The following is a 140,562-nucleotide window of genomic DNA, read 5'->3' as shown; positions in this document are numbered from 1 at the left end:
TCGCCCTCGGGCCCCACGTGGGCGCTGTGGCGCAGGTCCCCCAGGGGCGGGCTGATCATATCCCCAGACAGGATGTCCCGCAGCTTGAGCTTCTTGCCCCGTTTCGGGGTGGACGTCTTCAGATACATTGGCGTCTTCGCCGGCATCCTGTTGCCCAGAGTGATCTGCTCCCAGATATCTCCCTGCTGCGCCGCACTGCTCCGCGCTGCGTGACTCCTGCAGGAGACCGGGGGGTTAATCTCTGTGCAAGAGCAGCCTGCGCATTAGCTGGCACCGTTTCTCTCTTCTTTAAACAGGAACAGATTAGACCAAGCGGGGATTATATATATATATATTTCCAGGCCAGATCTCCCTCGGGCCAACGGAAGAACAAAAGGGATGTTTGTTTTCCGGATGCAGTGCTGTTGTGGTCTTTATTTCTGTGTTCTCTAGCCCCCCGAGTCTGACCTGAGCGGCTTGAGACAGGCTGGTGAGAAAGGCCGGCTCCTTGCTGAGGGAAAAGCTCCGACACGCTAAATTCTAAAAGTCCAAAAACCACCGAAAGCTTTTTTTCCCCCCCAGCTTGATCTTGGGGAAGCTTCTATGCGATGGATCCTTTGTCGAGCAAACCTCTCCCATATGCTGAGGGTGCTTCCCCCCCCCCAGTGAAGTTGCAGTTAGAAAAGCAAGTCCTTGGGGACTTGGAATAACGATAACAACAATATTCTTCCGTCTGTCTCGTGCTGCACTCCTATACCTGGCAAGGATGTGCAAAAATTTGGGATCTCTCGGAATGTGGTGTCGGGGTGCTATTCCCGCAGATCTGCAGAACAAACAGAAGAGAGAGATTTAGAGAAGAGACCAGCATGAAAGACACAATATAGGCGACACAAATAGCTTTGTACTTGCTCAATACTAAAATAATAGAGCACAAACAACTCCTTCAGATCTTCCTCCCAGGCTTCTCAATGGTGTCTTTTTTTATTTTGTGTGCAAAGACGAATGTTTGGCTGACCTTGCTGGCCTTTCTGGTTGGGTTCGTGAGTGGCTAAGCTATTGAAGGATATTTTAATATCAGGTGAAATACCTTCTTATAGCTACTCATTCAGTGCAAAGATGGCTAATCAAAAACTTTGCAGGTATAGACAATCACCAGCTATTTGACTGTATCTGGATTGTGTTCCTGCCATCTCCGTCATTCAAACCAGGGATGAGCAGAGCACTTATCACGCCATCGCTGCTGACCGCCTCAGGGGGAGAACTGCTTACAGATGAATTCTCGTCCCAGTGTGTAAGACACTGGGTGTCTGTCCCTCTGTGGTACAGAGATTACTGAAAACTCTCATTTGCTTAAGACAACAAGCAGAGAATGATCCTGGTCATAACCCCTATGAGAAACAAACTTCTTAAAAAAGTGTTTAAAATTAAAGTGATTTGGCTCAGCTCCTCTTGATCTAACCAAGGCGTGACAATACCGATAAAGGGTGTGAGCGTGGGGAGAGGCAGGGGTCAGACTGCAGCACTCCTGCAGCGTCCAGAGCCAACAAGCCAGGAAATCGGCCAGATTATAAAGAACAAGGAGGACACGGAGGCAGGAGGGCTGGTTGGGAGGGATTTACATGGCTGCAGCAGAAATTAAATCAGAGTTTTCCATTCCACTTTCTTCCTGGGGGATGGAACTCATGCAGGATTAGGGAGCCAGTGCACCGACACTTCCAAGACGATTCTCTGATCTTTTTAACTCCAGTGGAACATTTTCACCACATTCCGCAAACTCCAAATTCTGGTTCTTGACAAACTATGAATGTGGGGAAAAAAATATTTTTTACACCACCTCTCAAGACATGAGACACACGCCTTCACACGCCAAGTCAGGAGCTGGTTCTGCCCTGAGACGAATTGTGTTAAAAGGTAAATCTCCAGCCAGCATTGTCAGCCTCCTCGCCTCAACTCTCCTTCATCTTATACCCACTGGTGGGGTGAGAGGGCAGCAGGTTCAGAAGATCACAGCCCCTGTGAGAACTACATTACCCATAAGGCTGCAGGGAACACGCTGCTCTCTCACACACCCCCCACACCAAGTGTCACAAAAAGTACAAGCAGAATTTGCTCTTAATGCACTGATAACTTCTCTAAAGCACAAAGACGACAGATTAGCTGGAGAAAAGGAGAGACTTCCCCTGAAACACAGCAATTGAGATTTTAAATGGTATCTGTTTGTTTTAGAGAGATTGAAGAATTTGTGCACATTTTACACAGCGGCAACACACACTAAAAGGAGCTCCGTCAGAAGGCCCTGAAGGGGGTCCTTTACTTATTTCCTGAAATCAACAGCTCATTCTCCATTCTGCAGAAGAGTACATCAAAAAGGCATTCTAAGTTGAATACATCCTCATGTGCTGCTGCTGAGCATGTCTGCAAGAGCTGGACCAGAGGACCCTGCGGCTCTTCAGAGCCAGAGCTGCCTGCCACTGGCCCTGCTGGTTCCTCACAAACCTGCACTTGCTCCACATGTACAAGTTGGACAGCTATCTCCAGCAGTTCTCCGAGATCGTTTCCCATAAATTCTGCTTCTGGCGGAGGAGTGTGTCAGGTCTACTTCACTTCCTCCTGAGCACCTGTTCCGTTTTATTTATGCAGGGCGCTGTTTTGATTTTTTATTACCACTGTGTTCCTGCCACTTACTTATTTTAACCAGGGAGGGCTTTACACTAATTATAGCCCTGTGCCATCATGGTAATGTTGTTACAGTTTTAAGAGCTTGATGGTTTCTCAGTTTCGCTCTCTGTCAGTTATAGAGTGCCAGACTGACAGACTCACTCCTCTCTCTCTGTCAGTTATAGAGGCTCACTCCTCTCTCTCTGTCAGTTATAGAGTGCCAGACTGACAGACTCACTCCTCTCTCTCTGTCAGTTATAGAGTGCCAGTTATAGAGGCTCACTCCTCTCTCTCTGTCAGTTATAGAGGCTCACTCCTCTCTCTCTGTCAGTTATAGAGTGCCAGGCTGACAGACTCGCTCCTCTCTCTCTGTCAGTTATAGAGTGCCAGGCTGACAGACTCGCTCCTCTCTCTCTGTCAGTTATAGAGTGCCAGGCTGACAGACTCACTCCTCTCTCTCTGTCAGTTATAGAGGCTCACTCCTCTCTCTCTGTCAGTTATAGAGTGCCAGGCTGACAGACTCACTCCTCTCTCTCTGTCAGTTATAGAGTGCCAGGTTGGGAGGCTCAGTAGAGTCTTTGTGTGTAAATACTAGTGAGGAGACATTTTCTCCTTTTCCCTCTTCCCATCTATCCAGTATTCCCTCATGTTGCCAGCACAGGATCAATATTTAATTTGTTATTTATTTTCAGTTATTTGTTTTCTAAAATACAGGGTTACACAACTGCAAAAAACACTCAGGCCTAAATCTACAACGCTCCCATCAACAAGTGGCATCACATCCTGTGTGAGCTTGTATTTGCAGAGTGGGCCTATTGAAGAAATAAGGATGGCGGGGCACCTGGCTATAGCACTGAATTTGCTGTGAAAATGAGGTGAGTGTGACTATACCAGCAGCGTATACCACATGTGTGTGTTTCCCCTTGGCCATGGGCCTGTGCAGAGTCCGAGACAATGGACTGGGCTAATTATGTCAGTTCTAGTTAAGGCCAAATCACTCCTATATTCTATGCAAACAAACAAAACTGAAGCAGTGCCGTAAATCTCCTGACAGCCTTCAGTCTGGACTTAAGGGGAGTTCCTCTACTTCTTATATCATTTGGAAACTAAAGGCAGGTTGGTTGCATTCATGATTCACATAACAACATCCTGAGCTGTTACTCTAAGCTAATTAAGACAATGTTAGCCAACTGTAGGACTGCAATGTGCTCTTCCTCCTCACGATAAACAGGAATCCTGCATGAATCAACCAGTGCAAATGACAAAATTACAGGACAGAAACATTGTAGCATTGCAGCTTAGTAAACTCCAAGTTGACAATGTTGTCACAACCAAGATAATGCTATATTATAATCAAAATATAACACAATGCTATTGGAACATTAACTTGTCAGCTCTGGAATCTGTAGCATTCTGAGAAACTAATATTTATAATAATATTTAAATTTTACTTTAAAAATGTTCTGAAAGGGAAATATATTTGGTTAAAAGTGTAGAATTTAAAACAAGGAATATTGCTTTGAAATTGTACAGTGCGCTAGTAAAAGCTCATTTAGAACACACTCACACACCTGTGAAATCATGGTCTTTATACAAATAAAACTAACTGCACCAGAATCTGTCCAAATGAAGAAAATGAAGGTGTATGCCCAAGATTAAGGGAATGTAATTCAATCTCTTTAGTTTTCAAAGACTGATAAAGTCAGCTTTGTCAGAACTTCACACCATGAACACAGTGAAACAAGGAAACAGAGTGGGAAATAAATGAAAGTGCATTTTAAATTTTTTCATTACACAGAGAGTTGCAGGAGTCTGTAACAAGCTACCCAATCCTGTTGCTGAACCCTGACTTCCTTCAGGAAAAGACTGGATAGGGGTCATTTAGCTACAAGCAACCACACTAGTTAGATGGGTCGAGTGGCCTCTTCCCCTGAGTTACTTTTAACTGTCCTTCTTATGTTCTGTGACGTAGTACTGACTGATAACCAACATTCACCCTGTTCAACTGAGCCCAGATACACTGACTTAACAGAATAACATAACAGTGATATAACAGAAAAAAAGAACTTATTTTTTTACATAAAGCTGGTTACAACATCCTCTTGCTAAACCTGATTTGAACACCCCAAGAAAGCAGATTTTGTAGTCTTAAATAAACGTATGTGTTAGAAGTGTTACGTTAATATTCCCTTAATCCACTTACTTAAAATGCAGTTCTTAGTGTAACGTTAACCAGCAGGCTTTCTGTTCAGACCTCCTCTTATGTAAGCTCAGCCCTACGGCAGATCCTTAGGGAAACGGGATCAGATGTCTGTGTTTTCTTTTTTTTTTTCCGGAGCAATACAGGAAAACTGCCTATGGAATCTGGGAGAGTTGCAAATTTGCCTCCCTTCCCAAAACACCCAACATCTGCTTTCCATCTCTTTGCCACATCAAGGTCCCGTTAGTTCAACCCTGCTCTTTTTGTCAGGCACGCACACACACACACACACACACACACACACACACACACACACAACCTCCGACCTCTCCCAGGCCTCTGGTGCTCCCTTCCACCCATCCGAAGGGTTCTGGTTCAAATCCAGCCGCACGTTCAAGCCCCAGAAATGCGAGCAGGAAAGTCTCAGCATTTCCCCGGAAAAGGTCACAAGGCCCGGGAACTCTCACCTCGCGTGGCAGGAGTCATCTTACTGCACCAGCACGGCCACAGGATCTACCGGGGCTAAAAATGAACTTCTCCAGTTCCGTCTCGACATATAAATACACCCAGCTCCTGTCAAGTGTGATCGGGGGATCAATTCTCTGGGCGCAAAGCGCTCTTTTTTCGTTGTAGGAGTTCTGTCAGCAACTTTATAACTTTTGTGGCATCACACTTTTATTTCATTAGAAGCAAAACATACAGCTGCTTTTAAAAAAAGGGTGTGTCACCGATTCACTCACAATACAGGCACCACCCAGGTTTGAAAAACTACGTATTGGTGCTGAGCCGTGTTCCATCGCTGCTTTCATTCTGGTTAGTATATTACCCCGGACCCTGACTTAAAAATAAGTCCGTGTCACTGAGGTGACCATAAGCAATATATATAACTCCAGGCGTGCCCCAGAGCAGACTCAGACATGTTGGCATCTGATCTGACCTGGATTGGCTGTGCGCGTCAGGAAGGGCCTGATGCAGACGCTCACGCACCGAAAAGAGGCTTGTGTTTTCTACACCGCGCGTTGAACTGCAGTGGAAACTGCATTCTTTCCGAGAGTCGTTCGTGTGAAAAAAAAAAACAGTGGCCCCTGTCCCGTTTCCTGAGGCTCTGCGCACTGCGATTGAACCAGATAACTCAGGTTACTGAGACCGAATTCCGTTACGGTTATCACGAAGTCTGGGAAAAGCCCCTTTTTTTAGGTAGTGATGATTCACTTTTATCACCGGATAAATCCACCCCTTCATTAGAAACCGCCTCGCTTGGCTAAATTCACCAGAGATTTCCCTCACAATAACCCCGCGGACGCGATGAGTTCATCCCGTTTCCCGGACGTTTTCTGTTAATTCCATTGTACTCTGCATCTCCAGCTGGAGTACAGTAATCCACACCCAGCCTCGCTATTTCTAAAACGTCGTGAGATTTGAGCGCCCTTATAAAAACTGCGGAGACTTATTTACGATGAAAACATCTAATCTGATCATGCTGTGGATAAAAGGGGTTGCTATGTTATAGACCGTGGTCTTTGACCCGGGTATTGCTTGGGACTTGCTACCTGTCCAGTACGATGTCTGTAGGACTATTTTTTTTAAGTCAACACTACATGAAAAGGGTTTAAAAAGAATCTGACAGTTTATAGTAGCTGTCACAAAAGTAAACTGTAACTCTGATATGTTTAAATTTCGCGCGGCTCTTCCCCTACGCATGCAGGTTAAATTAAACCCCTCGTAAGTCTTCTGATTAACAGCATTTTCTAGTTACTGGTAACCGGTCTGCATTCTGTTTTCACGTGGGAATACTGAAGTAGGAGACGCTTCTCAGTTGCGCGGCTGTGTATACGCTGTCTATAATAAGATACTTAATCTTCTTAAGGAGAATGACGCATCTTATTTTATATAACCCACATAGCTGATACATTAAGAGTCGCCCATTACTGAACTATTACAGATGTCACGCAACTTTCGGAAAAGGGGTGACGGACCTAGACAGACCCAAATCACAGCGTTACTGTCCACATAATCAATGGTAAGACTTAATGAGTAACTACTCTCCCCGCAGAATCGTTTCCGAGTCCGTAAAAAAAAAATGTTTTAAATAGTTCAGAAGCGCAAATGAATAACAGCTGATTGATTAAGCAAAACACAATCGAAAGTGGTAGCAAAAGCGAATGAACGACTACCGCACCGGGGGTACTCGCCTGCAGTAGCCCGTGTCTCGTCCCCGAGTGGAGAAGTCCGCGCAGAGGCCGGGCCCGCTGTGAGGTGTCACGCGTTCCCCGCGACCGCGATGCCAACTTAGAAGCTCCTAAACCTCTTATGTGACTCACGAGCCCGGGAGGGAGGGGCCGCGCGGGCTGTGAATGGCTGAGCCGCCCCGAGGTGCTGGGTCGCGCGCGGGTGAGAGAGAGAGAGAGAGTCACATCTGTTCAGGGCGCGAGAGCTTCCAGCTGTTGTCCCGCACCGCTCGGTTACAAGTACCCCCCCCCCTCTTCCTCCTCCCCCTTCTGTTAGTCGTCGGGCAATTTCACAATCGCATTTCCTTCAAACTCCCACAAGAAACCCCCCCCCCCCCCCCCAGTGAGACCCTGGCAGTAAGAGACGAGCGACTCGGCGCCCATAAACGTCTTCCCTGCCAAATTTAACACTTCACGTACGTGGCACTTTTCCCACTGCAAAGCTCTCCCGCTCTCCCCCCTCCGCGAAGAAATTAAGTTTTTGGCTTGCTCGCCCCTTCCCTGACCCCCAGACTTATGCGGCCACGTTAAATTGTAATATTATGAGAGCCAAGAGGAGTTAAATGTTAGTTTTGACGTGAGTCCCAGCTGTGGGACTCATGAATCATTCGGAACCGGAGCCAGGTTCCCTTCTCGTCTCTTCGTATAAATCCAGCATTCTCTTCCAACTCCGGAGCGCATAAGCGTCCAGGAATTTCCCTCGTTCCTGTCATTCCACAGGAATGTAATTTTTTAAAAAAAAACTGCAATTATTATCATGAAAGTTATCTAACGTGATGGCCTGTACCTTGTGTTGAAGACGCCGGAGATGGTGCTCTCTCACCGTCCAAGGACACCATCGCCCTGTACGAAAGGATGGATTTGTGGCACGTCTAGAAGAGTTTTCACGGGGTTTCAAAACCGTTGTTGACATGGACGATGAACATATTGGGCGAGGTTAACTGCGTCCATACCCCTCTGACAGCGGTCTTATCTACGGGTCAAAGTTGGCGATATCGCCGCGCAGTTTAGAGACGGATCGTTTGCTTGGCCGTATAGAAATCACCCGAGCGGGCGAAGCTCCTCGCTGGGAGACAGGCCGGGAGATGAGGGGCCTCAATTAACCGGCGGCGGCCTTTTATCTTTGTGTATTCGCGATCAAAGCCCGCTCGGTCTGACTAATTAAAAAGAAAAATCGGAGGTATCCGTTTGGAGGAGAGAAAAAAAAGAAGAAAGTGCCGGAATATTCGCCGCTGCGTGCGTTGTAGCAGCAGCGTGAAGTTGTATGCCGAGATCTTGTAAGCCGGTGAGTTAAGCACTAACCTCTGCTCAGGTGACCACGGCGCCTTGATGAGGTCCGGAGCGCCAGCACAGCTTGATGACCCGATTGGGCTTATCAGAGCTCTGTGAATACAGCAGAAATATACGTAGCTGACTTCGGCGTGATCTACTGAGATCTAATCCTGTAAAATACGACAATACTTCGGAGTACGGCTTGTATTCCTTTCAACTGATGATCTTATTGCTGCAATTCCTCGCGGGATCATTGCTTTATTGAGGTGTGAAAAACCCAGAGCACAGATGAGGAAGGAGGGGTGGGGTATTTGGGTAGCAAATGCTAGACTGAGGTTCTCATTTTTCCATTTGTTTTCTTCCAATTCAGGGTGGTGGGGGAGTCAGAGCCTATCCTGGTAAGCATAAGGCTCAAGGCAGGCTACACCTTGGAAGGGACACCAGTCCATCTCGGCATCTCGGGCCAGACAAGGGCACAGACACGCACACACTGACAAAAGGGCCGTTTGTTCTACGAGCCCCTTTAAACCTACTTTGGATTTTGTCTTTGGACTGTGGGAGGAAACGGAAGCAACCGGAGAAGCATTTTTTTCACATAAAAAATGTTACACTTAAGAGATAACTCAAAAATGTAGGAACAAAACGTAGAGATGTTTGTGTTCACCTGCTTTGCCTTGTTAGGGTTCCACTCTTTTTAAAAAGCATTTTAAGACATTTTGAAGAGTTTTACCAGACTAACAAAAACTAAGAAACGTTAAAGAAAACCCAACTACATACAAACACCCCGAAAAACAAAACCACAGAACAAACCACAGTAAGACTAAGAAATAAAGCATCTCAAACTTGCTCATGCCTTTTTACAGTTGACTTGTTGAGCTGAAGCAGTCGCACAGCGTGTGGATGTGCAAAACAATCAGAGAACCAAACTCAGCCTTTTCTAAAACACGGGAGAAAGAGACCCCAGGTCCCATGGAATCATTCCACAGAGCCGCCACTCCTGACATCAGCTCGGATTCAGACCAAGGAATGGAAGACACCGTTTAGGAAATTAAGAGCCACAGTGAGCACAGTGTGGCCCACACTCACCACCACAGCCGAGGCACGTGCACAGCTGCTGTGACTGGAGGTGTTTCAAAGTGCTCACAATGGCACACACCCAGGCACCACGGGATTTTACTTTGATTGTATTACAATAGGAGGTTAAGGATCTGCGCCTGTGGCTGGAAGGTTGCCGGTTCAAATCTGCGGACAGCAGAGGAATCCTACTCTGTTGGGCCCCTGAGCGAGGCCCTTAACCCCAGCTGCTCCAAGGGCACGGTATAAATGGCTGACCCTGCGCTCTGACCCCCAGCTTCTCTCCCTGTCTGTGTGTCTCATGGAGAGCAAGCTGGGGTCTGTGAAAAGACACATTCCCAATACAAGAAATTGTAAAGGGTTAATAAAGTGATGTTAAAAATGTTAAAAAGTGATGTTAAACTGGAGCTGCACAAAGGGTGAAAGATAGGCAAGAAAGGAATGTATAAGTTGTACTATCCACTTAAATATATATATACATACCCCAAGAGACCTTGCCACATTGCAGTTTCTCTGACCGCTTTTAGCTTGATTCTATGGGGCTGTGTAGCCGAACCAAATTGTGTCCCTGTATTAAAACTGATACCTGTCCTCGCACACTGTCTGTTGTCCAGATCCTTTTAGGATTAGTCAATTCCAAGGGGAAACTCCCTATGGATCTCTCCCCCCCCCCTCCAAGCAAACCTTCTCAAAGAAGACGGGAGCCAGGAATTCTGTAGATGGTCTTGGCTCTATCTTTCTGCTCCAAACAGGAATCAGCCCCCCCCCCTCCTTGGCTACATCTCCTGATAAGCCCATTGCTTCACAACAAACATTCCACACTCAGGGGGAGATGTACTGGCTGGCTGTGGCTGTCAGAAGGAGTGTCTTAAAAAATAAGCTAAAAAAACTGTTTTTGTTTCCGTTGTTGAGCTTACATGGAACATGGAAATGGACAACTTGTCTGAGACTTGGTGTTGGGTCGCATGAGAGTTGGGACGCTCAGATGATTTTGGATGATCACTAGTCTTAATGTAAGATCATGCCAGAAATATAAGCATGCAAACTAAAAAAATGGTCTGTTCATTTTTTTTTTTCAGAACAGAAAATCCAGCCTCGGAGTCAAGACTGATTAAATGATGCAATCAGTTCTATACTGGAAATAACAGGACACATGTTTATTGTAGCGGTTGTGTGGTGGAATTTCATGGCACAAACAAAGTACTTGAAAGTTTGGTTCACTCTTCTTCAAGTTGTGTTGCTGTTCCAGACAAACCGAATCACAGCTGTAAGGAGCTCTTGAATGCGAGATTTCCAGGGGAGGGGAGTAAAACACCCCCACATGTGTAAATCAGATCGCTCAGGCCTTCGTGCAGAGGAATTAATCTAAATCTGCATTTAGAGACGCGTCCCAGCGAGGTAGTATGCTGTAAAATGACCATTCAGTGGACCTGGAGGGGGGGGTGTCACTGTGGACAAGGGGGTGTGAATGACTGGAGGAGGTGTTGATGAAGACGGAAAGGGGATTAGCCCTTTGTCAATTAATCCGTTCACATCACTCAGCCAGCACGGCTAATTGCTCTGCTGTCTTCCGCCTTTTGCCCGTGTAATTGCGTCAGCTCTGACGGTGTCATCGGGTTTTTTAACGAGCCCTGGGCCCTCTGGTGAGCTCATGCGAGCAAACATCGGAGACTTTCCGCTGAGCTCCCCGCAGCCTGAGAGTGGCTTTCCTTCTCTCCCTCTGCAGTGCGTGGTGTGCTTGCACCACTGCGTATCATGGTCTTTATTATTACTTATTACTTAGAACTTCAGCTTGTCTTCGGGCTCACCCCCCGCGGCTGAAACACGTGCAGTCAGCGGGTTCCCGTTTTGAGGTGGCATGGTGGCATAGAGGTTAGCATTAATAATAATAATAATAATAATAATAATAATAATAATAATAATAATAATAATAATTGCTTACACTTATATAGCGCTTTTCTGGACACTCCACTCAAAGCGCTTTACAGGTAATGGGGATCCCCTCCACCACCACCAGTGTGCAGCCCAGCCTGGATGATGCGACAGCAGCCATAGTGCGCCAGAACGCTCAGCACATATCAGCTCTCAGTGGGGAGGAGAGCAGAGTAATGAAGCCATTGGTGCCTTGCAGAGCTTGGGCCCTGGGTTTAATCTCGAACCTGGGACACTATATGTGTTGAGTTTGTTTCTTCTCCCTGTTTTTTGGTCGGTGGCTTTCCTCTGGGTGCTCTGCTTTCCTTCTACAGGTAATTGGCATCTGGTGAAACTGGCCCTGCATGTCTGCCCTGTGATGGATTGTTGTCCCGCCCAAGGTGTGCCCTGCCCTGTGCCCTTTGCTTGCCCATTGCTTCTGGCTTCCCTGCGACCCGGAATTGGGAGAAGCGGTTAGACAGTGGATAGTTCTTGTTTCTTGTCAACTGCCTTGTTCTTCCAACTTGTGCATTGAAGGTCTTCTATTACCAAAAGTTAAAAAAACAACAACATCTACAGTAGCTCCCAGGTAAATTAAATACTGTTTCCTAGAAACCTAGAAATAGGTTTTTGTACTTTCATAAGGATACATGATGCTTTTTATCTTTGCTATAGGTATTATGGAGTTATGAAATAGGAGAACATGTTTACAGCACCATAAGGGAATTATGGAAGATATTCTGGAGAGAAGAGCACCACCTACAGGTCCACCAACACCACTTACAGCAGCAACCTGTTTTTTTTTTGCAGGAGTCCTGTGCTAGTATTGACCAGGCATAGCCTTACTTAGATTATCAGATCAAATTCCAAGATCTTAAATAAGCTCAGTACCTACCAAATACGGCTGTATCAGGGCCTGCCATGCCTAATCAACATGTCTGCAAAGGACGGGCTACATCACTGACACACTTCACCTCCTATTCCTCCTGGCAGTCAGCTTTTGGAGACCCCTTTTGAAAATTAGCTTCTGCTACAGATTCAGTAGCAAGAAATAAAACACCTTAATTTACTCAGATGTGCCACTTGGGGCCAACGCCCCTCTTACACATGCGACCCGGAGAGTGCTCAGTTATCCAGCAGGATATTTTCCTGGAGCGCTCTGAGTGAAACACCTCCCTCCACAGCGCTGCCCCTCTCCCCCTCCCCCGTCCCTCCCTGCAGCCTGAAATCCAGGGCCCTGTACTCTTACTTGGCGATGCAGCAGAGATGTCACGCAGAGCACGAATGATGTCAGAGCATGAGCCCAGAGGGAGCAGCAGCCAGAGGAAAACAAACATCAGCTCCCTTAGGTTATGACACCCCCCGCCCACCCCCTCGAGCAACGTCCAGGGAAAATCAGGAACAATGTGTGTGGAATCCCAGCTGGCTCCTCACCAAGCTGCTCGAGCAGGCTGCGTTCCTTACCTCTGATGCGTGTGACACCAAGCACTGCAGCAGCAACAGAAACTATATTATACAGAATAACGTGTTGGAGGATTATATTGATGAACTATTGTATCACAAATAGAGTCAAAAAAAGAAGCTTTGGCTGACCAGCGTCTGTCCTGATGCCTATTGTGAGCTTCCAGAGAGATGGGCTTTCTTCAGGAAGCACTTCGTCAGCAACAGGAAGAGTCAGTCCAGAAACAGGCAGTGTCACGCACGCACAGCAGGGTGTGCGCTGATAAGGGATGAGGGAACAGGAAAACAGAGAGGATGCACAGGCTCTTTCTCATAGCCCATTCCAATTTAGAGGAGAGACTTTTTTGGGGAGGTTGAATGCTGGCATGAGGTCTCACACAGTAGTGACATATGGGCTCCAAACACACATCCTTTTCTTGTTTACACCAAATAATAATAATAATAATAATAATAATAATAATAATAATACCTGGATGATGCGACGGCAGCCATAGTGCGCCAGTACCCTCCCCACACACCAGCTCTCAGTGGGAGGAGAGCAGAGTGATGAAGCCAGTTCAGAGATGGGGATTATTAGGAGGCCATGATTGGTTAAAGCCAGTGGAAAATTTGGCCAGGACGCCGGGGTAACACCCCTACTCTTTTCAAGAAACACCCTGGGATTGTTCATGGCCAGAAAGTCAGGACCTTGGTTTTACATCTCATCTGAAAGAGCGTTCATAACCTTTGCTCTGAAAGTTTTTCATGAGCGATTGGGAAGGCTTTAAAGCAAGCAAAGAAGGCTTTCTAAACTGTTGAGTGGGTGTCACGGGAGATGAAATTCTTAACGACTCGAATAGAAGCTTATGAAATCTGTAACTTGAAAATATGTGAAAAACATTTTATTAAAAATTAATTGAAGTAGTATTGAAGTGTATGAGCTGTACAGAACACAACAAAGTATTTGTAAGGGCTTTGCCTGACCATATGTTAGTGTCTGCTCCATTTTATGCTTGGCGTTGTGTTGCGGATCTCTCACCTCTGCGTCAAGGGTGCTCATTGTTCAGTGAGGCAGGATGGGATGTTAACGATGCACTTCCGCAGAATTTCTTGTTTCTTAGTTACCTGGTAATTAAGCATTGTACCTGTGCTAAATGGGGTGTTTTTTCTTAATCACTCCACAGAAGTGATTTTCCACAAAGAAGTAATAATAATAAGAGGAATGATATAATCACCCCCACTAATAACACAATTTGAATTCAGAGTGCAGGAGTCTGCATCTGACTGGGAAGTGTGGGCTGTCTTCACAATGGTCAGGGCTTTGGTTGTGACCCAGGGTCTCTCCGATCCTCTGTAAATCCCTCAAGCACTTCTTTGTTGATCCACACGCATGGAATTGCTCTGGAATGTCCCCCACGAAAGACAAGCAATGTGTGGAATTCTTGCGGTTGCTTTCAGACAATGGACCATGCCAACAGAACTGCAAAAGCCAAGAGTCAAGAGCATGGAATCCTGTGCGGACTATACAAAGGCACTTCAGAATGGCCTTCAGTTACAGTGATCATCTAAAATGTGCAAGTTCCCATCTATTGTGGGCCTGGTCAAATCTGTACGCTGTGCCAGGGGGCTGGGCCTTGTGAGTCAATTCTCAACCATAGAGTGCAACTACAGGACAGTAGTTGATCTTTTTTTTTAAAAAAAATAAACACATCCATTATAAGCAACATTCCTTTCTGTGCCTGACAAACGGAGCCCGATTTAGCCAGTTAAGAGACAATCTTATCCGTAAGGGAAACGGAAGGTCAGGGAAGGGAAGGGATGTGCTGAAAAAAGAAGGAACTTGTAAATATGTCACCCAGTGACTGCCCTCCCTCCAGGAGAATAAAACGTAGCCCTCATTTCTCACTTGTGCAGCACATCTGACCAAAAGTGAAGTCAAAACAGACCTTGAGCTTTCAGAGTGAAGCTGCAGTGAACCTGCAGTTTTTGTTTTAATTAATGCTGTGAAAGGAAACCCAAAGGTGAAGCTCTGCAATGTCAGTCCTGCCTGGGTGCTGGATGATATTATAGCAGGACAGAGCAGGGACAGTACCGGAGGTGCTGAGCAGCTCTTTCTTCCCTCCGCTAAAGTTTCAGCTTTCAAAATGAGAGAGTTCACCTTTTTTTCACCATTAGAAACGGAGAAATTACGAGTTAAAGGCTGGTGAAAAAGGCCCGCTTAATTAAAGCCTTTAATGAATTCCTTTACACACCTAAAAGAAGGCTCATGCAGCAGTTTTTGCTTCCATGGGCCCTGTGTGATATGTCTGCTGCTATATTTATTAAAAGAAGAAGAAAAGATTGAAAATGTAGGAAGGCCAGGAGGCTTCACACCTCGTTTGCTCTAAAGTGTTCCCAAGATCTGGGGGGAGGAGGGGGGGCAGCCGGGTTCACGCCAGTCACTCCAATCCACACACCAGAGGCCCCCACGGCTCCAGGCCTTAATGGGCTCCTGCTGCCCTGCGGAGACTTTCTGCTTGCTTATTCTACGCAAGAATAAGCACTTACTCTATTCAGGATGTGACTTATCGCTCCGCCATCAGAACCACTCTAAAGACGTGTGAATTGGAAGTAATTTAGGCTGAACACCGATGTACTGTGACTAGAAGCCTTGACAAAGTAAAACACCTAGCACCATGCAGAGCAGACACAAGCTCAGCAACATCTGTATAATTTGCCCTTTTTATTGCATTCTACAGTGCCCCACAGGAACGCTCTTGTAGAAGCATAAGATTGCATGCTGTGCACGACCAGTGCAGGGGGGAAACTGGTCAGTTCTTTTCAGATTGTGCCAAACCGTGCAGCTCTTTCGTGCCTGTAGAAATATCAGCCACTTTCAGCTGCCTCATACTCTGTGTACGCCTTGGGTGTAGAGCACAAGGCTGAACCATCCCACACTGCTGTGTTTGTGTCTGTTCTGTGCCCAGGGTTGTGTGCGTATTCACGTTATCCCCAAATCAAGATGGCTCATTTTATTCCTTAATGGACTGTGAATGGAATGAAGTGGGGAAAAGCACATCAAAGAGAAAGAATTCCATTACAATGTGTGTTTGGGGTAGAGGACAACTGCATACCCCCCCCATCAAGACTTTATTTATTATTTTGCTTTTAAAGCCGGTCTGTGAGTTTTAAATTCCCAAAGCACAGATTAAATAGCAGCACCAAGGAGAAAGGGGCAACAAACTTCTGAATGGGAATAAGAATCTTCCCAGGAAAATATGCTGGGCTGTGGAATGCTTTTGGACGAGGCAGGAAATATGGGGTCACATAAGCAAACATGAAGGAGCAGCTCCCCTGAGGAAGAGCGCACACATGGCCAGAGTCTGTCCCTCACAGTTGCAACTCCTGGTCTGTGAAAGAGGAGGAGCCCAGGATTGCGCACTGTGTTCACAGAAAGATCCCAGCCCTGCCACTGGAGCAGCCGCCCACACCCCTGTGGTGACCACACACCCCGGTCTGCACTCGTATAGCCACCTCTGCACTTTAACACAGGCACTTACCCTGTAGCTACCTTGTCGACACATCCTGAGTCATCGGGGAAGACCAGAAAATACATGTAGCATGAAACAGCTGTCCTGCTACTATTCGGATCCATTCAGATGCCACTGCAGGGCTGAAGGAAAATCAACAGTGTATGACCTCTCTCACCCTCTACCTTCCTGCTTGGGAGGTGTCTGAGCAGGGCAGTGTCGGTCATCAGGAGTCAGACACAACTTGTTTTTTTTATACACTTATAAGGTTGTTATTGGCAAGGTTCACTTTTGGAGAGGCATGTTTTACACCCCTACTCTTTTCAAGAAACACCCTGAGATTTTTAACAACCAGAGAGACAGGACCTCAGTTTTACATCTCATCTGAAGGACAGCACCTTTTTACAGTATACAGTTACACTGGGGCATTAGGACCCACTTAGACTGCAGGATGAGCGCCCCCTGCTGGCTCAACCGACACCTCTTCCAGTAACAACCTTAGCTTTTCCTAGGAGGTCTCCCATCCAGGTACTGGCCAGACTCATACCTGCTGAGCTTCAGTGGGCTGCCAGCTGTGAGCTGTGAGCTGCAAGGTGATATGGCTGCTAGCAATGGAGCAGCTGTTAACTCTGCATTAAAATAAGAGTTCATTCAGTGTCTGATGCCTGACACTTTCGATTCATTGCTGTTCATTTTATGAGTGTCAAAACAAGAGCCTCCCATACAGGATCATCAAATCAGGTTTAAACATAAGTCCAAGACGCTCATAGGGTGACACAGCCCACATGCTAAAAATCTGGGGAAATCTTTTTTTTTATTCCTGACCTTTGAGCTAGCGTCAGCTCTCTAACGTCATATCTCTCCTCCCTTGTGTTACTGAAACAGATGAAGAAAGGGAGAGCTGCCTTCATGTTGCTGAGGTAGTGAAAGAATGTTTTCATGACTGATCAAAAGCATTGGAACACATACCTGGACTATGAAGTGTGAACTTTGACCCTTTAGACCAGGCAGTGGTGAGACCTCTAAAAGAGAGTGTGACAGAGACCACAGCCACTCCAATCTTGATTTGTTTCTGGGTCAAAATCAGGATATCAGTAAATGCAAGACACCCAGAATAGAAACCCTGGTATAATAGCGTAATCCCTGACACTCATTTTCTTTCCTGAATTGTTATTCCAGACTGGGAACATGTCTAGCAACTTCCCTGTGGGAAGCTGAAGTCTGTCTGTCTTTCCTGCTTGTCTTTCCAGACCCAGCATCCCCACCCGGTCAGGAAGGCCGAGATCGGCCGGCAGTAAGTCTCAGATCACTGTCTGTGCTGTGCGTCTGGAACACCCAAGGGACTGGCTCACTCAGGTTCTTCGAACCTGCCCGTTTCGTCCTGTCAGCTCTTCCAGGAGAGTGGGAAACACTCACGCGTGTTTATAACGACAGCTCAGGAGGGAAGATAACAGCCATGCTCACTTAACCTCAGCTGTCGGTAATTTATAAGCAACCCTGATGTCATTTCCTTACCTCAAACTTCATAGATACTGTATGTGATCCCCTCCTCTCCCTTCTCCACCCCATGTGCACCCCTCATTCTGGTGGGGGGGGTCCCAGACTCCTCGTCCTGTGGCCAGGAGGTCAGCTCTCGGCCAAGCAGGCCAATTCAAATGTCCCGTGACTAAAACAATCAATAAACCTGTCCATACTCTCAATTCTTGGGTGGTGTAATTCCTAGTGAATTGGGAAAAAAAAAAAGAGGCTAAATCACAAAAAAAAAAGTGTTCAAAAAAGGAATACTCTCCAGCGGGCGTGTGCTGTCATTAGAGCGTGCAAGGTGAGGATAGAGAGGCAGGGGGCGGAGGTCAGAAATGAAAGCTCTTGGAAAGCACAGAAGAAACATGGAGGAGGGATCGGAGATAGAGCAAGACAGGAAGTGCAGCAGAGGGCTGGCTGTCCCTCAGCGGTTAAGATGTCCTGACCCATTTTAACTTTTAAGTAGATTAGGGAAGCTATAAATATACGGTATATAGATATACTCCGCACAGAAGCGCCAAGTTGCTTCACTTCAAATTGAGTAATAGAGTGCTAAGAGGATTTAGGAGGCAGTAATTTCCTGTGCTGTAAAATCTATGAGCCAATATAAGAAGTGTTTGCTCGTAAGCGTGTTACAGTAAGAAAGTGAAACTAGGGAATTTCATAAAATCCTTGAATATTCCAGTAAAGCTCCCTTCCTCACAGCCTGCATGGACCTGCCCCGGAGAATCAGCCTGCATAAATAAAGCAGCTTTGCAAATTCTGTGCTGACAGTAGTCTTAATTAAAAGAAGAACAAGTCCTGTACATGTGCATAAGAGCATAAGAAAGGCTACAAATGAGAGGCGGTTATTTGGCCCATCTAGTCTTTTTGGTAGTTAGTAATTGATTGATCCATCTCATCCAGCCTGTTCTTGAAAGATGTCATAGTTCCAGCTTCAGCAGCATGGGCAGGTAGCCTGTTCCATGCTCCCACAACCCTTTGTGTAAAGAAATGCCTCTTGTTCGCCTGTTCAATGCATTTCCAAATCGTTTTTCCATTTGCGTCCTCGAGTTTCAGTTTCATTGTCAATTCTTTGTGTCAAACCAGCGAGATCGGCCGGTAAAAGGGATGGATGTATAAAGGGGACAGGAGACAGCTAGCTGGCTTGGGAGCTTTACGACTGTCCTCGTGGGCTTAATTTCCTGACTTCGGAAGCCTGCTTTCGGGTGATTTCTGAATACGCAGGAGCGCAGGGAAACAGCGGGCAGTGCGAGCCTGGTCACGTTGCCGACTCGGGTCTCCAGTCCCCTCGCTCCGGGCAGCTGTGGGGGGAAGGAGAATCCTCTGCTCACAAATGCCCACCTCCCACAGGAGTCAGAGGTCAACGCAGACCTGGAATCCACTGGTGTAAGTGATGTGGCAAATGATGCTCCAAGGTTTGTTGAAAACAAAAATGTGTAGCAAGCCTTTAGGATAATGCCACTGACCGCTTCTATAACTGTGCAAAAGCTATTTTATCTACACAGATGCAGCCTCCCCCATCCCTCATTCACATCACAGCAGCCCTGCCTTCTCTCCTGTGCAACCACTAGAGGGCACTGCACCCACATACAAAAACTCCAAAATGTACTACAAATAATAATTATTATTATTATTATAATAATTGCTTCAACTTATATAGCGCTTTTCTGGACACTCCACTCAACGTGCTTTACAGGTAATGGGGACTCCCCTCCACCACCACCGGTGTGCAGCCCCACCTGGATGATGCGACGGCAGCCATAGTGCACCAGTACTCTCCCCACACACCAGCTCTCAGTGGGAGGAGAGCAGAGTGATGAAGCCAGTTCAGAGATGGGGATTAATAGGAGGCCATGATTGGTACTAAATGGCGAAAATTAAAGAAAACGCCAAACACAGCAGTGGAACTAACCAGCCTTTTTGTTCTGTATTATTTTGGGTTAGGAATCCCATTTCTGTATAATGGGGCATTTAGCAGGGACTCCATCCTTCAAAGCACTGACATACGATCAGCCTCCTAAAACAATTACTGGAAATAATCTCCTAACACAAATGTTCGTCCCATCCAGTGTGCATCTCAGCTTGTGCCTAATGTGTGATATTGGATAAGCAGATTAGAAAATGGATGGATGAACACATTACATTATAATGCTGGTATTAATAATTAAGTCCTGGTATCTGTGGACATACAGATGTACAATTAAATTATCGAAGGCAAATCCTGAAAAGATTACTGAGAATGTGAGTTTTACACAATTAAGAGAAACATTCCCAGATTTTCCTAGGATATATCCCTTGTTCCTAGAATAAGATAATTTAATGCTTTGCTCTCACTCAATTCTGATCTGATTATTTCATTAACCAAAATAAACGGCCAGTTTAATCCAGCCCTGAATTACAATCTAGCAAATAATAGAGGATCTGAGTGAGATGAGCACATTGTGGGAGAATAAAACCACAATTTAAAAACACCACGGGCCTCCGGGAAGAAAGGAGTCAGACACCCGTGGTTTAAATTCAGCAGAGACCTGCGCCAATAAAAACATTACACAGTGTCTCCAACCTGCCATGCACACCCCCTTTGGTGCAGACTCCAGCTGAACAGCAGCGTGATCCATTTCAGGTTTAACTGGCAGTAGGGTTTTACGCAAGACAACAGCAGTGACCAACAGCAGGTGAACACCTTAAAGAATTAGTTCACGTTTGTAATGCTTTCACTGGGTGTCTGGTCTTCGAAACCAGTGAATGCAAGTGGAAACCCCATCTTTAATCTGTTCAAATGACTGACAGAGCTGGTCACAGATCGACACGGGATGTTAAAAGTCGCGCTGTGCGAATAGCTTTCTTGCTGTCATTTCTGTGCGAGGCTGCAGTCTGCAATGGTGACGATGGATAAGCTGCTGGCCACTGGGAGATCTGCTTGCACGCACACGCAGACACTGACGCATGAACACTGAACTCGCTGTGGCGTCCAGCTTGTACCAACTTTATTTCACAACCTGCCCCCAGGACCGGGACCCAGGCTCAGAAGGAACAGGTGGCAGGGACCTGGTCTATACAAAGCTGGCGTTCCTGCCCCGTTGACACCAAACAGGCAAAGAGGAGCCAGTGGACAAGGTGGACAGTGATTTGTTTTCTTCCCATTTTCAGTTATAAAAACAGCTGGAAAAAGTCCCGTTCTTCCATTACAGCTGATGTATTTCAAATTTCGAGTGTTTTTTAAGTGTGCAGGAGGGTGAAAATGAAACAAGACTCGACCGCCAAATGACACTGAAAAAGCAGATTCTTTTAAGTATAAAAATAATAAATAAAAAAAAAATAACACACATTACAAAGACAGTTATTCGAATAGGTATACAGGTTTCTTTTCCTTTCCCACCAATCACTCCCTCCCTGCCCCGAGGAGAATAAAGCAAACGAGCTGCGATGAAGGAGAGCTAAAACATTTAAAACGGTTACATCACTGACCGACTCGAGGGGAAGTCCAGCAGCACAGGCGACAGGCCCTTCCCAAATCCACAGCCAATGGGAAAAAAAAAACAACAAACCAACAGCCGTCCTTTCCCCCCGGCACGTGGAACGGCACACTGCACTGTCTTCATCAGCTCCCATTCGGCCCCCCTGTGAGCCAGGCGCCATGTGCTGGACATGCTGCCAGAGCGCGGAGGAGCAGTGCCCAGCTCTGGCTGCCAGGGCAGCAGGAACTATCATACAAAAAAAGGGGGGGACTTGAGTAAGCTTGAGCTGACACCCCATGATTACTGCATGGATTAACTTAAGAGAAGAAAAAAACATCCTTCTGGGAGTAAACAAGTTTATATACAAGCATATATTTGTATTTTTTTTGTTAATTTTTTATTGTTTTGGTAAAGTAGAAGAACAGGGATTATTTTATATAGGAAGTATAGTTTTTTATCATTAGGTTTTTCTTTATTTTATTAAAAATAGAAGCTGCTTTGCTTTTCTTATCCCTCCTCCCCCACCCCGAACAACGCCCCCCCCCCTCCCCCCAGATAAGAGAATCTGATTTGCCAACACTGTACGGTGTCAGAGACAAGGAGCGACACACACACACACACCATCATCCTTTCGACTTCTGTTCTCTCGCTTAATGGTGGTTCGCTTTCCTTGGCCCATAGACTGGATTTAAAAAGGAAACTTAGAAACGCGATACAAAAAGGACAGGCGGGCTCCTTCACTGGCAGAAAGGGGAGGCCGTGGGGTCGAAGCCCTTGAAGACGTCTTTGAGGGAGGCGGCGTCCTGCTCCGTGCTCTCGGGCTGCGCCGGGCTGTTGCCGCCGAAGGGGCTGCCCGCGCCGCCGGGCTTGCTGGCCTGCTTCACCATGCCGAACAGCGTGGACACGGGGAGGTTGTGGACGCCCGGCTGCGGCCCGGTCTCCGGGTTGCAGGCGGCGGCGGCGGCAGGGGCGGCGCTGGCCCCCGGGCCGGCCCCTGCGGCGGGCGGGGGCGTGGGCTTGGGCCGGGGCCGGTTGTAGCTGTTGTACCTGTCCGTCGCCGGCTCGCCGGCGCTCTTCTCCGCCTCCGGCTGGTCCAGGGCGGACTTGCGCACGAACAGGGGCTCCTTGGGCTTGCTCTTGCTCGGCTCTGGGGCGGAGGCCGCAGAGGGGGCGGGGGCGGAGGAGGAGGTGGCCGCAGAGGGGGCGGGGGCCCCGGCGCCCTCCGGTTTGCCCGAGCTCTGAGTCCGCGGGTCGTACAGGCTGATCCCGCTCAGCACGCTGCTCTGGCTGCCGCCCCCACCCCCCACCCCTCGGGCGGCCCCGCCAGCTGACAGCAGCCGCGGGTCGTAGGGGGCGATGGTGGTTGACGACGGGGGGGAGGCGGCTGGGGCAGGGGGCTGGGGGGTGGCCGCGGGGGCCGGGGCCTCGGCGGGCTGCTTGAGGGCTGGTTTCTGGGGCTGCAGCCGGGGGTCAGCTGGGGTTTTGCGCATGATCCTGGGGTCCACCGGCTTCTCAGCGGGAGCCGCCGCCGCCGCCGTGGCCGCTGCAGAGGGCTGGGGTGATGGGGACTGCTGGGAGTTGGGGGAGCCCCCGGAAGAGGCGTTTACCGTCTTCAGGATGCGGGAAATCAGCTCGAAATCCGGGAGGGAGGAGGGCACAGGGTCCGAGGCAGCCGGGGGGGTGGGCGTGGAGGAGGTGTGGAGCAGCTGCTGGGCCCTGTTGAGTCGCGGGTCCATGCTGGTCACGGGCGGGATGCCGGGGGGCAGCGGGAGCAGGTCCTGTTTCGGGATGGGCAGGGGGATCAGGTCCTCGGGGTTCCACAGGACCGTCTTGGCGAAGTGGGGCTTGTGCAGGACGATGTCCTTCTTGATGTGGCTGAACTGCTGCAGCTGAGACCGCGGATCCCGCAGCGCCTGGCCCAGCAGGGGCTCCAGGGGGATGGGCACCGGCTTGTCCCTCAGCACCCTCTCCCCGTCCTCTTCATCCGCCGCCGAGGAGGAGGAGGCAGCGGCGGCGGCGGCGGTGGTGGTGGTGGAGGCCGGGACCGAAGACGGGGGCGGCTTGTGGTGGGCCGAGGCGTGAGGGGCTTCCGGCTTGGGAGGCAGGCTGGCTGCGTGGCGGGCTAGCCGGGGGTCCACAGGGGCTGAGGAAGAGGAGGAGGAAGGCGCAGCGGAGGGGCTACCCTCTGCACTGTGGCTGGGTTCTGCAGTCCGAGAGAGGCGGGGGTCCCGGGACAGCCTTGGGTCCGCAGGGCGGCTGGAGGCATGTGTGGCCTGGGACTTTTGCAGTCGGGGGTCGGCCAGGACGCTGGGGCTCGACTCGGACGAGTGCGCCTGCTTGGCAGCAGCCTGGGTCTGCTGCCTGAGGGTCTTCAGGATAGAGGTCACGCTGCCTCCACCATCCTCGTCCTCACTAGAGTACCAGTTGGCTGAATCTCCTGTTAAAATAGAAAACACAAAATCGGGCATGAAGAGATGTTCCTGAACTCATAAAAATGTATATGCCACTTATTACCTTGAGCTGATTTAAAACACAATAAGTAAATCAGTTTGACCTTTTCTTGATCAAGTAAGGCAGGTAATGTAAACTACGGAGGCTCGTTCTAAGCTGTAAGTAAACACTGATGTAATTTATTTATTGATGACAGGTTACAGCCCTTTACAGAAGACAAACAAAAGACTAATTTAGCCAAGAATTTGAACAGAAGCTGGAATCTTTACAGATATCTTGACTGGTAATTCACAGCATGCTGAAGCCACTGTTTGCGTACGATTCAAAAACCAGGATCACCACATCGAGAAATTACTCTGCCCCTAATCTATACTGACTTCTACAAGCCACCCACAATGTCAACTGAATACAATAAGAGCAATCACAGGATTCTTGACACCAGAGTGCCCGGAACGCCAGAATGACATTGGATACACGTCGGATTGACAGAGTCGACACATGGAAAATGTGGGGTACCTTCCGTGTCCCTCTCGGCGCCCCCCTCGGCCAGCCGCCGGGCCTCCTCCTCCTGCTGCTTCTGCTGGATCCTCATGAAGAGAGCGCGCTGGGCGGCCGGCAGGAAGTCTGGCACGTTTATCCCCTGCTGCTGATTGGGCGCTCCGGCATTGGTAGGGGGCTCCATGCCGCCCCCACCCGCCTGGCTGCCAGGGGGCTGCTCGTGGAACGAGCCCATGCCACCTTCCTCTTCCTCCATCGCTCCGTATTCTTCATACTCTTCTCCTGCAGGCACACAGGAGAGATCCCCCATCACTTCACAACCTGGACCCAGCGCCACACAGGACAGCACTGGGCAGTGCTCCTCCCCACCTCACCCAAGCACGACATGAGCATCTGCGTCAGGCCCCACAGGCGACCTGCGCTTTAGCTATACCTTCCATGGCTGCGTTTGTGCTCGGAGCTGTGCTGCATGCATCCCTGCCTTAAGGCTGCTCTGTGCGATTTCTGGCATGTGAGAAAGCTACCACATTGGAATAATAGCTAAAGAACGGTCAAGCACCTCACATTCATACACACTGTCAACATCTTTTTCCTTCGCTCAAGAGGATATGCTCTCTGTATTTGTGGGACATCAGAGTTAAAAAATAGTCTAAGGCACAAAATGAGCTCAAGAGAACACACGTATGCTAAAGAAATAAAACAACTTTTTTCACTGCCACAGATCTGGACTCATCGTCTACGTTTTATTCTGGAAATGGAGAGGTTGGAGACAAATTCTACGCTGATGCACAGATCACTGAAAGCTGCCCTGCCGGTGCTTCCCCCCTCTATGCCATGTGTGCCCAAGCTGTGTCAGCGTGCCAGTCTGTTGCGGGGCACAGGGTCTACTCACCCTCTTCTCCTCCACCCTCCATCTCCTGCTGGTGATAGAAGTTATCGTAAAAGTTCGGTCCGGGGGGAGGGGGTCCAGGAGGCATCATTCCAGGGTGGGGCGGCCCCTCTCCTGGCCCAAAACCCGGCATCATTGGCGGCCCAGGACCCATCGGTGGCGGCCCTTGGTTCATGCCAGGAGGTCCCATCGGGGGCATGTCATGCGGGCCCGGGGGCCTCATGCCTGGAGGCCCAGGCGGTGGGCCGGGACCCATATGCCCTGGGGGTCCGGGAGGGCCAGGGAAGCGAGGTGGGGGTGGGCCTGGAGGACCAGGTGGACCAGGAGGGACAGGGGGACCAGGTGGACCGGGGGGGCCTGGTGGGCCAGGAGCTCTGCAAGAAAAGATTGTCCGTTGCTTAAAGCTCAAATAAAAAGCAAAACTTTTTTTCCAACAAAGTCTCATATGAATCACTTTGATGCAGGAAACATAACTAATACGGTCTCCATGCAATCCAAGAAACAAGTTTAATAAAAGAGTGAATCAAAAGAGAGAAATCACTAGGGGCTCCTTCTGCTGGCTTGGCTCACCTGACGCCCAGTTTCTGTGCCAGCTGTCCGGTTGGCTGCACCACAATCTCAAACAGCGACGGGATCTTCTTCTGAGAGTTCCCAGGACAGGGGGGTGGGGGGGCCATTGGCGGGGGTGGGGGGCCAGGAGGGGGTGGCTGTCCAGGACAGGGCCCGGGTCCAGGGGGTCCCGTGGGCATGGGGCCGGGGGCCGGGCCAGGCGGGCAAGAGGGGGGCATGGAGCCCCCTGGTGAGCTCGGATCGGCAGGGCCAGGCCGGGGTGGCGTGGGCAGCAAACCTACGCCCGGGGGTGGCTTGGGCAGGGGGTTGATGCCTTGCTTCTTCAGCTCCTCCACCTCCTTCTCATCCTCTGCACCAGCCTCGGCGTCCTCCGCTAGCATCTGTACAGGAAAGGGGCCGTTACCGAGTGGCCTGGGACACTGAAGACCACAGAGCAGGCGCAGGAATCTGGTCGCCTGTGGTCTACGTCCAGGGATCAAGAGCTAAGAGGGCGAGGGACAGCCGCACCTTGTCCAGCAGGTCCTTGGTGTCATCCGTCAGGGGCTCGTGGGAGAACATGCAGTCGTCTCCATTGACGCAGCTTCCTGTGGTGTGGAACAGCTTGCAGGGGAAGTCGCGTGAGGCCGAGTTAAGGATGGAAAGACAGTCAAACAGAACTCCCCAGTGATGGGATGCCCATCCCACTCGCACCAAAATCGGGTTCAGGCAGATTTCAGTAATGAAAGGCTGACACACATTGCAGTGCCGTGTCCTCTCACACTGGCCTTTCTGGTCCAGGGTATACAGCGCCACCTGCTGCTTTACTAACACACATAGCCACAAGACGATTTCTCTTAGTAAGAAGCAACAGGACCGTGTGCTTGAAAAAACACTCTAGAAATAACACGCTCCCAAACAGTGGCTTCTTTTAACAACCTTTCCCTGGATATTTAAACATTTTTTATCCGTTGAGATAATACATTTCAGATGTATGGAATTGAAGGGTAAAATGTGTTTACATATACTCCAAAATACAGAGGCCCTGCAGATTAAAATAATACAGTTCAAAATGGAGCAGAGACCAACACATCCAGATCTGAAGACTTGGATACCTATGTATCACACGGGGGCCTAATGCAGACATCTTACAAGACCCAAAGAACAGGCCAGCTAGATTATTTCACCACTTCACACAACACCAGTTTTTACTGAACCAGGTGCTGCCTCCATTGCAAAGCCACTAAGCAGCAGAACGCACGGCAGCGAAGGATATCATGCATGTAGGGGCAGTTCTCGGCCCGCGCGCAGAAGCCCGTGATGTAGAACTTGCACAGCTCCTTCTTCTTGGGCAGCTCAATGTCGTGGCTGAAGTTGCAGTGCTCTCCCTGTAAATGAAATACACGAATGAGAATTTTTAAAAACAATGTTATTTCCAAAAAACGCTCAAATCCGATCTGCTTCTTACATCGCAAGCAGAAAAAAAAGGGTTCAGCTTTTCCCCACGCCCCGTCACTCGCAGCTAGGGGACCCTCAACCCTGTTCTTCTTCCCTCATCTTCACTCCTTGTTCTATTCCGTTATGTCCAGGGTAAACACTGACAGCTTTGATCGCCTGCATACAGGAGTCTACTACACAGCCTAACTTGCTCAAATATGTATGTTTTTTTCTGTGACTTCTTGCAAGGAAATTATTATTTTTTTCTTTATTCTTCTGTTTCTCATCGAAAATCGAACCGGAAACGTGGCTCGATATCTGCCCCCCCCCCCCGTGCAGCAGCGCACGTCCCAGAGCAACGTACCCAGGTGCAGCGTCCCTCTATGTAGTACTTGCAGATGACCTTCCCTTTCTTGTCAGAGACCTGCTGGTGCGATTTGTCCTGATCGTTCCTGCGCTGCCCTCCCCCGCCATCCTGCAGGGACACCGTTGAGACACACTGCGTCACCCTAGCAGCTCACGGTAAGGGAGACAGACGCGGCAGAGGGCTACGGCCGACTTATTCTTAGGCAAATATAGAAGTGCAAACTCTCAGATACACACAGAAAGAGGTCAAAATTCAGCTGGACAAGCAGGCTGGTTTTAAAAGGTTGCATCCAAAAACAAACTACTTGCAACAGCTCAGAGGGAGAAAACAGCCAAAAGTTCAAACAAAGGCTGAATACACGTTTTTCTAAGTCGGAGCTGTACTGAGAGTTAGCTTACGTTTATTAAGTGTTTGGAAAAGAGAAGAGAGTTTGCAGTGGATAAGAGGCACAGACTACAGCAGTCAAGAAGCAGGAAACTGCTGTGACAGCTGCACCGAGCTCAACCCACCCGTGGTTACAAGTGCCTGGCAGACCGCGGCTCACTCACCCCCATGTCCATGTCGCCATTGTTGTCCTCGTCGTTACCCCCGCAGTCCCCGCCTCGCCCCCTGCCTCGGTGGTTCCTCCCCCGGCCCCGGTTCATGCCCCGGCCCCCCTTGCCTCTGCCGCGGCCGCGCCCACCTTTGCCACCTGCCGGAATGGGGAAGGAAGTGACACGGGTCACGGACAGGCGGGGAGACAGCACCGGGTCTCTTCAAGCTGCGCGCCAGCGAGGCCGCAGGAGGGCTTGACTGAAATATTCAATCCAAGGGAAAGGACTATGCGCTGCCCCGATCTTGAATCACCACATGGTTAACCACTGTGCCCGAGAAAACAACAAAACTCTGCTGTGTCCCACAACAGGCAGTAGGGGGCGCCACACCTCTATGTCTTCACCATACACCCCCATTACCATACACTCTATAAAGCAAAGACCCTGGGACACAAGATATTAACAAAGGTAATTTTGGGACTAAAAAGGAGCTACTTAACAGTCAGGGCTGTATGCCTCTAGAATATAGAGTTCTGCCAGCCTCCAGTACAGCTGAAGCAGACTCAGGAATTGGCTGAATCAGGTTCTTGGATCAATAAAGTCCAAACTACTAAACAAGCAAAACAGGCGTTAATGGGCGACTTTCTTCTGAAACTTTTTGTTCTCTTCTGACCCCAAAAAAGTGCCAGTGAGGCAGACTGGCTATGGCATAGATGTTTACACAGGTTGTACCAGAGAACCACTGCCATGGCTAGTGCTGGTTCTGTAGGGCACTGGACCTCACCTCTGCCTCGGTTGGGCCCCTCCTTGGCCTTCCGGTACTGGTTCAGCTCCTTGGAGTAATCATCATAATCCTCCTCACACATGTTGTCATAGTCGTCCTCTCCATACTGTAGGAAAACCACACAAACCGAATCACAAAACGCAAAGTTACTGTCAGATGTAACAACCAACCTGACCGAGAAGTATTCTGAATAATCTCTACAAAAAGAATAAATAATCTATGAGGTATTTTGGTCTTGATGATAATGTAGCCACCCCACCAACCTAACATTTTTTCCAAACAGCGTCTAAGCAGCTAGCCATTATCCAGGGCTAAAGCGGTCTCCTTCTGTTATTGTCCCCCTGGTGAGTTTTCTATAAATCTAAACTGTTCACCATTTTATGAATACTCATTTAAGGAACTATAATCCTTTAGTTACGTTTTATACCTGTAATCACTACTTATTTTAACACGTAAAACGTAAAACAAACCTACAGGTGAGGGGATCTCTGCTGGGTAGCTGCTTTTCATACTGAATGAACCAGGAAATTGTATAAATCTGGTGGAAGAGTGGCAGTCCCCGTTGTAGAAACTGGGCTGCAGAAAATCCAGTGATCAGAACCGCGCCCATTTTTCAGCGCATTTCTTAAAAACGCCAATGTTACATTTCAGAGAACAGGGGGTTAGGAGCTAGGGTGAGGTGGGGGAGTGGGATCCGGAACAGCAATTCTGATGGGCCTGCGCTGCCCTGATCTCTTAACACCACATGGCTAGCGACGACACCTGAGAAAATAAACCACGGGCCATGGGGCGGCGCCTCACCTCCATGTCTTCGCCGTACATCCCATCGCCGTCGTCGTTCTCGCCGCCCATCTTGCCCCGCCCCCGGCCCCTGCCGCCCCCGCCCCTGCCGACACGCCCCCTCATTCCTCCTCGGCCACGCCCTCGCTGGTTCTTCATCCGCCCTTTGCCTCCTGGGAAGAGAGGAACGCGATGCTAGACCTGACCGTGTGTCGACTTACAGAACATAGCAGGATGTCTTTCAGCGCTGCTGCACAGGTACTGTGCCAAAACAAACATGCTGTAGAAGAGGACTGCAGTCTACCACACCACCATCCTGTAAGTCAGAGTTAGTAGGGAAGCTTCACCTGGGAAATCAAAGCCCCACCAGCTATATACACAATGTTTTATTAGCTTTATCAGCAGCAAGGTAAACCCGCAGCGCGTGTTCTAGCTGCTGATGTGAAAAATAACTTCTTGCATTTGTATGCAGGTGTTCATCCCATAGAATCCCAATTTTTTTCATAGTAAGGCACCCAGTTGACCCCCAGGGTGACACTGGGCCGCTGTGCCTCATCAGCAGCCTCCTCTGCAGCAGATCAGCTGGAGGAGTGAGGAGTTACTTTACCAGCTGATTTAAGGGAGAAATCAATTCATGCAGCAGATTCACGCAGCAGTGTTGCAGCATGCTAGCCTTCTCCTGACGGAGAGGAAAGTCCTATCTTTTCAAAATCGAAGGACATAAACTGCACAAGGAGACACAAAGTACGCACAATTAAACCTTATGAAATCTGTTGCTTTTGTGTTCCGATTACTCTCGTTTGCTCACCTCTTCCCCCACGGTTGCCGCCTCCTCCTCCTCCTCCTCCTCCACCACCTCCTCCTCCTCCTCCTCCTCCTCCTCCCTCCTTGGCTTTGCGGTACTGGTTCAGCTCCTTGGTAAAGTCGTCGTATTCGTCCTCACCCATCTCCTCTTCCTCCTCGCCCTCGTAGTTGTCTTCCTCATAGTCATCGTAGACCCCATAGCTCTGCTTCTCCATCTTCATGTAGCCCCCCTTCTTGGGCATGGGGCCACCGTGTGAGGGAGGGGGGTACCCAGAATGGGGCTGGCAGAGAAAAGGCATGTCCACAGTAAGCACACTGATGTGTGCAATATGAGCACAACTACACTCATGGACAATCACCAGCATCAGACTCTGTGGGATGTAGAGGGTCGTGCTCCCTGATAAGAATGTATTTTGTCTGCTCTCTTCAGGGCTCGGTGCTGTACTGTCTAGGCATAAAGGCTACTCGCCTTGTGGCAGAGCTCTGTGCATCGCGAATCAGGAGGGGTGCTCTATTTTGTCAAGCATCTGCAACCAACAGTGCCAAGCCACCTCCCACCATCTCAAACTCAACCTCTCAAAAGTTTGCAATTTTCACGCCTGCTTCCTGGTTGCAGGATTTCTCTGAAATAACTAACGGATAGGGAAGAATGCAGAAGGGTCCTCTGGCAAGAGGCTTCACCTCAACACCAGAGCTAGGAGGGGACTGACCGGCGGTGGGTACTGGGGGCTGTACTCCCGGTACTTCCTGTGGCTCTTCTCAGTGGGGCTGTAATCTGATTCGTCGCTGAAGTCAGAATGGTCATCGCTGGAGGACGCATGCCGCTGGGGAAACACCGAGGAAGAGGAAGATCTTAGGGATGCCAAATAGCGACAAAAACACAGCGTAGGTCCGGTTTCGGCACGGCTTTGCACAATCACTGCTGCTATCAAAACATTTTGTCCTTGCAAGAGGTACTTTCAATGGGCTTTAAATACATAGATGTATCTGGTGTGAGAACAGTGTTTTTAGCAGCATTACACCAGACAGGCTATAAGCTCTCTTTAAACAGAACTATCACCTCTAGCCTTCAGTCTGTTTGATGTGACTCTGATTCAGGGACTTAGCATATCCGGAAACTAGAACAACATTTCTATGCATGTAATATATTCTCATTACTTAAAGATCAATAATATGAAGTCTGAGCTCTGCAGGTCCCCCTGACTTACTGAACCCCCTGTGCTCAGAAGCTGCTCTGCTGTCAGCGAATCTGCAAACCGTGCTCGCTCTCGGGCCGAGCATGCACTCCTCTTGTCCCTGCACGCTGCTCTGGTTTAAGGACGGCTCGGCTGAGTGGCTAGTTTAAACTCACTTTGTGCTTGGATTTACGCCTTTTCTTGGCCCTCCTCTTCTCCTTCTCCCTCTCTTTCCTCCTCTTCCTCTTGCGGCGGTGGGCCTTGTCCTCGTCGGAGCCACTGCCGTGCCGCTCCCTGCCGTGGCGCGTCTTCTCCTGCGGCTCCCCGGCGCCGCTGGGGGCCTCCGCCTCGCCCCCGTCGTCCTCCAGCTCGCCCTCCTCCAGCTCGCCATCCTCACGGCTGCAGGGACAGGGACAGGGACAGGGCGAGAGACGTCACCGCGCGGCTCCTCGCTTCTCAAACCAGGCAGGTATTGGCAGCTCTGGGGCCGAAGAGCGCTCATACTCCTTGACCAATTTCAGCTGACACTGTGGACAGCATGGCCGTAAAACAGATGCAGCTGTACTGGAAAGAAGCAGTATGGCCGCCATAAGATTTTTCACTCTTCTGGCTTGTGTATTAGTCTGCACCAGAAACAGACAGAATCACTTTGAGCTGGGGTATCCCATCCAGGTAGGTCACAGTGCATCTGCAGGTTTTCAACCCAAGGTGAAACTTAAGGAACTAAAACAGCTCATTAATTGGGCCCATTAGGCAACAGCGCACCCAGCTCTCTTTAAAGAGACCGAAATATCCTACAGATACATCAGCCCCTCAGGGACCAGAAACAGACCTGCCAGGACTGGAGTCGGAACCAAAACAGTAGACAACCACTTAGCCGTTTGTCAGCTGTACATCACAAGTCATACACAAAATATTCTGCAGAAATGTTTTACAAAGAGACTACAGCACTGGGGGAAGACAAAACAAGACAATCTGGAAATGCTCAGTTAGAAGACTGGTGCTTTCTCAGTGATATATGTGAAAGATGTGGTTTTGAGCAATACCACTGCTGCAGAATGGAGGCGAATAGCATGAGATACAATCATAAACCACTCCATGTCAATGATTAGCTGTCAGCAGTAAATCTGAATATTTCAGACCTTTGACACTGGCCTGCTTCACAGGTTTTATAAACTGGAATCTCTCTTAACTCCAGAAGTCAAAAGGCTATAATGTGTCCAATAAAAGACAAGAACGATTTCAGTGAAAAAAAGAAACCCGTTTAGGGGTCACTGCCTCAAACATATATGTCCAAAAAAAGGGAAAGGCCAGTGAAATAAGGGACAGCTGAAAGGCAATGACCACAAGGCCTGCTCTTGCAACAGATTCCATGGAAGATCTGGGAAGACGGCGGGTGGCTTCAGAGTCTCAAAGCCCACAGTCCTGGTGAAGCAAATATTAAACCACCAAAGCAAATAACTGTTCTAATAATCAACAGAGCACAAGCAGTCCCGCAGTCTTACTATGAGTTGCTTAATTAGCTGGAGACAGCAGAACGCAAACAGCATTGTCCTGGCAATGGTCACCAGAAGACCTGACAACCCACTTTCAATAGAACATGATTAACTTCAGAAGCTGATTCAGAGCTCATATGCCCACTGCATAGAATTTGAGTCTGTCCAGGATTTATCAACAGCAAATCCTGGAGAATCTGTACTTGCCACACTTGAAACACAATGACAATACAAGTTACTTGACAAATATGAAATTAAATAATATTAAACTTTTTTTTCCTGCTTAATCAGAGCAACTTACACAAAGAGCATTCAGATGTTAGAAGCCTAAAGTGGATCAAATTGCCCGTGCAAAGGGATTCTAACCTTTAGTGCCTTCGCAGTGAGGCGATAGAAAAAGGCTTGTCTCTCCTGGATTAGGGAAAGAAAAGATTTTCAAGCTGTACCCTTGACTATAACACCTCATCTCAGCGCTAACAAGATTTCAGGGTGACTAAGTGCACAGCCTTTTAACATCCTAAATTTCAATTACTGTTGTCCCAGGGAGCAGGGATCTCTTACAACCTCTTTAACAACGCTGGCAAGGTTAGCCCCAGCTGTCCTAATTACACACAGAACCCCTTAAAGAGCAGGTCCCTAATGAAGAGAAATGCTGCTGAACAGCAGCACTGGGAGAGGTTACAATACGCTCTGATTAGCCCTGTTATTGAAGAAGGAAGTCTGCCTCTCAGCAGAAAGTGTTTGCTGTTTTGTTGAGAGCTATTCTGCTCAGAACACTACCTTGTTTTTACTTCACACCCTTCTCCGGTCAGAACACATCGAGAAGGCTCCTTTATGCAATGAGCATTCATGGCTCATCACGTTATGCCAGCACTGAAGAATTACAGTCTTCAACATTAAAAAATACAACCGGGACACAGTACCCAGAACATAACAGAGCCAACAGATTCTTATCCAAGGGCTCGGCCTCGTGCATCACGCTGTCCCGTATACAGAAGGCAGATTTATATCCCGTGCACTTCCATGCGATAGCAAGATGGGACAAACAGTCTCACTTTGTTGGGTGGGATGCTGAATGTCACATGTCAGGACACACGCGCTTTTCAACAGAAACCACAGTCCACTTCAGATCACATGGCAGCGCTTCAATTAATTAAAAAATAACACTTTGGAGTTGACAAGCAGAAAAATTGGTTTGGTTTTGCCCTGGAATGTTGACACATTCCCTGCCCTGCAGGGGAAAGAAGGGAAAACTGGGAGAGGAGACGGTTAAGAAGGGAGTGTAGGATCTGTTCAATCAAGGGTACAAATTACACAAGAAAAAAAAGGCCTGCACTCACTCCGACTGCACTGGCTTAAATCAACACAGAAACAAGGGAGTTTACTATACAAGACGGGCTTTATTTGAAATTATGGCTAAGTGTTGAACCGGAGAGTGCAGTAGCCTTAATACGTTCATCCTCTTGAGAGACCAGAGAGATCTAAGCACTATTCAGCTAACTACATACTGCTTCAGAGTTGCTACGACAAGTCATAAGGTTTTCCTTGTCGTCTCTGTTTATTACAAGTAGTTCTCAGTAGTCACAGGTGCAGACGTTTTGGTTATTTTAAAGACTGCTCACTGAAATCAGCCAGCACCAGAATCTTTGACTATTCTGTCTCTCCTCTGAAGGAATGCCACCACAGTTTGAATTGAATAATGCTGAAACTTTAGAATACCATCAAACTATAGCACGACTTACAGTATGATCAACTTACAATTTCTCTTATACTTTGCCCCTCCCCTTGGGTTCAGACCCAGGGTCCTGCAATTTTACACTTCCAAGGAGTGTTACTGAGCAGCGAAAACTGGTCACATGCCCTGATCGTGTGCTCTCACTGTCAGATTTGACTGAAACACCTCTCGGGTTCACACAGCAACAGGAAAAGCCTCGTGAATGGCAGGAATCTAAATTTACTCACGATTTGGTAACAGTATAAAATACCAAGCTCCTGGAGACTGGCTTAAATACAAAAGCTGGCAGGTTATAAATCCAAAAACTGTCCAGGCTGCTAAATCATAAGAATCTTTCTTCCACCTCTGCTCATGTCAAGTAAGAATAAGAAATACTAGACCTACACTGGAAAACCCACAATTAGTACGATAAGAAAATAGACACCTCTGTGCAAATAGCTGCCAGAAACACTTCAAGAGCAAAGCACCCCTACAAGACCCTTCTTGTGCACCAAAACACAGGAAAGAGCTGAAGAGGACCATTTCCAAAACCTGGAGACCTGGGGTGACAAGTGGATTATGTGCAATCTTCAGCCCACGTGAAAGAAGTGAATTTACTACCCATAATTAAAATATTCCGCTGCTACTGGAGGTCAGTATTACTGCTTTTGGGAATAATTCTCCTTATCTACAGAATTTACCAAATTAAGCACACTGCTAAATGCTTTTACTGCGAGTGACAATGAGTGTCCATGGCTAGCTCACAGCACAGCACTATTAAACCAGCGTACAACAGTCACTAAGTGGCTAGTAAAACAAAAAATCATTACAGTGTTGTTTTCACCCAGCAGGATTTGATGCAGTGCAATTAACTTGACTTTTTAAAGTATTTTTCAGGATTGTAACTGGCCATGTATTGTAAGATCATGCTGACAGCCGTCCTGGACTCACAACAGCCCAGTATCCACCAGTCACAGGTCCTAAACCACAACAAGCCAGATTCAAGGAGCAGTAGTCAGAACTCTGGACCCGCAACTGGAAGCTTATTAAAACACCAGGTGGTGACAACACTGTTGTCGGACCCTTGAACAAGGTAATTTTCTGTTTCAGTAGAATGCCTGGCTATATAATTTCAGGTCACTTTGGATAAAAAATGTCAGGCAAAAACCAGACTGATTATCAGTCTATATGGTGTGGAATTAGTGTAACAGCACACATCACTGTTTGGTTACTTGACAGTTACAGCTGGAGTGAATTCACCCAGAAGAACTATTTATATTCAGTGCACACTACCTACGCGACAATCACCCTGCATCCAGGCTGTGCTTTACAGAAAAAAAATATCCAAAACTTATTGGGATCACCAACTCACATTCTTCATAAGAGGGTTTCATTCTGTGTGATCACGCTTCCTTCATTCAAACCTGAACCAAATGACCTCTAACCTCCTCTGAAGGAAGAGCAAAGGGTTTGTTGTTTTAGTTGTGTTTGCTCTGAAAGGGCCTCAGATTAAGCTAGCAGTGCTAGGCACATAGGAAAAAATCCACTCAGTGCATGAACAGTACTGTTCTCTGGTCCTGCAGGGGCTGGCCACATTAAAATAAGCAGACATTCACCTTCACACTGCAGAATCGCCTGACGTTGTGCTGAATGCTTCTATGCCCTTGTCATATAAGTCAATTACCTCATCCATGTTGTTTGTCTCTGCTGTAGTTTCTGTCCAGAGATTAGGACACTTTGGTTTTTTTTGTTTTCATTTTCCAGCTGCCATCTCAATTGCAATGGCAATTATAATATTGAAATATAACAATATATCAATATTATTGTAATTCAATTCAATACTACAAATTAATACATAAACAGAACTGAAATGATAATTAACTGTGTCTTCATAAAATTCCAGTGTGAAATTTCTGGATTTAGGATGAATGATTAACTCTCCAGATTTTAACTGTTGCAGTTATGATTATTCTGCTGAAAGGAATAATTATCTGGTTGCCTTGTTTAACTGCTGGTGAAAGTGAAAACCATAATAAAGCATCTCTAGGCTACCTTGTGAAACTGCTGGACAGAAATGCAAGTTAAACAGGCTCTGGGATGAGTGATCTGCCTCGCCTGTCAGCTCTGCTTGAGGGTTTGAAGAGGCGAAAACTCTGTGGCTGCAATGTTAAGTGAGAAGCAGTCTGCCTTGTTTTGTAATTAGCAGTTTGGGGGCATTTTTAACTATGAGATGTTTTTAACTATGAGCCTTGGGAGAAGTTTAAAGGAACATCCATCCCCTGGTTAAAAATAAATACTGAAAATGAGTCCTACCAATGCGTTTTTCAATAAAAAGGATCTTCTTAGACGCTCATTTTTTTGTGTGTGTGTGTCAAGAACCAAATTGAAACCTTGTGGAAAAAAGAGTCCATAGAACGTCACAAGCTATTAGCAATTCCTCCATGCCACGGTGTCTTCACTAGCCTACTGGTTCTTCCCTCTTCTGTAGTCAACATGACAACAACACTTGCTCTACCAGCACTCTTCAATTTGCCCGGAGGATGAACAGCAGTGGAACCTGACCTCAGAACTGCCACCTAAAGCATGGCAGTCACTCCATGGACTAAATCAGGTCAGTCCTAGTTCCCAAAGCACGCACTCTCCTAATACGAGTTCAAGCAAAGCTCTGGTAAATGAGAGTGCTTGAACTGCCACTTGAGACAAAAAGACGTCAAGCGCAGAGAGCGTCCAGCACACTGAGGATGACCGAGATCACCCATCCATGCAGCGCACAATGAAATGATGGCATGGGAGTTCGTTCGCGTTATCCGAGCTGCAGCAATGAGTTGTCGTCTCAAACATTTTTAGTTCAGTGCTCTGCTCTCCAGCGAAGAGCGACAAGATACATCTCTGGGCTTAGGGGACTGTCCTACGCTGACGGGGCAAGAGAACCAAACCTTTTTAGTCTGGAAGAGATGAGGAGACCCAACGACCTGATTCTAGGACTTGAAATCCTTAAGGTCAAAGACAAAATCTAACGCACGAACTTCTGCAGAATTGCCAGTGAAATATGAACCATGGGCCAGAAATTAAGAAAGAAGTGAATTTGAAAACTAAAAACGGATGTCACTTCTTTATGCAAAGGGTTGTCGGAGTACGGAACAGGTTATCTACCTGTGTTACTGAAGCCAAAACCCTGACATCTTTCAAGAAGAATTAACTCAGACTAATTAAGTACTACCTACCAAATGGGCAACATGGGCTCAATGACCTCCTCTCATTTGTTATCATTCTTCTGTTGTGAAACAATCATATAGGCGGTAAATATTATTAGTTATCTATTAGATCTAGAACATAATTAGATTTATGTACTACAAATCATAACATTCCCCAGGTCGTTCACTGGCTGTGCCAGGGAACACTAAGCTTAGCAACCAGATTTAAACCAGTGGATCCTTCTAACAAAGCAATCAGCAAATAACAGGGAGAGAATACCGACAGCTCCACAATTAGTTTCTAGAGCTCTGGCACAAGCTTTGGCTGTGCTGAGACGCAGGAACCTTTATCAATGAACACAGGGAATCTATTTTTCTTGCACCACTAGTGGTTCACAAGACATCTCATCACGCATGCTGACAGATGAAACAAAGAGACCACTGACTGCCCCAAGTCCTGGCCCCCTTTCCCCTCTGCGCAGCACTGGGCTGCGTTCACTCTGTGCACACAGGCAAGCTCAGGAAAGTGCCAACAAATTCTGCTTCTGCCATGCCGAAGACTCTCTTTAAAAGTACTGTAAGCCCTGCTAAGCAAAACCGAGGCATGATCTTCGCAGTTCAATGCCGACGAGTTGTACTTCTCTTGCTTTATGACCAGCACATATGAAAAACAAGGACTGTCTTTCTATACTAACTCTGACTTGTGCACAGCAGTGAATGTTACATGCTGTATATAGCCAAGCCAGATTGTAAATGTGTATGTGCACATTTACAGGAGGCATTAGTCCCAATACTATGAAACTACCTAATCACTCATTGATAACTAATTCTATATGAAAATAATGCTTGACAATAACACCTCTTGTCAGCACAGCTCAGAGTTATTCAGGCTAGCAAGCAGTAATCCAGTCGGTGGGTCTACTGAGTTAACTAAGTTAAAGGACAAAAGCAGCACTCTTCATTTTTCCAGCTTAAAGAAAAACAACACAGTTGTGGGTAAAAGCATTGAAACATTGTATCAGAAACCTAGCAATTAACTACCAGTTACCAGTGGCTAAAATAATCTAAAATTCAGTACACCTAGGTTAAACAAATGGTTGCATTTTTTGCTGAGTAATGTGATAACACTAATCCAGATACTAAGAATTATGCCTGAAAATGTATACAGATACGCCCTTATCTATAACCATGTTTCAGGGACTACAACATTTTTCTTCTTGTGCTGTTTGTAATCTTTTGTTTTGATTCAGAATGTGAATGAAGAAAAATTTCCGTATTTGTAGTTTAGGCCATAACTAGGCTACGAGGTATAGAACTTGTGTGTATTTTTAAATTAAGATTTTATACCAGACGTACTCAGCACATTTACTCAGGCAGACATGGAAAAGCAAGTGCTTTGGACACTTAACAGGTGCTGGCTGAAGTAAACTACACAGTCCAGGGTGTTCAGAGCCTAAAAAGGCCTTGAATTAGAAATGAGCCTTTCATCTGCAAAGTCACCTGCAAGAAATTATTCTTCTGAAGTAAGAGGCCTCCTCCTGAAGTCGAAAGCCATTTTCTTTTCAGCTAGTCCCAATTTTTGTTGCTTGATTTAGAACTAAAGAATTGTGGTATAAAGCACTTTCCAACTCCAGTACTCGGGATCCATAATCCAGCAGGATTTCCGTCTCCTTAAATTAGAAAGTTCTTCACCTGGGAGAAATGTTAAGAGTAATCCAATCATGGTTTAACTGAACTGATTTTCGTCTCTTCTACATTACGCTCACTTTTGGTGATTTCAAGAGCCACAGAAAACTTGCTGCATTCTGGACCCCAGAATCTACAAGGGCTGGGAGTTGGGGAACCCCAAGTGGAGGGAAAACCATCAAGATTTAAACAGCACGCTCTACAAAATATGCAAAGGCAGAAGTACAGGTAACCAATAAACTCCAGTTGTTGGAAAAACTTCTTTCAAAGGGACAGCAAAATGGATGCCGTCACCTGGTCAAGACAGGAATGTGAATGCAAGTAAGATTCGGATCAAAGACGATCAGAATCCAAGAACACATCTGAACTTTGGTGTCTACCCCGCTGAAAGTCTGGTCTCTTCTGGTACAAAACCTTTGTGTAAAAATTTGACTAAAAAGCGATTGACCACCTGGTGTTTTCCTACAGACCGCAAAGAATCTACAAGATTCAAACACGTCACTTTACAAATTAAATGCTGCATAAATATTACAAACACTACAAAATATTCCGATTAATGCACCGCTGTATGGATGTCGTAAACACTATCCTAAAAAGCAAATAGAAAATGCTTTGGCTCTGACAAGAACTGTAAAATAAAGTTTCAAGAACTCACTACATCACATCAGTCCACATGCAATCCTTCCAAAAAGACACCCAACAGGAAAAATACACTCCGAACGTTACGGATTTACGTACAGCGTTGTCGTCTTTTAAAATAGTAGGCCTCACTTTCTTTGTAGACAGGGAAATACTTACTGTTACCATGGCTATCTTCATAATTCCAAATCACTGGTACTGCTTTCTCTATCCTTTGTGTTGGTGCATTAGTAATCCATTTTTATTATTGTCTATGGGAGTCATGGACAAGGGAGTAAAAAAACTCAATATTGAAATCTTAGAATCTAGGGGAAAGCAGTTGTACCCAGAAATACTATGGCAAGGAAGGGGTTAAAATGGGGAACTTGTGTTTTTTTTCTTTAGACTTTCTTTTGGTTATGCTTTTGAAACTTTGACCACTGTATTTGGTCTGTAATAAGGGATGCTGTAAAATAAATGTTGAAAACATTTTTTTGATTTGAAACGTCGTTTTTCAGAAGGTAAAAACAGCTAAAAATAAAAAAAAACTTCACATCATAAGCATTTTCAAAATGTACTGGTATCACACTAACAGGGAATAAAGTTAATCTATCGAATGTGTATAACCTGGGGGAAGGGAGAAGGTGGTAACAGTAAAGTGTTAACTTTTTTGGAGAAAAGGGATTTTACATAACGTCTTGCTTAAACGTGTGGTCAATAAACCTAAAAAAAACACTATATCATGCTTTAGAAACAACACATACATAACATGCATTCAAGTACGGGGTATCTTAAAATAAATATAAACAATTATCTTATGTAATTAATTTAACGACTACATTACCTAACGAAATGGGATACTCTGTAACCGTACAAGCCTAAAACGTTAAGGGTGATTAAAATCTATTTCCGCTTAATTCAAATAGAGCAACATAATATTTTAAAGGATAAAAACAACATTTTTTCGGAATCAAAGCTTCGGTTAAACAGGACAAATATTTTGAAAAATAAATTTGGTTTGAAAAACATTTAAACGTAAATAGAAAAGCTGAAAAGCGTCGAAAGACTGTATTTTTTAAATGCGTAGCTGGGTACTTTGGCGTGCGTCACCAGCTGAAACTAATTGGTATCAATTTAAAATTCCTTTTACGGAAAAGACCAATTAAAACAATTTAACACGACACTGATACGTTCATAAAATATAGAAAAATGTATATATAATTTAAAACAGAATTCAACATTTTACATTCATTAACAATTAACTAGTTTTCCGATTGCGCTTCGGCAACCCTGGGAAAAATAAGTGCTAATCCATTCCCACATAGAATAAAGGAGTATAAAAAGTTATCACTGAATTTAAGATTTTACAAAATATTTGTCCTTGTTTCATCATATTATTTGGTTCGCTTTTTTCTTTGACTGCTTTTTTAAAGTTAATGTAATTACTTAAAATGTCCAGCAGGACGATTTGTCTTCTGCTATTTGATTTCAAAAAACTAGATTTCGAAATATAAGTAATTTTCAAAAAGAGCTTTAAAATACTGTAGCTTCGTATCCCACATCTTTTAATGTTTGACCTTCCTTTCGTTTGCTTTCTGCAATGTTTCAAGATGGCGTTACCTCTGTTACTTGTTCCCCAGAAAAAAAGGCGACTTTAATTCCTTTGAAAAGAAAAAAACAAAGAAAAAGATACCCGAGCTTTTTTATGCCCTAAAAAAGCCCAGGATGAATAAACTGTTGTATAGAAATATGATTGTAGAATTACTCGACCTTTCGTCAGTGAGAAGGCTGTTGATGTGTTCGTGGTTGGAGGTTGTTGGGGAGTTTGGATGGACAGTCATGCTTTCCACAGCCATTTCCTCTTAACATTTAAAGTGCAAAAAAAAATTACAAATCGACAACTATAATCTACTGGATTATGCGTCACTGACTTGGAGCTATTTGGTTACTGATTTTTTTGGAAAAGTTTCAGTTCAGCATAGTCAATTCCCCATTTACAGTTATAAAGAGAGAGGTTGACTTTTTTCCTGAGGTTGTCCTTCCTCCTATAGTTGCGCTCTGTAAAATGAAACTCATCCACTTAAAATGGCGGCGACTCAGTTAGTCAGGGAAGGGGCGGTGATGAAGAGGGAGGAGCCCGGCCGAGTTTTGCCGATGATGACGACACAATGCTCGCGAAGCTTCCCGGAGACGCGCGAAGATACTTCGTGAGGGTGAAGTGGGCGTGTTTATGGGAGGTTGAGGATTTTCGGAAAGTTACGGAAATGGCCGCAAATCACAAAATGTTTTATTCATTCCCAAAATTTACAGTCTGGAATTGGACTGTATTGTCTTTATAATAATATGTAACAGAAAAAAAATATTCCATGGAAAATCCCATATAATTATGAATGTCTTTTCCATTATAATAACTGTTTTCTATGGTATCCTTCTTTGAAATAAATGTGTATTCGGCAGGGAAAGCCCCGAATATGACTCTAAAATATGTTTGTTTTACGTAAAAAAAAATGGGCTTGCAACATTTTCGGAAAATTCTGTCGAATTTTCTTTGTTTCTGTGTTCGTGGCGGACTCACGAAGATGTGACGTCTTGTTGTCGCGACAGTGTCGCGTCTCTGATGACGCAATCCGTAAGCGCCTCTCCAAACCGTGCGTAGCGGGACATTGGTGACCGCGGTTTATTGAAATTTGTTGTTGGTGGATAATAGTAAATATAAAATACTCGCTAGAAGTAATTTTCTATAAAGTATCGATTACTCTGGTTTGAAGTGTCACGAATTCAAAAATGGTTGAAAAGGAGGAAACACTAATAAGCGAGGAGGAGGCGGCTCAGTATGACCGTCAGATTCGGTTGTGGGGTCTGGATGCTCAGAAAAGGTAATATAGCTGGTTCCGTAGCACCCTATGTTTTGAGGATCGAACCGGATTTTTCGATAACAAGTTTTTCTTTCTTATCTTTTCTCACGTGTTGCTGTTTACAAGTATGGTGGCCAGCGACCATGTCTTTCATTGTGCAGTATAATGTACATTATTCATATACCCCGTGCAGTGTTGTTCCGAAAAGGTGAAGATTCGGTTGTTGTAAAGTGAGGGTTTGGTTGTTCATGGGGTAGAGCCAGCAGACAAACTGAAGGTGTTCGGGCTGTTGGGGGTAGTGTGCTGTGTACAGCGACGCGACGTGAAAACCGAGGGAGCGGTGAAATCTCATCGCCAGGGGGGAATGTACAGTATATTCTCGCCTCTCTTGGCGATAATAAGCAGGTGCAGGTCACTCATCACAAACCGGGTAAACTTTCGTGTATTTGTCTAGATTAGCGTGTTGAGTGCACTTGGTAAAATAGACGCTAACATTCTAAATAAAACATATTTTTCAGATTGTCAGATTGATAAAACGGGGCTACTAGACCGTAGTCTTTTCAACGAAGTGGACTGGTTCTCCTTAAGTGCGCATTTTCCCATGAACCAATGTGATCTGCGCCTGTGTGTTCAAGTAGAGTTGTGCGTTTTGCACTGGTTGCTGGTATCTCGCAACTCTATCATCATCTCCTGCGTCTCCGGTTTCTTTTTCTTTTTTTTTTGATCAGCCATGTTTGTATATTCCTTTTCCCTGAAAGACCCTGACGTATAATACTTTTCAAAAGGGTTCTGGGTTCGAATCTGTCCTGCTGCATCTGTGTATGTGGAGTTTGCATGATCTTCCTGCATTCCCCTTTGAGGAATTTCATAGTTTTCCTCCCTCTTCTCGTAAATATGCTGTCTAGGATGGTCTAAATTGTCTCTTTCACCCTGTAATGTGAAATGGTATCCCTTCCGGATCCCATCCAACTGGCATCCCATCCAGAGAGAAGATCAACCCTGTGCTCCATGCCCACCCTGTGAGCCATGCTTTCAGATAGCTCCCAGCCTGCTGTGCCCCACAGTGGGACAAGTGTTTTTTTGGTACGGGGTGGGTAAAATCGATGACAGCTTCAAACAGTGAGGCAACTGCTAGTTTAGGGGGGTTATCCAATTATTAATTCTCCCCTTTAAACAGAAAAGAGCAGACAGAGACTTTGAAATCGTCTTGGTTGCGAAGCTGCCTTCCCTACCTCTTACTTTAGTCCTTTCCTTTCAGTATGAACAGCGGACGAGGAGGAAAGCTCTGTAAAGGGGATGGAACATTTGCCATATGTAACAAATAAATTCTAATAATTCGTCTGTGGTCTTATTTGCCTTGTGTTGTTTTAGTTGTCATGCAGGACTCTAGATTAAATTTCAAAGAGTCGCTTCCCACACCCAAAAATATTGTGCAGTCATCACTCGCGTTCAGAGAAACAAGAGTATCAGCCTCCCGGGTGTGTGAGAGAAGTCTGTTAGTAGGCGCTTGTTCCCCATCTGTGACTGCAGCTGAAAACAGTGTACAGGTTGAAAAGTAATATCAATGCAGGAAACCTCATCTTGTGAAGATTATGTCTTCAGCAGGGGTCTCTAAAGTAAAGTGATGTCTTGCACATTGCAATGTGTTCGAATGGAGGAATATTTTAAATTTCCTTTAAAATAGTATGTGCATCCACTCTGACGCCACCGCTGGATGAAATTCATTAAAAAGGAAATTGTTTTTGAAGAAGGAACTGAGCATTTAACTGGATTGAAGTGAGAGTGGGGACGTCCAAGTCCGCTGTGCTCAGGAGCTGAATGTTTCGCTCTGTCTTGTCCCCTGTCCTCTCCCAGGCTGCGTGCCTCCCGTGTGCTGCTGGTGGGCATGAGGGGGCTGGGGGCAGAGGTGGCCAAGAATCTGATCCTGGCAGGAGTGAAGGGGCTGACGATGCTGGATCACGAGCAGGTAAGCCACTGGAGACGGGGGTGAGACTTTATTCTCGGCTGTAGTAGTGTCTTTTTTTGCAGTGCTAACCAGTACGTGTGCAGTTTTCTTCACCAAAGGAGAGCAATGGACATTTGACCTCATAGGATTTTCTGAGCGAGGAAGAACACTAAAGCAAAGTCCACACACAAGGAGCTCCAGTCTGGCTTCAAACCCGGGTCTCTATGCATTTAGATTACTACATGATTCTCATAAAAAGAATGAAAGGACATGTTTTGGATTTGGTGGTGGGACTGAGGGTTCGTGTTGCTCGGCGCTTTTGGGTCCTGGGTTTGATTCTACACTGGGGTGCTTTGTAGACCCTGAAAAGCCAAATACCTCACCTTGAGTTTGTGGGTTTTTTCTCCAGGTGCTCAGGTACTCTCCCAGCCACAGCCCAAAGACCTGCTGTTCTCGTAGAAAGACAGCTAGTTGCTCTTGTTTTGAAGTGAATCCAAAGCTGCGTTATCTTTTTCGTCACGTCATGAACAAAAGTGTCCCAGAGCCTGCATGAAGGCTTGCTCTAGAGCATTGTAAATTTTAACATTGTAAATCATGTTAGCATAGGCACTTGTCTTGAGGATAAGTTGCTTCTTCAAGCTCATTGTTTCGCATGTTATATTTCTAGGCTGTTACCTGCATATACAGTTGTATCCAAAAGTTTGGGCACCCCTGATCAAATTGCATGTTTCAGTGAATATCTAAGTGAAAAGAAGTTAACGCAACCTCTGCAGGGTACAAACTTAAACGTGATATATTTCTGCACATTTTAATGCGCATAATTACTTATTTGCTGAATTTAACAAACTTTGCATACAACTGAAGTAGTTCAGGTGGGGAGCTGTGTCAGCATGCGTAGGCTGCAAAGGAACAAGTTAAAGGTTTATTCCATGCTGAAAAGAGAGAAAGGAAACAACGTTTCGGCTGTGGAGCCTTCTTCGGGTGTGAGGCTCCACAGCCGAAATGTTGTGTTTCCTTTCTTCTCTTTTCAGCATGGAAATAAGCCTCTACTTGTTCTTTTGCATACAGCTGTAACACTCTACACTTATCTACATTAAATGTTATCTTCCAGGTGTTTGCCCAGTCCTGTATTTTGAGTAAATCTTTAAAGACCTCCTGTGCTGTTTTTACAGTGTTTAACCCAACTTTGGCAGCGTTTGTGATTAGGGAGGGGTGGTGTACTTATGGTATATGACTATGTGAGTAAAAGGAGAAAAACTCACAGGTCCTGCAGTAGAAAAACTAGACTAAGCAAGAAGATGTAAAGAAAATAATTACTAAATTTTGAGAACCATTGTGCTTTTCTGTTTGTTAATGGCTTATTGATTGGAGGATCTCAGCCAGTCATTTCCCGAAAGCTCCCAAACAGTGTATTTCTGCAGCAAGACTTGTTCCAGGCACTCGCCTCTCTTTGTGTAAAGAAATTAGGCTTATAAAACAAAGACTTTTCATTTGTCCAGGAAGAGGGTTTAAGAGCTCCTGCGTTGCCTACTTTTCTTACCCCTGCCCCTCTCTTGTTTCTGTCTCAGGTGACCGAGGAGTCCAGCCGAGCACAGTTTCTCATCCCAGTGGGTTCTGAGGGTCAGAACCGGGCCCAGACCTCACTGGAGCGTGCTCAGTACCTCAACCCCATGGTGGAAGTAAAGGCAGACCCCGAGAGTGCCGAGTCCAAGCCTGAGGATTTCTTCCTGCAGTTTGATGCGGTGAGTGCTTTGGAGAGCGGAGACAGGCCGGGTTTCCTGTCGCTGTGCTCTGCTGCCATCCTTCACCATCCAGTGCGCAAAGTTCCTTCTGCTTTCAGGAGGGAGGAGCACCGTCATCCTCAGGGATTTTGGAAATAGCAGTAGAATGCCATTTACCCAAAGACTCGCTTCCATTTTCTTGTTTCTACCAGGGGTGTGTGTTCAGAAAGTGGAGAGAAACAGCATTGTCTAGCATCGTCAAGCTTCAGTGCCCAGGGTAAGGGCTGTAGGGCAGTCAGGAGGAATAGTGGGAGGCAGAGATTTTGCTACGTCTACATAATAGAAGTATTATTCACCGCAGAGCAGTGGCTCTGTGGCTCAGGATCTGGCTGGAAGGTTGCCAGTTCGTATCCCGCGGCCGGCAGAGGAATCCTACTCCGTTGGGCCCCTGAGCAAGGCCCTTCACCCCAGCTGCTCCAGGGGCGCTGTACAATGGCTGATCCTGCGCTCTGACCCCCAGCTTCTCTCCCTGTCTGTGTGTCTCATGGAGAGCAAGCTGGGCCATGTGGCAGACGTTATGGAGCAGAATACCTGTTGATGGTTACAGACTGTTGACAGACATGTATGATAGCGAAAACGGCACAGAGTGCCCAAATAAACTCCGTATTTCTTCATACTTTACACTGCGCAATGAAAGATGGTTTGAAGAAGAGAGGCAGAAAGCAGCAGCTTCACTGGTGAAAGAAGTTAAGTGATTTCCAGGAGCCCTTTGTTTCTGCTTTGGAAGTCGTTTATATATACCCATATATAATAACAGTGTTATTTGCGTCATGTGCAAAATGTGAAATATTTCACTGTTAAATCAATAAATTACAAAACAGAAAAGCTTTTAGTTAAAGTGCAACCATTCTGAATTTTTCCCTTTTTCTTGAAAGCCAAATAGCAATTTCTTGCAGTACCAAAAAAAACCACTAGGTGATGCCTTTGCCCCTTCTTTTGACACAGCAGCCAGTTCCCTGAAAGTTCATCAGTCAGGAAAATTAAGCTCTTTGAATTTAAAACAGAGCTGCTTTTAAGTACCAGGACATTTTAACTCCTGAGCAATAATAATAAATTACCCCACTCAAAGCGCTTTGCAGGTAATGGGGACTCCCCTCCACACCCACCACCATTTCACCATTTCATTCAGCTGCTGTGAATTCTACACGCCACACATCGGCTCGGTTACAGTTACATTGGTTTGCAAAGCATAAATGGGGGGGCCGTTCGTTCCTGTGCACTGTAAGTGTATTGTGAATATAGTAGCATGTAACAATATGCTAAGACTAATACAACTGTCCAGGTGGGGGAGCTGCGTCGGCATGCGTAGGCTGCAAAGGAACAAGTAATGGGTTTACTCCCTGCTGAACAGAGAAGAAAGAAAACACAACGTTTCGGCCGTGGAGCCTTCTTCAGGTGTGAGGAAGGCTCACACCTCACACCTGAAGAAGGCTCCACGGCCGAAACGTTGTGTTTCCTTTCTTCTCTGTTCAGCACAGGAATAGACCCATTACTTGTACCTAATATAATTGTTACTCATCTGGATTGACTCTTTCAGCCTTACATTTGTGCAGCAGGGTTTTTTATTGAAGCAGTCTGTGTAAAGCACCTTGTTCACAATAGCAGTGTCACCACAATGAACCCCTCCAGTGCCCTAACTAGTAATCCGCACGCCCATTTACATTTTCACTGCACCTTTCAAGCAAGCGCGTGTTTTCATGCAGAGGTGCAGCCCAACGCGGGGCGAAGGTGAGAGGCAGGGTGATACACCCACCGTGGGCCTCTGCTTCTGCGGAGACCTGTCCCATTGTCTGCTTCGTGTGAATGGAAGGTCAGACAGCGGCCACCTCCTTCCATTGTGAAGGGCGGAGATCTTGTCAACTCGCACAATGCCGCGGTGAAAAATAATCCCAGAGCTGCTTTGTGCTTTCTTTCTGCTGCCTTGTTTCGATTGGAAAGGTACAGGAAAACTCCGCAGTGTGAAAACAATATGTTGCTGGCAGTCTGGGATCCCTTTGCCTCTGCACATAAAGCAGTGGCTGAACAATGGCTCCTGCAGGGAAACCCTCTGGCAGTGTTTTCTGAAGGGCTCTGTGAAAAGGCTCGTCAGTACAGCTCCCAACTCGAGTCACATGCCATCATGCACCAGGAAGGCCTGTCCTCGTCAGATGAGAGGCCTGGGCATAACTCCCGGCACTAAAGGGAACAGGCCCAAGCACTGGTTAGTCTTGCACATCCTGTGGTTTCTAATGCATACGCTGTGAAACTGGACAGTTTTTGCAGCAGGGTGCTCTTGTTTTCAGACTCGGCTTGCAGCGGACAGACGAGCTCCACAATGTTTTATTTAGACCCTTTTGTTTTCCTCACTGCAAAACATGACGTTTTTGAACGTCAGTTTTAATTTCATGCAAAAATAAAGTCTGACGTTTTCAGAACTGAAAACGGTTTGAAGATCTTTATTAGCCAAGTTTGGTTCAGTTTGGGGTTCAATCAAATAGGAGCTGGAACAAAAACTAGATGAGATTGGGCTCATGATAACCTGGATTTGGGAAGGTAGGAAAAGATCTAAAATGGTATAAATAATGAAGGGAAGGTGCAGCATTGCTTATGCATCAAAATGCCTGCTGGACACAAGTAATGGCTTTTGTTTTAATAGTACGTGACACGGCCCTTCCTTCAATTATAGACAGGAAGCGATTAAGCCTTTCAATGGGATTTTATAATTTTTACAATGACTCATTGTGAGGAGTTTCTCAATGAAATGTAAGAGATTAATAAATCGCAGGGCACACATCACAGCACAGGTGCTCTCGTACTGTAAATCCAGGGAGGAATCTCCCACTGGGACGGGGATGCACAGTTCAGGGAAGAGACGCTTTCCTGTCTTTGAGATTCTCGCTTGTCCCAGAAACCTGGAGAAAACAAACTACTATCCAAAGTATCATCATAGCAAAAATTGTGTGCGGGGGGGGGAGCTCAGAAAATAGTAGTTGAGAATCAGTGAAGCCTTAAACACCCACAGTGAACAGCAAAGAGCAGGTGAAACCTGTTGACATTTATGCAGAACGACTAATTCTGCCAAAATACAGATATGTGGAAACGTGAACCTTCGGGAAGATAGACACGGATTCTTTTCTGCAGATAGAAATAAATGGCGCGTTTGTAATAAATACCTTGTGGGTCTGTAGCACAGATGTACTTACTGGACTGGGGGTTGTATGTAGGGAATTTATAAGGGGGAGGTGAAGGACTGGAGTGGACAAAGCTGGATCTGTTAGAGTTGGATGGGGTGGCTGCTGCGTGAGAACCGCGGGCGGTGCAGCTCGTGTCTGCCCGTGGGGGTGTGTGTGTGTCTCTTTGGTGGAAGACTTCACTGTCTCGCTCCCCTCCCCCGAGCCCCATTGTCCGGCCGAGCTGTGGAAACCCCCCTGTCCTGCCCGGGGAACAATCCCTCCAGTGTCTGTGCCCCCGGGGTGCTGACTCGCAGCCCTGGCTGAATGAGCCCAGCGCAGCCGCCTCTGTTCAGCCGTGCCCAGGCGGTGAAAAGGGGAGGAAGGACTGCGGTTTTCCCAGTCAAAGATCTCCTGGTTCGGGTTTCCAGACACTTCCAGTTAGTCATCCAGCCCTCCCAGGATGAATGGGGATCCTCCCTATTATACTTCCGTGTGTCAGCTTGAGCTGTGCTGGCGTAGGTCGGGTTTGTCTGCCTGGTCTTGTGACACACCTACGCACTAGAGGTGTGAATGCTCTCCCCCCCCCTGACTGTCCACATAAGAGCATCTCCAGTGACAAACGGCCCCTTTTTATTTAGAAATGAACCGTGTGTTTCCTTCCTGTCCTGCAGTCTCTGCCATGTGGTTCCTGCAAGCCTGTTTCCTGCAGCCAAGAGGAAGCTTGGGACCTTTTCTCTGATCTGTTGTGCTGTTTTCTGTTGAATGTTGTGTGTTCAGGAACGATGGCAGTATTTCAGTCATTCTGCTTAACCCTGAATGGCCCAAACACTAAAAGAAATAAGGCAGCTGTTCAGAATGGGAATTGTCTCTATAGCTAATTGTATACGATCTGCATGTATATGGGGGGGCTAGGAGAAACGGGAGCAATCCAATGCAGATATGGAAAGAACATCAACAGCAGCCATATGTGCAGCACCCACCTGGACAGTGCCTTTTTACAGTATAGTGTCCCCATCACTATACTGGGGCATTAGGACCCACACAGACTGCAGGGTGAACGCCCCCTACTGGCCCCACTAACACCTCTTCCAGCAGCAACCTCAGCTTTCCCAGGAGTCTCCCATCCAGATACTGGCCAGGCTCACACCTGCTGAGCTGCAGCAGGCTGCCAGTTGTGAGTTGCAGGATGATATGCAGGCTTCATGCAGACAAGCAGCACACAGAATGACAGGGCTTTGCATGTGTCTGGGCGCTAGTATGGGTTGTAGTTCACATATAACAAGCAGGAGCTGAGCCCAAGACCCTGTAGCTGTGAGGTGCCCGTCTTAACCACCATGCGCCTGTGCCACGCACAGTGCCAGCATGCCACGTGCGCGGTATTTCAGCGATGTCTTTGTACCGTGACAAACTGTCTTATTGAATGTTGTGCTTATTGTGCCCGAACTGTGACAAAGCAGTTCTTTATTGTCCTGTAGTGGAAGAACAGCACTGTCATGGACAGCGCCGTTAATAATGCACCTGTATTTTTAGCCACACAGTGTTCCATCCTCACTCTCTCTGGCTCTCTTCTTCATCCTGTTATCCTTGGGGCTTGTCTTTTCTCTTTTGTGTTCATGCGTCCGAGCTGTGAAAAAAAAAGTTCCCTGTCGCCGTGGGTGGTGGGACTTGTCCCCACATGTGCTTCCATTCAAAGGGAACATTTCCATGTATCTGACTGTACCAGTCTGGCCGCTGGCTGAGACCAAGGCAGGGTGACCGGTCTGTGCAAAATCCACTCAGTGCCCTTTTCTCTCCTGAGCTGCAGGGAAAAAAAGCTCAAGAGAAACCTACGCTGGAAGAAAAACCAAACATTCATTCTTCTTCCCTGTGGACAGTTTTGCAATGTGCTGTTGAGCCTCACTTGTTTCCACAAGTATTCACCTGTCGTCACAAATATCTCTTTAATTGGAAAGGCTCTGTAATTCAGAGCTCCAGTTTAGGAACAAAAGCATCTCTGAGTATTTTACCAACGGAAGCAGGGTTCTGAGAAAACAAGTCACATCCGTGAATGAGTGAATAATGAATTTCCCCTGCTCGTTTCAGAAACAACTGCAGCATTTCTGTGTCTTAAAGTGCACAGAACAGCAAATTAAAAACTAAAGCGAGCACCCACTCTGCCTACTTGCATTGTCAGTATGTCCCTGGAGATTGGGTGGCACCCTGGGCTCATTTCTCTCTGTACACTCTGTACTGACGCCCAAACGCACCTCACGCCAGAGGGATAAGAAATGGGGTGTGATGTGCACCCCCCGCCCCCCGCAAGGCCAGCGCTTTATCTGTGCGCGCACCAAGGGAGTTGAGACCTCACCCGCACCCGGACCCCCACTGGGGTTGGGGAGTGCTGTGGGTGATAGCGTGCACTCTCTCCCTTGGTCAGCGCCTTGATAAACGTTATCTAGGAGAAAAGGACAAATCTAAAAACAAACAAAAGCTTTTCATTGCAAAGAAAAATGTTTTTTTCCCCTCCATTTCATCAGGTTGTTTACAGAGCAGTGAAATGACATCATGTTTCTTGCGAACAGTGACTGGCAATCGCACACATGTAGAGCCCTGCTGTACTGTGCGACGCCTTTTTGGCATACAGCACTGAGCATAAGAAGGAGGAGACTCAAGCACTGTAGGCCTTGCACATCGTTCAGGGGAAGACGGAGGCAGTTGCAGAGTGTTTGAAGCACTTGGTTTTTACCAATCATGGCCTCCTATTAATCCCCATCTCTGAACTGGCTTCATCACTCTGCTCTCCTCCCCACTGAAAGCTGGTGTGTGGGGAGCGTACTGGTGCACTATGGCTGCCATCACATCATCTAAGTGGGGTTGCACACTGGTGGTGATGGAGGGGATCCCCATTACCTGTAGAGCGCTCTGAGTGAAGTGTCCAGAGAAGCGCTACGTAACTGTGAAGGTTTATATTATCACTTGCTCAGAGCGCCGTGCCGGTGGCAGAGCTGGGGGTTTGAGCCTGAAAACAGTGTGGTAGTAAGTGCTCTCTCCTGTGCTCCGACCGCTGGACCTGGACCTCAGCCATGTGCGGTTGAACCGGAGCTCTGTCTGAGGGCCCCTGTCCTCTCCTCCTTCCAGGTGTGCCTGACCTGCTGCCCCCGTGACCTCCTGGTGAGAGTGGACCAGATCTGCACCAAGAACAACGTCAAGTTCTTCAGCGGGGACGTGTTCGGGTACCACGGCTACATGTTCTCCAACCTGGGGCCCGAGCACCACTATGTGGAGTGAGTGTCGCCATCTCGTCGTTTTTATTTTCAAGTGCCCCTTGGAGCGGAGCTGTAGTGCAGGTGGTGAGCTCCTTTGCTTTGCCTTTTTCAGAGAGAAGCCGAAGGTGGTCAAACCTGCAGAAGAGGTTGACGATGGGCCCGAGGCCAAAAAGCCAAAGATTGACCCCAGCAAGACGGCCATGGTTAAGAAGGTAAGCTGTCGTCATCGTTCTTTTCTACTGTCTTTTCCTAGGTGATTAGATGATATTTTAGTATCTTTTGTAGCATTAGGAACATCAGAACGGTTACAAACAAGTCGCCATTTGGCCCAGTTAATTGATCCAACGACCTCATTCAGCCATGACGTGACGGTAGCCAGGGTGTGGACATCAACAACATGGCTGGGTAGCTTGCTCCATACTCCTACAACCCTTTGAGTAAAGAGGTGCCTCATTTTCTCATGTACCTCCCTTACTCCCTTAAATTGAGTGCAGTGCAGTTTCCATTTGTGCCCTCTTTTCTCTATACTATAGGTTCATTCAGTTGGGATGAAAATAAGATTGAACATCAAATATTGAGGTCTGGCGAAAACTGTAACACATGAATGTCGTGTGGTTGTTATCATACAGATTTACTACGGTAAACGTTGGCCATGTTGAATGATAGCACACAGTAAGTTTAGAAGCCAGATGAGATTTTTTGGCCTCCTGTGTTCCGTTTGCTTTTTTGTGCCGTTCGGATTTGTTTTTCAGTGTTCTTGGGCCACTCTTCTAAGAGAATGATCGGGGTTTTAAACATTAAAGAATTTCAATGATTTTAAGAAGAAATAAAAAGTAAAACGTGCGTAAAGTCTCACTCTTGAGGCAACAGTGCGTTTCTTCCTTTTTACAGGATCCTGTTTTTGTTTGGATAGTTTGTATTATTTTAAAAGAATAAGATGCACGCACATCTATTGTACCCTTACAAAACTCTTTCAACTAAAGGATAATCCAAAATGCAACTCCATCATAAAGGAATTATAATATCCCGGTTAAAAATAAAAATCTTTTTGCTGAAGTGTGAAGGCAGAGCTGTCTCACGGCATGCCTGGGCAGTGGCCATTAAACCATCCCCCTTCTCTGCCTCTCGGACAGACGGCCAGCTTCTGCTCCCTGAAGGAAGCCCTGGAGGTTGACTGGACGAGTGAGAAGGCCAAAGCTGCCCTGAAACGCACCCCAGCGGATTACTTCCTCCTGCAAGGTACCCCCCCCCCCCCTTTGCCCCAGAGCCTCTCCTGCCCCTCCTTCTCAAGGCTGCCTGTCTCTGTGTCATAATAAAGGCTCCCCCCTCCCTGTAAAGCCCTGTTTGGGCTCTGTGGCTGAGGATCTGCGCCTGTGGCTGGAAGGTTGCCAGTTCGTATCCCGCAGCCGGCAGAGGAATCCTACTCCGTCGGGCCCCTGAGCAAGGCCCTTAATCCCAGCTGCCCCAGGAGTGCTGTATAAATAGCCGACCCTGCGCTCTGACCCCCAGCTTCTCTCCCTGTCTGTGCGTCTCATGGAGAGCAAGCTGGAGGATGCGTAAAGACACATTCCTAAGACCAGAAATTGTGTATGGCCAATAAAGTGATCTTGTATTTAATGGCACAAACCTGCCTTTTCCTGCAGAGGACTGGTGTCCCGTTCAGGGTGAAGTTCTGTCTCGTGGTCTGTGCTTCCAGGATGTGTTCAGGAAATAAAAGTCTTTCTCATAATGGATGGAAACAGACTTTCTAACCAATCATTTCATCTTGTCACTTTTTTAAGTTGACTTGGTAAATTTGGGTAGATAACAGCATATTTCCCACTACAGCAGGGCAGTTAGGGTGTCTTAGTTATGGTTGGCTGTGCTCTGTGTGTTAAAACATTGCTGCCCTCAATTCTATTTGAATGGATCAGCACTGATCCCCAATCTGTTAGTTCTGTGGACATTGTTGAGCATTTGTGAAGCTGTTCCTCCATTGTACAGCTCAGTAGAGGTGCAAACTCGTGGATATGTTTTTATTCTGTACTAGTGATTCCAAAATGAGTCGAGCGTATCCTGGTCTTTCCAAAGTAGGTTTATCCATTTAGGACCAGTTCTCAAAAGGGGGCCCCCTGGTGGTAAAGTAAAGGCACCAGAGATGGCCCAGTGTGCCTAACTGGGAGAGCACCAATTAGGAAAGGGAGATGCTAGCTGGCGTATCTTCTAGGATTGAGTGTAACAGCGCTTCCTGTGACTTTGCGGGTGCAGAGCACGTTGATGAGCAAGAGACGCTTTGCTCATTTAGTCCCAGGTCATTGTTCTTTTAACGAGGTGAGAGATTAACCACTCTGACAGGTGTTGCGAGTCACGTGTGCGCATCCTGCAGGTGCTCGCTCTCGGTGTGCAATGCAGGGAGTCTTCAGAGAGTTAACGACTGCAGGTTGGGCAGGGTGTATAACAGAATTGGCCATTCAGATTCTTTAAAAAAAAAATAAAAACGTGGCAAGTCTGTCGGGGGCTTGGCTTTGCGGCTCTTGCAGGGCCTGACACAGACAGGTCACAGGGCATGGAAAGGTCGTGGGATAACTGGACTGTTCCATCATATTTTAGGGGTGCATGATTTTTTATTTTGCTTTTTGCTTTGCAGGCTGGCAGGTGAAAACAGGTGTAGAGAAGCCCCCCCTGCACACTTTGTCCTGCTCACACGTGTTGTTGTTGTTGTGTTCTTGTGTTTCCCAGGTCCTTTTTTGTGATGACGGTGTTATTAATAGCCACCCCCAAGGCTGTTCACAAAATCAGCTCTTTTTTTCCATCACAGGTTTGCCATGGCTAACCATGTGTGAGGATTTCATTAAAAAAAAAACAAGAATCGTAAAATCGCCTCTTAGGTTGTTCCAACAGAGCTGGTTATTCAAAGCACGCCTCGTAATTTTTTTTCTTAAAGAAGAAAAACATTTCCTTTTACTTGTTTTGGTTCTTTTAAAGGTTAATTTGCTTTGGAGCTATAAATACAGTGCCGCTGCACAATAGCACTGTTTTGAGGAAGGATCGTTTCCTCTCTTGCTCAGACTCGGTGGCTGTTTCTGTGACGGGGGGTGTTGTGAGTAGTGACGATGGCCATCAGGGTAGAGATTTGCGAGCACCAAGGCTGTTTTCACTTCGCCAACCGTACAGTTTTTAGAAAAGCCATTCTTTATTGAAAATCTTGTGCCATTGTGATTTCTACCAGTTTCTCACAAATCACGGGCTTTTACCAGTACACTAGAGTGGGATTTCATTTTTATTCAAGGAATAAGTTACAGGCAGTTGCTGGTTTTTATGTTCTCAGAGTAATAATAGTTTTGCTAGTACTAGCACAGGAAACTAATAACAGTAGCACAGAAGGACTCTTCACACTTTGTGCTTTTGTGCTCCAGCCATTATATCAATAGCAATAGTAATTCATTACACTTACATAGCGCTTTTCTGGACACTCCACTCAAAGTGCTTTACAGATAATAGGGACTCCCTTCCACCACCGCCAGTGTGTACCCCCACCTGGATGATGCAACAGCACCCAGAGTACTCCAGTACTCTCCCCACACACCACCTCTCAGTGGGGAGGAGAACAGAGTAATGGAGCCAGTTCAGAGATGGGGATTATTAGGAGGCCATAATTGGTAAAGGCCAATGGGGTAACACCCCTACTCTTTTTGAAAAACGTCCTGGGATTTTTAATGACCACAGCGAGTCAGGACCCCAGATTTACATCTCATCTGAGGGACGGTGCTTTTTTCACAGTGTACTTTTCCCGTCACTATACTGCGGCATTAGGACTCACACACTGCAGGGTGAGCGCCCCCTACTGGCCCACTAACACCTCTTCCAGCAGCAACCTTAGCTTTCCCAGGAGGTGATGGTCAGTAGGGAGGTGTGTATGAGTCAGGTGCATACAGGCAGTGATGGTCAGTAGGGAGGTGTGTATGAGTCAGGTGCATACAGGCAGTGATGGTCAGTAGGGAGATGTGTATGAGTCAGGTGCATACAGGCAGTGATGGTCAGTAGGGAGATGTGTATGACTCAGGTGCATACAGGCAGTGATGGTCAGTAGGGAGGTGTGTATGAGTCAGGTGCATACAGGCAGTGATGGTCAGTAAGGAGATGTGTATGAGTCAGGTGCATACAGGCAGTGATGGTCAGTAAGGAGATGTGTATGACTCAGGTGCATACAGGCAGTGATGGTAAGTAGGGAGGTGTGTATGAGTCAGGTGCATACAGGCAGTGATGGTCAGTAGGGAGGTGTGTATGAGTCAGGTGCATACAGGCAGTGATGGTCAGTAGGGAGGTGTGTGAGTGTCAGGTAGGTACAGCGCAGTGATGGTCAGTAATAATAATGATAATAATAATAATAATAATAATAATTGCTTACACTTATATAGCGCTTTTCTGGACACTCCACTCGAGCGCTTTACAGGTAATGGGGACTCCCCTCCACCACCACCAGTGTGTACCCCCACCTGGATGATGCGACGGCAGCCATAGTGCGCCAGAATGCTCACCACACATCAGCTATCAGTGGGGAGGAGAGCCGAGTAATGAAGCCAATTCATAGAGGGGGATTGTTAGGAGGCCATGATTGGTAAGGGCCAATGGGAAATTTGACCTGGACACCGGGGTTACACCCCTACTCTTTTCGAGAAACGCCTTGGGATTTTTAATGACCACAGAGAGTCAGGACCTCGGTTTTATGTCTCATCCGAAGGACGGCGCCTGTTTACAATATAGTGTCCCCGTCAGTAGGGAGGTGTGGGTGTGTCAGGTGGGTACAGGGCAGTGATGGTTAGTAGGGAGGTGGGTGTGTCAGGTGGGTACAGGGCAGTGATGGTCAGTAGGGAGCTGAGTGTGTCAGGTGGGTACAGGGCAGTGATGGTCAGTAGGGAGGTGGGTGTGTCAGGTGGGTACAGGGCAGTGATGGTCAGTAGGGAGGTGTGTGTGTCAGGTGGGTACAGGGCAGTGATGGTCAGTAGGGAGGTGTGGGTGTGTCAGGTGGGTACAGGGCAGTGATGGTCAGTAGGGAGGTGTGGGTGTGTCAGGTGGGTACAGGGCAGTGATGGTCAGTAGGGAGGTGTGGGTGTGTCAGGTGGGTACAGGGAAGTGATGGTCAGTAGGGAGGTGTGGGTGTGTCAGGTGGGTACAGGGCAGTGATGGTCAGTAGGGAGGTGGTTGTGTCAGGTGGGTACAGGGTAGTGATGGTCAGTAGGGAGGTGGGTGTATCACGCTGGAATAGTGCAGTGATAGTCAGCAGGAAGTGTGTCTCAGTCGTGTTCCAGGATGGTATAGTGAGTGACGGCAGGCAGGGCGTCTGCTCCCTGTCTGGTGGAAACAGGAGTAGGCGGGCTCAGCCATGCGGAGTTGTGCAGTTTACGGACAGCCGGTGGCAGGAAGTGACTGGAAGGGGGGGGTTAGTAATTAAGGCTTGTTGTGTGGGTGGAGCGCGGGGGATTCAGAGATTGGCACACCAGGCGCTTGGCACAGACTCGGGGGTAGGGTTACATTCCAGGATGCGGCTCTCCATTTAACTGTCTAAGCTATTTCGTGTAGCTCTTCAGAAAGATAACGAAGGGGAAAGATAACTGTTGGAGCTCTGAGCCACATCCGTTTGGTAGTGGTTGCTTCAGCTTCCTGCTTCACATGGATTCTCTCCTGTCCTGTCTTCCTGCCCTGCACAGTATCTTAAGTGTTCTTTCCATAGCAGAGCCAAAGCCCTGTTTGTTCCCACAAGGTTATACACCACGGCGAAGGGCGTACTGCACAGACCAGCCTTAGGAAGAAATGGAATTATTAGCAGTTGTAGAGCTCAATAACAAATACAACAGTTTACATAACAGGATGCGGTGGACACAATGCAAACAATGCAAATATACTACGCAATTTAGATTCATTTGTTTAAGATCAAGATATGATTAATGCTTACTATTTAGGTTTTCTTTTTTTTCTGCGCTTGACTAGTTTGGACTCGACAGCTGCTAATCGTCTGGCTTCGCTTCTAATATCTCTGCGCCAAGGTGGGTGCAAGGACTGGACTCGGACATCTTAGCCGCTGGGCGTTAGACGTGTAGTGAGCTCCACGAGAGAGTCAGCGCAGGTTAGAGGAGTGATGCATCTCTCACCGCCTGCAAACGACTTGCAAACTGCAAGCCAAGCTGAGGGTACCCTGACTCGCGCTCACCCATCCGCAGGTCTTTTTCATCCCGATTGTACGTCAGCGGGTGTCTGCAAGACCTTGGGATTCTCCGCTGCTCCATCACTAAGGATCAGATGGAAGGTGCGCATGCAGACAAGATCTTTTCTCTCAATTAAGGGGCAAATTAAAGTTAGTTCTCCAGTTTTTTCCATGGTGATGGCAGCTCAGGAGGCAGCCAAAAGGGATAGCGCTCTATTGTTAGTTTTATGTAAATACAGTGTATTTGCAAACTTTCTGACTTACTATCTCAGAAAAAAGCATCTTCCCTCTCTTCACTCTTCACCAAGCAGTCCTCTCGTAGGCTGGGGTAAAGTTTTGTTTAGGTTGTGCACAGTTACGACTGGGAAAGATCAACACTCGCCCGTGATGTGTTCAGAGTGAAACTCACAGTCAAAAGAGGATGTTTTGGGTTTTTTTTTATTGCTTGTGGTAGCAAAGTTGGATTTTTTACACAGGAAGTGTTGCACAAGTCGTTCCCGCCGTGTTCTCCCAGGCCTGCCTCGAGTCATGGTGTGTCGTGTTTCCATGGGTGTGTTGCATAAGGGCCTGCTTTAACCTTTCCTCTGCTGACCCGGCACGGCACTTCAGCTCTATTTATATTTTTGGTCAAAAGGCGCTTTGTACTGCGTTGTTGATGTATAAGGCTAGGTAGATAGACTCTTACGACATCAGAATATTGATATTTGCAAGACAGGCTGGTCAGAGGTGGAGAATGAGCCTGAGCAAGCCTGGCTTGGGCAGAGCTGGTGGTCAGTGAGATGGTCAGGAAGGCAGAGGAAGGTGTCGAGACACAGGCTCCAGGAGGGGGGTGACCAAGGAGCTTGTTGTTGTTGTTGTTGTTGTTGTCTGCACGCCAAACATTGCGCAGCAATACCCAGAGTGCTTTATCACGAATCAAGATCGTCCTGTTCCAGCGCCGAGAGGGGATTGAGGAACTGGCAGTGCCCGAATCTCAACCTCGACTTGTTGACTTTTGTTTTTCATTCCTGCGTGCTGTACTCGTCGTCTGCAGCCCGTTTCACACATCAGAAACGCGCCGGCGCGTGCCTCACTTTCATGCCGTTCCAAGCTCACTGTGAGGATAACGTCCGCCTGCTGAGCCTGGGAAAGCACAGGCCTGCTGTATTCAAATGAGCTTGTGCAATATCGGTGTCACAGAACTGGGTTATGGTTTAAAGCAGGTAGAAATGCAACTGAGAAAATCAAACAGCATTCAAAACTGCCTGTATTCATTGCGTAGATTTTAAATAAATCACTGAAATATTTTGGTGACTTTTTACTATTAAACCAGTTTTCATGCACAATCAGTAACACCCAATAATTTCTGCTGACTACGCTGTTGTATAAAACTTCTGAAATCATAGTTTCATCACTTTCAAAAGGAGAGCTTCAGTGATGCATATTCGCTGCTGTAATGCTGGAGATACAGGGATGAATTAGTCATAGTAGAGCATTCCCATGAGTCCTCTCTCTCCCTCTGGTTCACAGTGCTCCTGAAGTTCCGCACGGACAAGGGTCGTGACCCCCACCCCGAGAGCTTCACTGACGACTCCCAGCTCCTGCTCCAGATCCGTGACGATGTCCTGGATTCCCTGGGGCTGGGTACCGAGCTGGTCCCGGACGAGTTTGTCAGGTAGGACGGCATGCTGGGTACAGTGCTATTCACTGCCGACAGAAATGGAAAAATTGTTGGCACCTCCAGTCCAGCTCAGTCTGGAAAACCAAAAAAAATATAAGTGAACGCTTCCAAATTGGAACAAGCTCTGGCAGACCCATAGAAACATAAAAACATTTAGAACCGAAGGCAGGCCATTCTGCCCATCTAGCGCTTTTGGTCACAAGTAATTTATTGATCTCTGAATCTCTTTCAGCTGTTTCTTTAAAGAAACCAGTGTATTAACTTTAACAATGTGGCTGGGTAGCTTGTTCCATACTCCCACAACCCTTTGGGTAAAGTACTCCCTCCCATTCTTAAAACAGTAGAATGGTTCTATTTTATAACAGCGGTTCTGTGTTCTTAAAGGGGCGATTTACACAACAGCCCTCAGGATGGGCTCCTGCATCCTGCTCTGTAGGGCACAGGAGCCAGAGTTTATGGGATACAGACAGGATTCGCGCCTGGATACCTACAGAAGGAACAGGCGCAATCCTTTGACCTAGCATTGTTTTGCTATAGCTTGGCTCTGTCTCACCTGACAGCGTTGACCATTTACCCCTATTTCCCCACCTAATGGTCAAAGAGTAAATCTTGGGGTGAATTGGAACAGCATTGTCATCGTTGTTTGTTTGTTTTTCTCCAGCTACTGCTTCTCGGAGATGTCTCCTGTGTGTGCGGTGCTGGGAGGCGTGCTGGGACAGGAGATTGTCAAGGTTAGGTCTCTATCATTGCTCGGTGTCCTCTTTGCTGCCGTGTCCAAGTTTCATTTTACTCATTTTAATGTTAAACCCTTTTTTGAGTCTCTGAAGCAGGGAGGCGGGTTGTTTCACACATGTGGCTTGGGACCCCAAGGTGACAACCAAACAGGCAGAGCATTGAATATACATAAAGCATAAAGCGTCACAGAAAACACAAGAAACACTGGTCAGTGCCTTCGAAACTTAACCTGGCTCAGCCCTCCCCCCGGCATCTCGAGTTTCTAATCCGTCCGAAGTTCTTCTGTGTTCATTACCCCCATTTCTGTGCATGGAGTATAATACACCCGCACAGCCTGATGTATTGGAAAGCGTAGGGCACACGCATGCACCCAGGAGATTATGCCAGTAATCCCGCTATCAGAAAAAGAAAACCTTCATTTGCATTCAAGTGTGCACCGTCCAGGTGTGTCACAGCAGGAGGGGATCCATCGTGGACGCTGACTCTGTCGGCTACAGTGAAACAAAGAGCCTCCAAGCGTGGTGCCAGTAAAAGCTGATGAAAGCACTGCACTGTGCAGCCTGCTGGAGTCCCTGCTAGACATTTGACAAGTTGCATATATAGACGGAAACTTACTTTTCAAAAATGTGTTTGTGCCAAAATTAATTTGCTTAAGGAGACTTGGTGAAGGTTTTCCTTCAAAACCGAGAGCGGGATTTTAACTGACGAAGTTCTACTGAAGAGACTCACTGGCCAGCCTGCAGCCAACAGGTCTCGAGAGGCCACAGTGCACAGCTCTCTCTGATGTAACTGTGTGCAAAAACGGATCCATACGGCTCCCACAGAGAGCAGCATTGAGGGCAACGGTTCAGTTATGCAAACTTGGTATTTGCTTACATCTGATGTTCTAATGTGATGGGGTGGGGAAAATTAAGGCTGTTGAGGGACAATCTGAGCTCATGAGTGCGGTTTATGTTTTAAGTGGAAAATGCACGATGGTGTGGTCAGACTGCGAAGGGGTGAACAAAAGGCTGTACTCCCGAGATTAGTGGCAAAATAATCGTGAGAGTTTGTTTGCAGCACCTGTATCACAAAAGAACAAAACAAACAAGCTGAATATTTACCGCCAACAAAACGAGACCCAGCAGGGAGGTCTGGAGAGGTGCTGCCAAAGTTACATCTTTCTCTTATTCCGAATATTGTGCAATGGCACAGCTCTCTTCAAAAGCAAACTCCAGCTGTTCTGACACAGCTCTTGTACTCTGTCTCATACGGACCCAAATCCAGCGCCAGACAAGACAACTACACGGACTCTGAATGGCACAGGCTCGGTAACATTAACACAGAGGTGATCGCAAGAAGCGACATGGAGAAACAGAGAGAGCACAGAACACGAACATGCAGACCACACCTCACCCTGACCAGTAACAGTCAAACACACGAGAATTGCACATGTGGTGGTAATGCACTATTTGGAAACCTTGTGCTGCGTACAGCTGCTTTGTGTCTGTGTGTGTCCGTCAATGGAGTGCATGCTGATGGTGTCCTGTTTTCTTCCCGGTTTGCCCATGATGCCGGTTCTTCGCGACCCTGACGCTGGATTTGGGAATCAGGTGAGTAGAACTGTCTGCTTGTGATGTGCGTGTTCGCCCATTGTGACACTGTGACGCATTGTTACAGGATAAAAAAGAAAGCACGTGTAAGAGATCGGCACATGTGCAATCATGGAAACAAATGCATTGAGAGAACTGGAGGCCTTTCGGCTGATTAATCTGCATGGATTTTTGTGCAGCCGTTGTTCCGGGGCTGTCCCTGACACACCGCACACGTCACTCCGAATAGCTCACATCCCTCTTGCTCCCCCACAGCCTTCCCATCATTCCCAGCACTGCTTACCTGTTCACCACCCGATCTCCGTCATGGCAACTGCAGGGCGGAGTGGACTGTTGGGTTGTTCCCTGTGTAATTGCCGTTTTTCAGTGGTCAAGAGCTTTGCCCTCGAACAAGGCCCCTAGCTGTGTTTACACGTCTACCACCAGGACAGAAAGAAGAACAAGACTGTGATGAGGGCTGGTCTTGATAACTGTTCTATTATTATGTTATGAACTTATTTTACATTAGTAGGGTGCACGACATCTACAGTTTTGGTTACATAAACAACTGCAAATTTACAGCCGTCAAGTGACATGTGAACCACAGTTCACCCAAGCCCTCTGTTTTCTGTTTCTGTGCTTAAGGCTGGGTATTTATATATTCTGTTTATTTGCTGGGGGGGGGGTTCAAGAATAGAATCCCTGTGGCAGGCAAAGGTTCCTTGTACTAAGAAATCTGAGGCCTCCTTTTAAAGGAATCACGCCCATTGGTTTCTGTCTTCTCTGTTTTGAGCCTTTAATGATTCATTTTGTAGCAATAGGATTTACATACTCTTAACTCCATGCAGCTGCTCTCTTTATAATCTTGCTCTCTCTGTTGTCTGCAGTATCTTAGGTGCTGATAGTGGCTCTGCTGACCCTCACAGTTTATATTTACAAGGCAACTTTCAGTGGACGAGCAAAGTTGATAGTCACTGAGTCAACTGTCATCATATTCTTGGAGTGCCACTGCAGAAACATTTCAGTGTTCATCGCTGGTGGGGAAATGCTGTCTCGCTGTGCTTGCAAATGAACTGGCGCTTAACGTTCTCTTATAATTAGCACTGGTGATGAGAAGGATTGCGTTTCTGGGGCGGCGTGTGTGTGGTAGTGGGTGCAGCCGATGCTGATCCCAGACTGACACTGTCTCCTGCTGCTGGCGAATGATGAAATCAGCTGCAATGAGCGGGCGGGCAGCCCTCCACAGCCGGGGAGAGCTGCGAGAGGGGGCTGTGTGGATCTGCGACTCGGCACTCCAGCAGCAGCAGCAACAGAGAACCGGGAAACTCTGCCTTTTAGCTGTGGAAAACTCTGGGCGTTCGTGCTCGCTCTGCGCGGAAAGCCTGAAAGCCAAGGTGGTGCTCATTCCAGAGTGCACAGCCTTGCAGCACAGTGCGAAATTGCTGTGGCGCGACGTATTTCTTCTTGGGCATTACGCAAGAAACTTTGAATCTCTGTTTTAATGTCGAGATTTTTTTCCACAGCCACTCCCCCACCTTGCCAACCCCCCCCCCCCCCAACAAAGTTTTTTTTTTCCATACCAGCCTTCTAGCCCGTTTCGTGTGACAGCTCTCTTCAAAAGGTCGTTGAAGACATCAGTGGCAGCCCATAACTGTGCTCTTTCATTTCCTCACGACAGAGGGGCAAAACTTTGTAGACCAGTTGAAATCTCGAGCCCTGCTGCACTGATCTGAGAGCTCTGCTGGGACGTTGCTGGCACGCCTCGCAGGCATTGTCTGATTCTCCCGCTGATTCTGTCTTGCGCTTGTACTAGACACGCTGGCCTTCACTGTGAGCATCTGCATCAGGCTCTGCATGGTGCAGAAGGCCAGGCGTCCACAACCTGCTTGTGCAATATGTCTGTGCTTGCTCCATTTTGTGCTTAGTGTTGTGTCCTTCTATGTCAAAGCTGCTGCTCCTCTTTCAGGAAGCATATGGTCTCCGCCTGTCATTATAGTCTCTCACTTCACAGTTCATTAGCTTTGTTCTTCTATGCCTTAGCGCCAGTATTGATACCTTGAGGACTTACTGGTATTGATGTGTACTCATTTGTTTGTTTTTCCAAAACACGTCGATTAATCACGGCAGTGCCTCTCGTTCCAGGCGCTATCCCAGAGGGACGCTCCACATAAGAATTTCTTCTTCTTCGACGGGTGGAAAGGCACTGGGGTGGTGGACTGCTTGGGAGAGAAGTAAAACCAGAATCGTTTTCTAGCAGAAATAGACAGGGGGTGGGATTGGGGGCCTTTGAAGTAAGTCAAGTGTGTATATACTGCAGTCTGTTTGTCTCTGGTTCAGCCAACAGCCTACTTGCTAGACCATAGTTTGGAGTTTCACAGAAGGTTCTGTCAGCCACTTCAGGTCTAAACCCATTGAGTCTGGTTTCTCTGGTCCAGTCCCAGGCCCCAGTGCAGAGATCCCACACACAAGTCAAACGAAGCTTGAACCATTCACCTGCAGAGGTCCAGTGCATAGGCTATGTGAAGCACCCTGTGGAGGAGCCCGTTAGAAGACTTTCTTTGCCTGCCATCTTTGAAGTTCTTGTCATTAATGATAATGATCGGCCCCCTGGTGAATGTGTTACGTGTCGTGGCGACAATATTACCGAATCGTGCTCTGCGTTTCTCAGCTAGTACTGTCAAATGTTTTGCGCCCCGCTGTAACCTGCATTAGCACAAGCTGTTGTGACAAGCATCCTGAACGTGAGAATTAAATCAGTTATAGGACATTTCACTTAAAGGCACCTGTGATCAATCTGTGGTCAGTTTGGGCCGGAGAGATGGGACGTTTCTGTTCACGGTTCCTGGCGTTAACATCATGCTTCCTTGTGTGTCTAGAGACTTTTTTTTCGTTTTACTGTTTAAAGCCCTTAGGCAGACAAACTGTAATTTTTATGTTTTGTAATAAAAAAATTAAAATAAGACATGCTGCCCCGTCTCAATCCTTGCATGTTCATTTTCATTTTGGAGGGACTTGTCGCATTTTAACCTTTGCTGCTTTGGCGTTCAAACTGGCCGACGTCAAGGGGAGTTGCGCCACCCCTCCAGTCGGTGCCGACTCCTGCGAGGAGCTGTGGATCTAGCAGAGTATCAAAGAGACGAGGAGCCGTGTCAGTGGGCTTGTCTCGGAGATTGGACTGCTGCCATGCTTCCCGCTGAAGTTGTATGAGTAGGCCAGGGTTTGAGACAACTGGCTGTGAGCAAGTTCCACTCTCCTCTAGAAAAAAAACTGCTGAAGTCAGTCAGATACATTTATGTGAAGTCCCCAGAGAGATGACAAGTCTGCTATACTGAAAATTGGAACAAATTATTTAAAAACCAGGTAAGGCTCTGCTCATGTTTGAATACCATAAATGGCAGTTTGAGGGACGGAGGCTTTGGAAATTAGTTTGAGGGGAAACAAGTTGACACAGCTAAGCAGACATGGGGGTGAATCATGACCACTCCCAGCGAATATATACAGCAGTACCTTGCTTAGTGCAGCGTCTGTTAATGTTGATTCACTATACTGCTCTTCAAACTGGCCTCCGTTACTCCAAATACGCCTCTGTGCAACCAGATGTCTGTGATGCGCGTACAGGCCAGGTGGGAGCACCTAGAGCACAGTCAGCGCAGGCTGCAGCGGGATCTCGGTCAACAGGAGAGTGTGGCATGATGCTGTACGGCCAGAGCCGTTCGTCATCGCTCGTTGAAAAGAAGCCTGGAGCCACAGCCCAGCCCGTCCCGGCAGCTGCAGCTCCTCCCATCAGTCCCCCGCCGCTGCGGGCAGGAGGAGTGATGGCGGAGTCTGGTGATCGGCCTGCCTGACTGAACGTGCCGGTGCACAGCCGAACTGTACATATCCGTGTTTAAAAACACGTTCTCTTCCGTATTCAACTGGGTTTTTATTTTGTTTGGTGGTAAAATACCAGTGATGCCATTACTGATACTCCAGTGAAGCCCTCATGTTGCTCATGGGTAAGAAATATCGCTCCTGGGGACACATCCCCACTGAGCCCGGGGTATAATTGTCTCTGCTAGAGGTGGCTCCCACGGTGCTGCTTTCTGTGGACCCCATCCTCTGTACTAATGCTGAAGATTTCGCAGTGCACATCCCTCTTTCCCTGTTGAGTGGCAGATTTCAGCCTCTTGGCATCTCCGTTCTGGCCATGTGGTCAAGGACTGTGTTGCCGAGCACCGCAGACACACGGGGGTGCTGCTCGCAGGCAGTATCTCGCCGGTGTCCTCTCGGGATCCTGCAGGTGCCACTCCGCTAACCGGTGCCGCTAACAAGCGGGAGAGCCGGAGGAGGACGTCCGCAGGTCCTCGACTTCCCCTTGGGCGTGCGGGCGTCCCAGGCCTAAATCCACGTCTCTTTCGATTGACGGGTCCAGCCCGGGGCTGAGTAGGAAAAGAATCGATTCACGATTCCGAGTGTTACAGAAGTAATCGAAAGCATGCGATGCTTTAAAAATTCGGTAAGCTTGCAATACGCATCCATTCCTATGGCCAACAGAAGCAGAGGACACTGCTGAAACATTTTGCACACCCCCCTGGCGCTGTTATGTCTTTGCCCATTGCAATACGTATGCTATCGTCCCATGTTTATTCGCACCAAATTTCAGTAATCTGACGGAATGAACTGTAGATTTCATCGTACGGCTGTCCGAGCGGGTCAGCACCCTGTGTTGCTAAACTCCAGAGGGGGAAGGTCCTGCTCTGGGGTCTGTAACTTCCACGTCTTCCAGAGGAAATCCCTCCTGGGGTCGTCTGGCGGCAGGCTAGGTTTAGACATCGGATGTTGTTTAGCTGTTGGGCCCAACGGGGCCTGTCCGGATTTGCCGGTTTAATTCCGGTCTGCGGTGTGTCTGGCCCGGCTCTGTCTGAGCACTGCCGAGTCGCTCCGGGGGGGGTCCCGTGTCGCGGCGCGCGCTGCGGTGGGGTGGCTGCCTGACCTGGAGCAGCATTAGGCCCGTTCCGGAGCAGCTGCTGGGGGAGGGGTGACAGATGGGACGTGCGGGCAGACGCCAGCGCCTGCGGCCGTGTGTCATTTGGCTTTCTGAGAGGCTAGAGCACGACGGCGGCGGCTGTCATCACATGCCCCCGTGCAAACAGGTACAGTCGCCCCGCGCGGGTCCCAGCTTCGCTCGTACCCCTGCGGGGTCCTGTTCTTGCTGCGAGGCCTCTTTGCGGCCTGTGGGCAGCAGGTATGGGTACACGCCAGTGGCGGGTGGTGGGTGTTTCACTCTTGCAGCCGATTTTGAGTACGCCTGCCATGGAGAGGTGGTGTTATAAGGGCATGAAGCTCTGGCTTTGGTAGTGGAGCTCACAAACAAGGACACGCGTCACGGTAGATGGGGAGGATGTAAAAGTGATCCTCCTGACATGGGGAGCACACGTTAGTCTTCCTGTTGCGATAGGGGTTGCACGAAAGTTATCCCCATGAGATAAGGGGTGCATTACAAGCTCGTCTGAGGCACTCCTGCCATAGCAGGGTATAAATGTTCGAGGGGCTTCCCCAAGTTAGGGGGGTGTGTCAAACGTATTCCCATGAGATAGCGAGCACATTCAAGCCGTTCCCCCGAGACTGACGGTGTGTGTAAAGGCTGTTCCCCTGAGGTTGGGGGTGCGTGTGAGGGGGGCTGGTTTACAGGCATTTCCCTGAGATAGGCTAGTCTTTAAGGGGACAGTCAGAGCTGTCACCACCACTAGAGGCCTCTGTCGTTTGTCAATAGACACACACTTAGTGATGAGTGGATCGCTGCAGGTGATTCATTGAACGCTCTCTCACATGGTCGTTTGGCCATCTGTCCAGCTTCTAACTGCTGGATCCGATACAGGGTCGAGCAAGCACGCAAGGGGCACACAGAAAGACACACCCTGATTGGGACACCTGTGTGTCACAGGCCACACACACACATGCACGCACTGTGAGAACTTTGGGGTCTTTGGCTATAAAGACCTGCAGGACCGCTGAAAGAAAGCCTCCTGCGCGATATAGTGTCTTCATTGTGAGTTATTAATGTGTCCACATCCCTGCCGCCACCTTATTTATAGGTGGAGTCTGTCACACGGGCACTGAGAAAGCACCCAAGACTGGGGGCAGTAGAAGCCATTCTCCTTATTTGGGGTAATGCAATTGTACCCACTGTGTGTGATATTTGTATTAAAGATCTTCCTGGTGTTCCACCAGGTGCCAGCACTCGCCACAGGCTTTTTGAACGAATGGGTTGCAGGACACATTGCCAGAGCCACGAAGAACATCCGATGGTGTTTTAAACCCATAGTAATCTTTTCTCTTGTGAGCTCTGGAGTCAGGAAAATCACTTCTTTACCTCAGAGCAAACACGTGTGCATTAGACCCAGACCACAGTTTTCCTCCAATACAGAATTTCTTCATAATATGCAGACAGTAATTTTAGGATAAAGATGTTGGTCAAGAGATGCTTGGTGCAGATGATAGAGGTGTGACAAAACACAAAGGGCGTGTTTGCCACTGAAACAAGTTTTTTTTTTGGTTTCACTGCAACCGTTTGCCTGCAAGTGTACAAAATCTCATTAAGTTTCAGACTGACGATTTTTATTTCTTTTTGACTGACCTTTCTTTCGTTTCCTTGAGTACATGTGGTACGATACCATCAGGCCCTGGGGGTATATTGATTTCGAGTGCTTCTAATATCTGAAACACTTCCTCTTGTTCTACACTAATAACAATTTAATAGGCAACCTTGTCTTGCCACTGGCATGTTGTTGGCTTCTTCATTAGTGAGCACCTGAGTTAAATGCTCATTGTGTACATTAGCTATTGGTCTTGCATTGTCTAGATATTTCCAGTTATTGTCCTGTGTAACGGGGATATTTTTAAATTATTATTTCAAAGAAATTTCCCATTGGATCACATTGCATATGCAGTTAAATTAGGAGGCGACACGCATTCCTGCATGTGCAATACCTGGAGAGGGAGCTGAATTCTGTTCAGAATCTCTTCATCATAGTACAACGCCTTCTAAGTCATGAATGCAGAGCAGCACTGAAATATCCTCCTGGCTGATGATAGATCCTTTGTTTGACTAAGTAATTCTACAGGCTACAGATCCTTCATGATCACATTAAGTACGAGAATTTGTACTTCTGTAATTATATAGAGTACTTGATTTCTTTTACTAAATGCAGCACAATGCATTGTGTTGTAGCTAAAATAATCTTCTTCTTTTCATATATTCTTTGAGTCTAACAGTGCTCAACGAGCCACCAGAATGCACTCAACACTCCTCACCATACTGAGGACTCAGACCTTCTGTAAATCCACAAAACCCTGATTTGACTAGTACAGTAGCAATGTCTGATATTTAGCTGAGATTAATACACACATCATGACACAATTTATTAATTATTAACATAATTAATACACAGACATGATCATCTCATAGTAATAGAAGCCTGCCATATTTATAACTTTATTTCAAGAACCGTACACGGTGCCAGACGTTCTTCTTGGCAGAATCCTGCCCTGACTGTACGGGTAAACTGACTCTTTTGTGTGTTTGACTGTTCATCTTTCTGCTGAATCATTAAAAGCTGACTCTTGTGTGGCAATATGCCATATCGTATTGTCAGGACCAGGGCGCGCACAGCTCCGCAGCACCCTGTTCAAATTGTACTTCAGCAGAAAGGGATTTAAAAACACAGCCCTTAACCACTTACTTAAGCACTTGAACTGGTATTTTCCTGAAAACAATATTAATAATCCCTGTTATCTGAGCTCTGTTTTCTTCTTCCCCATTGTTTGCAATTCCGAAACAGGTCGAACTTGTATTACATCACTCGCCACTCAAACAAATTTGCCACATATTAAAACTATTGAAGTCATTATTTTGGATGTAATACAGTAATAAGAGTGCTACAGGCAACAATTTACCGTACATTTGTACTAATCTGCTTAGGCGTTTCATTTAAACAGAACCATCTCTTTTTATCTTTTTTACATACTGTATCTATGCAAATATCGACATTTTGGGAACCATCGAAGCCCTAGGCATCTTCGAGGAAAAAAAATAAATGTATTTTTTTTTGCCAGCACTAGGGCAGAGTACATACAGAACTCTGTCAGGATAGAATGTGCAGCTGGAATAGTGTTGTCTTCCCATGTTCAATACAATGCCTATTCTTGTCTGATGTTCTGTATATTGTCTAATATTCATTATTTCTCAGTTTTCAGCATTGTCTAGTGACCAATATAGCCCAGGGTTCAATCTTGCCATGTGTCTGTTTGCAGTTGTCTATAGCCCGGTACTTTCCAGTATCTGCAATTCCTGTTTTTAGTATTCACCTGTGTTCTTTATTTAATTATATATTAAACTATTAAAAATGTAATATTTACAAACCCAGTGTCCCTTAATACACTGGGTGTGCATGTTGTTGTTCAGTGACCCTGTTGGCCCAGTGTTCATTATTGTTCACCTCCAAGTATCTGTTCCTGCCAATCGTTCAATGCATGGGATCAGGCTCGCTGTGTTCTTCAAGTCTGTGCCTAAATGGACCCTTAATTGAACCACAGATACTGTAGATTTGGTTTTTCGTGACTGACTCTCAGCACCAAGTGCATACTGTATGTGTTTCATCTTAAGCTTTTGTTTATTTAACAGACACGTAATTCGGCGCTTAGTCCTAGCCTCCTGAAGGTTTAGACATCACTAGTGCGTGGGGCTCTCGGGGACATTACTTTCTCATTCCGAAGATCCTTACTGAGGAGATCTTGAGATGTTCCACCAAGAGCAGAGCTCTGTTGATGTTAAAGCCCGCAGGTCTTTTCGGCATCTGTCTGCCTAGCAATGTAACCCAAAACAGGTCTCAGCCCCCAGAAACTGCCATGTCAGGATAGCGCTCCTCTCCGTCCCCACAGGGGATGCTGGGAAACGCAGTCCGGGCCTGATGTCCAGAAGCCTGGCGCAGGAATCTGATTGGCGCTGGGCAGCGTGGAGCTGGACTTGCCTGGGCCCTCGGGCTCGTGGCAGCAGTGCCTGGTTTACATTAGTGCCTTGGCAGCAGGAGGGAACGGTGCAGGAGTTTGTTTGTGTCGGCGTCTGTGCCCGTTTGTGCCAGGGTCTGGTTGCTGTGCCCTTTCCTGTGTTTGTGTAGGTGTGCAGATGCGCTGGAGTCATCTCAGGGGAGCATGTTTTTAAATGGCACGTGTGCCTTCTGACTTCCAAACTGATCCCACGATAGTTGTGTCCTGTTTATTCTTAGCAGAGCCTCCTGCCTGGTGAACTTAGCACCTGGCTGGTGTGCCATCTACACTTCCCATACTTATTCGACCTACTGTATATGTCTTTATTTGATTTGAGAAATAATTTATTTCATTTTGCTCTTGTAGAACGTTTTTCCATCAACAAACATCCCATAGGTCTTCACACATAGAAGGGAGACACTTCTTTCTATACTGAATTCCAGCACTCTGTGTCGGCAGCAGAAAAGAGATTTTGTGTCACCAGTTGAAATAAGAGGAAACTTTCAGCAGACCAGATTGTGTGCAGCCCAGGGTGGAGGTCAGTGCTGTAGTGGTCTGTACAGGGATAGTGTCGCTCTGTAACGGTCAGTGCTGTAGTGGTCTGTACAGGGATAGTGTCGCTCTGTAACGGTCAGTGCTGTAGTGGTCTGTACAGGGATAGTGTCGCTCTGTAAAGGTCAGTGGTGTAGTGGTCTGTACAGGAACAGTGTTGCTCTGTAATGATCAGTGGTGTAGTGGTCTGCACAGGGATAGTGTTGCTCTATAAAGATCAGTGGTGTAGTGGTCTGTACAGGGATAGTGTCGCTCTGCAATGATCAGTGAGGTAGTGGTCTGTACAGGGATAGTGTCGCTCTGTAACGGTCAGTGGTGTAGTGGTCTGTACAGGGATAGTGTTGCTCTATAAAGATCAGTGGTGTAGTGGTCTGTACAGGGATAGTGTCGCTCTGTAATGATCAGTGAGGTAGTGGTCTGTACAGGGATAGTGTCGCTCTGTAACGGTCAGTGGTGTAGTGGTCTGTACAGGGATAGTGTTGCTCTATAAAGATCAGTGCTGTAGTGGTCTGTACAGGGATAGTGTCGCTCTGTAATGATCAGTGAGGTAGTGGTCTGTACAGGGATAGTGTCGCTCTGTAACGGTCAGTGCTGTAGTGGTCTGTACAGGGATAGTGTCGCTCTGTAATGATCAGTGGTGTAGTGGTCTGTACAGGAACAGTGTTGCTTTGTAATGATCAGTGGTGTAGTGGTCTGCACAGGGATAGTGTTGCTCTATAAAGATCAGTGGTGTAGTGGTCTGCACAGGGATAGTGTCGCTCTGTAACGGTCAGTGGTGTAGTGGTCTGTACAGGAACAGTGTTGCTCTGTAATGATCAGTGGTGTAGTGGTCTGTACAGGGATAGTGTCGCTCTGCAATGATCAGTGAGGTAGTGGTCTGTACAGGGATAGTGTCGCTCTGTAACGGTCAGTGGTGTAGTGGTCTGTACAGGGATAGTGTTGCTCTATAAAGATCAGTGCTGTAGTGGTCTGTACAGGGATAGTGTCGCTCTGTAATGATCAGTGGTGTAGTGGTCTGTACAGGGATAGTGTCGCTCTGTAATGATCGGTGAGGTAGTGGTCTGTACAGGGACAGTGTTGCTCGATAAAGATCAGTGGTGTAGTGGTCTGTACAGGAACAGTGTTGCTCTGTAATGATCAGTGGTGTAGTGGTCTGCACAGGGATAGTGTTGCTCTATAAAGATCAGTGGTGTAGTGGTCTGTACAGGGATAGTGTCGCTCTGTAATGATCAGTGAGGTAATGGTCTGTACAGGGATAGTGTCGCTCTGTAACGGTCAGTGGTGTAGTGGTCTGCACAGGGATAGTGTTGCTCTATAAAGATCAGTGGTGTAGTGGTCTGTACAGGGATAGTGTCGCTCTGTAACGGTCAGTGGTGTAGTGGTCTGTACAGGGATAGTGTTGCTCTATAAAGATCAGTGCTGTAGTGGTCTGTACAGGGATAGTGTCGCTCTGTAACGGTCAGTGGTGTAGTGGTCTGTACAGGAACAGTGTTGCTCTGTAATGATCAGTGGTGTAGTGGTCTGCACAGGGATAGTGTTGCTCTATAAAGATCAGTGGTGTAGTGGTCTGCACAGGGATAGTGTCGCTCTGTAACGGTCAGTGCTGTAGTGGTCTGTACAGGGATAGTGTCGCTCTGTAATGATCAGTGAGGTAGTGGTCTGTACAGGGATAGTGTCGCTCTGTAATGATCAGTGAGGTAGTGGTCTGTACAGGGATAGTGTTGCTCTGTAACGGTCAGTGCTGTAGTGGTCTGTACAGGGATAGTGTCGCTCTGTAACGGTCAGTGGTGTAGTGGTCTGTACAGGAACAGTGTTGCTCTGTAATGATCAGTGGTGTAGTGGTCTGCACAGGGATAGTGTTGCTCTATAAAGATCAGTGCTGTAGTGGTCTGTACAGGGATAGTGTCGCTCTGTAATGATCAGTGGTGTAGTGGTCTGTACAGGAACAGTGTTGCTTTGTAATGATCAGTGGTGTGGTGGTCTGCACAGGGATAGTGTTGCTCTATAAAGATCAGTGGTGTAGTGGTCTGTACAGGGATAGTGTTGCTCTGTAATGATCAGTGAGGTAGTGGTCTGTACAGGGATAGTGTCGCTCTGTAACGGTCAGTGCTGTAGTGGTCTGTACAGGGATAGTGTCGCTCTGTAACGGTCAGTGGTGTAGTGGTCTGTACAGGAACAGTGTAGCTCTGTAATGATCAGTGGTGTAGTGGTCTGCACAGGGATAGTGTTGCTCTATAAAGATCAGTGCTGTAGTGGTCTGTACAGGGATAGTGTCGCTCTGTAACGGTCAGTGCTTTAGTGGTCTGTACAGGGATAGTGTCGCTCTGTAATGATCAGTGGTGTAGTGGTCTGTACAGGGATAGTGTCGCTCTGTAATGATCAGTGGTGTAGTGGTCTGCACAGGGATGATGTTGTTCTACAATGTTCTTAAAAAAGAATGAATTCCATAGATATGTTTGTTTTATTTTATTATCTGGGTAAAAGATGTACAAAATTCACATAGAAAAAAAATGTCAAATAGCAAATGTACACAACTCTTTATCAGAAAACGACATTTTTCCAACCGGCACTCCATACAGTACTGCAATGCCAACCCTTCAACAGAGAATTCAGTGGTCACGGCCTGCAGCCCCAGCCCAGCTCTGTGACTGGGCGGCTGCAGCCAGGGTGGAGGGCGATCAGTGGACTGCACTTGCAATGCTCAGCATGGGATCGGGCCACAGAATAAATTACATCAATAAATAAACCGTAAACCAAGTAACAGCGCCTGGCCAAGTGGCACAGGTCAGCACTCCCCGTCCGCCTGTTCCCCTGTGAGTGACTCCATTGACCAGTCACCTGGGAGATTTCGGATTGGGATCGAGATTGGGATTTGGGCAGAAATACCTGACTTTCTCGGAAAGGGCTGTGACCGTTTCATCGTTTCGACCTCTGAGAACGCCCTACAGAACGCTTGACCAAGAACCGGCCACAAAGGAGGAACTAAACTTTTTCAAAGTCCTCCTGGGGGGGGGGGGGATTTAGTCCGGACAGGATCCGGAAGCCGCCCCTGCGACTCGTCCCCCGAGGCCAGCCTCTCTGCTTCCGAGAAGGCACCTCCTTCTTTTTACCGTGTCAGCGTTCCCGAAAGGGAGGCGATTTTCTCCTTTTTCCCAGCGGGCAACGCAGTGGGGACAGGAGTTTTAGGCTCCTGCTGTCTGACCAGGCAGCAGAAGAAAGCGTGTTGGCAGCCCAGCAGGACCCTCTCTCTGGCGGGGGGGGGGTCTGATCGACCACCAGCCTCAGCGCCCTGCTCATCTGGCTATCCCAGGCTGCCTCCGCGCGTGCTGCCCGAGAGAGAGAGCAGGAGTTTGAGGAACAGTCCTCTGGGGTCCAGCCAACTCTAGGATAAGCATTCCCCACTGATCTGGATCACCAGGAGTGAACTGTTGGAGCACCATTTTCAGGGCTACCGATGAACAGGAGGGCAAGGCAGAGAACTCAGGTTAACATGTTTGAACCAAAATGCTTAAAATGAACTGTATTTACATATAACAATTTCATTTTCCAGTGTCAGGTATCCACAACAATACCGATATCTGCAGTGTATCAGCAAATAGCCTCTTAGTACATGCCGAGGCGCTCTGTGACTGGCAATCCCCTGTAGAATAGCGATGTCTGTACTGAGTCCTAGTAGGGAGCTGCGTCAGCATGCATAGGCTGCAAAGGAGCAGGTAAAGGTTTATTTCATGCTGGAAGGCACAACATTTCAACTGTGGAGCCTCCTTCAGGTGTGGACCTGAGTTTTCCCCTGCAGAAGACTCCACAGCCGAAACGTTGTGTCTCTTTTCCTTTCAGCATGAGATTAAACCTTTACCTGCTCCTTTGATGTCTGTGTTACTTCTGCTGCTGCTTCTTCGGGGTTTTTTACTGCTTCCAGCCCAGTTCCAGTGAAGTTGAACTGATTGAAAAAAAACTTCTATCCCATTATAGGGGAACAGAGAGAATGAACCGGGATTACAAGCAAGCCCGAGGCCAGTCTGGGGAGGCTCGTCTACCCCCGACCACCCGACATCCGATTTCCACTGCCTTGCGAGTGATTTTGTTTCTGGGGTAGATCGCCATCCTTCCAGCAGCTCTCGGGGAAACGGCACGGTGATGAGGCTCGTGCCACAGCCGGTCAGAGAATGAGACAGGTTGAAGAGTCCCTCAGCCTTTCCCAGCCTTATTTCTGATGCAGAAGGTTTGGGTGCACTTGGGTGCCCAGGGAGATCTGCTGCATGAAAGGGAGCGATGCACAGTACAGTTGTCCAGTTTTCCCACAGTGCTTCCAGGGCTTCCTGCGGCGTATCAGTATTATGCTTGAGCGTATGTGTACGACCCTGCACAGCTTGTCCATTTTGTCCTTAGTGTTAGTCCCCCTGTGCTGTCTTGGTGCGGCTCGTCTTTATAGAGAAGATACCTGTGGAACTGAAGCCGAGCGTGTCCTGACTCAGAAATGTGCCTGTCCGCTCCGGTACAGAGTCCCAGTGAAGGGTTGGCAAGCAGGGGAGAGTGGCGTACCCCCAGGAAACACAGGAATCATCCAGCACTTGCGTCCTGATGCTACATCTCTTCTCGGAATGTTTTAAAAAAAAGAGCAAAAAAAAAAACGAAAAAGGGTATCCGATCCAGCGGACGTGACCCTCAAATATCAACTCCATCACCCCCTCCCACGGCCTCAGGTGTCTGTGGAAGAAAGGGGAGGCCAGCCCCCCCCACCCCGGCCCTCACTTCCTTCCCCTTCTCCCCGAGTTCATCTCAGTCCCGGCAGGTAGAGTGCAGCAAGCGTGTCTGTGATGAAGTTGAACAGTTCTCTGCACAGTCCGCGCCAGTTCTGCCAGGGCTGGGCTTCGTTCTGAAAATACAGAGAGAGAGAGCAGGGCGGTTAGAGAGGGTGTCTCTTCCGAAGAGCTCTGTCACGGCCTCCAACTCCCCTGCCTCCCCCCCCCACATCCCTGCATCCTGTCCTGTCTTGACACCGTTCCAGGGCAGCTCTCCTGGTTCCTAATCCCAGGGCTGCCGATGCAGTCCTTCCTCACTGCCCGGTGCCTGGGAATGACCTCAGGTGGAAACCTCGGAGGGGAGGAGGGGCGTTGTGCTGCTGCTGTTCTATTCTCATCGAGTCTGCTTTTTAAAAATATGACACATCACCAATCTGCCACTCTAGTGACACTTCGGGACAGTGGAAAGTCCCAGGTGCGATTCCTGGTTGGGGCTTGGCAAAGGCATATTTATTGTTCTGCTTGTTTCCTGTTTGTACATACTGTCACTGTTGATTGTGAACTGTTTTGTAATGTACTGTTTAGATGGTGTGGTGTGCTGTCTGTTGCTCTGTGCATGTCCGGAGCATGAACGGTGCGTATAAGAATCCCAGTGTACATGTACATTCTGTACAGCAGATAAACCGCTGTATCTGTCTGAGTCTGTCTACTTGCAGAAGTAAAATGTCAGTGAGGCAACACCAGGCATGAAACGGAAGGCATCTGGTACGTCTCTTGTTTCATCGTGCAGGAATGCGGCTTGCAGACCCTCACGCAGAGGGCCGGTATTCGAAGCATGTTTGTGGAAGGGTGCGGGACTAGCTGGCATGTGGACTATTTTGGAAGCTGGCGGGCAGGGGGTTTTGCTCAATCCAATGTATACCCTTCACCCAGCCTTGGTCAAGTATCAAAACTGTCGATGAGCAGGACTGATGTTATTAAATGAGAAGTGTGAGGAGAGAGAGCTGGGCGATCTGTTTGGCATCTAGGCAGTGGCACCGGGCCGAGCGCTGGCTCTGTGGCTCAGGATCTGCGCCTGTGGCTGGAAGGTTGCCGGTTCGTGTCCCGCAGCAGGCAGAGGAATCCTACTCCATTGGGCCCCTGAGCGAGGCCCTTAACCCCAGGTGCTCCAGGGGCGCTGTACAATGGCTGACCCTGCGCTCTGACCCCCAGCTTCTCTCCCTGTCTGTGTGTCTTATGGAGAGCAAGCTGGGGTCTGTGAAAAGACAAATTCCTAATGCAAGATGGCCAATAAAGTGATCAATCTAAACTTCATTTCATGATGCCTAGCACAAACTTTGGAGTGCCAGACCACAACCACTGTAGATTTATCGTTTTTTTGACACCCATACGTGACACCCGTGGGTTATTTAAATTGATTACCTATTGTGTGCCACTGTTTAAACATGTGACACAAGTACATCCTCTTCCACAGGCAAAACACAAACAGAAAAAAAAAAACTCTCTGACTTCTGTCTTGGAAGCACCTGTCTGTTCCTTTTATTGCACATCATTGTGCATATCATCGTACTTTTCCACCCCTTCGACACTGATAAACACCAGACACTACATGGAAACTGAGAGAGCCAGACAGGCAGGTGTCTGTGTCTGTGTGTGTGTGCGTGCCTTAGCGCTGTGGGGTGAGGAGCGAGCTGTGCGCCAGGAGTCAGGAGACGCGTCGCGCCACACGACAGCAGCTGCTCTGACTCACCGGCTTAAAATAGCAGCTCGCTTTTAAACACCAGGGCAGGAGACCGAGAGAGCGGCGGACGCAGACGAGCAGCCCGACAGACACAGGGAAGAGAGAGGCGCAGGAGGGGCAGGGGGAGAGGGCGGAGGAGGTCACAGACAGACAGAGAGACAGCAGGCAGAGACAGATAAGCGATAGTGGGGAGAGAGAGAGAGGGGAGAGTGCGATCTCGTGCCCGTCTTTCCAGTCCTGCGGGTTGGTTTCAGTTGTTGAGCTGAAGGAGGAAGTTAATCAGCCCTTTTTTTCTCCCTTTTTGTAAATAACGCCTTACGACTTCTCTGTGCCTTCTGGCTCCTTGTCACCGACCACACAGCTGTAGAAGCAAAGTGCTGTACTCGTGCCAGGAAGTGCGAAGCAGCGACAAGACTGTGTGTTGGTTAAACTTCTTGCCTTTAATCCACTGAGGAGCACTTGTTAAAATTTTGAAAACCCACACAGGCGAGAGCATTTACACCCCTCTTTAGAAACCCCTGTGCAGTGGTTTTTACTTTTGTATGAACCTTCTAAACATCATGGTTTTGCATAAGGGCAAAACACACAGCCCTGCCTTACTAACTTGAATTAGTTTTGACACAGGCAGGGTGGCGCAGAACACCCTGCACAAAATGGAGCACACAGAGACACCAACAACATCTGGAGTAGTTTGGCTTTGAGTATAACACAAGAGCTGTGCTTATACCTTGGACAAAGAGGGAGCAAGGGAAGTACTGCTTATTTTTTAGGATGCTCATTTAAAAATATATAAATAAATCTATACAGTGGAGTTCTCCATGGGTCTGGCCGTGTGCCATATCGGGCTGTCTCTCGGTCTCCCTCGCCTTCAGGCTCAGCGAAAAGATAAACAGCAAATCAGTCACTGCTGGTCGAGTGTCGCAACTGAGGTAGCGTATCCAGCCCCGCCCCGGGCGGCAGACAGGCATCGCGTGAGAAGCCCCTGTGCCAGCTGAGTGAGTAAACACTGGCTAATCCCGGCCGTCCCCCCCAGCTCCGCGCCGGGCTGACATCACTCTCGCTCGCTCGCACGCGCGCGGAGGCCTCACACCCAGCCCGCCACTCGGCCTCCCTCCCAGAGACTCTGCCGGAGAGGCACGAGAACCCGAGGGGGGACAGGGAGAAAGGGAGAGGAGGGCGCCCGGCCCATCTCGCTCACTTGCTTTTGCAGCAGATGACTGATCTGGGGCCCTCGGGCAGCAGCAGCCTGAAAGGGCGCGGGGTACCCGGCTCCAGGACCGTGGCTGGGGGAGCGTGTTCCACACCCCCGCCACCCTTTGTGTACAGGAGTGCCGTAAAGCTTGCCAGGCCTGGGCGCCGCGGCGAAACCCGCCACAGAATCGCGGCGAAGGCGGTTGCAGAAAAACCCATGGTAATGTAAGAGCAGATCTCAGGTCAGAATCCCCCCCCCCCAAACACAAACATCCCACCCTCTCCCCCTCCTGGGCTAGCCCGGTCTGGCACCCACCCTCCTCCGCAGGTAGATGGCGTTCATTTCGTCCCCGATGATCCTCAGCTGCTCCGCCACCCTCCCCGACAACTCGTCCTCTGACGCGCCACGGTCCGTGGGGCCCTGGCTCCTCCCCAGCAGCAGGTCGGGCAGAGGCCTGTCCTCGTCGACCGTCTGCGGCCCCCGTGCGGCCCCCTCTCCTCCTGCAAACACACGCACAGGAAGTGCAATGAGGGATGGGCGTTAGGACCAAGCCTTCGGGCTGAAATGAGGAAAGGTCGTGTGCTGTAGATGTAACGCAGGGAGGCGCAGAGGCTGCTCCTTATGCCCCAGGCACACTTCCTTCACTGGCTGGGCGTCAGCAGGCCTGGGTCTGCTTTGGTGCTGGGAAGCTCATTTAAATATGGCAGGGCCCTGTGAGTCTCAAGTGAGGCCTGAGCCCTCCCTCGTGTCACTCCTGTGGATGAACTTAGGACGCTCTGCTCTAAGGCACAGATAGACACTCCAGCCCCCTCCCTCCCCGAATCGCCTGCTTAACTTGTGACTTCTTAAGGCTCTTAGGAGTCTAGTACTGTCTGGACTGACGGCCTCTTTCAGCACTTTGTCCTCTGGTGTTTGTGTCGCCGGGCTGTCCGTTGTCCTGTGTTCGTCCTGTTTGCGCGTTCAGAATGACCCAACCGGTCCAAGCTGTTTTTTTTAATTCATCACTAGCAAGTCCAGATGTTTCCCACATCTGCCCCCACCCTGAGGCTCCTGCAGGTGTGAGGCTGTCCAGGACAGGGAGTGGAGAACCTCCCCCCAGCCCCCAGAAACCAACAGGAAACAGCTCTGAGTCAGTCTCAGCCCCAGCTGCTTCAACAGTCAAGTGCGAACCCGCTCCTTCTCCTCAAGGGCCGATTTCTCTGTTGCTCTGCTGTTATAATCAACCTTCTCCTTTTTTTTTAAAAAAAAAAAGTTACTTTATGTAATCTCTTAATCTGCTTAAAGAGTCTAGATCACTTCTGTTTGTGCAGGCATGCGCTGCGTGTGGGAGCAAGGCTTTATTTTCTCATTTTCAACCTTGTTGTTGCATCAGTGTTAAGAACCTCTTTGACACGGCTAATCTAGGTCACAGGTATTGCAGCACCTTGGCTGTAATAATGCAACTGAAAAAATAACCACAATTACACTTCCTTGCCATAAGGATATTTCTGAATAACATTGACGTGGAAGAGAGAGAGGGGGAAACAAGCACACACACTGAGCATGCAGAAGTCTTGTCTGGTAGTCTGGCTTTATTGCGCAAAACGTAAGGCCAGAAGCAGACGCTCACGTGAAAGGCTTGCTTTAGCTTCACGGCAGGGGCATGGGAGAAACGGGACGTTTTCTTTCTCATTATGGTGTGGCATGGGCTCTGTACGTCCGCTCGCACGCTGGTGCTCAGACGGAGGAGAGCTGCCCCGAATGGGGAAGCAGGAGAAGGCTGGCTTGTTGCCAGGGCAACCGCAGCCCAGAGCCTATAGAAATGGGCTTCGTTCATTGGCTGGCAGCCCCGCCGAGCAGGCTGGGATAGGTCGGGCTGCGAGGTGAGCAAGGCGGGCCTTGTCAGTAGGAAGGGAGAAGCAGCATCACAGAGACAGAGAGAGAGGGAGGAAAAACAGGAGAAGGCGAGAGAGTGAGAGGGAAAAAAAAAACAGAGAGAGAGGTGAAGACTTTAGGAAAGAGAGAGGAGTCCTGGGAGAGGGCAGAAAAAGGCCTGCAGAGAGAGGCAGGAATATGGAGACAATAAAGAATGAAGGGAGGAGAGGAGAGGAGAGCGCGCTCCTGGCTCTGTTGACCCTCGCTGGGGCGCCTTCTGCGCGGCTCCCTGCGCCAGCGTTCGCCAGTTTGTGTTGGCGCACTCGACCCCGTGCAGATGAAATCACACGGGCCCGCGCGCCTCGGCATTAACGCCATTGTTTAGGGGTTTTGACATGCGACTCCCTGCTGTGTGCTAGCCCCCACCAGGCGAGCCGGCGGCAGCCTGCGGGGGGCGCCGCGAGACGGGTATTACACACCCCGCCTGAAAGCGCCAGGCCGGCGGGCCCCGAGCCCCAGCGCCCCAGATCCGTGCCTCTGTTGTCATCGTCAAGGCGCTTCGCGGGGAGCTCTCAGTCTTACTTCCACTTTTTCTCTTTCGCTGTGTAACAACGGGCCGGGCTTTCGGTATCGGGGCTTCTCTTGTGCGACAGCGCGGACGTGTCGTGCCCGGGCCGGCCCATACGCTCCCGGGGGGGACAGCGTTCCCCCGCTCGGCGGCGCGGCCCTAGGGGCAGCTCAGCCTAACTGCGCTCGCTGAATTTCGACACATCGGGACGATGGGGTCTTGCACCCACTGGGGAGACATTACCCCTGCTTCTTCGTGCTCGAAAAGTCTGGGGGAAATCTCTACCCCCACTTAAATGAGTGAAAGAGCCAACGGCCCATCTTCAGCACGGCTTGACAGCCACACCTCCAGTCCTTCTGAAGACGAATTCAAGGCCAATGCAAACCAGCCATCAGAATCAAGCAGCAGAGGAAACTGCATCATCCCTTCGATATTTTCTGTACTTGTACCTCAGAGCTTCTGAGTTTCTTTAAAAGCTTCCAGAAGTAATTTCGGGTACGTAAAACGAACCGTCGAAATACACAATACGCCGCACAGTGACGTTTAAAAAAACCCGAGCGTTTTTGAGTGAGGGTCGCGCCCTCTTGTCAAGAGGGGTCAGACGAACTCCCCGCGACCTCTCCCGCACCGCTGGGACTGCCCCGGCCCGTCTGAGCTGCGACGCCCACCTGGGCTCCCTCTGTATGGACGTGAGCGCCCCCTGGCGTCAGCAGAGCGAGTCTGTGCCGAAGGACACTGGCCAGGGAGCGGCCATCAGACTCCCAGGGCACTGCGGGCCGACTGGCCTCTGGTTCTGCCCACCACAGGTGCCCGGTGTCGGGGGCCCATTGTGCTGTTTTAGGTGGCTTCCTTTTCAGGCCAGAAAGGCCCTTGGGGGAATGGGGGGGCAAGGGCCACCATCTTCTCAACCATCTGACACTGGAGGCGGAGGAGATATGGTCAGCATCACACTCCGGCTGGCCTATTACCCCCGGTACTCACTTGAAAAGCAAGCTGAGTGGACCTGGGAGCTGTCTGGAAGCAATGTGCTGTTTTAGGGTGATATTAATTCCTTACACTTATCAACGCTCTTCCGGACACTCCACTCAAAGCACTTTACTGGTAATGGTGAATCCCACTATCACCACCAATGTGCAGCACCACACGACAGCCATAGTGCACCAGTCCTCTCCCCACACACCAGCTCTCAGTGGGGAGGAGAACAGAGTGATGAAGCCAGTTCAGAGAGGGGGATTATTAGGAGGCCATGATGGGTCAGGTCCAGGGGGGAAATTTGGCCAGGACACCGGGGTAAACCTGATGTTAGTCAACATACAAGGCAGATGTGTCTGCAGATGCGTCTGCTTCTCCAGCGCGTTTCTCAGCTCTGCTTTCCCCCGAACTGCCCCCCCACCCCGCTGTCCTCCCGCACCCCGGCTCGCTTACCTGTGCTGGCTCTGCTGGTCCCCGCAGGGGCTCCCCCTGGCCGGGCGTGGGGCGCAGTGCAGGTGGGCACGCCGCCCAGGACGCCTGGGGCCAGAGTCTGGGTGGCCACGTCCCGCAGGGGCTCCACAAACGGGCGGGAGGGAGGGTGAGAGATGCGGGGGTAGTAGGAGCCCCCCCGGCGCCAGGAGTCCCCACGGATGGCCTCGAACCTGCAGCTGTGCCGCCCGCCGTGCCCCCGGCTGCCCTCGATGCCGTCGTTCTGTGCGCGGGCCATGACGGGGCTCGCCTGCAGCGTCCCGGGAAAAGACAACACAGGAGACAGATCCGTCACTCCACACGGAGCAGGACAGCAGATCCCGGACCGCAGGGCAGCAGATCCTGGACCGCAGGGCAGCAGATCCCGGACCGCAGGGCAGCAGATCGCCCAGCGGCCTCAGTCAAGCAGAGCCGGGCGGCAATAAGGCTCCCGATGCAAGGCATTTTGACCCATTCCGGGTTTTACCAGCAGCAGGGCCTGAGCAATTAGCTACGTCTGCTTTAGAGGTCGGTCTAACACGTCTGTCCCCTCAAATGTACATAAAGTTGCCGAGCATATGGAGAACCTGGTGTCCTTAAAACTCCGGCAGCAGTCTGGCTGCCACACAGGGGGAGACGCAGTTCTGTTCCTGCACAGCTGAGCTCGCCAGCGGGCCGAGTGCTGGTTCGCTAGGACGTTCCCCGATGAGGTTCTGGGATCAGCCTGTGGCTCCCGAATAACCTGCATGCTAGGGAGAGGCAAGTCCATCCACACACCCGTGAGAAACATCTCATCTTTTATTGGCCCAAAAAAAATGACAAATCAAGTCTGAGTGTGTTCTTTTTCATTTACGTCTTTGTTTTTGGTTGACGGATTTCCGAGCGATTCCATCCTTTTCTGATTTCCTTCTTAACAGATGCGCGCTGCCCCCACAACCCCCCCCACCCTCCCACCCCACTCCTGCACGTTGCTGGAACGATAAAAACAACGTGGGTGTCGCCCCCCAGTGGAGGCCGAGTGAACTGCAGCGTGCGCAGGGAGAAACGGCTCCGTGAACATGTCTGATCCAAACCGTACCAGGGTCAAGAAATCTGCCTTTCATGCTCGCTTCCCCTTGATACAAAACACGCGCAGCCGAGGACTTTAACCAGACAGGAAATCGTTCTGATCTAATTTTGGTTGGAGAAACCAACAGATTTTCCGTTAGTGCCCTTTTTTTTGCATTCAATGAACAACTGCGCTTTCAGTTTGTCGCCTTTGTCACTGAAACTTTGTCATGTTTATGTGCATTAAAATTGGAACTGAAACTTCCCCTGTAAAAATCCAAAGTAAGGTGCCATTCAGCAACCACCACAGCAAAACACATGTAAGGTCTCGCATTGTTGGTTTATCGCTACTCGTTTGCCTAGAAGCAATTTATAAAGTAAAATATGTAACTATCCCAATTGTTTTTTTACATTGCTTTTCTCCTACAAATCCGAAGTTTATATTGCTTAACTTGTAAATATTACGAACCAGAAGAGATTATTGCAAGGGGGGGTGTGTTCAGGAACACGCGCCCATCTCGCACGTCTCTGGTGGATGTATCCAACAGTCTTTTATTTGCTTGGCCATCCTGATAAAATTCGCAGAAATCCGTCAACACTCGCGGGCACGGGGCAGTCCGCCAAACGCCGTGTGTTTTTCCCCGAGCCGGGAGCCTGTGTCACACGTAGCCGCCAGAGGGCAGTGCGGAGCGCCCTCGTGTGCGTGTGCTTGTTTGTAAACAAATCCGGGCTGCGGCGCGCGCTCACACACACACACACATGCCAAGACCGCGCAACACGCGACGACACGCCTCGAGAGAAGCGTGCCCCTCTTTCACAATTCCTCCACGATAAAAACAGACGCGCTCCAGCGAGATCTTTTGCCCCTTTTTTTTATACGAAAGCAAGAACGCTCAAATTTCCGTTTTGCAACACCGAAAACATTATCGGTCGCTGCATCGAGTGGAAAAAGTGTTTACGTGGGAGAAACGCTCCATTAAAAAATAAAATGGAAATACTGAAGCAAGACGTGTAAATATACTATATATGCATGTATCTGAAGTTACATCAGCCGTCTGCGACGTGTGCTTCATGAAAGCCAAAGACCAAGAAACGCCAATTTGCCCAACGTGCGTTTACACGCGAGTTTTTCTACACGGGATTTAGGTGCTCCGAGGCATTACGAGTCCCGCCGGGGTGTGCAGACGATGAGCAGAACGACAGAGGAGCAGTCGTTGATCTCTGACCCACTTACTGGTCTATATCGTCCACGCATTTCCAAAGCTCCGATCAATACCGGTCGTGCGCCGGTCAGGCGCCCAAATAAAAACCTGATTTCAACGCCTTGTAGGGGTGACTTGCAGCGCGCAGAGCCGGCGACAGTGTAAGAGCCTTTAACAGACAGTAACGCGCTTTTCTGCACCGCCAGTTCACACGCGATTTAGAATCGCCCTGATTCCCTTCTGTCTCACACCGTCTCTCACACGACTGCGATCTCGTTTCTCAAAAAGCAGTGAAACAGACGCGAAAGCCACCCCATGTCCGGTCTTCCACACCACCGTGTGCCGAGTGGGGACCCCGCGGGACAGCTGAGTCTCCCCGCAGCCCGCCAGCAGAGCAGGGCAGGGCAGAGCCGCGACACGTCTGTCGCCGAAAACACGCGAACGCAGAGACAGATCGCGTCGCGGACAGTGTAGCTTTCTGAACCACAACACCGCGTCTCCGACGTGTGGACGCTGGACCTGGCCCCTCGCTTGTCCTCGCTTGCCCTCGAACAACCACCCGGGTACTGACACTGCAGTGGTGCCCTCGCTGCCTTTTCGAGACAAGCCGTGCGCGGGGGCACACGTTTGCGGGACCAACGCCATAAAACAACAGCCCGCATTCAGCCACCAGCATCAAACTGCCTCCCGTCCCTTCGCTTTCTGACTCCCCGAGTCCACCTTAAAACCGCGCGACTGCAGGGGTCGCACGTTGAGAATTACAACACACTGAGTGTCAGAATTGCTGAGGGCTGCTACGCTCGGAGTTCAAAGTATTACATGTCACCCCTTCACGACCCACCCACCCCCCCAGGAAAACTCACATCAGACTGCCCTGGGCGACCCGCGACCACAACAGTGCCGGACACGAACCCGCCGCACAGTCCCGCAATGCATATAAGGAGCTCACCCTTTACTCTGCAGCGAAGCAAAACAAAACACCAGCCCAACTTCTGGCTAGCGGTCAGGCGCCTGGCATCAGCAGAAACCGAGAAGAGCTCTCGCTCACTCACCGAAGCGTTACATGAAACGGTGACCGAAACAAATCCTTGTGCTCGCAAAGCAGAAGCCGACGGGTCGCAGACCGTGAGCCGCTCGCTCGCTCGCTCGCCCGCTGTCCTGTCCGGTCCGCTGCTGTCCTGACTGTCCTGCCCTGTCTCCCTGTTTGGCTGCGCCGTGCCTCTGCGTGCAGCGCGCGCCCCGCTCCGCTTTCACTGGCGGCCGCCGCTCGCGGACGCCCCGCCCCCCGCGCGAGTCATGCCCTGACATGTACGCGGCGCGAGCGCGGCGCTGGCGCTGGAGCCGGAGCGCCGCGGGTCCAGCCGGCCGGCGGTGCGGGCAGGGCACGTCGTGGTATCTTGTGTCTGACTGCTCCTTTTTTGTTGTTTGCTGTGCACAACAGAACAACAAAAACGACGCACCGGGTGCACCTTTTCTTTTTCCTTCTTTCTTTCCCGTTTCAATCCCCATTATAAGATACATGCACCGTTTCGTAAAAAGCAGTTGGCTTTCGAATCGTGAGCGCAGGAACTTTTCTAAGGCGATCACGGCTTGTTTTGTTTTACAAATCCACGCATTATCTCCAAACAGCAGCGCGCTCTGTCTTTTTGCTTTGCATTTAAGTCCCCGGGATGTCCCACCATCCGCTGAGGCAGTAAAAAGAAACCATGCCAGACACGAGAGATGTTGATCAAGCTGTTATCGGCATTGAGTTGTCCCACTTTGTCGTGGACCTGTCTCTTTCCAGAGACCTCTGCAGTGCTGGATCGGAGTGGGAACGTGTAGACAGTGTTTCAAGTTTGGGATGCGAGGCTGTGGATCCTGTGGGCTGCAGGGCGATGCTAGGTTCCAGGTGGTTTAGCGCTGTGGAGCAGCAGGTGCCAGGTGTGGGCTTTCGCACGAGCTCTGCACTGCGGGGGTCGAAGTCTGGAGACGCATCTCACCGCTGTACTTTGAGCAGAGCGGTTTGCTGAGCGGAACTTGTAGAGTGCTCGAACCCTAGGCCTCGAACCGCGTTGCCCCGGTCCGCTCACACCAGCTGGATTGCACAGGGCCGTCCACGTCAGGCCCTGCACGCAGCACACCTCGAACTGATCACAAGTGCCCGGGGGCCGATCGGCCACTCAGCTGCGAGGAACTAATTGATCCCAGGATCTCTTCCAGCCATCGCCTGAAAGGAGCTGGGTCCTGGTCTTGAAACTTCATCAGTGCTCTTCCCTGTAGTGTCCACTTTGCCAGCAGCTCTGTCACCCTGCAGCTCACCGCTGGAGCCCACTGGAGCTCAGCAGGTGTGAGCCTGGCCAGTACCTGGATAGGAGACTCCTGGGAAAGCTGAGGCTGCTGCTGGAAGAGGTGTTAGTGGGGCCAGTAGGGGGCGCTCACCCTGTGGTCTGTGTGGCTCCTAATGCCGCAGTATAGTGACCGGGACACTATAATGTAAACAGGCGCTGTCCTTCGGATGAGACATAACATCCGTGGTCACTAAAAGTCTCAGGGTGTTTCTCGAAAAGAGTAGGGGTGTAACCCCGGTGTCCTGGTCAAATTTCCCCCTGGACTTTACCAGTCATGGCCTCCTAATAATCCCCATCTCTGAACTGGCTTCATCACTCTGCTCTCCTCCCACTGAGAGCTGGTGTGTGGGGAGCGTACTGGTGCACTATGGCTGCCCTCTCATCATCCAGGTGGGGGTACACACTGGGGGTGGTGGAGGGGATCCCCATTACCTGTAGAGCGCTCTGAGTGGAGGGTCCAGAAAAGTGCTATAGAAGTGTAAGGAATCATAAATTGTGACCTCTGGTGTGTCTCTCTGTTGGCCTTGCAGGTCTCTTCTCGAATCGAGGGCAGAGGAGGGCATCCCTGTAAGCCTGCAGTGCGCCAGAGACGCACCACAGACGTCCAGGCATCTGTCTGCACTGCCCCTGCCTGGGGCGTCTGTGTGAACCCTCCAGCAGTCTCTGAGCTCACCGGCAGCTCGGCACGTTTCTGTATCCTGGCCCGGACTGGGGACACCCCTTATCTGGGGTCGTTGTTAATGTGCACCCCTGAATGAGAGCCCTGGGCCTGCTTTTGTTACAGCTGTGCTGTGTTTGCACCCCAGCAATGGCAGAAACAGCCCGTGGAATTACATGTTACCTGGGAGGTCAGCTGAGTTTTTCAGATTTAAAAAAACAAACAAACAACTGCTTATCTTGATAAACGGGTTTGATCCAGACTTCTTTTCACAAACAGGCAGCAGAGGTAACACCCGCAGGCCTGGTACCTCGCCTTCGGCCCAGTTCCAGAAAAGCCTTTTCTGCCTCCTGAGTCTTTCCCTCCTGTTTCACGACCAAGGCGGCACTGGCACATCGCCTGAAGGGGCTGTGAAACTATTTCGCCGAGAGACGGAGGTGCCGGGCCAGCCCCGGTGTCAGCGGGGGCAGAGGGCGGTCAGGAACTGTCCGTGTCCGGGCCGGACAGCTCGGGGCCGGCAGCTGCGCCAGGGGCGGTTTCCCGGGAGACGGAGGCCGGAGCTCGGGACAGGCGAGTGGAAGGGTTCGCGCGGCTGCAGCGCGTGATTGAGCGGCTCCTGGTTTTTGTGAATGACTCCGCATCGGCTTGAACTGTGTCCCCCAGAACTGCCGGTACTGCGCGCGGTTTTTTTAATTCAGAACACAAAATGCAATTTATCCCCATCGTCACCAGGATTAGAGCAGTTTAGTGAACAGTATATCCCTGATATTGCATAGCATTACGTAATCCCGTATGTTTTAATACCTACCGAGAAGGGAGAGTAGGATTGGATAACAATGTAGTTTATAATGCACTGTATAAATAATAACCATTAATTATGTTAATTATCATAATTAAGAATAACCATCATCATTATCGTCACCGAACATGAACTGCATGCATCAGCGTTCAAATCCAGCACTATTATTGAGGGATCTGCTAACAAGGATGGATATCGTATACGTTTTAAAAAGCACGTGTATTATACACAGGCGAGCACAAAGTAATGGTGGTTTATCCTATGAACCCCGTAGCTTTACGGACGTCAGCATGGCTCTGAAATGCAGTGGGCAGGCCGAGTTGATGGCGCTCGTCGTAGCCGTGCAGCAGCAGTAACACCGAGGCCCGTTCGTTGTGAAAAGGATCTCAGACCATGGGTTTTTCTTGGGAATCCCCGAATCCTCTCCGCAGGGCTGATCGCCATATGAGCGACTGTCTAATTGCCCCTGTCCTGCCCCGCACCTGCGGGGCCCCCGCGCCTCGCGGATTGTTCAGTCACCCGGACGTGACAGCTTGTCTCGAGACCCCTGCCTGCGGGGGACACCCTCCCCCCCAGATCGGGAAATCCCCGAGCAGGTACATGTCCGGACCAGCCCCGCCAGCACCCTCTAACCAGCGTGCACAGCGCGCGTTAAACTGTATCACACTTTACCGAGCTCTCCGACCCAACACCGAGACTCACTGTGTGTGTGTGCGTGTGTGCACGCTGTGTATATTATTGTTTTCGCTCATCGCAGCAGGCGTCCACTGACAGACCGACGTGCAATTCTGAAACTGCAGGCATCAGCAAGGAGTCAAGGTTTGGAGGTCTTTTATGTGATGTTAATGCATGTGCAGTTGGCAAATAATAAATGGTCTACATAACAGGAAAAGCCGAAAATGTATTGTCATAAGCTAGAACTTGAGAGCTCGTGGTAAGCCTGTACAGGACAACAGAGAGGATTGTACAGAGGCGGATGGGTGCATGCCCAGCTGGTAGGAGATGAGTCTGCTGTACAACGAGCATGTGTCACAAGTGCTGTTACGTTCTTTCCTCTATGTAGATACAGTCAGCCAATCAATCAAAGGTTATTTATCACATGCACAACAATACAGCGCGCAGCAGTAGTTGCTGGCAAGGAAATGTCTTTTCTACGAGCTCACTGGGGGGGGGATAAAAATCACAAAATAAGGTTGCATAATAAAAGATAATAATGCAATAGAAACTGAATAAAATTAACTCGGACAAAACTCAATATGAATAGAGCTGCTGTGTGTCCACGGTGTATGTAATATATTACGTCCAAGTAGTGCAGTGTGATGAATACAATGACACCTGTATGTCCATGTAGCCATTGCGGGTGATTTGCTGAAGGAGCTGCAGCTGAAGGAGCAGCAGTCTTATTGCCTGGAGGCAGAAGCTGTTCCGTAGTCTGTTGGACTTTGACCGAATGCTTCGGTACTGTTTACCGGGTGGTAGGAGGGAAAACAGTTTGTGACTGGGATGACTGGGGTCCTTGAGAATGGACCTGGCCTTCTTCAGACGTCTAGCTGAGTAGATATCCTGGATGTGTGGTAGCTCACAGCCGGTGATGAGCTGCGCTGACTTCACCACCCTCTGCAGTACTTTGCGATCCCGGGCGGAGCAGCTCCTATACCAGGCAGCGATGCAACCAGTCGGGATAGTACTACACATGACGATATACGATATACCACCAGGTACAGAGCCCATAGCTTCTTGCCCTGTCATTGCCGAGAGCTGTGGTCAGGAACAGCTGCCATTATGCTGGAAGGTTTCTTAGACAGTAACTTTGAAAACTTCAATTACTGGGAAGAACAGAACCCAGCATCCTGAATTAGACCTCAGTCATTGCTGTATCAAGGCAATAGACTTTCTTCTGCACCAGGATAGGACTTTGCAAAGAGTGTTTGCTGTATGAAAAAGGCCTAGAAAAAAGGCAAAAGTGCTGTGCTATAGATACCGTAGCTCCTAACAGTTTTCCCAGATTGAACTCCAGTGACTCTCTAGTTTGTGTTCTTGTCCGAAAATACACTAATATCGTTGGCTTTCCAATTTTCATGACTGCCTCCTTAAATACAGACTGCATCCCGACAAGGTGAGATAAGTAACCCTCCCACAATGGCAGAATTGTCCATCTTCCCCCCTGTACCTACATGTCTGAGGCGTGAACAGCAGCCTCCTGTCTGATGAATTGTATTGGCTCAAGTTACCAGCTAGGGCTGCCCCTGGTCTGTCTTGCGCTTAGTTGTGTGTCAGAGTCCTGTTTTAACCCCATGCTGATTTTGATAGGCTTGCTCTCCCAGTCCTGGCTCTGAAGAGACACCTGTATGAGTTGGAGCCTTGTGTCTGGCTGACCAGGGACGGGGCTGCTGGTTTTCTGATTGCCGCAGGTGGGCCTCGTGCCTGGTTTGCCTGCGCGCTGCTCTGTTCCCCTGACCACACTGTTAGTGGTGGAGAATCACCTGCCTGACCGAACTGTCCTCCTGCCTAGGTCAGCACGTCTGGATTCACTGTCCCCTCCAGTGGCTTTTACCTCTTCTTGAAGGACTGTGTGTTATCCCACTCGCTGTGTTAGTTTCTGTTTCTTACTCATTTACTTGAATAAGAATGAAGCACCCAAGCGCCTACTCAGTTCTTGGGCAGTACAGATGTGGTATTGAAATGAAGCACTTTGGGAATCTTAGTGCTAATGCCAGGCAGTATGTAAAGTACTTGCCAGCAGCTCAATCACCCTGCAGCGCACTGCTGGCAGCCCGCTGGTGTGAGCCTGGCCAGTACCTGGATGCCGCACCGTCTCGAGGGGTGGGCGGGGCCCAGGGTGGGGGGGTTCTTGTGTGTAGTGGTGGCGGCAGGGAGCAGTGTTCAGGTGATGAAATAGCTCCCTAACTGGCCTGCGCAAGCAGACACACAGAACCGAACAGAACTACTGATCACCGTTGTTGCTAATGCTGTCGGTACCTTCAGGCGTCTCAATGCCAGCACCCTTGTCGTCGTCGAGATCTCAGCACCCGTGTCTGTGTCTTCTCTTACAACGAACCTTCCCAAAGACCCTTTAAGGGCCACTTTGGTATCCCCCCTCTTCTGCTTCCTTTTTCTTTTCTCGCGCCCGCTGTAGTATTTTCTAAATTAGTCCCTCTCTCTGCTTGTGCTCGCCATCAGCTGGTTTAGTTATACCGCAATCAGTTTTAGCTTGCAACTGATGGCCTGTGATGTAGTGAGCGCGGGACAGGCCCCCACTTCTGAATAAAGCACCTGCGCTCCCACTCACTTCAGATTTCATCCTGGGTAAAAATAAGAGTTTTGTGTGTCGCTTTATTAAAATATTTAAACATGTATGTATTTATATTTGTATGTGTGTGTGAAGCAGGACTGGGGAATGGGGGGGGGGGCTGGCTGGCATGGGCCCCCTGCCTTGAGACGGCCCTGCCTGGATGGGAGACTCCTGGGAAAGCTGAGGTTGCCGCTGGAAGAGGTGTTGGTGGGGCCAGTAGGGGGCGCTCCTCCTGCAGTCTGTGTGGCTCCTAATGCCCCAGTATAGTGACGGGGACACTGTACTGTAAACAGGCGCCATCCTTCAGATGAGACGTAAAACAAGGTTCTGACTCTCTGTGGTCATTAAAAATCCCAGGGTGTTTCTCGAAAAGAGTAGGGGTGTTACCCTGGTGTCCTGGCCAAATTTCCCCCTGGACTTTACCAGTCATGGCCTCCTAATAATCCCCATCTCTGAACTGGCTTTATCACTCTGCTCTCCTCCCACTGAGAGCTGGTGTGTGGGGAGAGTACTGGTGCACTATGGCTGCCCTCTCATCATCCAGGTGGGGGTACACACTGGTGGGGGTGGAGGGGATCCCCAATACCCGTAAAGTGCTCTGAGTGGAGTGTCCAGAAAAGTGCTATATAAGTGTGAGGAATTATTATAATTATACTTTAGGTACTCTGCTTAAATGCATTAATTATACCCAGTTATTATACAAAGATCTTGCTAACAGGAGATTTAAAATGCTTTCATTTAGGATTCTCGTCCTACCTGGAAATTGTATGAGACTGTCATTTTAATTTGAGCTAACTAAAACGTGATGGTTTATCGCACTTCCGCGCCGCAGACGGCAGCAAGCTTTCCGTGCGGAGAGAGTGCAGGAACCGCTTGGCCGCTCGACGCGTCGGCGGTGTCCTCATTGATCGGCCGTGTGCGCCTGCGTGAGATGTCGGCCCCCGCCGGCGGGGCGGGCTGCAGGTGCCAGGTGTCGCGTTGGCCCGTGAGAAAGCGAGAGGGGTAGCGAGGCAGAAGAGCAGAGCGCGCCGCACAATGGGAGCCGAGGCAGTGTTTGGATTGCCAGGATGACATCACCCATTAAAATTCCCTCGGCCATTGTGTGCGCAGCCCCGGCGCTGGGAAGACTGCTGGTTCTAGCAGTTCGCAAATTAGTTTTCTTTGCCGGCAACTAATTAGCCGCTAAACAGCCGCTGTCATGGTGAGTTAAAGGCTACACAAAATAAACAGCTGCCTCTTCTTGTAGCGTAATGGAAGCGTGCTGAAAGACAGACCCCTGGAAACGCGCTCCTGCCCAGAATGACATGTGTTACTCCCTCATGATAAGTTGGCATGGGTGCAGAAGCCCAGTTTTCAGCAGGCCAGTCCATCAGGAGGAAAATAAAGGGGGGGGGGTCTTTAAAATCAGATTTATAGTGATGGGCTTTAGGAAACGAATTGTATTATTGTGTTTTTCTTGGGAGCTTTTCCCACTTCACATAATAGCTTATCGTAGGTGTTCTTAAATTTTCAAAACACGAGCTTAGCTGTGAGACGAGGATCAACACACAGCAACCCTCCCCCCCCCGCCAACTCTGGAGGAAATGGAAAAGTCTAGGTTGTGCACAGGTCACACTCACCTAATCTTGGGAGGGCAGCGCAGTTGTGTTTTTCTGCTGTGAGGTTGTTAGTCAAAACACGCTGTTCTGTGGTCAATGTGATGATGGCATTTTGAGCAGGAATGTAAATTTGGACTTGTTTGTCTCCAAAGAGTGAAAATTTCATGGACTGATATTGCAATGCAGAGCAACATGTTTTGAAAATATATTTTTTTTATTATTATTACAAGGAATCCTAACAAGATAAAGTGCACATGTGTGAAAACTCTTTGCTCCCCAGACAACGTTCAGCTGTCCAGGATTGGCACAGAAAGTCCAAACTCGAACTGCGATATAAGCCTCAGCACTGTGCAGGTGCCTTCTGAGTCAGGATCCTGCACCATACTCATAAGTGACCCGCTGTGTTTGTGTCTGCTCTGTTTTGTGCTTGGTGTTGTGTCGCATACAGATTATCTCCAGGCTCTTGTCAAGGATGGAAAATGTATGTAATGGTGACGAGGCTCAGCAGTGTGTAAGCCACTGGAGGCCTTGTCCGTGACATCAGCCACTAACCAAAAAGATATCAAAGTCCTTGTTACTGGAGAAAGCAGTGAGCAAATCTCACCAGGTGCTGTTATTATAAACACTCAGAAAGTGTTTTGTTTTCTAAAAGTAGGAGGCACAAATAATTCACAAATCCTATGTTTGGACAAATCCGCATCGCGATTTATGACACTGTTCAGTTTTGTAGTTCATATGGATTATTTTTATACAGTTTCTTGCATTGTGAAATAAAATGAAATGTATAGCCAGCTGCATTCAGAGAGCCTGAGCCAGGTATCAGTCTATTACTCAGCACCTCTGCTATTACTGTACACACATTCAGTTCCTCTGCTAGGTTACTGTATATACATATAGCAAGTGACAGCTGACCTCACAGGCTTGGAATGTCGGATTACATCATTGCTTCACGAATATGCGCATGTGCTTCCTCCTGTAGTATCTTATCACCCTGCGTACAGCACTTCAGGAAGCTAACAATCCTCAATGGAGCGCAAATGACCGTTTCTATGGCATTTTTATTTCCTTGAAAGACACAGACTCTCCCGGGGAAAGTTGCGATTGCTGTGTCTCTCTTTTGTCATTGCACCAATCCGTCTGTTGCTCACTTTCACTCATGGCTTTGCATTTGAAGTCACTGTACTTCACTCCACCGCTGCCCCAGGGGTCAGCCAGGTCTGATTCTGCCCTCAGAGGTGTGTATGTGTGGAGTCTGCATGGTCCTCCCCTGGTTTGTAGGAGTTGTTACAAGCGATTCTGGCTTTCTCCCACACCAACACGCTGGCCCAGTCTGGCTGACTGTAGTCATTTCTTCCTTTTTGCTGGTAATCCGGAGATGAACTGTCATCCTGTTCAGAGTGGCGGTTGGTCATGATCTCTCCGTTTCAGCTTCTACATACTGCCACATCGCTCAGCAGGATAAGCAGCTTGATCAGATGGCTGAGCCAGAGCCACTAGCCACTGCACAGCTAGCCACTGTGACCCCGGAACAGTTACTGAAGACTGAAGGGACCCAGCTGAGCCCGTGTTCTCTGTGCTGCCAAAACCCGTGGATTTGGAAACACCATAAGCAGAGACACTGTGCAGTGCAGGGTTAGAGCATCACTCAGCAGAGACACTGTGCAGTGCAGGGTTAGAGCATCACTCAGCAGAGACACTGTGCAGTGCAGGGTTAGAGCATCACTCAGCAGAGACACTGTGCAGTGCAGGGTTAGAGCATCACTCAGCAGAGACACTGTGCAGTGCAGGGTTAGAGCATCACTCAGCAGAGACACTGTGCAGTGCAGGGTTAGAGCATCACTCAGCAGAGACACTGTGCAGTGCAGGGTTAGAGCATCACTCAGCAGAGACACTGTGCAGTGCAGGGTTAGAGCATCACTCGGCAGAGTCACTGTGCAGTGCAGGGTTAGAGCATCACTCGGCAGAGACACTGTGCAGTGCAGGGTTAGAGCATCACTCGGCAGAGTCACTGTGCAGTGCAGGGTTAGAGCATCACTCAGCAGAGACATTGTGCAGTGCAGGGTTAGAGCATCACTCAGCAGAGACACTGTGCAGTGCAGGGTTAGAGCATCACTTGGCAGAGTCACTGTGCAGTGCAGGGTTAGAGCATCACTCAGCAGAGTCACTGTGCAGTGCAGGGTTAGAGCATCACTCAGCAGAGACACTGTGCAGTGCAGGGTTAGAGCATCACTAAGCAGAGACACTGTGCAGTGCAGGGTTAGAGCATCACTCAGCAGAGACACTGTGCAGTGCAGGGTTAGAGCATCACTCAGCAGAGACACTGTGCAGTGCAGGGTTAGAGCATCACTCAGCAGAGACACTGTGCAGTGCAGGGTTAGAGCATCACTCGGCAGAGACACTGTGCAGTGCAGGGTTAGAGCATCACTCGGCAGAGACACTGTGCAGTGCAGGGTTAGAGCATCACTCGGCAGAGACACTGTGCAGTGCAGGGTTAGAGCATCACTCGGCAGAGTCACTGTGCAGTGCAGGGTTAGAGCATCACTCGGCAGAGACACTGTGCAGTGCAGGGTTAGAGCATCACTCAGCAGAGACACTGTGCAGTGCAGGGTTAGAGCATCACTCAGCACAGAGTCCTTTGCAATCCTTTAAGAGCGTGTATTACACAACAGGAAAACTGATTTTTGCAATGGCATCAGTTGCGTTTCGGCTGCACGCGGAGTTCTCACTTGAACTGTGTGCTGCTGTTTGAAGTATAAAGAAGAGGTCCGTGGGTAAGACGTACCTTTAAATATATCCTCCGCACAAAAGCTGAAAGCTAAAAAAAAAAACTCTCGTGCAATGTGCCTAACAACCGGGGCTTTGAAGAAGAGTTGAGTGATGTGGGTTGTGGCACTGCCTGCTTTGATGTGCTGGCAGATAGCGCTGTGAAGGGGCTGATTTGTGAGCAGGCAATTACCTCATTAGTGCTCAGTGAGCCGAGCGCTCTGGGACCTGCGGAGCAGTGAGGTCAGCGAGGGACAGACGGGGCGATCGGCTGTTCCCATGGCTGGGCAGCACCTCTCACCGCAGATCGAAGCCAGCTGAGGGGACTTGGGTGTTTTTTGGGGGGGCACAGACAATCAAATGGTGTTGAGAGAGGACGCCTGTGTCTCTCTCTCCGGCAGCATTGAGTACGCTGCCTGATGTGTGCAGGTCTCAAACTGTGCTCCTGCACTGCTGCTGATTCAGTGTCTTTCTCAGCCTGGGGGGTGGGGGTGGGGGTTGGGGGGGTGCCCATTCATTCCATCCTTCAGAGGAGCCACAAAACAAACAGCCCCCTGGCCAGGGACTCCTGGAGCAGCACATGCTAAGCTGCTCAATGTTTAAGCCTGGGTTAAAGAGTATGAGAACTGACTGCGAGCACTCCAGAAATGTCTCTGTCAAAACAGGAAAGTGGAGTGTGACTCTACACTGGGATAGCAGGATTACCACCTTCTAGGCAGATTGTGTGTTGCTGCTGTTGGTGACGTTGGCCAGTATGATGCCTGACTGTGAGCACCCAAGAAATGTCTCTGTCAGAACATAAGAATGCATCTGTGACTCTATATTGTGATAGCAGGATTACCACCTTTTAGGCAGATCCTGCCTGTTGCTGCTGTGAGTGATATTGGTGGACCTGTAGGTGGCGCTCTTGGCTGTGGTCCGGAAATCCCACAGCACTGACCACTGGGCTGTGAGCCATGCCGTGTTTCACGAATACAAGCATGGGATCGCCCTAACTGTAAATAAACACTATTGACAGGAGATGGCTTTCTTTATCTTCTGGTTTATTTGAACTAAAAGCAGAAGTGACTTAGTATTACAGACAAAACGAAATAACCGCTTCTAATACAGCATCTTATCTGTAACTGAAACACAGTTCACATACGGAAGTGACAATTAACATTATCAGTTGCGCCGCTACATAAGATGAAATTTACACACGTTCCTAGATAATATTAAGAAACTCGAACATCGCATATAATAAATATTATAGTGTAATAACCCTGAGGGTTTTACAAGAATTAAATGTTACTTACAGCAAATAAGCTGTCACCAACCTGTAAATAAAGAATATTGGGAGGAAAGGGTGAATTTTAGTGCTTTCGCTATCCTTGTTTATTGAAACTAAGAGTGCGCCCTGCTACCCACTCCTCTGTCCACTTTCCTGACTGAAAGCTTTCAGTTTCCTGCTGCACTTGGGCAAATGAAAGAACTGGACACATTCGGCATTACCATACCATGAGTCAGACCTTAGCTATCTACCCCCTACACATGCTCAGATATGATTAACTCAAGGTCCTGGCTCCTGGGTAATTAAAGATCAAATGGCATTGTTCCTGGGCGTAGGGGTGAAGTCATTCTTCTCCCCTCCTCTTGACCTGCAGAGTCCTATAATGCCAAACTGGTCACCCTCCCGCACGAGTCTCTCAATCAGTCACAGGAGACAGCACAATGGACTAGTTCAGAGTGAAAGGCAAAGGCACACACCAGGGGGCAGGAGACACTACTTTACGCAAAGGGTTGTGAGAGTAGGGAGCAAGCTACCCAGCCATGCAATTGAGCTGATGACCTGGCTTCTTTCTCAAAAAGGCAGGATGAGACCTTCGGGTCGATTAGCCGCTAACTACCAAGCAGACTGGATGGGCTGAATGGGCTCTTCTCTTCGGTGAACTTCAAGTACTCAGGCTCTCTGTGTTACGGTGGCCATCCCTCCCCTAGGGGGCGCTCCATTTCACTCCCGTCAGTAGTCCCCTGTGATCGTCTGTCTGTGTTCCAGGTGAGCCTTGTTGTGTCGCCCCCTGTTTATTCTTAGCTCCTCCAGGGCTCAGGGCTCAACATTAGGGTCCGGAAGTCACGAGGCCCGCCTGGCACCAGGATGCACTACGTCCGGACCTCGGCCCGTTATCCCAGGATCTCCATGTCGCTTGTCTGTTCGTGTTTTCCCCCATTCGTCACGTCTCGGGATGGATCTACGGTTAATGGACTCCTGGACTGTGTCCTGACCTCCCTTCGGACCTGCTCGGATTTGGACGCCACTCTTTGTCTCCCCCGCTCACTGTCTCCCGGACTGTCACTATTACTCTGTGCACCAGTAAACCCCTGTGTGTTTTCCCAAACCACCCCTCCTGTTTCCTCCAGCCCTTCCCGCAGCGCATAGGGTCCACTACAACACCCGACACTATGTGAGACACAGGGTGAAACTTAGCGCACGCTGTTGGGCTGGTTTCTGCTTCGAACTGCGTGCTCAAAGACACGCTGCCTGACCCCTTGTCATGAGACTGGGGCATCTCGGCTCTGGTCCGGCCCTCTGCTTCTCGTTCTCCAGTGCGCCAATGTGCTGTCCCTCCCCTTCGTCCTGTATTTTAACACGGGTGCGCTTCCACCTGGCCTACAGAACTCTCCCCTGTCGAGGATCGTGACGCGGACAGGGCGCGGGTGTTGGTGAGATACAAGGCGCTCTAGACAGGAGGATACATGACTGGGGCGGCGCAGTAGTTCACTGAAAGTAACCCGCTGTCCCCACTCCAGGCTTCTTGAAGGCAATCCTACTTATTGACCAGCTGCTAAATGACTTTTGAAGAAAGAAGCCCCCTTTCCCTACACTGTTGCTGGGCGGTCTTTGAGCAAGGTGGGATTCAGGTTTGCCAACACCACACTGGCAGCAACAGAAGTCGCAGTTTTGCGCGTTAAACACTTCCTTTTCTCGTTGAAATAATGATACTGAGCTGCAGACAGGTTGCTAGATGGACAGTCGTTGCTTCTTCCCTCGTGGAAGAAGCCGATAGGAAATGCTGAGGTGAATATGTTCAACGTCGTGTCTTCATTACGATGCAAAACACTGAATAACGAGTACTGCTTCTTTTTTAAAAAAAAAATACGGGGTTTCGACTGATAGCGGTTCAGATAGGTAAACGCGCGGTTTCGCCTTCAGGGGAAGAGTTTCTGCCGGTGAGGAGGGCGCGGCGCCCAGCTGGCGCCCGGTTGTCCCGGGTGGAAAGGGACGCGAGTGGGGGCGAGAGCGGTTCGTGTTTCGGGCCCCGGAGAGAGACTTGTTTTTCTCTCTCGGAGCTCTTCTGCCCGGAAACAAGCCCCGTGTAACGCGCGGCGCCGGGGCTGGGGGGCCGAGCGATTGGTGGGTCCGCCGCTGATGACGGCGCCCAGCTGGAGGAGCACGGAGGCGGGGGAAGTTGGTTTTGTCTCAGCGCGTTAACCTCAACCCTCATCGCCCACCACCTCCTGCCTCCCCTCCTGCACTGAGACCCTTGCGTTCGTGTGAATATGACTCCCAGTTGCCCCCCTCCCCAATGCATCCTTAAACAGCGCGGGGCTTTTACTATATTAGTGACAGTCTCGGTTTCTACAAGCAGTGCTGTGTTGTCACCATCGTCCAGTGAAATTATTCTGGAGATGTTGTATCTCCAGTTATTTTATGCTGTATCCGTGGTGCTTAGACATCACCTGGGCGACGTTTGTAACTAACGTCCCCCTAAAGTTTTTTTCATTTTTTTTCTTCATATTTTCTTCTGATGGGGGGGGGGAGGGGAGTCGATGAAGATATTTCAGACTGCGGTGGCTCTGTGTTCTGAGCGGAAAACCCCCTGCTGGCGTCATCGTTTGTTTTCACCGGTGACGCGCTGGCGGTGGTAACGCGCAGCCGCAGTCGCGCCGCGCTCCTCATTCACGAGACGCGGGCTGTGAATTCAGACCCGGCGCGCGAGACGCAGCCGTCTCCTGCGGACAGGCACGTTCAGACCGCGAGCTGTCTTGCCATTAAAGGGATGTTTTCATTCCGATGCGAATCGTTAACAGAGCACGTGTTCTATCAGAAAATGACTGTCAACGCGTTGTCCCGGCGCAGCACGCTGGCGCGAAGACAAATATATCAGCTGACGCACAGTCGATACCATACCACAAGCCGAACAGAGACGTACTCATGCACAAACACACTGTGCAGCACTGTGAGATAGGAACAAGTAATAGGTTTATTCCCTGCTGAAAAGAGAAGAGAGAAAACACAACGTTTCGGCTGTGAAGCCCTCTTCAGGTGTGTAAAAAGGGCTCACACGTGAAGAAAGCTTTACAGTCGAAACGTTGTGTTTTCTCTCTTCTCGTTTCAGCAGGGAATAAACCTTTACTTGTTCCTTTGCAGGCTGTCCACTTGCAAGCACTATGAGATAGCTGTTGACACGCCAGGAGTCACCCGGAGCACGGAAGCGGTAGAATGGCATTATAAACCCCAGCACTCCAGGTGCGAAATTCATCAGCTCAGAGTTGTGTTTGTGTTTCTGTACAGCCAAACCGGGTCCATGCTAGAACATTCACTGTGAGACAGAAGGGAGAAGCGCTGGAAGACACGCGTGCCATCGAACACTACACCGTGGAAATGCCGGGTAGTTGTGTAATATTAACCGTGACAGCCCCTGATATCTCTGCGGGGTACACCTGTCGCACAACACGGATTCTTACAGTCTTTCATAGAAAGCAGTTCTTACGGTTCAAGGGGTAGTGCCCTATACACACCTCTTGTGACTGTGTATGCGTGGTTTGCGTGTGCGGAGCGCGCTTCTCCAGCCTGGGTTTAAAGAGGACTCATTCCGAAAGCGTCGCTCGGTTCCCCAGTTCTCCGCTCGCACCGAGCCCTCTCTGGGTGCGTGACGTGGAGTACTTCACGTGATGTGCGTGATACGGGCTGGTGGCTCTCTATCGTCGTGGGTTTGAACAGGCCATCTAAAACAAAAATCTCTCCGGGACAGCCTGGGTCCCCAATGGGTTAATGCAGCTGATATGCGAACGCCGCCGCTGTCTCAGGTTATTTTCAGCCCTCGATATTGCAACGGCCGTCCTGTTTCAGAAAGCGCATCGTGTGCTGTAGTTACGTGTTCGTTTTTTTTTGCTGTGTAAACTTTTCGGCTTTGCGTGGCGTTGCATCGACTGACCCGTGGACTACAGCGAGACTGTGCGGTTTGTGACGTCAACACCCGTGACAGTGACGCGAAGGATTTGGCCCAAAAAGAAGCCAGACCTAGCAATCGCGATTTTTTTTTCTCTGTGATTAGATTTACACAGAACTTCACCAGATCGGTTTCCTTCCCCCCCTCTTTAAATTCGCTTTGCTTAGAATAACTACAAATTGCAGGTTCCTTTGAGTGCACTGAATGAAAGACATTAACCGCGCGAGTTTCGAAGCTGAGGTCATGGTAATAAAGAAAACAATGATGTCACCTGCAGTCTTAGGTTTTTGCATAACGAGGAATATTTAAAGCATCTCGAGTACGTTTGGAAAGTTTTTTTTTCCTCCAAGGGCTTACGTCATTTCTGTCTAAAAATAGCTTTGGAGGGACGATGGGTACAGTTACAACACGTTTACAGCCGGACGAGGGGGTTTCACAAGTGAACGCTAGACAATTCGTTAATAAGTGAAGACTCCGTCCGCCGGCGCGACAGCGTCTTCGGTCTGTGTGAGAGAGTGTGACCGAGACGAAACGGCATCGGTTCGGTTCCCCGAGAAACGTCGCTGAGTTAGTGGCAGCGAGCGCGTGGGTCAGGTGCATTGTTTAATAATTGGACTCATCGTTTTTTTTTTTAAAAAAAAGATTTTAAGACCGAAACACGCCGACTCACACCCGATGTTTCACGAGGGAAGATGAGTGCGCTGTGGTGAAGTAGCACAGCCGTGTTTTTCGGAGTGTTCAAAATATCGGTGGGCTAACGCAAGGGCAAAAAAAAAAGTTCAGTCCCTTGTTTACAGAGAAGATAGTATAATATTAACATGGTAGAGGCGGGGGTGTAACAGTAACTATAAACTTTTTAAAATGACACATCTCCAGGGCCCGAAAGAGTTGTGCCTCCTGAACAGAGCTTTTCCTTGGCCATCAATAAAACTCTTCCGAGCGTCACTCATGACGGAGGAGAATCACTAAGATAGCAGCCATCCATAAAACAGGATGTCAAAACCAAATGCGCATCTATAGACTAAAGACTCCTACTCCATTTACATGCAAAGTTCGGAAAATGATAGTGAAGCACTAAAATAGAGGATCGCGTATATGGGAATAGGATTCTAGGAGATAGTAATTGTGGGTTTAGAGAAGGAGGATCTTGCAGCAATGACTGTCGCATACAGATTCAGATTTTCCGAAAGCTCTTGATGAAGTTCTCCCTAAAGGATACATTATTCCACGACAGGCGTCAGAGATTCAGCGCAGTGCCCGTCTCTGGGTGAGATGCTGGTTAATGGGCAGGAAACACAGAGAGCAGGTCAGAGGTGAATGCTGACGTGGAGGAAGGGGAATTTCGTAGAGACGTCTGTGCTGGGACGCCTGCTCTTCCCATCAGCGATCAAGATTCCGGCTCAGTTAGTGAACTGAGCTACATTCTCAGATTTTACCAGAGCTTATTTCAAAAGGAGGTTCAGAAAGCATCTAGACAGAGTCCAAAATAGGGCAAACACCTAGGAGATGGCAGTATCTTCGATAAGTGTAGCCAAAACATAAACACTCGATATAAAATGGCAAAACGGAGCTTAAAGAATCTACTTTTCTCCCCCAGTACTTAGCGTTGTCATCATCCTTGTTAATACTGTTGCTGTTGTTCTGGCACCGACTGGGTTTAAACCGATGTCTTGATGAGTTGGTCATTAAAGATGCCCTGGTACTGTTTTGTAGGAGTTGTGGTGTCACACACGTGGTGCCCTGACTATGGGTCTTAATAATCTGACCTCCCTGAAGCTGCTCTTTAATTCAATCAGTGAAGTGATTCCTCTCTCCTCCCCCCGATCCTCTGGGCTGCGGGGCTGCAGGTGCAGAACAGCTGCCCTGTGTCACCCAGGTGGTGCTGCCCCCCGGTGGGGGGTGAAGTGGCTCCTCTTCAATGTGTGAAAGGCCTTTGGAACTCCTGGGATGAAAAACACTGTACAGATGTAAGGAATTGTTTGGAGTTTGGGCAGCAGCCGTATCACCCTGCAGGTCACAACCTATAACAGCAGGTGTGAGCCTGGCCAGTAGACCACCTGGGAAAGCTGAGGTTGCTGCTGGAAGAAGTGTTAGTGGAGCCAGCAGGGGGCGCCCTCCCTGCAGGCTGTGTGGGTCCTAATGCCCCAATATAGTGACGGGGACACTGTACTGTAAAAAGGTGCCGTCCTTTGGATGAGACATAAACCGAGGTCCTGACTCTCTGTGGTCAATAAAAATCCCAGGGTGTTTCTCGAAAAGAGTAGGGGTGTAACCCCGGTGTCCTGGCCAAATTTCCCCCTGGACTTAACCAGTCATGGCCTCCTAATAATCCCCATCTCTGAACTGGCTCCATCACTCTGCTCTCCTCCCCACTGAGAGCTGGTGTGTGGGGAGAGGACTGGTGCCCTATAGCTGCTGTCGCATTACCCAGGTGGGGGTACACACTGGCGGTGGTGGAAGGGAGTCCCTATTATCTGTAAAGCGCTTTGAGTGGAGTGTCCAGAAAAGCGCCATATACAGCAAGTGTAAGGAATTATCATTATTAAGTTTGGTTAGAGCAGTGGCGACCTCTAGCGGTAGAAAAGTGAGGCACAGCTTCCAAGCCCCTTTCGAGCGGGCGAACCGGAGCGCTGATCTTCTGGTTATGTACAGTCAGGCCCTACGGGGGGGCAGCAGGGCTACTTGGCTCGGGCCTCACTTCAGCCAAGGGTGCGCGGTCCCCTCACTTTAACCCTAAATATACAAAGTAGTCAAGCCAGAGCGCATTCTACTAATAAAAAAATACATGCTATTCTTTACATTAAAATATTTTTTACCCCCTCTTCCCGAACAATGAAGGGGCCTAGCAGTGTGAAATGGCCCGGGCCTCACCTGAGCGCTCGAAGGGCCTGAGTACAGCCCTGGGGCAGCTGTGAAGTCGCAGGTTCGAACAGAACAGAACATGGGCCTCTTGAGGAGCTCGGATCTCGGAGGTATCTCGTTTTACACTCGCCCAGGCCAAAATATGAGGAACCCCCACCGCCTAGTGGAGGGTATGGGGGCGTTTAACAGGACGTCGTGTTTCGGTATGTTTCACGATAGTTCAGGAACATCTCTTCATTGGACTAACCGGGTCGCCCTCAGTTGAGGTGGCGATGAGGGGACAGGGGTCGCGGAATTGAACTCCGGGACTCCGGGTGATAGTCTGTCACAGCTGAGCCTCACTCTCATAGCAGACGACTCGTGAAATGACACGAATGGGGTTTTTTTTTCTCTGCTAATTTGGATCTTCAGTTTTCCGTTTTTCTGATTGTATTAATCACAGCGATGGCGCTCACGATAGCTGCGGAAGAGTCACGGAGTCCTTTCGCGTGTGGTTACTTCCTTACAACCCCAGTCTTTCCCGTTATTGCTCGTTTGCTTGTTTATCATACGAAGAAGAAAATTCACAATAGTTAATGACGTAAACATTGCAGAGACTGCAGTGTAACACCACAGCAACAATATCAATATCAAATGAACCCACTGAACATACAAATCATCTATAAATATTGTAACGCAACGGGGGCTCAGGCGGGCGCCCTTGCCGCATCTGGTCGGTCCCACACTGTCCGGGGCTCGTACCCGGGACTTCCGCGTCTCTCTGCAGCGACCCAGCCCCGTGAGCTAAAGAGAGATCTCCCTCCAGCCCAGTAGCTGTGGTCCTGCTATCACAGGGAAGGGCGGTGACGTCACCTGCTCTGGTACGCCGGCTCTTACACAGTACCTGTCGGCCGTAAGCGTTACAATATTATGAGGACTCACATAACATAATCACGTAAATTCGTTGTTACGTCGTGGGTGGCAGGCGGTTCCCTCTAATTTTTAATTGGTCTGTGTGCGCAAAAATTTGAAGTTTTGCAACTTTTTCCCCCCCGTGACAAAAACTTGTGCGCACTAAATCGAGTGTAAGCAATATTGTAAACCTGAAATGATTTTTTTTTGTCAATATAGTCATTCTCACAGAAGCATAGAGATCCGAAAGACCGAGACAGCGATTCAGCGAGCCCAGTCATAGAGACTGAGTGCCGGGCGAGCATGAGCAGGGAGGTACGAGACTACGGGGACATAGATATCGATGATCGAGCAGCAGTAATAACGCACACAGCCACAGCTGGGCCTCTCGCAGCCAGTCTCGTGGTGAATTAAGCATTTTTCAATTGAAGACCGTGTTTGTTTTATTATCATCATCATATTTTGGGGGGAATTTAATTTTTCGTGCGCAGTTCAATTTCCTATTTGCGCGTATTTCATAACCTGTGTGCTTGGAGGGGACATCGCGGGCTATTGATTGCATCACGTCGTATTCGCTGACACTGTACGTTTGGTCAAAAGGCGAGCCTGTGGCTTTAAGGGCTCTCGGAACGCCTCTCGCCGCCGAGTGCGCCTCACTATTTGGCAGGCGGCTCGAGCCGGGCGTGCAGGAAGCACCTCTTTCCATCTCACTATTTGGCAGGAAGCTGGAGCCGGGTATGCAGGAAGCGGGGGATGAACACACGGATTAAGTGAAGGCTCGCACGGACACACTGTGCAGCGTACAGCTTCGAGGAACGTAAACAGGCCTCCGATCAAAGTCAAGGGACCGAAAACGGCGTGCAGGTAATTGCAGGAACGGGTATGCAATATATCTCTATACCACACCGATAGCTCACGGGGTTTTATTATTTTTTTTAGTCTAATGTGAGCGTTTAATGACATGGTTCTTTTCTGTATAAACAACTGGACACATGTTGCTTTTGCAATTGGTGAATTTGGTGCCACAGCTTTTACTGAACTTGGGCCGGTTATGCTTCTGTAAAAGACGCCTGGACAGAGCACAGTTTAACACAGCTCGATCCCGGTTGAATAAGAGCGGAGGTTTCCTTGTCTGAGGCAATTACGTCCGAACGCTGATGGTACCTACGCGGGTAACGCGATTTAACCTGTAAATACGATTAATAGGAGCTTGTAAAGGAGATTAGGTCGTGCGTAACCACAAAACTGGGCTCAACATCACGCTGAAGCCTTCTGGAATTAGTTTACCTTGAATGGAAAACTACGGACGTTTGAGTAGAGGGTTGTCGATTTAGTTTTTTGCAAATCAAATTCCCTCGGATTGCACATGGGGAATTTATATTCCTATCGCTGGGATAGTTTCGTTTCCTCGTATTTGTTTTCCTCGGAACCCAACGTGCACGTTTCTTTCCCCACACGCCGCGTTTGTAGTTTTGTACCTTAGGGCGACCCTGCCCCCAGGGGGTTCCGTGGACGTGAATGTACCATGGGCTAAATCCACAGCTGATAACGCCCCGTCCGCCCACAAGGGTAGCGTTAACAGTATCAGTTCAGCACCGGGGAATCGTGCACTCTGAGTGCCGAAACACTGGAAGGAAATTTTCTAACGGTACGTAGGCACAGTTGACAAACGGGAAATGGGCTTAACGGTGTCTTTCTGGGTCAGTGCTGTACAAAGGAGAATAATGTGTAAGTGTGGCCAGAGAGGCTTGGTGCTTTCCTGGGTTTAACTTTTCAAATAATCAGAAATTAGTCAGAAATACTGACCACGTATTGACCTGCGACGCACAGTCAGGCAACAGTCCTGGAATCTTTCACTTGGCCTGAAACTGGCTAACCTAAACAAAAGGTCTCTCTTGTTTCTGAGTATTTCGCCTGTATTTCTATTTTATTTTAGGACAGTATAACTACACTTGCTCTCCTCTTCCAGCAGCTTGAGGGCACAGAGTGGCTGGCATTTCCTGTCCTCTCCCAGTGGGCCTGCGCAGGACGGGCAGTCATGGTGAGTCTCTTGAGTTCAGATCAAAATAAAAACACCTGCCTGCTGCTCACAAAGGCCGGAATTCTTCTCCGACCCGGAGCTTGGTATGACGGAGGGGTGCGCGTGTGAGTGAGTTTCTTTCTCGTCTCCTCCGCTGTCATAACCTGACACAGGCGTTCGGGCGTACGAGCCCTGCGTCTGCCACCTGGCGGTGTGGGCGGCGGGGTGGGCACAGAGCCGGAGAGCGGCAGACGCAGTTACAGCTCCTCGCTGAGCCTGGAGTGGCGGGCTGGAGGAGAGGGACAGGCCACATTATAAGATAAGATCACTTTATTGGGCATATACAATTTCCTGTATTAGGAATTTGTCCAGCTTGCTCTCCATGAGACACACAGACAGGGAGAGAAGCTGGGGGTCAGAGCGCAGGGTCAGCCATTTATACGGCACCCCTGGAGCAGCTGGGGTTAAGGGCCTTGCTCAGGGGCCCAATGGAGTAGGATTCCTCTGCTGGCCGCGGGATAGGAACTGGCAACCTTCCAGCCACAGGCGCAGATCCTCAGCCACAGAGCCACCGCACGGCCCCAGTGACATTTCAATGTGGAGGTTGTGGTAACTCCCACCTCCTGATGGCCATCAGGGACTTTCACACTGGCTGGGGCGGAACCCAGTCGAACCTGATGATTCCTGGCTTTATTGAAGGATCCAACCCAAAAACTGAGCAAAAGGTTTCTCTGACTGACCGTGAGACAGACAGCCCTGCATGAAAATCTTTGTACTTGACCTGGTGTTAAACAGTACCTGGACGGAATGCAAGCTACTGACAGACAGTAGTGGGCTCGTTTCTGCAGATGCGAGTCGTTTCTAAAGGCTCCTGTACTGTGTTGAACATAGCAGGCCCCACTCCACTGACGAGAGCTCTAAGAGGAGTCCCTCCATTGGTGAAGTTGCTTTAATTAATTCCTAAAATCCAGGGATTCACTGGGTCACATTAAGCTGCTTTAGTTAGCCCTTAAAATCCAGGGCTCGCTGGCTAATCTAACTGGGACTCGGATTCTTCAAGCGGGGGCACCTGTTTTGCCCAGATGCCCCAGGGTCCGCTGAGCTCTCGTGCCCTGTGTCTGTCTGCGATGGTGCCCCCAGGAGGTTGTGAGACGGGTGGTCTGGGGCTCTCCTTTTCTGTCGGACACCTGCCTGTTGCTTCCATGTCTCCGTGGCGCCCGGCTGGAGGCGGCGGAGGAGATCGAGACCCGGGGAGGAGGTGGGGGGGAGTGGACGTCGAGAAGGCAAGCGCCAGCCGGTTTTAAGGTGCTGAAGCGGTCTCTGGTGCTCTTCCTCGCCCAAGTCTGCAGCGCTGGATCTGAAGACGAAGGAAGAGAAGGACGCGGAGCTGGACCGGCGCATCGAGGCCCTGCGGAAGAAGAATGAGGCCCTCGTCAGGCGGTACCAGGTAAGGCCCAGGCCAGCAACCCCTTTTACTTTCAGGCTGGCGAGCGTTGTGGCCGCCGTTTGCACCGAGTGGGTCACGTGGGTGACTGGTATCCCGGATTGCCGGGACTTTTCCCCGTGATCTTCCCCCTCGCCTCAGCCGGTCTCCTCCCCGCCCGCAGGAAATTGAGGAGGACAAGAAGAGGGCGGAGCAGGAAGGCATCGCTGTGACGACCTCCTCGCGCAAGCCCCGCCCCCTGGAGGCGGAGCCAGAGCACAGGCGGGCGGAGAAGGAGAGCCTCACCGTCACTGTGGACCTGTCCAAGGCGCCCGGGGTGAGCGAGCGGTAGCGGAGGCGTGCTGACCTGCCGGCTCACCTGAGCGCTCGAGCACAGTTCCAGACCGACCCCCTTAAACCAAAACTCCATAAACGCTTATAAGAGTTGTACTGTGACACAATGATGCATTGCCTGCCAGTAGCAGCAATAATAAATTCCTTACACTTATATAGCGCTTTTCTGGACACTCCACTCAAAGTGCTTCACAGGTAATGGGGATCCCCTCCACCCCCTCCAGTGTGCAGCCCCACCTGGATAATGTGACGGCAGCCTTAGTGCGCCAGTACCCTCCCCACACACCAGCTCTCAGTGGGCAGGAAAACAGAGTGATGAAGCCAGTTCAGAGATGGGGATTAATAGGAGGCCATGACTGGTGAAGGCCAGGGAGAAATTTAGCCAGAACCTGCTCTTTTCAAGAAACACCCTGACCACAGAGTCAGGACCTCACTTTTACGTCTCATCTGAAAGATGGCGCCTGTTTACAGTACAGTGTCCCCGTTACTATACTGGGGCATTAGGACCCACACAGACCGCAGGGTGAGCGCCCCCTACTGGCCTTACTAAAACCTCTTCCAGTAGCAACCTCAGCTTTCCCAGTTGGTCTCCCATCCAGGTACTGGCCAGGCTCACACCTGCTGAGCTCCACAGGGCTGCCAGGCTGTAAATGCACTGTCGCAAATTGTACAAGCACGTCGGAACCCTTGGAGCGCTGCAGCTGCAGCACTATCAACGCGCACGTGTAAATGGCAGGGTGCTGGTGTGTCTGCGCTGGCTGACCGCTCCGTCTTCTCTCAGCAGGAGAAGCGCGTCATCAGCGACAGGAAGCCCGTGTCTCCCCGCGGCCGGGGGCAGGACGGGGAGTCCCCCGCGGACCCCCCCCGCAGCCCCAAGGGCCAGAGCCCCCCCAGGAGGGCCGGGTCCGGCCGGCTGAGCCGGGGCCCCCGGGGCGGCGGCGGCGGCGTCTACTACGAGCGGAGAGAGCCGCGGCGCGAGAAGGGGGAGCCCCGGCAGGACCGCGAGGCGGGGGAGGGCACCGGGAGGCCGGAGCACACGCCCCGGGGGCGAAGGGGCCGAGGCGGCGGGCCGGGCGGCTCCGGCCCGGACAGGAAGACCAAGGTCAGTCAGTCCGTCGAGCTTTCCGGCCCCCTGGGAAGCAGGTTTCGCTCCGCACGGCAGATTCCAGCCCGTCGGGTCTCGTGACAGAACCCTGCTGTTGGCTTCAGCCACGTGTTGGTGCAGCTTGTTCCATGCTCCCACCACCCTCTGCGTAAAGACGTGCTTTTTCTTCTCGGTCATAAATGCCCTTTCATGTAGTTTCTGCTTGTGTCCTTGGGTTTGTGCATCGCCGTTGGTTCTGAGATGCCTTTAAAAAGAGCCACAAGAGATACGCACTCTATTATAATACTCTGCGCACAAAACATCTAGGCCTGGAAAAACAGATCTTGCAGTATGCTGACCATTAAAGAGTTCTTTTTTTTTCTCACTTCAAAAAGTTAACGATCTCTCCAAGTCGCCAGTGTGACGGAGCTGGTAGGGGGCGAAGTGTCTGTGTGTCAGGGCTCACACAGCCCCGGACAAATGTTAAAGAAGCTTCACTGACGCTCGATCCCTTTGTCCCTCTGTCTGTGTGTCAGGAGTGGGAGGAGAAGAGGAGACAGAACATAGAGAAGATGAATGAGGAAATGGAGAAGATTGCCGAGTACGAAAGGGGTCAGAGGGTAAAGGCATTGCGTCTTGTTTTGTTTTTTTCCTGAAAGTTTAATGGTCTGGATCGGTGCCAGCTGGCCCACAGTATCTTCACAAGCTGTCGAGCACAGGCTCCTGCCTGCCTCTCTGCTGTGGACGTGTGCACGCGTCCCACAGGAGCCGGGAGCACCATGAACGAGACGTTTCGGCTGCGAAACCGCGTCTGTGTGCGTCTGTGTGCGTCTGTGTGCGTCTGTGTGCGTCTGTGTGTGTGTGAGGGAAGAGATCGGACAGGCCAAGGAAAAGGGTGGGGTGAAGAAAAAGTGAGAATTGGAAGGTGAGCAAGGCAGGAATTGGAAGATGTCTGAGCCAAATGTGCGCTAGCTCCCAGAAAACTTGTTTAGTGCTCATTACAGGAGAAGAAATCCGGCTCCAGCCTGAGGTCATTATTCCTGACCTGGCTGGGGTTGTTGTACATGACGTCTGAGGAATAGTCAGAAGTAGGAGCTACTTGGCAATGGTCACTCCAGCCCCCACTCGTGGTCGTAACACAGGGTGACCAGAGCTCTACTCGTATAGAAAATCCTCTGAAACACTGATGTCATTCTGGGCTCTGTGGGAAGTACACCCTGCGTGTGTCTCCTGCAGTGTCCTCTGGGACCGTCGCTGTTCCTCACAATTAAATCATCCTGGACCTTGACTGCACGGCGTTTTAACTCCTTGCATCCCTACACAGCAGAAGATTTAAAGGCAGCCCCTGACCTGAAGTACTATGTGTTCCCTTTCTAAATATTTTTTATAACCTGTAACACGTCAAACGAACAGTGTTAATAAGCCGTCAGTCGCTGATCGGGGCTGGCGATGGCCGGAGTGTTAAACAGAGCGCTCGGATGCCTTTCGTGTTTGGTTAGTTCACAGGTTGGCACTAATGGCTTGTTTATTCCGCCTGCGGTCCAAAGTCTTCCTGGAAATGTGTCGGAAGCACAGCTGCAGGAGAGCTGGGGGGGGGGGGGGCTCAGGACGCCCCTCACCGTGCGCCCCTTGTGTTTTCTGTCGCAGGGGGAAGGCCAGGGGGAGAAGAACCCCATCCGCAATTTCCTGGACGACCCCAGGCGCTGCGGGCCGGTCCCGGATGCGGACCGGGACCGGAAAGAAGGGAGCCGGCGCCACGTCCGAAACTGGGGGGGGCTGGACTTTGACAACGTCAGGACAGGCACGGAGTGGGATAAGGAGTGGACGGTGAGCACCCGTGGGACAGGAATTTTGGACGGGAGCTGGGGTTGTAGGTTTGGGTCCATTGCAATGGCCAGTTCATTTAAGGGGGGGTTCCCAGTCCTGGTACTGGTGCCCCCCCCCCCACACCTGCTGGTCTTTGTTCCAGCCGAGTTTCACAGTCAGACCCTTCACTGACTTTAAAATCAGATACATTTAGACAGTTTTTGAAACGGGGAGCTTTAACCGTGAAATTAAATCCCAAACGTTTGAGTAGGAAAAAAATGCACATATTCCAGTGATGCCGGTTCTCGGATGAAGCGAGGCTTCTGGTCTCTGATGAAGGTGGGGGTTGGGATGAAGACCAGCAGGTGTTGGGGTCACTGGGATTAAGATGGGGAGCCGCTTGTTAAAAGCGACTGGGCTGGCCGGTCCTGGAGAGCTGGGATCCTCAAGCCTGTGTCTCTCCATCCCCACCATGAATTGACAAAGACATTTCATAACTTGCAGGTTATTTTCTGTCCGGTTTGGAAGTTTTGAGTTCCGTTAAATTGGGAGCTTTTCGTACCAAAAAAAGCTCTTCCTCCTCTTTAAAGTCCGATGGACGCGTGAGCAGATAAGCCTTCTGCACTGTGACCCCACAGGACTCGGGATGGCCAGCCCGTTGAAACGATTGTCCTCTCGGTCCAGTTGCAGTTGTGGGGTAGTTATTTACAGCGCTCTGAAAACCCCGGCTTTCTACTGGGGCAACGCTGGGGCCTGAGGCACAGTTCTTCCAGGGTTTTGTCTTTCTGGGGGGGGGGAAACGCCGAGAAAAAGCCCCTGAAAGGCCCCCCTCTGTCCTCTCTCTCCCCCCAGAGCCGGCGCCCGGGCCCCAAGGGCTCGGTGGACATGACCCTGTCCATGACGGGCCGGGAGCGGGCCGAGTACCTGCGCTGGAAGAAGGAGCGCGAGCAGATCGACCAGGAGCGCCTGGCCCGGCACCGCAACGCCACGGGCCAGTGGAGGCGGGAGTGGGACGCGCAGAAGGCCGACGCCATGTGAGGGCACCCCTTTATTTTTACCCCTTTATTTTTAATTTCTGGGTGCATCACGCCCTTGGTTTGTGTAGGGACCCCCGTAATTTAAACCAGAGCGGTCAGTCTGAGCCACGGCGGACCCAGAGCTCATCCTGGTTACCGTAGCATTAAGCAGATTGAGAGCATGTGAGTTCCTCCCCCCCCCTAGATGGGACACTGGTCTGTCGCAGGGATTGCTTCTCCAGCAGCGCTGGTCCCCACTTATCCAGCTGGGTGGACTGGGGCTGCTGGGGTTAAGGACCTCAACAGTCCAACGGCAGTGTCTGCAGCAGGAACTCGAACCCAGAACCTGTCAGGCCGGAGTCTAATAGTTTACCCACTACTCTGCCCCCTACAGTCTCATTGTGCACTGTTCTCAGCAGGAAGACCTTGCTCTTGGTTAGTGATGGCATGCACTAGTGTTTATTGGCACTGAGTCTGCTCTGTTTATAGATGGAGTATAGGTGCTGTCCTATTAGTGTAGGAAGAAATGTCATAAACCAGGTCAGATAGCTGGGTCATACAGACTGGCTTAATAAAATGCAGTGGCTCTGTATATACGACTATCACCCACTCAATCTAACAGTCTATGTAGGGATTCCTGTCGGTCGTCTTGCAACAGCTGGCGTTCAGCATTCTCTTCTGCGGACCTCTCAGTGGGTCACGTGTAATGAGCACCCCCTTGTTTCAGCACCACATTAAGTGCTGAAATCGATTATAACGAAGCATCCTGTGAGTTATGAGATAAAGCAGAGCTGACTGTCAGAGATTCTCCATCAGGGCTGTGCAGGAGTCCCATTCACTCGCCAAGACAGTGTCTTTAGAAGGGAGAACAGTGATGCAGTGGGATGTCAGCAGCACCATGCTTGACGACAGGTCTGCTTGCAGGTTCAAAGAGGACGCAGCGGTGACCGGTGTGCCCACAGCAGATCAGGGCGGCAGGAGAGGTGAGGCTGTCCGTCTCTGCCTGGGCTTTTCAGACATGCTGATAATTACAAGCTCCAGTAACATTGTCTCCCACTTGAGGAAATCTTGTGTGAAAGTTTCAGATTCCTTTTTTTTTTTAATTGCAGACTGTAACCGGATTTTTTTGAGCGAATAATTTGAAATTTAATTCTATAGGAGTCATTTCACTCAGGAAAATTCAGTGTGAGGAGTAAAAAAAGGCCTGTGAGCTGTCTGCTCGGACAGTATGCACAGTTCCCGGCCCACTTTGTAGTTAAGCGTTGTGATGCTTATTTTTTCCAGCAGCTGGGGGGCGCTGTTGCAGAGCTCAGGGATGGGCCAGGGCCTCAGGTCAGGGTCTTTGCATGGGAGTGTGCTTGTGGGTTGAATCCTCCTCTGCAGTGGTTGGTCTGTTAACTAGGGGTTCTCCAGCTCCAGTCCGCAAGGAGCGCAGTCCATTTATAGTTTATGGTTCTCTCTAAACCTCACCAGCGACAGTCCTGGAGAAAGGTTCAATTGGTCCAGTTAATCACTGAGGCTAAGTAGGTAATTAAGAGCCTGGAAAGAATGTGACCTTGAAGATCCTGCAGCTCTTGAGGTCTGGTGGAGATCTCTGGCGTGTCTGGCTACAGGTTTTTGCACATTTCTCTCTTGCATTTGTATGAGGAATGGAAGCTGAAACCTCTGTCTCTTGCTCTGTGATGCTGTTACTAGGCTTTGCGGTGTGCTGTTTTAACTCCCTTTCTCTGAAAACTAATTTATTCACAACTTCTGATAATCTAGTTACAACACAATGCTTGCTACACTTATTTCAAAGAGCTAAAAACCTGCTTCTTCAGTGGTCTAACCTGCACATGCCTTTGTAGTTGGTGCTGAGGATCCTAGTGCATTTCGTGAAATACCTGCGTGCAAAATAAAAGGAATTTCCATCTTGTGACCAGATCACGGAAATGGCGAATAGGCTTTAGCTGGTGTGTATTTGAAGAACATACGAAAGGCAACAAATGGAAAAACAACCATTAAGAATATCTAATTTGTATCTAATTGATCCAAATATCTCATCCAGTAGCTTTTTGAAAGAAACTAGGTCATCGATTTTAACAACATAACTGGGCAGTTTCCCATGCCTTGGGTTTGAAATAAGACCAAGTCTGAGCAGCCCCGGGGTTTGTGAGCTGTAGCTTTTGAGCCAACAGCAGCTTGCCTCCTTTAGAGTACAGGAACCTCCATCCTGCAAAACCTGAAATGGATCACAGTGCTATGCAGTCCCCTGCTTCAGCCATGAGATCTGTAGCGGGTCTCGTATTGTGGAGCCTCAGGCTGTTGCCTTGATGGCCCAGGTTTCCTGGTGACTGATAGGCTGGCGAGTCTCTTGGCACCAAGGACCTAGGGTCTGTTCAGTGCTACCGCTGGGGGGCTTGTGCGCTGGGAGGGAGGAGATCACAGAGCCTGGCCACACACCCCGCAAGGGGGGGCCCCGTGCTCCCTGCGCTGCCCTGACCGCCTGCTGCGTTTCTCTGCCCCCTAGACGACGCGAAGAGGCCGCCCAAGGCCCCCCTGTTAGGGGACTTCCTGAGCCAGGGCAGGTCGAAGGAGCCCGGAAGAAGCAGAGGCCGAGGCAAGGGCAGGGCGCAGGGCAAGAGCTACAGGTAGGGCGGAGTGTGGAGGGGCGTGGGTGAGCGAGAGAGACCGGTCCGAGACGTCCATTAAAGGGACACGGCACTGCTATTTTCATATTTCGGGGTGAGAAAGAATCGGCATGGATGAGTGCATTTGAAACTGCAGTAATGGTAACGTGCACAGTAACTTGTAAAGCCCCCAGTTGGCAGCACAAAATAGACTAAACTTCCAGGTATGCAGAATGCCATGTTGTGCGATTCAGAACGAGGCATCAAAACTTCCGGTGATGTGAAGTGGCCCTTTGCCGTTGTAAAACAAGCAGGCTTTTGAATACATCTCTGTAAATCCAATAGAAATATTGCTTTCGATTTTGAGATGGTTTTGCCCACAAATAACTGCTTGTTAACTCTGCCTGCAGATCACGATAGAACATTTCTGCAGTCAAATGTCTGCTGCACAACCTGTACTTATTCTTTCGTGCATCACATTACATTTATTGTGGTGACTAGTGAGCAGGAAGGGTCGCGCAATTTGTATTTGTGGGAGCTCAAATTTGAGTTGAGGTGACATGGCGACCGGCAGTACTTTCACAAAGTTCATGGTTTGGTGCTGAATTTGAAGTTTGTCATTTTTGTTCCTTAACGTCAATGAATTTATTTGTTACCAAGGATAAATAACCTGTCTGAGAAATTGGGGCTCTGCAGTTCCCCTTTAAGCAGTGCCTTGCCCCAGTCCTGTGCAGTTCTAGGGTGTGTGCGTGCGCGCGGGCGCTCCCTCACTAACTGATAACTGGGAAGCGTGTTTTCTGGCCAACAGTATGCATGACGATCGCTGGGAGGACGACAAACCTGAGAAAGAAGAGAAGAAAGAGGAAACTGCCCCCAAGAAAAAGGTAAGGCTTTCCCCCTCCTGTACTGGAGGGAGGGTTACTGAGGGGAGGGGGGGGGTTGCCTTTTACTTTTAAAGCATTGATCCAGAGAGCCTAGAGGCTCCAGTACCTGTTCCACCTGCGCTGATGATTTAGGGCCTCAGGGTGTGACGTTTCAGCTTTGAAAGGCCAGAGGATGTGAACCTCGTGAGCCTTGACCGGCAGAGACGAAGGATGCCTGGTGGGAGTAGTTAACGTGCTGTCCGGTTGCTGACGTAGTCAACTCGGGGTATTGCGTCTGGATGAGCAACCAGGGAGAGGCTGGATGAGATCCTAACTGCTAGACAGGTGACATGGTCTCCTCTTGCCTGTAACTGTTTCTGCTGTCCTACAAGGGTTCTCTTCTCTTTCATTCTTCCCATGTGGGTCTTCCAGCCTGAGCCCAAGGATCCAAACGTCAGCACCAAGAGTGCACCAGAGGTCACAGGTCAGGAGGAGGATGAGGAAGGATGGGAGGACACCAGCGATGGGGCGGAAGAGATCGTGGGAGAGGTGTCCGAGGAAGAGGAGGAGGAGGAGGATGTAGAGGAGGTGGAGCGGGAAGAGAAGTCTTCTCCTGCAGCCTCAATCCCGGCCAAGCCTCTTGAGTCCCCACACCTCTCCTCCCCATCGGGGAGCCCGAGGGGGCGGCAGCACGCGCTCCTGCCCAAAGTGCACATCCCCGAGCCCCAGGAACCCCAGTCTTTCCAGTCCCCCGAAGCCAAGCCTCTGAGCCCCTTCTCCCCGCTGGAGGGGCACGAGCCCGTGCGGGACTGGGGCGAGGAGATGGAGATGCAGTCGCCGCGCAGCAGCCTGGGCGAGAGCCCCCTCAAGCCGGACGCCGCCCCCGAGGGGAGCCCTGGCCCCCAGAACCCAGTGGGGCCTCCCGACGGCACCCCTGTCCCAACCACAGCAGAGGCAGAGGGCCCAGAACCCAGCGCCCAGACGGAGCAGGACGGCGGCAGGCCGGACCCACAGGACGTCCCAGCAGCCACAGGTGACTGACGGGGCACGGCCCTTCCTTCTGTCGCCACGCAGGGCAACGCCAGGCCTGCTTGTACGTGCAGAGCTTGCAGGGGCCTGTCTAATGGGAGCGATACATGCTTACACAGAGCAGGCGTCAGCAGCTGAAGCAGTTCAGGTCACACATTTGATCTTATTTTTAACTGTGTAACGATGAAGCTTCTTCATAACGGATCGTCGTGCAGCAGGAAGTGACGTGTTGCAGGTTCTCACTACCTCATAGTCGTGCCGTAGCTCCTGAAGTGGATGATTTCAGTCAACTAGATAGGGGTTTCATTAGCGAAAGTAATGAAGTTTTTTTTAATGTAGATGGACAGACGAGGGTTCAGGAGTCTCCGGGCTCTCCGGGGGGCCCAGGTGAGCAGGGAGCAGAGCACCCCAAGACGACCAAGGAAGCAGGTGACCTCTCTGTGTCAGAGCCCCCCAGCTGTCCTCCGAGCTCCCAAGGTAGGGGTGCACTTGAGCCCCTGGGGGTTCCCTTAGACCATGGGGGAAAAATGCAGATCAGTGATATTTTCAGTGTATGCAGTATATTTTTATGTCTATTCAGTGTATACATTTCCTTTTCATTTGTAGTAGGGATAGAATAATTCTTGCTGCCTTGCTGTTGCACATGATGGGGAAAAGCTCTTTTCCCTGATGTTGTGGTGTCGACGTCCAGCAAATAGCAAAAGCTTTGGGATCATCCAGCCCCAGATCCCAGCAGCGCCTCGCCATCAGAAGACTAAAATCAAGCAAATCCCTCCTGAAATGAGATTGTTGGGTGTTTCCACCTTATCTTGGGGAGACGTAGTGACTTAAGATTGTTTGTTTTTTTTAATAAAGCCCAAGCATTCTGTGAACAGGAGTCCTGTGACCTTCCTGTTGTTGACACCTCCTCTCCTCTCTCCCAGCTGACCCCGGTGCTGTGTTGCCGGACTCCGATCAGACCTCGGACCCGACCTCCAGCGCGGGCCCTGGTTCGGCAGAGGAGCCAGGGCAGCCAGCCTCAGGTGCGGTCCACATCACCGGGTTCGAGAGCGTGGCTTTCTGTAAAAACTCGCTCACCACAGCTGAGCTCTGACGGTGAAGGTTTCCCCTGCATGTCCGTGTGGCGCCGCATTGACCTGGGGGGAGGACAGGGGCTCTCTCACGTTTTCGGACTCTCTGCTTGTGGATGAGCTGACCAAGGCTACCTGTTAACTCACAGACTTCTGTCCTCGTAACGCCTGCTCACACTCTCTCTGTTTTGTCTGCAAACCCGTATCTCCTGGTGATCCAGACTGTTTGGAAAACCATCCGATTTCCCAACCGCGCTGCGGGCGGCCTCTGGGAATGGAGAACCAAGAGCTTCCTCTTCCGAGCTCGGATTCTGCTTCGGACTTTGGATATGATACTAACCCCACCAGACCCGTTCCTGATTCTCAGTCCTGATCGTTATAAATGCTTTTTGTTTTCTTGTTGAATTTTCTAAATCACCACACCATTATCCTGTTTCCCTCTTGGCACTTCATGTTCGCTTTCTGGTTTCTGCTAATGGATCTGCTTTTCCAGAGCTCTGTGTTGTGCTTTGGGCTGTCTTTTATGTTTCTTGAAACTTTCTCTGTTCCAACACCCGGCTTTCCTGGAAAGTGCTGAATAAGACAACCGCAGCTCGAGAAATGTTAACAAACATTAAGAGAAGAGGTGGAAAGTCGTTCACATCAAAATAGCCTCATCAGAGCTACGCCGAGGGGCAAACACAGATCTGTGTATTTCAGAAGGCAGAAGTCCAGTGAGTTTTCAGGTGCCTGCAGGCTGCCAGTCAGTAAGTTCTAGCTGACACTCAGATGTCAGTAAGGTGTGGTGCTCTTCCAGTTGTTCTGAGTGTCCCATCCTCCCCCTGTGGGGTATTACTTAGAAGAAAGGCAGGTCTCTGGTAGAGGGGTGTGTCAGTGGAGCTTGTCTATAGATCCTTTTTCATCCTTTGCAGGTACAGGAGGCACTACTGGAAGGCCAAGTAAAAAAAAAAACGTTGTTTACAAGTTGAGTGGTTATATAGCGGATTAAGACACTTGCAAATTTATTCCATCCATAGTCGGGGAAAGCCCTTAATCTGGTGTGTGTTTCGGTTTGCTTTTTTGGTTGCTGACAAAAGTATTCGGTGTTGAATAAGATTTACATTGTTTTCAGTGAGGGTGGCTGGTCCTTCAGGCTGAGGTTAAAGGTCACACTGAACAAGCTGGGAGGGCTGGGCTGCATTTCTTGTGAGTGTTGATAGATCTTCTGTCGATCAGCTAAATGGCAAGTTGGGTTGAGGCTGTGGTGTGAAATAGTATAGGAGTGTCCTTTAGAAAACATTGTGTTGTGCAGGTTATTTTTCTTCCCTCGTTTCAGTTATTCCTGGTCCGAATATGTCTAAGCACTCTGATACTGCCCCTTCCCTCTTGCTTTCCCATCTTTTGAGAGAAATTGTTTCAATAATACAATATTTTACGGAGAAGCTCTCGAGTGAAACGATGAATATCTAGTATCAGCATTGCCCCATCATGTTACACTAAAGTAGTTGATGCACTTGAAAAATCATAAAAGACTGATGGATGAGAACTCCTAAACAGTCATTCCCACTTTGCTGTGGTCATTTCGTACAAGAGCTTCCCTCAATTGTTATATCGATTGGGTTGAGTTAATTAAGGAACTGGCACCAGAATCCTGCAATGCAGTGGCCTTGAAAGACCACAGAGTGAGCATCACTAATGGATCAGCCGGAAGAACTTTGTAGTGGAAAATACAGCACTAATTTAGCTTTTTTTAATCCGGTACAGTTGTTTTGCAATCTCCAGCGATCTGATGGTGGCGTATGTGAAGCTGCCAGGGGCTCTCTGTTCTTTTTATCTGCTGCTTTATAGTACAGTCATCAAAACCTGCAGTCTGGTCTGTTTTTTTTCCTAGAAGTCTGGAATCGGCCCTGATGCAGAGCTGCTTCTGCCGTTAGACTTCAAAACGCTTTAACTACAGGGACTCCTGCTGTGAAGGCGCACTCGTGCTCGATTGCCTTGAAATGACAAAATGCACTGTCGCAAAGAGATGGAATTATGATGGAGGATAAAACCATTCAGACTTGCCTTTGACCTTCTGCCTCTTTGTTTGTGTGACTTAGAAGAAAATGAAATGACAGCCCAGCAAGATGGACAGATCCCTGTAGTTTGTGACCTACTTTTGGACCTGTACCTGTGTTCATGTTCCCAGCTAGGCTAATGCTCATCATTGGCTGTTCAACTCCATTATCTAATTAGAAGTGGCACTGAAATGAAGTATAAGAAGAGTTGTGGAATGCTGTATTGTGTGATTATTGCTGTAGTTAAGCTACTCCACAGTGACTTCTTCCCCCCCAGCAGATACAGTTAATCAGTGGTGGCTCGTTAGCTGAGGCACGCCCTAATTAAGGGGGTTTCTTTTAGTCTCCACTTTCGTTTGACCACTTCAGGTGATGACCTAATAGACATGTATTGTCCAGATGACATCCTTTCTGCTCCTTCGTTTTCAGTACAAGAAAGAGGTGTGACCTTCAGTCTTTAGTCTTTATTAGTTTGCGGGCTCATTCAGAGCCTCGTCGCTGCCTGTCCCAGGCAGGGGGCTGCTGCACAGTGGTTTCCTGTTCTCGAGCTGGGGGACGGTCAGAAGAAATGACCAGTGGGAAGGGAAAAGGAGCCACCTTACGTGAGAATCCTGCTTTCCAGACATAACGGAAATATCTACTGCAACCCTGCAGGTTCCCAGCACGTCACAAGCGCTGCTGTTATTTGCAGTGCTGCCATAAGTCCCATGATGCACATCAGCGTCTGCATCAGGCCCCACGTGATGTATGTGGCTAATATGAATTGGCTAAAAGCTATTGGGTTTCTAATAGTATGCAGGAATTGGTGTCAGAGTTATGTATTTTGCCTCCATTATGAAGAAACTTCGAAATTGCACTGTGGGTTCTGGCGTCCAGCACAGTCATTCTCCTTTAAGTGCCCTGTATTTGTTGAGATGCTTTTATGCGTTGCTGTCCCATTAATTCCAATATCCGTGTAACTGAAGCCCTAATAAACAGTGGTTTCAGAGTACCGCTGCCTAATCATCCGATTGCTGACATCTCTTAATGTCTTCTTAATGCCCTACAAAGGAAGGCGGTCTGTAAACCTTCCAGTCAGCATGGTAGCACACCAGTCACGTTTGTTCACTTATTATTAAACTCCCGTTTTCTGTGTGCGGTAGGCAAATGGGCTTTTTTTGTTTTACAGGAACCCTGTTTACCCCCCCCCCCCCTTACTGGAAGCCACAGGAGGCCTGTAAGGAGCTGAACGCTGTTGTGTGCATCAACACTGTTCATGTGCAAAACTGATGTTTTTTGGACATCTAGGCTGACGGCAGGAAAGCCCAGAGTCTGGAGGTGCTCATTTCAGTGTGACTGGCTTTTTAGTGTTAATCTGTCATTCTTCAGTGTTGGCAACAAAGGTAGAGGTTATGGAAAGAAAGGAATTGTGAGGTCCCTGAAAAGTGAAAGCAAATAGGAGTTTGCAAACAAGATGAGGCACTTCAGATTCTGTTGCTCATTTTCTCGCACGTGGTTTCATGTTTCTGGAATTCGGTTCAAACGCTTTCTCCAAGGATCCCCTGGAGGCAGATCCCACAGTCCCCCTCTTTGTAAAGATGCCTTTCCTGTGTTCTGTCCTGAATGCTTCCCCTTTGTGTGCTGTTGCTGATCTTGACAAATGTCCTCGCTTTGCTCAGGACCTTTCAGGATGTCGGTGCCCGAGTCACGTCCGATTCTGTTTTGGGAGGAAAAAGACGCAGTTCCCTTAGTCTGTCTTGAGTGTGACACTGCCTTCAGGCCAGGGATGAGGCTGCTTTCCCTCCTCTGTTGTGCCTCAAGAACTGCAGTACTTTTCTCATCAAGTAGCACCCATTCCAACAGCAGTTCAGGTGGGGGGGCTGCGTCAGCATGCATAGGCTGCAAAGGATCAAGTCATAGGTTTATTCCGTGCTGAAAAGAGGAGAAGGAAAGCGCAACGTTTCGGCTGTGGAGCAGCTTATTCCTCACACTTGAAGAAGGCTCCACGGCCGAAATGTTGTGTTTTCTTTCTTCTTTTTTTCAGCATGGAATAAACCTCTGACTTGTTCCCATTCCAACAGCGCTGCCAGCGAGGTCTCGCTGTCTCTTTGTCGTGTTCCGTGTTGGTGCCTGGCTTCCTCTGGACATGGCACTGTTTAAAAAAAACCCCCAGACAAAAACGTCTTCCAGCGTCTTGCCAGCCTTTCAGCCTCCACGCCCCTGTGCGGAGGTGTTGAGCGGAGAGGTGATCGTGTGTGTTCTCTGTTCGCAGGCTGAGAGAGGCTCGCCTCGCTGGAGCTCTCGGAAGGAGAGAGAGAGAGAGAGACGGAGCTTTGTCCGTGACGGATCGCCCGGACTGCTCTGGCGGTCCCGGGCTGCGCATGCTGCAGCAGCTGGCTGGGCAACTGCATTTAAGTTTTCATTTTAAAAAAGAAAAAGACCACCTAACGGGGCTCTTGAAAATCACTGAAGTGACCTGCCGAATTGTGTTCGTGTTCCCACAAAAACCCGGCCCCTTCTCAGGCGGAGGATGGAGACCAGAAAGCATTTTTTTGTTAAAGAAATTAAAAACGTATTTATGGTTTGCAGAACAAACGTGGTAGCTCCGCTGTGATCAGAGAGATGTTGAAATGCTTACACACAATCATGGGGGATACACATGAGCCCATTGGTTCACTTTTGTGTAAGTTTTGATTCCTGAATGTTTTATTTCCTAATTTGAGTTTGTTTGCATGACGTTTCCCTCTAAAAGCATTGCTGGTGTAAGCAGTACTATGTCATTTGTTACAGAATTGCTGAGAGTCATTGTTTTGTCACAGTTTTAATGGAGAAGTTGCTGCGTATTTTCTTTTGATGTTTTTTTCCAGGAAATGTGTTGCTATGCAGCTCCGTTTTAGAAAGATGAACGCCCTGTCTCGATGCAGATGACACCACTAACATTTTTTTTGGGGGAGGCAATATTAAAATTTCCAAAACAAAGAAAAAGCTTGAGGAACGTCCCATCAATTGGCATAAAAAGAGTGCGTGGAGCAGTCTACATACATTCGAAATTGTCACCAGTTTTATTCGCAATACTTCACCTTATCGATATGTAACACATAAATACAGCCAAATGGTCATTGAACATTGTTGTGGAGGGTTATAAAAACACGTTTTTATACGTGTTTAGACAAGAAAGATTAATATCTGTCTTTACCAGCTGTAGGTGATCACTGCGGGTGTGGGATTGATGTCACAGGTACGCCTGGAGAGGCTTGAATCTCTTTCTATGCACGTCTGGTTTATACAGCATTTGTAGGCTGCCTGGGGCGGGAGAAGGCAGTTCTTGCTCAGCGCGTGCTTCTCCCTTGCCCAGAGAAGTGTGCTTGATATGTGCATGCTCCGTCACAAAGCTCTTCCTGGGCAGGAAGGTTTCATGTGCATGAGTTCTACTTGGGGATCGCAAGTAGCCTGCTAGATTTTCTTTTGCATGCCAAATATTTCTACAACACTTCCACTCTTTTTTTTTTTTGAAGAACAGGCCCCCCAGACATGATCGCTTTAAGTATCAATGATATAACTACATATGTAAAAAAAAAACATACACCGTTTGTGACAGGAGTCATCCGTGCTGGTACAGTGCAAAGAGCTCTGCTTTATTCGAATGAGCAGTTCTGACGTTGAGACCTTATAGTTGTATTCAACACTGAGCACAAAACTGCATCCACATGCAGAACTGTCTGATAGCTGTGCTCTGCATTATGCATGGTCTGACATAAATGCTCCTACATCATACATAATGTTTGGGAAAACAGGGCAGCTCCTCTTTTTCTGTTTAAGCTTGTTTTAAGCGAGGGTCTCTAGTTGGAAAGTATAACAAATTGGAATGCATCCTCTGCAGATGGCTAAAATATAAGCACACTTCTCAGAACCACTGTTCAGACGTCTTATGATTTTTACCTGGGGGAGGTTTTCACTGGAGTTTTTAAGGCTTTTTTAAAAAATACTTTTTTAGATTACATTCCAGTTTTAAAGTCTTGGAAACTGCTTCTTTCACAAATGGTGATTTAGATAGGGGGCTTTCTACTTGTGTTGTTTTCTTAAAATTTCTGATAAGATCTGCACCAGCTCTGAGACTTTTACTTTGTAGAACAATTTTAAAATACCTTTGAGCTTCCAGGGCTTTCTAGGTTTCTAGTTGACTGGGTTCCAGTCACCAGTATGAAACCATTTTTCAACACTTTCAGCTCTGAATTTTTGCACTTGTTGGGAATGTATATTTTTTCCCCAATTATTTTGAACCTTTCTAGACCAGTATATGCAGTATTAGTCATTAATGTGATCCCCTCAGCATGACCGATTCATACTGAGTGTGACTGGAGGCCTGGGTAAGATCATCAGATTGGCAGGAGAAAAGATGGTGTGTTTATTTCTCTTTGTCACCAGCCTGTGCTTGGTTAAATGCACCACAGTAGGTGTGCGGTGCTTTTTTTAAGCACTGAGTTTACGGTCAAGGTATTGCTCGTGAGTATTGGCATCTATTCCTTGTTCAACTGTTGAATTTTTAGCTCCTGTCAGAATTCTGCACGCTTTTTTCCGGCAGCCCCCCAGACAGAGGCAGTCCTGGGTTTGTAAGAAGGGGTAAAAGTGAAATCCATACGACTGATTAGCGAGACCTGCTGATCCATGATGCCTTAGTCCATATGTGGCCACTGGTGGAATACTTGTGACATTACATTTTCCAACATGTCTGTTTTCACCCTTTTAATGAAGCAGTGCCCCTTTAATGTAGACAGACCTACCAGTAAGGATTTATACAGAATATTAATATATTCTGTATGCTGGATGAATGAGATCCTGCTTCATTAAAGTATGTTTTTCATAGTTCTAAACTCTAGGGCACAACATCAGCCACCATTTCTGTTCTGGGGGGAGCCGGATGCAGAATTTCGGTAGGAGTCTTTCGGGATGTTCTCAGCTCAGCAAGGCCAATGTCGCCAACACGTGATTTCTTTGTTTCCCGACGCCAGGCATGAGCTCAGAGTCATTTGCAGGCTGTTCAGAGTAGCTCAAAATGGAATTCAGTGTCTGTTCTCCACGGGTGAGACCTGTTCATCACACTTCCACTGGTTCCTATCCTCTCAGCTCAGTCACACTCGCCTGTTCTTGATTTTCACAGGCCCCCTCAGTGGTGGAGAAGTGAGGGAGTCTGGCTGAGCTGAATGCAGATTATTCATAGAGGTGTGACTGGCAGGTGTCACTTTCATCAACGGGGGGGAATATCATCTTATTTGAACAGTCGTAGCACATAATTATGATGTGACACTGGAGCAATAGCCGAACGTCACCAGCTTCTTGTTTGTACCTGTGTTATGTATCAGTCTCATACACCGGTCGAACTGTTGTGAGTCTGATCTGTTTCCCCACTGGTGCTTGGCAATCATGTTAGAGTTCATTTCCTCCTTCCAAAAACACCCTGTGTGAAAAATCTTAAATGCAGAATGACAGTCCTGCTGTGAATGATTTCTCCTGATCGGCACTGAAAACAGAATGATCTGGGTTTACAGAATCATGTCAAATAAAATAAAAATGATTGGACTGATTTCTTTTTTTTTACTTATTTATTTTAATGCCTCCTGTGTCTGCATACGTGTAGCACGCAAACCTGATTCTGTGTTTTAAATGTCCAATTTAAGGCTCAGGATCTTTCAGTGTGCAGTGTCTTGGTAGAGGGGGAGCCTGCGACGCTCTTCTGTGACCTGCCTGTGATCTCCCCTGAATCGTTGAGCACTCAAAGGATAAACATGCACTTAGGCAAAGACCTGAAAATTGGCCTCAATGAACGTGCTGAGAAAGTGGGACTCGTGTAACGTAGCCTGTTTGGCATTTTTAAGATGCTGATCAGCCAGTGCTGCACGGCTCTGGAGTTTCCTGCTTCGCTGCGTAGTTTGCAAGGAAGGCTGTTCGCCAGGGAGCGCTGTCGGCGTTGTGCCCAGCTGGATTCGGAGCAGCCGGTCGTTTCTTTCACAGTTCGACTCGCCTCCAGGGGAGAACGATGAAGCGCAGGTGGACTCGGACCCTGTCCACCTTCGAGCCACCCACTCCCCCTCGTTGCACGTAATGGGCATCGCGGAGGTTTGGCGCCGTGTTGCTCAGGCCATGAGGGATGTGGTCCTGGCTCGAACAACAGAAACCTAGACCTCGCCCTGCACTCACTGAGAGCCACTGTGGAGGCCCCTGGCTCTGTTTAATGCCAGGCCTTCATGGCTGTACACTGAGGTACACGGGCACCTATGAGGCAGAGTATTACTGCGAGTGCCACCTGCTGGAATTCTGTGTGCACTACAGCTGATGGGGGGCGTTGCCTCGGCACTCCTGGGCATTTTGGCAGGGAAGCTGCATGTTGGCCTGTGGAGTGAGCTGTTAGTGTTTGATTCCTGGGCTTGGCCTGCCTGCCCCTAAACCACCACGGGTGCAGCTCTGTTAGTATAGTAGCGGTTACCCTGTGTGCAGCCTCAAAAAATGAAAAATGAGCAGTAAGTGGATTTACTGATGGCTCCCTGATTCAGGTCCGGCCCATTCCCCCGTCTCTTCGTTTTATTCCACCCGGGCAGCTTTTAATTAAAGAGCACAAATTGAAGGGGTAATTCACTTATGCTATTTGTAATGAACGGCTCCGAAACTGAAAACATTTTACCCAAGCAGTGACTTGAAGAATTCGTATCTTGGGAAGTGGAACAGTGGCAGAGGTAATAATTAATCTAGTAATTATTTCGGTTGAGGGTCCGACGGGGCCACTGACGTGGCAGGGGCAGTGGCTCCACTGGCCAGGCGTATGCAGCCCTGGGGGGAATTTAAATGGAAGATGGTGTCGAACCTGGGAGACCCTGTAGCTCTCGAGCAAGTAGTTCAAACGCCGCCGTGGTATCACAGGGGTCTGACCCGTTGGAAGCATGCCGATGGAAGGAACGGCATCTGCTAGCGGCGGGCAACGTACAGCGCCCGTGCCCGAGCACCTTGGCCTGGGCCGGCCTCCTGGTGTTCGCGGGTGTGAGCGCTTCTCGCGGTGGAGCGCCCGACGGGACAAATTCAAGGCGGGGAGGAGCCCGACGGGTTTGGAGCAGAAGCCGTGCCCGGAATGTGTGCAGCCCGTCATTTGCGCTGGAGCCTGAAATTCAAAACCGGAAGCTGGCAGCAGTGTCCTCTGTGGGGGGGCTGCGTTCTCTGTTCTTCAAAAGGATCTCTTTTTCTTTGTTGAACTCCAGCGGGACGGCGCTGAATCGCTCGTTCGTCTGCCTTGCCGCAGTGACGAGGAGGGAGGGCAGCTGGTGGCTCCTGGTCCCTGGGCGTCTCTCGGCTCGGGCGGGTACCCGAGAGGGCCTCGCACACGCACACGCACACGCACACGCAGACGGGGGGGGGGGGGGTCTTGAGCCCATCGCCGCGTGCTCGGCCAACCCAAGAAGACGGCGGTGGTCTGAAGGCGACAAAAATATTTTGTTTCCCCTCATTTCATTCTCTCTGGAGCTGGAGCCGAGGCCGGGCGCAGGTTTGTTCCCAGGCCAGACCAGTCCCAGTAGCAGGAGAAGGAAAAGGAGGGAGTCGCTGTTCTTCAGGGTGGGCCAGGAAGAGACTAAACACTCTCCTGTTTTTTAATTTTGTCCCATGACTCAGTTATTGAAACTTCGTTTGAGATATGTCATGCCTTTCCCCCCTGGGAATAGTTTCCTGGTTTTTTTTTTAAGGAAAACAGGAAACTTTTGTGGAGGACCCAAAAGCTGCCAAAAATCACAAAAGATCTCGGAATTGCCTTGATGCCAAAACTCCGTTTAAGACTAACTTGGGTCATAGCAGACCTTACGGGGGAGACTCACGCACTACCCCTGGTCCCTTGACTGGGCAAGACTATTGACGGGAGAGGAAAATAGGCGCATTTGGGTTTAGTATTTGTTTGTTTGTTTTTTTAACATATTCCAATGTATGTGGTATGTATAAAATAGTTAAACACAAAGGAAACGTCATCACAAAACTGTACCTGCTCCGGACAGTTTTGTGACCAATATTGTTAGTCGGACCCTCAATTCAGTATTTTCAGTTGGTACATTCGACCTATGCGACGTTTCTAGAAGCACCACTACTTAATAGAACAAGACAGCTTGACCTGAGTGCTAAAACGTTTAATACAGCCACACTCCTTCTTCAGACACGGAACCAATTACATCGCAATTGAGCTCTTGCTTTGTGTAAATGGGAAAGGAGGGCGGTGGGAGTGCCGTGAATTCAATGTTTTCCTTTTATAATATTATGAAATCATATTTGGAAAATGCTCCATGGCTCTTTAATCGACTGTTAAAGAGCCATTATTAGAATTAGAAATTATTCTGATTCTGAAAAAAAACGGGTATTATTTCTACATATAATCTAAAAAAAAACTCCACAGTTTTTATGACACCCCTCAACCGAAATGGACTGTTCCTGGTCGCTAACTAACGCTCGCGCTCAAGTCGTTTTCACACTCGACGAGGAAAAACGTTTTTTTTTTCCTATCAGCTGATATAACTAAAACGCGAAATACTTTAAAAAGGCATAAAAAGCTTTTTTTTTACATAGAACAAAAAAAATGGGGGTACGGAGTGGAAAGTGACCAGTGGTGTCTTCGACTACAGAGGGAGCTCCCCTCTGTGAGCTCTCCGAGGGTGTGCGGGGCGAGGATGACGGGTTTAGGGTTTTGTGTTCAATTTTGTGACTTTAACTGTTAATCCGGGCTAAATGTTTCACATTTCAACGACGTCCGGAGTACAATAATCCCATCTTCGACGAGTCTCTCCCCGTTTTAAACCTCGGGATGAGGCCGCGCCATTTCTGTACGGGTGTGCACTGTGGACAATTAAGCTGTCCAAGAAACCGAACGAATACATTTGTAAGATAGGTAACAGAAATACTATACATTGTGTTTAACCTGTGGTAAACTGGTGAGATCCCCAGGCCGACATGATGCTTTGCACAGGTGCTAATCGGAGAAGGAATCCCTTTACGGATACAGGATCTTGGTAGCTTTCTACGTCTAAACGGAAACAATGATGGAGTAGTTTAAAATCGTGAGTGTTTTGGAGGTGTGTTTTTTTTTCAGAAAAGATGTTTAAAGGCACTTTATACGGGGTGATTTGTTAGGTTTTCCAAATGCAACTTGCACCCTGGTTGACACGAAGCCTCGATGTAACATCTTTAAGAAGATGCGGAGCCTAAAAAACTATTTTATTCAGAAAGGTCTGTTTGAGAGCGTTTTTATATTGTGTTATTTTGTTGTCGTGGTCGTGGTGCTATATAACGTACATTTAATTACGGCATTTAATTATTAATTTAAGCAGGCCGTCTGCGTGACGGATTAATTGCGTCGAAATCTTTCTGGGGCTTTTCCTTATAGTTCCGTGCTGCCTGTACACGTAACTACACTGATTCCTAAGGAGAAGAAAACGCTGCATTGAAGGATTTGTAATCAACGGCCTGTGTGGGACTGCGGAAGGCATTGCCTCAAACTTTACAGAGCGGTGTGGTAGCTGCCATATAGAACATATTGTAGCGCTCTCGGGTTCCCGTGGGTATGCGCCCTCGCCGCTGCCGCCTCAGGTCGGCCCCCCACCGCTAGGGACTCGAACCCGGTCCTCCGGCGTCACTCAACAGGGACCCAGCCAGTTGAGCTAAAGGGAAATCTCCCGTCAGCCCGGTGGCTGAGGTCCCTGCTATACACAGGGAAGGGCGGTGACATCACCGCGCCGGTAAGCCGCCTCGCACAACTTGTAATGTCAGCGGTATGCGTTACAATACATGAGATATTGTCCTAAATGCGACTATCAATGCCTCCATCAGTCTTCTACCTGCTTCATCCAGTTGAGCTGCAGCCTTTCCCGGCAGGCAAGGGGCGCCAGGCGGGATACACCCTGGTCAGGACGCCAGTCCATCACAGGGCACACAAGCACACACGCAGACACACCAAGGGGCACATTTCCCACAAGCCAATCGGCCTGCCGGCACGTCTTTTGACTGTGGGGAATAAACCCACGTAAACATGAGGAAAACATACAAACTCCACACAGACAGCACCCCACGCAGGTTGGGAATTGAGCCAGGGCCCCATCGCTGTGAGGAATCAATGCCGACCACCGCTCCGCCATGCTGCCCCGGGAATTCTGTGTGCACTACAGCTGCACACAGATGCGACACATGTTGATGCAACACTGTGTGTCGTGCATTCCAGGCTCAGCGCAAGATGTCATTGACTAAATGTTTGTCGGTGTCATTCAGATGAATTGATCTTTCCTGCCATGACGGTGGTACATGCCAGCGCCTTTGCAGCACACGCACCTCACTAGTTGGACACACTACATGGACACACAGTTTTCACTGTATTCAGCATAACCACACTACTTGTATATATTGCATACATCATGGACACATAGCAGCTCAACTCATATTGAGTTTTATTCCGTTTCTATTACATCTATTATTATGTAACCTTATTTTCATAACCTCAATTTTGTGATTTTTGTGTTTTTGTGATTTTTGTGATTTCTGTGATTCTTGTGATTTTTGTGAGCTCGCTGTATTGTTGTGCATTTGATAAAGAAACTTTGATTTGATTTGATTTAGTTCGTGGATTAGGCAGGGGAGATGAGGTGATTTAGCGTGTCCTATGCCAGACCTTTCGAAACTCAGAAATAAAACTAGAAATGCACCAGTATGTTGAGCACCTTCTTTTTTCTTTTTTAGAATTTCCTAGCAATTGTATTTGGCTCAAAAGGCTGAAGAAGCTTCTAGATCTGTTGCTCTCCCCTTGAGCCAGTTAGTCACAGTTTAGGGCCAGACCTGATTTAATCCAGCAGCTGTGTGAGATGAGCAGAATGATCAGACCCAGCAGCTGCACAGAGAAGATCAGTTGATGGGGAGATACTTGTGTGATGACCTGGCCAAGAGTGGCTGCAGTAACGTCACTGGTAATTACTGCCAGTAGACTGACTGCGCAGCACACTGATCTGGTGCTGGGACCTCGCCTCTGAAGGGCTCATCCTGACATAACAGGATAACGCACGTCCTCCTTATGCTGGAGAAACGAGCTAAAATGTGACTTTTATGCTTTGGATGCCCTACTCCTATTTTGCCCGGGAAGGCCTTTGTGAATTTCTTTCAGTTGTAAGTGATACATTTGCCAAGATGAGGTTTCCCGGTCGGCATTCTGCTACAACCTTCCGCCGGTTCAAGAGGAGTTAATGAGGGTGAGTGACAGCCGGGGCCCTGTGGAGGGGGCGGTGCTCCGTTCACCAGTAGCCAATCCCCGCTGACCGGGGGCGTGGCTCGGCAGCCAGCAGGAGCTCTTTATAAACAAGAGCATGTTTCCGATCAGACCCGGTGTCCTCCAGCCTTGTCCTAACCTGAGTTCCTGCGGCGGAATGTCAGCAGCGGCGGCCGGGACATCACTGGCTACCCGTGCAGAAAATGATCCAAGGGCAGAGGCGGACCGAGCCAAAATGCACGGATGTACGCGTGACCAAGATCGCTGGATTTATAAAATAGTTGCCGCGTTTCAGCAGTAGAGCTACAATAAAATAAAACAGTCCCGTCACCATAACTCTCAAGAACACGAGCAGGTCGACCATGAGGGGTGCGAGTCACGACAGGAAGGAGCACGTCGGCGCGGAGAAGAGGCCGAGCTATCCCGGGGACCAGCGGGTGAAGGTGGCCAACACGGCCACTAAGAAATGGGTGAAGGTGGCCATGGCGATTACCTATTTCTTCAGCGTGTCGCTGGCGTCCTTCGTCCTGGTCATTTACTACGGGGTGTTCTGGAGCCCGAAGGCAGGAAACTCCGCCAGCAACAGCACCACCAACAGCACAGGACCCAACGCCACCACGACGTGCTCGCCAAGGTTATGAGGAGTGTGCGCGGAGGAGGGGGGGTCTACAAGGACGACAGGAGACGCCTGTTCAGAAGTGACCTAGCGACTCATTCACTCGGGAGCTGATGTAAAGCACCTCCCGCTGCTGGGATCATCTCGTCCCGAAGTCTCCTCCATAGTTATTCTCTCTCTCTCTTTTTTTTTTAGCAAAGCTGTGCATGACCCAGTGCTTGAAACGCGATTGAAAACGAGTCTCCTTCAGCTGTGTGAGATGTTGTCCCCCCCGAAATGCAAAACGCGTGAACGCGACCCGCGCGGACGTGTCTCGTGCCGCAGGAGGACCTGCGAGGAGACTCAGAGGAAGACGGATCCTCCATCCGAACAGGCGATCACAGCATTTCCCCGCGTTGGCAGCGGCACGAATTTAGACTCCTAGTGCCGCTGATATTGGCGCAAATCGTGCTGGTGAATGTGCAGCAGTGTATTGGATCCGGTTGTTACGCGTTGTTAAACACTGTTAGGGCGGGCTGCACGCTTGGCAGTTGCTTTAACGACAGTCATTTTGATCATTTGGTCCTAACAGTTGTCCAAAACGCTGGTGTTAACATTTTCGATATACTGTAGCAGGATGGGCTACAGTGATCTTCCATCCGCTGCGCGCTGCCTGCTGTGTTTATAACGTCCCCATCTTTATCATCCTAATTGAGTCTGTAAAGGAGGTCTTGGGGGGGGAAAAAACCATCTGCGCATCTCACTCTCGTCGCAGCTCCCGAGATGCGCCACCTTGTAGGATTTCTGCAGCAGCCAGGGTGGGAGGTGGAGGTGGGGCACAACTGTCGGCTCAGTATTAAAAGGATGCAGGGTTAGGAATAGTTACTGCAAACTTTAAAAAAATACTGTTTCCCCCGTTGGCCTTCAATGACATGTCCCAGATCAAAGACAAAGTCCTCGCCCAGGGGAAAGGAGTGTCCTCCGGAGCTCCGTGTGGAATAGGTGACTTAAGACGGTCCGTTTTCAAATCATTGAAAAATGCCATGACCTGCTAATGCCGATGTTTAAATTGAATTACTGCATAATTCTATTTGGATCTTTACATAATGTCTTAATGCTGACTTATTAGTGCCACTCATTGGTTTACAAAAAGTCATAAACGTTGTTGTAACATAGCCAGCGGAAGAACCGGTCTGCAGGCGCGCCTGTGTATGTAATGATGATTAGCACTGTGAGCTATTCTGTCTTGTATTAAATTACCCAATTGTCCATTCGGGCACTGGCAGAAAGTACTTTTTTTGTGCTTTTAGAAGTCACTGTAAGTCAGGCCTGTGTCACATGCACGTTTCTCTTAAGACTTCTGTGTCCTGTGCCTTCACGGTGAAACTCGTCAGCTTGTAAAATTAATGCCGGTGACCGCAAATCTAATAATAGCTCGTGGAAAACCATGAAGACTTATTTCATGTGAGATAGAGGGGATTATAGATAAATAAAGGGATTCTTTAGGGATGTATGTTGGACTATTATTTTTTTTTAGAAGTAGTAGTATTTCTGTGTGGCAGATTTCTGTCTCTATTAATAGCAGCAGCGAGTGTCACCTGACGCAGCTGGTGACAGCCCCATCTTAATAGCTAAGGGCACTGAAGGTGAAAGTCATTCCGCAGTAACAGCTCCATCCATCTCTAGATGATTCTCAGGCTGGCGGCTCGCTCTCCTGGCTGAGCACCGTTAATGACATCACGTGGCGCTAACGAAGGGCTTGAACTGAGAGCCACGCTGCTCCATAAGATCAGCGCCTACAGGGCTGATGCTGTGTTTGAGGGCTCCAGTCAAAAGGGCCCGTTTATCTTCAGGGCAAGGTCTCTGGACAGTGTAACTCGTGTATAGACTTGAGCAAAGTGGACAGGATCAGGGAAAGCCTGTGTCTGTCTTTCCTCCATGCCTAGATGCCAGTAGCGGTCTGCAGTGCAGTATTTTGGATGTAGCCCATGTGGTGATTTCATCTTCCCATACAGCTTGTAACCTTAAGGGTTAAGTCAGCCTGTGGCTCAACAAACGATTTGATTATCATTCTGCTGGGCTGAAGCAGAAATCAGTTCTAAATACTGGGGCATGGTATAAGTATATTATACCATGGTATTATCTGTTGTAATATATAACATTTTATAAATGGTATTTTCTGTTCATCCTGTTAACAGAGTGATAGGGTTCTGTATATAGCATTTTATTTGTTTTAAATAGCAGGGTAAATGACAATATTTAAAGCAATTCGTATATAAGTCATTTTCAGATGTTAATATCTTTTTAAATTTGGCTGAAAAAATTGAACCCAATAATATAATAATAATTAAATTTTATTGTATATAGCGCCTTTAAAGGTGTCTTGTCAAAGCACTTTACAGAATGACAACAACAATAAATAAGAAGAATACACAAGATAAAACACAATTACAATACACAGAGGAGACTGTGGATGGTGGTACTAAGTATAGTAGGAGCAGAGGGTGAAGAATGGAACCAGTTCAGTAAAGGCTCTTCTGAAGAAGAGGGTTTTGAGTCTGGACTTGAAGGAGTTTAGAGAAGGTGACTCTCTGATATCCTCGGGGAGAGAGTTCCAGAGCTTGGGGGCATAACAGGAGAAGGCCCTGTCACCCATAGAATGTAGACGAGCTTGGGGGACTGTTAGGAGACCAGAACTAGAAGGACAAAGGTTGTGAGGTGGGGAGCAGGGCGATAATAGTTCGGACAGCATGAGGATTTTAAAGTCCACACGGAATTTGACAGGAAGCCAGTGCAAGGACTCCAGGATAGGAGTAATGTGAACACTTGCACTAGACCTGGTCGGTATTCTGGCTGCTGAATTTTGGACATCCTGCAGTTTGTTCAATGTAGATTTGGATACCCCAGCAAGTAGAGCATTACAGTAGTCAATTCGAGAGAACACAAATGTGTCGATCAGCTTTTCAGCCACAGTTAGTGATAACATAGGGTGTAGTCTAGCGATATTTCTGAGGTGAAAAAAAGATGTTTTGACAATATGCAGCACATGTGGGTCGAATGTTAAGCCAGAATCGAATATCACCCCCAAGGTTTTTCAATTGAGACTGAAGCTCAATAATATATATTTATTTATATATATATATACGGCTCACTAACTGAGTTATCCCAGCTGCCCCCGAGTAATCCTGGTCATTGCCAGAAACTGCTGTATGTCTGCAGACCTCATAGGTGCCTTCGCATTGGGATGAATCGGTGATCAATGTCTGAAAGACATCGCTGGTATCGCTGGTAAAAAAAAAAGAGAACACTTCCATAAATACTATTCATGTCCCTAAAAGACTCTAGTGACTAACAGCGTGTGACAGGAAGGGTGCCAGTCTGTGAAATCGTGTGACGCTCGAGAGGCTGTCTCGTCTAATAGGATTGTTCTCATTCCATTCGTCTCTGCCTGTGCGCTCTGTACTGATGTTAAGTAGGGGAAGCTGAACTGTGTCTCTCTCCCGTATGTGCTTGCAATCATGTAGTCTTACTACTGTGTGTTCTTCCACCACATTTCAGTGTTTTTTACTTGACTAATGTATATACTTTATTTAGTTGCTTTAAATATATATAAATAGGAAGCTAAAGCCATAAATTGTAATCCAAAGTTCTATATAGGGATGTAAAATACTAATGTTGCCAATTAGGAAATTATATGTACAAGAGCCACTTGATTTGCTTAGACCTTTATGTGATGTCTCAATATTACATTATTAAAATATCAACATGTACTCGGATATAAAGTAATAGTTGTTTAGATTTCCTATTATTAAATATATGCTCATGTCCCTGATTTGCAAGTAACAGGACTCTTTCTATTCACTGAAGGGAATTGTGGTTGAGGTGTTCTGCCAGCGCTTAAATTGTTAGAGATTCCATCTTTCTTGACAGTTCAGAAGCAAAGCTTTTGCGACAGTCTGATTAGAAACAGTAATGACTGCTTGTCAGATTCTGTCCAGTCTTTATTTCCCACAGGGTTAAAGAATGGACAGAAGAGAAGTTGCCGTTCACTCCTGCAGCAGAGTAGACTGAACTTTAGCAAGCGTGCGTCTTGCTGGCCCACAGCCTTTCGCAGGATTAATTGTGCACAAGTAGGTGCAACGCAAGGTGCACCAAAGACAATCACTGGGGAGGCTTGTGTGCTGTGCAACGTGCCGCTGTAGAATAAGAGCACCTCTTGTGCAGGTTAGTCTTCTTTCATTGCCATGTAACCCATTCACTTATCACTTATCTGTCAATAAATTACTCTCCTCAAATTGTTTTCTGTTTCTTTGTTTCCTTTGTGTATGCTGTTTTGATTTTAAATCTGCTATACTGAAAGCTCCTTTGAAGTAACGTCGTTCTGTGACCACTAGAGGTCGGTGTTGTTTTATTAAATGAGCTATACTGCCGTGCAGGGGATTGGTGCTAAATGTGCGCTAATAATGCTCTTATACGATAAGATCACTTTATTAACCCTATACAATTTCTTGTATTAGGAATGTGTCTTTTCGCAGACCCCAGCTTGCTCTCCATGAGACACACAGACAGGGAGAGAAGCTGGGGGTCAGAGCGCAGGGTCAGCCCCTGAGAACTGCTGGGTTCAGAGCCATTGAGAGCAGTGCGCTGAAGGTACTAGACCATTTTATTCATACACATCTACTGCGTCCAGACTTTTTTTCTTATGGAAGGGGGGTGGGTAAGAATTTCTCACTTTTCTAGCTGAATCACCCCTTTTAAAGCAATTGCCTTCATTATTTGAACCCCTTAAAAAATATATATATATACAGTTCTTCCAAAATGCAGGGATTGATTATAAAGCATTAAGAACCGAACTCCAGATGCAATGTAACTCTGCCAGAGTTATAAATGGGCTTAGGACTGAGTGTAAATATTTCTGTCTGTTTCTGGGTACCCATCTTAGTAGTCCCCACTCCCTTGATTATGAACTGTAGTTATGTATGCAGCCCTTGAATCCCCCAAAACTACATAATTCATCATTGGGAATCCCTAATACCCTACGGGACTATTCAGCTCAGTCCCTGGCACTTGATCCCTTAAGAAGCAGAATTTGTTTCCGTTGAGCATCATTGGAATAACTTATTTTCTGAATCCGACAATATCTTAATTTCCTGCATTACTGTACTGTTACCCGAACACCAGGGCTGGGCATCCTTGAGCCCACTTTTATACAGGCAGTTATAAATGGATATACAGTGGTGAATACCACAGGAAAAAAAACCCCGTGTGACCTGTGCAGAAATAGCCCGCCAGCAAAAATACAGAAGTTGTTATTTCACTTCCTTCCACAAGGGGGTGATCTGTTCCCACCAAATGCCAAATCCTTGTCAAAATCTCAAATGACAGAAACGCTATGTAAAATGTGTCTGCTCAGAGAGCATCCAGCGTATTTACTTTCACAGACCACGTATTTGTATCCACGATGTAATTCATTACATTAAGAGCAGTGAAACACACAAACGAAAGTATAGGTCTTTCGTTTCACAATAATAACTGTTCTGAATTGACCTCTTTTCCTAGAATAACATATTCAGGACACGCTGGAAGAAAATGGAATTCACACCTTTTGTCTTAGATTTGTCTGCTTGCTAAGATGGGAGAAGTGCTAGCAAAGACCACTGCCAGCAAGCAGGTCTAATTTTGGCAGGTAACACATCTTACACCACATAAATTAGTAAATAACAGGCTGAAGAGAGAGGATGCCAAGTTAGTTTGTGTATTTTTAAAACAATATGTCACACATACCGAAAGCTACAACATTTATAGTTCTGTGTGTTTGGGCTGTACATGTGTTTATATATTTCAGGAGACTGTAAAACAATTGGTAATCATTATAAAAGACTCCACAACATGGAACACACACAACAGATCTCCCACATCCTGAAACCTCCCTCCCAGCCACGCACCATATATACCCTAGTAGCCACGGGTTTGCTGCCAAACAGCTCCGGAGATGAAATCGCACAGAACTGGTAGCAGTACAGTTCAATAACTGTCCAGCACTGGGATTCTGGGCAACTGGAGGGCCTATATACTGTAAGTAATAGAGGAAAATGCCAGCATCCAGGAATGCCATGGAAGGGAATCTAAAAGTTTTCTAATGAAGCGCAAATGATCTTTTTCTGCTGCTCTGAAAGAGCAGGACTGGAGCCATTCAGCAGGATTCAAATCAGTTAAATGACCAAGTGAAAACCCGAGTAAAATGTTGCACAACAGACTATTTAATATAAAACATTGAATTGATTCTGCAGGAGGCAA

At 48.7% G+C, this 140,562-nt stretch overlaps 6 protein-coding genes and 1 long non-coding RNA gene across 10 annotated transcripts in view; 3 read left to right on the top strand and 4 right to left on the bottom strand.

Annotated features, from left to right (window-relative positions):
- LOC148838676 (cdc42 effector protein 2) overlaps nt 1–7,135 on the bottom strand; it is a 10,346-nt gene extending 3,211 nt beyond the window's left edge. Inside the window, exons 1-3 of one of the 2 annotated variants that reach the window (XM_088912245.1) lie at nt 7,030–7,135; nt 737–802; nt 1–216 (exon numbers count right to left, since the gene is read on the bottom strand). The exon at nt 1–216 is cut by the window's left edge and continues 3,211 nt beyond it. In XM_088912245.1, coding sequence (XP_088768371.1) covers nt 1–146 — 146 coding nt within the window. In that variant the 5' untranslated portion in view covers nt 147–216; nt 737–802; nt 7,030–7,135. Of the gene's footprint in view, nt 803–7,016 lie in introns of both variants that reach the window. The other variant, XM_088912244.1, reaches the window with a different exon arrangement.
- A 13,633-nt stretch (nt 7,136–20,768) lies between these two features.
- Nucleotides 20,769–42,277, bottom strand: zc3h4 (zinc finger CCCH-type containing 4). Its single transcript, XM_088912152.1, has 14 exons — nt 41,996–42,277; nt 31,694–31,916; nt 31,053–31,166; nt 30,347–30,623; nt 29,560–29,711; nt 28,759–28,864; nt 27,990–28,132; nt 27,439–27,549; nt 26,914–27,025; nt 26,169–26,278; nt 25,662–26,041; nt 25,095–25,465; nt 24,221–24,484; nt 20,769–23,690 (listed from the first exon to the last, which is right to left on the bottom strand). Exons 1-14 carry the CDS (start codon nt 42,079–42,081, stop codon nt 21,991–21,993), a joined length of 4,149 nt encoding a protein of 1,382 aa, XP_088768278.1. The 5' UTR covers nt 42,082–42,277; the 3' UTR covers nt 20,769–21,990.
- Nucleotides 42,278–42,833: 556 nt separating this feature from the next.
- Nucleotides 42,834–66,310, top strand: sae1 (SUMO1 activating enzyme subunit 1). The gene is made up of 9 exons (XM_088911912.1): nt 42,834–43,101; nt 44,935–45,046; nt 46,594–46,767; nt 53,076–53,221; nt 53,316–53,415; nt 54,337–54,442; nt 60,894–61,038; nt 61,706–61,775; nt 65,493–66,310. The coding sequence occupies exons 1-9, from the start codon at nt 43,010–43,012 to the stop codon at nt 65,583–65,585; spliced, it is 1,038 nt and encodes a 345-aa protein (XP_088768038.1). The 5' UTR covers nt 42,834–43,009; the 3' UTR covers nt 65,586–66,310.
- LOC148838674 (uncharacterized) lies at nt 56,456–64,897 on the bottom strand. Its single transcript, XR_016090867.1, has 3 exons — nt 63,655–64,897; nt 59,136–61,118; nt 56,456–58,982 (listed from the first exon to the last, which is right to left on the bottom strand). It is a non-coding gene; the product is annotated as an uncharacterized LOC148838674 (long non-coding RNA).
- A 9,070-nt stretch (nt 66,311–75,380) lies between the features above and the next one.
- bbc3 (BCL2 binding component 3) lies at nt 75,381–87,937 on the bottom strand. 3 transcript variants are annotated; one of them, XM_088912383.1, is made up of 4 exons: nt 87,765–87,937; nt 84,449–84,734; nt 80,917–81,101; nt 75,381–77,802 (listed from the first exon to the last, which is right to left on the bottom strand). In XM_088912383.1, exons 2-4 carry the CDS (start codon nt 84,720–84,722, stop codon nt 77,701–77,703), a joined length of 561 nt encoding a protein of 186 aa, XP_088768509.1. In that variant the 5' UTR covers nt 84,723–84,734; nt 87,765–87,937; the 3' UTR covers nt 75,381–77,700. The 3 variants fall into 3 exon arrangements, with proteins under 3 accessions (XP_088768509.1, XP_088768511.1, XP_088768512.1); XM_088912385.1 differs by lacking the exon at nt 87,765–87,937 and adding an exon at nt 87,576–87,680; XM_088912386.1 differs by lacking the exon at nt 87,765–87,937 and adding an exon at nt 85,980–87,410.
- Nucleotides 87,938–107,892: 19,955 nt separating this feature from the next.
- On the top strand, nt 107,893–127,977 carry ccdc9 (coiled-coil domain containing 9). Its single transcript, XM_088912324.1, has 16 exons — nt 107,893–107,979; nt 109,085–109,156; nt 110,478–110,582; nt 110,743–110,895; nt 111,697–112,014; nt 112,533–112,616; nt 113,644–113,823; nt 114,655–114,836; nt 115,743–115,801; nt 116,103–116,150; nt 117,328–117,448; nt 118,236–118,311; nt 118,723–119,323; nt 119,659–119,796; nt 120,243–120,341; nt 124,677–127,977. The coding sequence occupies exons 2-16, from the start codon at nt 109,154–109,156 to the stop codon at nt 124,679–124,681; spliced, it is 2,172 nt and encodes a 723-aa protein (XP_088768450.1). The 5' UTR covers nt 107,893–107,979; nt 109,085–109,153; the 3' UTR covers nt 124,682–127,977.
- A 5,803-nt stretch (nt 127,978–133,780) lies between these two features.
- Nucleotides 133,781–138,560, top strand: LOC148838670 (putative transmembrane protein INAFM2). The gene has a single exon (XM_088911652.1). It carries the CDS (start codon nt 134,033–134,035, stop codon nt 134,309–134,311), a length of 279 nt encoding a protein of 92 aa, XP_088767778.1. The 5' UTR covers nt 133,781–134,032; the 3' UTR covers nt 134,312–138,560.
- The last annotated feature ends 2,002 nt before the right edge of the window (nt 138,561–140,562 follow it).

Source organism: Atractosteus spatula, chromosome 3, assembly GCF_055471065.1.
Source record: "Atractosteus spatula isolate fAtrSpa1 chromosome 3, fAtrSpa1.hap1, whole genome shotgun sequence".
In the NCBI taxonomy this organism is placed as follows: domain Eukaryota; kingdom Metazoa; phylum Chordata; class Actinopteri; order Semionotiformes; family Lepisosteidae; genus Atractosteus; species Atractosteus spatula.
This window is presented reverse-complemented; position numbering and strand designations above follow the sequence as displayed.

Bases quoted from the DNA above. Each gene is read 5' to 3' on its own strand.
- sae1 (XM_088911912.1), top strand. From the start codon at position 43,010: ATGGTTGAAAAGGAGGAAACACTAATAAGCGAGGAGGAGGCGGCTCAG. The intron at 43,102-44,934 runs GTAATATAGCTG...GTCCTCTCCCAG, and splicing joins GGTCTGGATGCTCAGAAAAG to GCTGCGTGCCTCCCGTGTGC. The intron at 53,222-53,315 runs GTGAGTGTCGCC...TGCCTTTTTCAG, and splicing joins CCCGAGCACCACTATGTGGA to AGAGAAGCCGAAGGTGGTCA.
- ccdc9 (XM_088912324.1), top strand. The intron at 112,015-112,532 runs GTCAGTCAGTCC...TCTGTGTGTCAG, and splicing joins GCCCGGACAGGAAGACCAAG to GAGTGGGAGGAGAAGAGGAG. The intron at 116,151-117,327 runs GTCAGGGTCTTT...TCTGCCCCCTAG, and splicing joins GGGATGGGCCAGGGCCTCAG to ACGACGCGAAGAGGCCGCCC.
- zc3h4 (XM_088912152.1), bottom strand. From the start codon at position 42,081: ATGGCTGTGGAAAGCATGACTGTCCATCCAAACTCCCCAACAACCTCC. The intron at 30,624-31,052 runs GTCAGTCCCCTC...TTTCTCTGCCAG, and splicing joins GCCCCCAGTACCCACCGCCG to CCCCATTCTGGGTACCCCCC. The intron at 29,712-30,346 runs GTGAGCAAACGA...CTCTCTTCCCAG, and splicing joins CGGCAACCGTGGGGGAAGAG to GAGGCAAAGGGCGGATGAAG.
- bbc3 (XM_088912383.1), bottom strand. From the start codon at position 84,722: ATGGCCCGCGCACAGAACGACGGCATCGAGGGCAGCCGGGGGCACGGC. The intron at 81,102-84,448 runs GTAAGCGAGCCG...GTGTGTTTGCAG, and splicing joins GACCAGCAGAGCCAGCACAG to GAGGAGAGGGGGCCGCACGG. The intron at 77,803-80,916 runs GTGGGTGCCAGA...CTGTATTTTCAG, and splicing joins CCATCTACCTGCGGAGGAGG to AACGAAGCCCAGCCCTGGCA.
- LOC148838670 (XM_088911652.1), top strand. From the start codon at position 134,033: ATGAGGGGTGCGAGTCACGACAGGAAGGAGCACGTCGGCGCGGAGAAG.